The sequence below is a fragment of the Hydra vulgaris genome, chromosome 14 (assembly GCF_038396675.1).
Source record: "Hydra vulgaris chromosome 14, alternate assembly HydraT2T_AEP".
NCBI classification, from domain to species: domain Eukaryota; kingdom Metazoa; phylum Cnidaria; class Hydrozoa; order Anthoathecata; family Hydridae; genus Hydra; species Hydra vulgaris.
The window spans coordinates 29273325-29417503 of record NC_088933.1 but is presented as its reverse complement, the minus strand read 5'-3'; the positions used below and the strand labels follow the sequence as shown (position 1 = coordinate 29417503).

At 28.4% G+C, this 144179-nt stretch overlaps 5 protein-coding genes across 9 annotated transcripts in view; all 5 read left to right on the top strand.

The window, feature by feature from the left end:
* Positions 1-39947, top strand: part of LOC100204520 (constitutive coactivator of PPAR-gamma-like protein 1 homolog) — a 47667-nt gene extending 7720 nt beyond the window's left edge. Inside the window, exons 2-11 of one of the 2 annotated variants that reach the window (XM_065817401.1) lie at positions 3760-3997; positions 10906-11024; positions 20770-20895; positions 24505-24619; positions 31517-31888; positions 32216-32384; positions 35197-35337; positions 38050-38236; positions 38506-38733; positions 38958-39947. In XM_065817401.1, the coding sequence (XP_065673473.1) occupies positions 3760-3997; positions 10906-11024; positions 20770-20895; positions 24505-24619; positions 31517-31888; positions 32216-32384; positions 35197-35337; positions 38050-38236; positions 38506-38733; positions 38958-39440 (2178 nt within the window). In that variant the 3' untranslated portion in view covers positions 39441-39947. Of the gene's footprint in view, positions 1-3759; positions 3998-10905; positions 11029-20769; positions 20896-24504; positions 24620-31516; positions 31889-32215; positions 32385-35196; positions 35338-38049; positions 38237-38505; positions 38734-38957 lie in introns of both variants that reach the window. The other variant, XM_065817402.1, reaches the window with a different exon arrangement.
* Positions 39948-64172: 24225 nt separating this feature from the next.
* On the top strand, positions 64173-99438 carry LOC100208076 (N-acyl-phosphatidylethanolamine-hydrolyzing phospholipase D). Of its 2 annotated transcripts, XM_065817717.1 has the most exons (6): positions 64173-64751; positions 73305-73745; positions 75703-76062; positions 97288-97587; positions 97927-97964; positions 99301-99438. In XM_065817717.1, the coding sequence occupies exons 1-5, from the start codon at positions 64539-64541 to the stop codon at positions 97939-97941; spliced, it is 1329 nt and encodes a 442-aa protein (XP_065673789.1). In that variant the 5' UTR covers positions 64173-64538; the 3' UTR covers positions 97942-97964; positions 99301-99438. The 2 variants fall into 2 exon arrangements, with proteins under 2 accessions (XP_065673789.1, XP_065673790.1); XM_065817718.1 differs by lacking the exons at positions 97927-97964; positions 99301-99438 and adding an exon at positions 82611-82734 and having other exon boundaries at positions 64191-64751; positions 97288-97387.
* Positions 89133-91688, top strand: LOC136090726 (uncharacterized). Of its 2 annotated transcripts, XM_065817595.1 has the most exons (3): positions 89133-89530; positions 89729-89914; positions 90222-91688. In XM_065817595.1, the coding sequence occupies exon 3, from the start codon at positions 90748-90750 to the stop codon at positions 91192-91194; it is 447 nt and encodes a 148-aa protein (XP_065673667.1). In that variant the 5' UTR covers positions 89133-89530; positions 89729-89914; positions 90222-90747; the 3' UTR covers positions 91195-91688. The 2 variants fall into 2 exon arrangements, with proteins under 2 accessions (XP_065673667.1, XP_065673669.1); XM_065817597.1 differs by lacking the exon at positions 89133-89530 and having other exon boundaries at positions 89701-89914.
* Positions 99374-123169, top strand: LOC105846065 (N-acyl-phosphatidylethanolamine-hydrolyzing phospholipase D). 2 transcript variants are annotated; one of them, XM_065817719.1, is made up of 6 exons: positions 99374-99554; positions 111140-111365; positions 111837-112253; positions 117872-118231; positions 122663-122857; positions 122965-123169. In XM_065817719.1, the coding sequence occupies exons 1-6, from the start codon at positions 99514-99516 to the stop codon at positions 123028-123030; spliced, it is 1305 nt and encodes a 434-aa protein (XP_065673791.1). In that variant the 5' UTR covers positions 99374-99513; the 3' UTR covers positions 123031-123169. The 2 variants fall into 2 exon arrangements, with proteins under 2 accessions (XP_065673791.1, XP_065673793.1); XM_065817721.1 differs by lacking the exon at positions 99374-99554 and adding an exon at positions 110657-110762.
* Positions 123170-137088: 13919 nt separating this feature from the next.
* Positions 137089-139348, top strand: LOC136091160 (uncharacterized). The gene is made up of 3 exons (XM_065818143.1): positions 137089-137319; positions 137545-137817; positions 138081-139348. Exons 1-3 carry the CDS (start codon positions 137249-137251, stop codon positions 138082-138084), a joined length of 348 nt encoding a protein of 115 aa, XP_065674215.1. The 5' UTR covers positions 137089-137248; the 3' UTR covers positions 138085-139348.
* Positions 139349-144179: the final 4831 nt, after the last annotated feature.

The following is a 144179-nucleotide window of genomic DNA, read 5'->3' as shown; positions in this document are numbered from 1 at the left end:
TATACTTGCAGATCAAAATCTTTATATATTTTGAAAGATCAATGAATATAGAATGAGGTGTAATAATTTTTTTTGATATCATCAAGGCCACATAAGTTTCTGGAGCATCAAAATCAGGTATAGAAAAAATTTCTTAAATTTATCTAAATTGATAAATGAAGGTTTTTTAAAATAGTTTTTTGCTTCTCTGATCATTTCATTGGATTCGCCACCCCTGAAAATAGCCAGGTTCAGGTTTTTAAGCAAATATTTTTAAAGTTATGTGACTTGAAACCTCTAAATAAATGTTGACAAGAGGGGCCTGGCCAACATCTGTTAAAAGTAAAACAGTCATATTTCAGGATCTTTGAGCTAGAGGCTAAAGTTCTTAAGGAGTTCTTATTTTAGTAAGTACTCTCAACTGTATAAAAATATAGGGCGACATTTTTAGAAATTGTTGGGTCATTTGACATGAAGTTACACTTATGTAAATATAACATTGACATACGCAATTTTTTTTCCCCATACAACAGTAAGTGTATTTATTAAGTTTTTTACGCTGATTTCAAATCTGAAAACCATTTTGCTATATCACAATGCGTTCCAAAAAAATGGCTCTTAAACATTTTTTCAAAATAAGCCTTTATCTGTAGTATATTCTATGCTATAATTTTATTGATCTTTGTTTTCATTCTTTGTTTTCATAATAAATATTATTGACATGGCTACTTGAATATGTTTGAATTCTTCTGATTTGTTTTACATTTGTGGATTTTTTACCAATATTGACCATTGGAAAACAATGACCCCTTTATTAAAAATACCTTATGAACTCTATTTTGACTCCAAAGTTGATGATGCAGAGAAACAGTGGAAACCTAATATCATTTGTTCCATTTGTGCGAATACTTTAGCAGGATGGTTGCGAAAGTCACCAAAACACAAATCAATGCCCTTTGGAGTTCCAATAATATGGCGTGAACCAACAAATCATGCCACTGATTTTTACTTCTGCATGACAGTAATAAAAGGATTTTCATTTAAAACTTGTAAATGAGTATTATATCCCAACATTCCTCTCAGTCCAAGCCAGTGCTTCACAACCCTGTAAACTGTCCAGTTCCAATTCCCCCTGATTTATACTCTTTTCACTCAAATGATTTTTCTCAGAGTGACAATGCCAATCAAGGTAGTCCAGAAAATATAAGCGATTCTGATGATGACTACATTCCTGAAAGCAATATAAAATAAAGTTTTCAGATTTTATATGTGATCTCTCTTTGACAAAAGGACAGGCAGAGCTTCTTGAATCCCGACTGAAACAGTGGAATTTGTTAGCACCTGATGTTAAAATATGTAAGTTTCGCTTAAGGCACAAGGAGCGTATGCAGTAATTTACATCAGATGATAATATCTGCTACTGTAATGATATTGACAATTTTATGGCATGTCTTGGTCATGAGCATGAAGTTTGTGCTGCTACATTATAGCAATGTGTTGCCAATTATTCCAGTTGCATACTCCACACAGTTGTAAGAGACTAATGGCAACATCAGTAATGTTTTAATAAAAAATAAAATATAATGATTACAAATGGAAAGTGTGTGGAGATTTAAAAGTTGTTACAATCCTCATGGGTCTACAACTTGGGTACACAAAATTCTGCTGCTTCCTTTGTGAATAGAATAGCTGAGATAGAGAAGCACACTATAAAAAAAGATTTGGCCTATTAGGGATCGTATGGAACCCGTTCAAAAAATTGTTTTGCATGAACCACTGGTTTTAAAAAAAGACATCATATTACCACCTTTACACATCAAGTTGATGAAAATTTTGTAAAAACTTTGGATAAGATGAGTGATGTCTTCACATATCTTCGCTCCATGTTTCCACAAATAGTGATGCTAAAATAAAGCAAGGAATTTTTGCAGGCCCTCAGATCAGAAAAGAAATAGGTGATCAACATTTTCAAGATCTACTAAGTAGAGTTGTTGCCAACTTTTTGGTAAATAATAGATCTAACAATTATATAGAAGTGGTTAAACAGTGCATAGATGCCTTCAAGAACATGGGATGTAAGACGCCTCTTAAAATTAATCTTCTTGATTCCCATCTCAACTTTTTTCCAGAAAAAGATGGCAAGGTCAGTGATGAGCATGGAGAATGTTTCCATCAGGAAATTGCTATAATGGAATCATGATACCAAGGACAATGGAGTAGTGCCATGCTACCAGACTACTGCTGGTTGCTCCAATGGGATGCCTCAGAAGTAAAATACCATCGGAAGTCAATATGCAAGAAATTTAAACCTCAATAAACTTGGTATTTGTTTTGAATCAAATTGTTTATGAGCAATGACAAAACTTTCTATTTCTTTTTTTTAATGAAAATAACTTAAAAAATTTTTTTAATAAAAAGATATATTTTAAATAGTAAAAGTCTAGAATAGAAAAGGTAGAATTTTTGTAAATATTTTCATTGATAATAATATGAAATATCAGTATATTAATTTATTAAAGTGGTCAATATTTCAATTCAAGTTTTTTAAAACATTTTTAAAGGTTTGATATTTGTTTTGAATCAAATTTTTTATGAGAAATGACAAAAAAACTTTCTATTCTTTTTTTTAATAAAAATAATTAAAAAAAAATTTAATAAAATCATATATTTTAAATAATAAAAGTCTTGGTAGTATTTTTGTAAATATTTTCATTGATAATAATATGAAATATCAGTATATTAATTTATTAAAGTTTATTAAAAACCATTTATTAAAATTTATTTAAAAAATCATTTTCTTAGCAAAAAATAAAAACTTTACATATCAAAATTAGAGCTGTGGTTGTCATTTATAGGGAAGATGAACTGTTGGAGCAACGTGCATGAATAAATTATTTTTTTGATATGTTAAAAAGCATATGAACATTTGCTATCCCTGTAAGTGCTAGATTTGATATGATATAACAATAACATTAATGATATAACAAATAACATTAAATATAACAAATATTAATAAGGCTGTGCGTTACATGCAAACATTTTAATTGCTTGGACAGGCTGCTGTTCTTAACTGTGGTTTTTTACTTCCTCATAATTTCTAAAATAGTGGTTGCCTGCAATCCTGTTGGAAGTGAATATGTTTTAAAAAGTTGACATATCCTGCTATTTTCAGGGGTTTAGTTAATGATATAAAGAAAATCAAAACAAATTCAATTTTATTCCCTGTTTTTAATTTCCCATTCTTTTTTTAAGACTTTAAAAGTTTTTTTTTTTTTAATAATTTTTATTTCAAAAAAAGTTAATGCTTTTTAAAGTTTTATTAACAGGGATGTAAAGTCTCAAAAAGAGCTCAAAAAAAAAAGGATTTGAAAGTCACAAAAAGATTACTTTTTTCTAGTTTTTTTGTATCCAGAAGCTTTAAAAATATAAAAAAGCTTATGGACTACTAATGGGGAAAAAATTAAGACATTCTTATTAAAGTTAGAGGAACAATCAATTTTTGAATTGATTGTTCCTCTAGCTTTAATAAAAATGAACCAGAGTCTTTAAGTATAATGGTGGCAAGGACTCCGAGACCAGGAAAAAAATAGTGATATAAAGCCAGAATTGTTTTTGGGCTCAGCATCCCTGTTTATTAATTATAATAGTGAAAATAAAATAATTAGAATTTTACTTTACTCAAAAATTTGTTTCTTTTTTTATTGATATATTGTCAAACAATCCGCTGTATTTATATTTTTTATTGGTAACGTCAAACAATCAGTTGTTTTCGTCTTTTAGGCTAATGTTATTGGGGAGTCACTTTTACCACCTGGTGAAACAAGGTTAAAAAATATTGTTAAGTTTTTGCATGCAAACAATGAAAATCTCAAAGATATTGATGCCATTGGAAGATTAATTTTTGCAAAATCAAGTATATCTGTAGAAGAAGGTTCAACTAAACTAAAGAAAATTATAGCATTTTATCAGGATTGTTTATCAGCATCACTTTCAAGTTGTATACCTCATGTTACAATTGGTAATTTTTTGTATAGTTTTATTTGAAATTTATTTGAGTTTTATATTTCTTTACTTATTTTTTCTACATCAATTTTGTTAAAAAGCATTATGCTGTACACCTTTTATGTAAAAAAATATTAATTTTGTACATGTTATGCCAACACTGCTATTTTTTGGAAGATTTAAGTTGTCTTTTGATATTGTTAATGTGATGTTTATTTAAAAAGCATCTAATATATAATTACCCGGGTCACTGATTTCCTGACTCTGTAATGTTGTAAACTAATACTTAGGGGTTAGTTATTATAAAATAAACTATTTTTGCCCACTTCAAGTAATTAATTGATAAGTTTAGATGTCATCATCTGGGGAAACATTTTTGTATAAGTTTAGATATAATTAAAAAAATCAAAGTTTTACTTTAATAATAATTATTTAAAGTAATAATAATAATTTATTTAATTACAAATATATAATAAATTATATATTTGTATGATATCGAATGAATTTGTTTAACCTTAATACAAAATAATTTTTTAAAGAGTTTATTGATTTTAACAAAATTTATTGATTTTAAACAGTTGATTAGTTTTAAAACAGTTGATTGATTTCAAACAGTTGATTGATTTCAAACAAATGATTGATTTCAAACAGTTGATTGATTTCAAACAGTTTATTGATATCAAAATAAATAAAATATATGTAATTGGTTGTTAAAAATAGGTGCTCCTAAAATTAATATTTATTAGATATGCAAAATATATATTTTTCTTAGGCTTCCCCGGCTTCAGTTCAATTCTCAAAATAAATAAAATTAATATATGTAAATAGTTAGTTGATTAATCAAGTTACACAAACCTGCAGCCTTGTTAAACTCATCCTCAGCTGAGTATACGCCTCTACACCCAACTCGTATGTCACCCACTTTTGTGTGGTATTTACAGTAAATGATGAGCTGTAGTAACTACAATGACTGAAAACTGTCCAGTAGTTATTTAAATTTGTTAAATGATGTTGCATCAATAACATCCGGCAAGGCATTCCAGTCATTGACTACACAGTTGTTGAAAAGTTTATGTCTGACTTCGCAGTTTCTGAAAATCCCGAGATGAAATCTAGTTAGATGTTGAGCTCTGGGTGCTATGCTGCAAGGTTTTAAGTGCCAATCAATTAGGTTTAAATTATTAAGAAGCTTATATTGTGTAAAAAAATTGTCTCCTTTCTGTCTGCCTTTAAGAGTAGTTAATTTCATCATTTTACATTGAGTTTTGTAGTCTTTTTTTTTTAAAGCCTGAGGAGATTTTGTTGATAACATAAAGTTATCAATGTACGCTGATAACTTTATGTTATCAGCGTACATTTTGCAAATGGCTGATTTGATATGAATTGACAGGTCATTGACAGAGCATTGGCCCTAAAACAGAACTTTGCAGAACACCACTAGTTACATCAATCCAGTCAGATATTGAATCTCCAAGAATAATAAGCTGCTTGCGGTTTGTCAGGAAGACAAACTTAAATCCAATTAAGAAGAATGTCATATGTGCCATACATTTTGAGCTTTTGCAGCAGTCTAACATGCGAAACTTTATCGAATGCCTTTGCCTTTGCAAAGTCAAGGAAAACTAGGTCGAATGTTTTTTTTTTTGATTTGCTATATATCTTTTTATTTTATCTTCTTAATTTTTTTATCTTTTTATTTTATTTGATTTTAAGTTACTGGTTATGTTTTTTAGTTTAAAGATTTTTGTTTATTAATGTTTAGTCTCTTATTGGTGATTTTTTTTCATCCCATAACAAAAGTGTTTGTGATTAACTGTTTATAAAAGAATTGTCAGATCAAAATGCAAACATACGTGAGATTGATAGAGGCACTTATCAGAGCAGTAATATTGTATTTGGTTCCTTATTAGTGTTAAAAAGGTTTGTGACATCTAGAAAGTAGCTATTCTGTCCATGAAATAATCTTTCCTTGCATATTATTTAATGTAAGCGTTGGCAAGCAAACTTCTACTTTTATCTAACTAATACAAATAGCAACTATAACTTTTTATATTTAAAATGATATATTTAAAAAAAATAATATTCATAAATTGTTTAAAATTGTTATAAAAATTAGTTAATCAACTGAATTAGCTGGTGGAAAAAGTCAAAAATTCAGTATGCAGTCTCCCCCTTTCACACATACACACTCACACAAATGAAGAATAAAAAAAATCTTTTACAAACCAAACAAGATTGTTGTTTTTCGATTTTATTTTTTTATTCTGATTTACATTCAACAATGCTGCAAGTAGCCACTATTACTGCAAGTAACCATTATTTCTGCAAGTAACCACAATTAGTTGGGAGCTACTAGAAAACAAAGAATAGAGAGAAAAGAGCAAAGAAATGGTTGACAGAAGACTTGAAAAGTTGTAGGCTGTATGAGTCAACAAAACAAGATGAATAAAAGTTTTTATAGCATGCAGAGACAGATAAAGTAAAATGATTAGACTGCAGAATGATGAGTCAAGCAGGAATGAATTTTGGTTGATGGAACAAGAGATGATAGATTCTTTGATTAGCAATCATAGTATTTGTAGAAAAGAGAAGTATTTTTAGTATTTGTATTATAATATGTTTATGATGGATTATATGTATAATGTAAAATTTATATAATACAGGTCTTGTTATAAAGCATCAGGCAAAGAGCATATTACGTACGCAAAGAGCGATTTTATGTTACGTAAAAAACTAACTTCTTTATTGAAATATCAAACAGAAAATAAAAATAACAACTCGGTGTAGTTAAGGCAATTTTAAAATATTATAGCATCTGTTTGATAATTTGTTGACTACAACATAACATGTTAAATGATCAGGTCTGTTAATTATGAGAAGACGAAAAAAATTTAAATTATAAATTTTGCAGTATCATAAAATATAAATGTTAAAATAAAAATGAAAAAACCCAGACTGAAGACTCTTTTTTAAAAAAAAATCTTAAAATCACAATCACTTGTCCAAATTTAATAAGATTTTAAATTATTGCGTTTTTTAGGTAAACTTAACATTATAGTTAAGCAAAATAGTCTGTTCTGAAATCTAAAAACTCCAAAATGGTGTTTTAGATTCACTATTAAGGGTAGTAAAATGGTTTTGAAAATTGTATATAAAAAAAAAGTTCCTTTAAATATTAAAAAAACCTAAAGCAAAAAAAATTATACCATCTAAAGCTTTTGTTTGGTCATAATACGCTGATAAAATCATGCTGATTTCAAATAAAAGAATTCGAATAATTTGTAAATCGCCTTAACTACACCTAGAAAGTTGCAGAAGAAAAACTTGTCTATTGTTTTAATACTATTGTTTGATTTTTTGTTTTAGTTAAACTATTGTTTGAATTTTTGTAAAAATTATTTTTTTTATCAAAATAATTAAAATATTTAGTCTATTGTTTTAATTAAATGTAAATAAAAGAAAGGTAAAAACAAAATAAAAATAGTATTAATCTTAGCAAAATAATCTTTATTTAAATAAAGCATGCAAATATTTATTTAAACAAGTATTAAATATTTATTTATTAGTTTTATAAGTTACATTTGTTCAGGTATTAGAAATACAGCAACAACTTGGAATAAAACATTTTTTTTAAAAATGCTACTTTCATTTAACTTTGCTTGACTCTTTAAATCTTAGTTCCTATAAGCGTTGATAACTAGCTTAGGCTAGCTTATTTTTATATTTGTATATATTTGTATATAGCTGTATACAAAATGTATTTTTATATTTAACCATGTAATGCTTAGGTTTAACCTGATTGATTTTATATTTTAGCGCAACTATATATTGTTCTATAAGCAAAAAAAAAAAGCTGTTTTGTGTGCGTTTTGATTTTAAGCTGTTTTGTGTGGTTTATTTTTTAAAAAAAAGTCACGAAGCTCGTTGTTTTATTTTGTTTACAAATATTCTGTGACTTTATTATCTATGAGTTTGAATTTTTAGCTTAATACTATGGGGCAGAAGTTATATATAAGCTGAAACGTTTTTGTTTAGCAATTTATTTAAACGACTATAAAGAGATTATGGTAGTTAATTGCTATGAGTAAAAACTTATGTGAAAACTTCGATTTTAATATTTTATACTGTTTATAAAAAGATAAAATAACAGGTTTTTAGTCATTTATTAAATATTTTAATGTTTTAAACAAGGAGTTTTTTTACTTTCGAATAAAAGAGACATTTTTGGAATGTAAATACTTAACACATTTGTTTCAGCTGTATTTATGATGTTGCCCCATCATGTTTTATGTATTTTAATAGTAGTTTGGTTTTGCTTTGGTTAAAAAAAGATTTATAAAAAAATAATAAATTATATAAGAAAAGCTTATATTCTACTTTTTAAAAATATATAACAGTAATAGTTTAAAATAAGCAGAAAACATAAAAAATTGAATTTTAAAAATGTAAATTTTTGTTTTTAAGAAATGAAAATCGTTTGGATCTCTCCTTAACTACGCTAAGCAAGCCTATATTAATCATTTTGTACAAGAAAAAAAAAATAATTTAAAGTTGCTGGTAACAAAATTAACTGTTCCTACAATATTTAGAGTTTTTAATGTCGACTAAATACTTTCAATGCTGTCAAAAAAGGCCTAGAAAACCCCTGATATGTGTTGTATTATATCATATATTATAATATGTACATACAGAGATGAATAAGAGATTAGTAGAAGTAGAGAATGGAATCAGGAGTAAGATAATGTTGAGCACAATAAAGAGAAGCAACCTTAGCAGGTGTTAACTTTTATTTTTTTAAACAATTGATTGTATATATAGTTTCCATGAGAGATCAATAATGAACAATAATCCAAGAAGACATAAAAAAGAGGACTCTGAGAGGGTTCATCTATATAGGAATGTGAACAGTATTGCAATTTAGTTATTTGTGGTAAATAACTGAGTAATGTTGGAGTTAAAATTTACAAGTCATTGCAAGCTCCAATCTATTACAGAAATGAGATCAGATTCAAATCAGCTGCCTGTTCTAAGCGATGAAAAAAAGAAGACTTTTTTGTCAAGACAAGAGTACAGAGTTTAGTCATCAGCGAATAGTAGATTTAAGACTATTAGAAAGATCATTATTGATAACAAAAAAAAAAACAGGACTAGAACCTTGAGGTACATAGTCTTGCAGAAGAGTCCTGGAACACTTTTGTAAAATTATGATAGAAATAAATTAGAACTAACTTTTACATAGATTTCTTGCAATAATAAGTGTTTGTTCTCAAGAGAGTTGTTCTTTTGAAGAAGACGAAAAAAATGATTAGGATTAAATATAGCACATGCATAAGAAGGTGAAAACCATGGAATAGAATGAAGCTTGACTTGGAACCTAAAAAGTGAAAGCTTCCATTTCTGGCTGGATCTAGGAGGCTATGTATGCTTATAAAAAGGGAGAAGTACTTTTGTTTAAGAATTTTTTTCACAAATGTATTTTTTGTTTCTTATTAATTCAATATCATATAAAGTTTTTTTGACATTTGAGAACATAAATTACAAATATCTTATTGGTAACTGATAAAATCTATAAATTGTTTATAATCTTCATTAAAATTACTACATTAAATATGTAAAAATTAAAATAAATAAATTGTGATAAACAAAAGATTACATTAAGTATAAGAATGTTTTAAGAAATAAGTTATAAGGAAATATAAATAGTTATAAGGAAATATCTTTTTCAAATACAGAATTTAGATTAAATTGATAATTTTTATTAAATTATTTTAAATAATTTTTATCGCAGTTTAAAATTTAATTTAATTACAATGCGATACTTAAAAATACTTTCAAAGTATCAATAGTTCTTAAGCTCTTGTAACAAATAAGATCTTTATAATTACAACACATTAAAAGCAAAGGGTTTTTAAAGTATTTGTAAATTGTTTTTTATTTTTTGTCAATGCTTTGTTGTTGTAAAAAAGAGCGCATATTCTTTTAGATAAAATAAGCGCTCAATTTATGTGAAAAAATCTAATGACTTATATCAGGATGTGTTTTATCTGAAAGTAGAAAAGTTAATGTTATCAATAGTTTACAATATTACTTTTTCTAAAACTGTTTCTAGTCTACGCTTAGCTCTATAATAAAAAGTGACTTGAAAATGCAAGAAATCCGCTGAAGCAAAAATTTTTACAATAAATAACTTAAAAGGTCGACAGTCGACCAAAATTGATGAACTGGTTTGTTTCAGTCGCCCTTCTGGCAACCAACCAAAAGTCAGAGTGTACATCCCTAATTATGTTTATATACATATGTATATATATGTATATACACTTGTATATATTATATACAAGTGTATATATTATATACAAGTGTATATATATTCAACCCTCGGAATTTGGCTGGATTGACTTGTGATGATGTCTGCTTTGTCATCATCATTTTTATCATCATCATCATCATCATCATCATCATCATCATCATCATCATCATCATCATCATCATCATCATCATCATCATCATCATCATTATCATCATCATTATCATCATCATCATCATTATCCTTAATCAACATTATCATTATCCTTAATCATCATCATCATTTAAATAATTGTTATTTAAAACAAGGAAAAAATATATATAAAGTTTGTTAAATAATAAAAAAAGTATTAAGATTTCTAATGAATATTAGAAATATCATTCATTAAAAATTTCATTAAACTTCATTAAAACTTCAACTTCATTAAAACTTCAAAACAAAAAAAAACTTCATTAAAACTTCATTAAACTTCAAAAAACTTCATTAAAAACTTGTTTATTTTTATTAACAACATCTGTGCTGTTCATTAGTTTAAGTTTATTTAAACTTTTTTTTTTTAACGATGATGATAAAGATATAGTGTTAATGGTAGAGATGATTTTTGTTTTCTTATTCACTAGGAAATGATTTATTTACTAAAGCTGGATTTCCTCTTCCTATTGAAGGCACTAATTGTTCAAGCAGGTTCAAAAAACTTTGGAAGGTACCTGATAAACAAAAGTTAGAACCAGAGAATCATGTTAGTTAAACTTATATATATATATATATATATATATATATATATATATATATATATATATATATATATATATATATATATATATATATATATATATATATATATATATATATATATATATATATATATATATATATATATATATATATATATATATATATATATATATATATATAGATTATTTGTTGTATAATAAAATATATATTTATAATATTTCATTGAAAATTTTTTATATATCTATAGGTTTATCGTTATCATTTAATTTCATATTTCGTATATATATATTATATATATATATATATATATATATATATATATATATATATATATATATATACAAAAATATTATATATATTACATATTAATTATATATACATTATATATGTTATATATATTACATATATGTTATATATATATATATAAATATATAAATTAGTAAAAAACACTTATCCAACTTTTTTCTTCAACTTGAAGTTTCATTATTGCTGGATCATCAGGAAGAGTACTCTTCCTGATGATCCAGCAATGGTGATCCAACTTCAAGTTGAAGAAAAAAGTTAGATAAGTGTTTTTTACTAATTTATTATTGCTCTGTTCTTTAAGAACATTGAGCACTCTATTTGTAAAATACACTAACATAATTTACATATATAAATATATATATATATATATATATATATATATATATATATATATATATATATATATATATATAATATATATATATATATATATATATATACACACACACACACACACACATATATATATATATATATATATATATATATATATATATATATATATATATATATATATATATATATATAAATGTGTTATGCATAGATTGTATAATACATTTAAAATGTTCTGTTCTTTTAAGAACATAGATTGGTCTATGTTCTTAAAAGAACAGAGCAATAATAAATTAGTAGAAAATCACTCATCAGATTTTTTTCAATTAACACTGTTTCATCCATAGACTCATAATATTAATTTTTTGACGAGTCTTTATAGATGAAACACTGTGTCTAATGAAAAAAAATTTGACAAGTGATTTTTGAGTATTTTATTTAGTGTAATCTTTAAACTTTTCAAACAAAAACAAAAAAAATTACAAAGAAGGAGAGTAACAAAAGAATTTTTTAAATATGGAAATAAAAAATGCGACACAAAGTAATATTTGTAAAATAATAAATAATTTTGGTTAAAAAGTAATCAAATATTTTCCAATGAATTTTTAAACTCTATTAAAATAGAGTTAAACAAATTTGGTCAAATGCAAATTTGTTTTGAAAAATTTTTCTAGAAAACTTTGAGATGCTTGAATTAATATCAGAAAAACAACCGTTCCTGAGGATTGTTTTTCTGATGTTTTTATGATATACTACAAAACATTACAGTGTAAAACTTAAAAAACTATTGCTAAAATGTAATCAATTTTAATTTATCCATGAGTTTTTTTATTTAAATAATAAAAAAGGCTGCATAAAAGCTTACCGTTCCCATTGTCTGCCATATCTGCTTAGGCAGGTTCACTGCTCTTGCACTCATTTATTCCAGCCGAGGCCTACATGTATATAAAAATATATATATGTTTATTAAATATATTTCATAAAATTATATATATTATTATTTTTTTAATTTTTATTCACCCCCAACTAGGTTGCAAGCAACCACTATTAAGTTGAGAGTTATAAAAAACTGGATGAATAAAAGTTTTTATAGCAGGCTGGGACAGATAGAGTAAAAGAATAAGATTTTGTTGAGTGAAGAGTCAAACGAGAATGAGATTTAGTTAATGGAACTAGAGTTGATAGCTCCTTTCAGCAGCATCCATTATAGTATTAGTAGGAAAAAGAAAGAGGTGCAACTTTATGAAGATGGGAGAGAGGCTTAAGCTTGGCAGATACAGTAGGTCCAACTATGCTAACAATGCGTTTTTAGATATTGTCTAGAAGAGAAAGAACATTATTAGAAAAATCAGTTCAAGTATGATTATTCCAAATATGAGTATTCTATACAGGGGCGAACAATAAATTTGTAGAGGTAGAGAATGGAATCAGGAGAAAGAAAATGTTGAGCACAATAAAGAGAATTAACCTTAGCAGATGCTAATTTTGAAATCCTTTATATGAATGGGTTTTATGGAAGGTCAGTAATGAACAATAATCCAAGAAGACATAAAGAAGTGGGCTCAGTGAGAGGATTGCCATTCTTTGATATATGAACGTTGAAAGTATAGAGATAGTTATTTGCAGAAAATAACTGAATCTTGTTGGAGTTAAAATTCACAAGCTACCCTAAGTCCAAATCTGTTACAGAAGTGAGATCAGATATGAGATCAACTGCCTTTAAGTGAACCTGTCTTGAAAGAAATTCTTGTTTTTTACAAGAATTTCTTTCAAGACAGGAGTCTAAAGTTGAGTCATCAGTGAATAGAGCCACTTTAGATAAAAAATGTCAGGAAGATCATAAATGTTGATAAGAAACAAAACAGGACCAATAATAGAACTTTGAGGTACCCCAGAACTTTAAGAAATAAAGAAGAATGTTAGCCCATCTAATGCATGATAAAATCTTTTAGCCACAAGGTAATTCCATGTCAATTGAGCCAGAAAATTTCAAAAATGTCACCATACGTCTCAGATTTTGCTGATTTTTATACAGTTGAGAGTACTTAGTAAAACAAGAAATTCTTGAAAATTTTAGCTTCTAGCTCCAAGAGGATCCTGAAATATGATCATTTTACTTTCAACTGATCTTGGCCAGGCCCCTCTTGTCCTCTCAGAATTGAGAACTTTGTTTAAAGGTTCCAAGTCACATAGCTTTAAAAATATTTGATATTTTGACTTAAAAATTTGTACCTGACTATTTTCAGGGTTGAAGAATCCAATGAAATAATCAAAAATATAAAATAATATTTCTAAGTACCTGTAATTATCAATTTAAATAACTTCAGGCAATTTTTTATATACCTGATTTTGATGCTCAAGAAACCCACGTGGCCTTGATGATATCAAAAAAAAAATTTTTACACATTATTCTAAATTTTATGATTTTTCACAAAACATAAGAATTTTGATCTGCAAGTATATGGATTTCCAAATATGAATAATATAGATTCTGGTTTAAATTGATGATAGCTCCTAGTTCCAATTACAACCATCAGAAAAATAAAGAATCTTTGAAATTTTAGGATGATATTCTTTTAAATAGTTAACTATTTGTGTTTATACTTCATACACAAAACCAGTGTCATGCTCATTATCTTCTGACATGAAGCAAAACGATGCAAAACGATTGGTGCAATGTGCATTGACTTTTGCACCAATGGTAACTTTGGATTTCATCTTGAATAACAAAAGTGAAGTTTTCTGCAAAGTCACCTAAGACAATACAGCAGTCTTTTGCTAAATTTTCCTTTTGTTGCTTTAGATATCTTGCTTGACATTTTGCAATGTAGGAATGAGCTGTTAACTTGTTTATTGCCTCTGATAGCATCAATTTGTATTCTTCCATTGTTGTTGTCTGATAGATCAATGTTGTTCTGTCTGTTTTCTGCCACTGATTGAATGACACCTCCTTGTCATTGTCAATTAGTTGTGCATCCAGAAACTTCTTTAAAGAAACTATACCTGGACAGTTCGGACATCGATGAACCATGCACTCATTACTTGTCACATCACAAACAACTTTTGTCATCAGATCTTTTTTAAGTACATTTTATTTGTATAGCATTGGTCAAGAGTATTGCATTTTGATGGAGGGTACATACACAAACAGAATGAGTGCCTGATGCTCCAACAGTTATACACCATTTTGGTCTTGAACTGCAAAACTTGAAAATCCAATAACTTTTTGAGGATATTTAGTTTTAAAAGAAACATTAAGTTCTTTAAGATTACATAAAATAAGGCGCTTTTGCATGTGTTGTTTTCTACCAATACTTACATTTTCTTTTTTACCAGGCATTTATCTAGTAAATTCGTCATCATGGTATACATTGTTGACTCTATTTAATGTTATTTCTGAAAATATTTTTCCTTTCTTAGTGCCTGGAACTGAAAAAATCCCACTTATTTTCTTTAGTTTGCGCACTTCTTTAATTTGGTATATAGTGACGTTGAAATATCTTGCAGCAAAATTTCTTGACCAAGACTCGGGTGTAAATGTTAACAACTGAATTTTAGTTTTTTGGTCAGAAACAATTAACTTTTCTTTTATTTCTGCTGTTAGTTTGTCTAGATCATCGCATTTACTTTTGTCAATAATTTTCGTATGAGGAATTTTATGTTTCAGTTCTTCTTCCCTAACATTATATACTTTTGAAATATGCTCTTCATACTTTGAGATTGTTTTTATAACTTTACTTTTAGCAACAGATAACTCTTGATGCTTTGGAATGCTATGAAGTTTTATGGGGGATACACCTATTGTTTCCAAACTAACATTTAATTCCTCTCGTAGCTTGTCCAATAAATTACAACATTTTGTGTGCTTCTTTTCAAAGTGTGTACCAAAAATCTTTGCATGATGAAGGAAGATTGTTAAAATTTTATCATCTGTTATTCCAGATCTCCAAATAAATTCTTCTCTGGCATCTTCTCTATAGCAATCAAATTTCTTTAAATCAATCTTTCTACAATAACTTAGTTTATGACAAGTATCATTTAACTTTTTTCCAAAATCACATGAATCCATTCTTACAGTAACAGTAAAAACAATTTGAGATTAATTTAAAAATAAGAAACTAATAGTAATTATTTTAATGAAAGCAACTTAAGCAATCACCATGGTAATACAAAACTAAACAGTGATTGATTTCTTTTATCTTACTTTGACAAAAAAAAAGTTTCCTTTTCACAAAGTTTAATTATACTCAATTTGTTAATGTTAAAAATGTTAATGATGACTTTAATAGGTAACAAATTTCTTCTATACTAGTGTAATGACAAGATGTTTTTTGTTTCTGTTAACAACTTGCTGTTACCATTTTAGAATTAGCAAAATAAATTTTTCTTTTTTAATTCAAATTTTAAATTATACAAAATAAAATTCTGTTAAAATAATTACTTTAGACTGTTTTTAATCTTATACATGCAAATCAAAATTCTTATAAACATTAAGTTTCTTAAAACATTTTTAAAAGATTATTGAACATAGAATGATCAAAACCAAATGAAACAAATAAAATCACAAAAATTTGGGAAGCAATGTTATCAATGTTTCCCAAAAATTTAGGAAACATTGATAACATTGTTAAACATATGAAATATTTAAGGCTGTTAAAATGAAAATCTAAAAAAAAATTTGAAGACCATAGTTTTAAAGTTATCTTAAATAAGTTTTTAAAAAGAAAAATTTTTAAAAAGAAAAGTTTTTAAAAAGAAAAATTTTTTTAAGAAAAAAGTGGGTCATGGTCCCAGGTACCCGAGCCCCATGGACTATCTGGTCGTCTGACAATTTTAACGCATGTTCATCAGGCCTACACAAATGCTGAAAGTTTCAGTGCTGCAGCTTGTCTGGAAGATAGTGAAAAGTCCATCTCAAGATTATGCGCAAAAAAATGGGGCACGTGCCCCCAGCCCCCTCCCTTAGTGTCTTGGGCCCTTTTTTAATTTTAAAATGCTTGTTTATCAACACTATACAAATGCAGAAATTTTCATAGCTCTAGCTAGTCTGAAAGGTAGTGGAAAATGTATTGCAAGATTCCGCTACAAAAAAGTGGGGCCTGTGCCCCGGTATTCATATTTGGAAATCCATATACTTGCAGATCAAAATTCTTATGTTTTGTGAAAAATCATAAAATTTAGAATAACGTGTAAAATTTTTTTTTTTGATATCATCAAGGCCACGTGGGTTTCTTGAGCATCATAATCAGGTATATAAAAAATTGCCTGAAGTTATTTAAATTGATAATTACAGGTACTTAAAAATATTATTTTATATTTTTGATTATTTCATTGGATTCTTCAACCCTGAAAATAGTCAGGTACAAATTTTTAAGTCAAAATATCAAATATTTTTAAAGCTATGTGACTTGGAACCTTTAAACAAAGTTCTCAATTCTGAGAGGACAAGAGGGGCCTGGCCAAGATCAGTTGAAAGTAAAATGATCATATTTCAGGATCCTCTTGGAGCTAGAAGCTAAAATTTTCAAGAATTTCTTGTTTTACTAAGTACTCTCAACTGTATAAAAATCAGCAAAATCTGAGATGTATGGTGACATGGCCTGGCTCAATTTACATGGAATTACCCCACAGCATTTAGCAAGTCAGCTTTCGAGAGGATCAAAAAACCGTTTTGATTGTCTGACAGTATGTTATTTGACTCAAGATAGGATGTAAGAAATTTGTTGATCAAAGACTTAAAGACCTTGCTAATAACAGATAGAAGGATGATCTGATGAATGTTGGGGTTAGAATGTTTACCAGAGTTTTTAAAAATTGAAACTACAAATGCCATTTTCCAGAAGGCAGGAAAATAAGATTCAGTCAAGCACTTATTTAATAGTTTAGTGAGAATTAAAGAGAGTTCTGGAGGACATGTGGAATTAGGAAAGATTTTTTGGAAACTTTTGTGTCAATATTTTTTGCAAAAAAATATTGACACAAAGGTTTTATCATAAAACGTAGAAATGAGTTATTGCTGACCTCAAACATTTTTAGGTTGGCATTGCCGACATTGATAACACTATGACAGGTATGTTGTTTAGACCTATGTCGCAGAAGAGTTCAATTGAGTATGACTTAAGCAACAGATGCTGGAGTGGTTTGAATGTTTAACATGTCTAACACTAGTGGGTTAACCTGTTTAGCTGGAATGGAAGGAAGAGTATGGCCATAAGATTTAAGAGTCAAATAAGAAGAAAAGTTCTTTGCGAATAGTTCAGCCTTATCCTGAGGAGAGGTAATAAAATCAGTCCCATTAATGAGAGATGGAATGTTAGACCTAACTTTGTTAAAGATAATTTTCCAAAAGTCTATAAAGCCTAACTTCTGAGATAAGATTTATGTAAGATAAGATGGGATTTAGTGAACCGAGAATAATGGAGCTTAGGATAAAACAACACCTTTTAACATCAATTTCTTGACATAACAATTAGCCATTTATTCTCAAGAGAGTTATTCTTTTAAAAAAAGATGAAAAAATTGATTAAGATTAGATATAGTACAAGAGGTAGAATGAGGTTTGACTTGTAACTGGTGAGAAGGAATAAAAGCTTTTCATCCTGCCAGAATAAGGATTACATAGGAGGCGAAAAGACATCAGCCCAAGGACCAACAAGCAGAAAATCACAAAAAGAATCCCAGTTAGCTTAAGTCTATTAGTAAGTAATTAAAGTCTATTAGTAAGTAATTGAAGAGTGAAGGTAAATGATTAGGGTTGTCAGAAAAATGAATCACAAATTTAACTATCAGAGAAAGAGATTGAGAAATGCAAAAGTTATAGGCTTTAGTGCCAGCAGGGTTGGTGGCATTAGAGCCAAGCTATTCAGTGTGATGGGCATTAAAATCATTAATAACAACAAATTACCAGAGGTGTAAAGAGAAAGTGCAATGTCAGTTTGATCAGAAATTACATCTAAAAGAGTGTAGTATTAGGAAAAATTGGAGTCTTTGCGAATCAAAGGATAGTACCCATCAATACTGAGGTCTAAAGAATGAATAGCAGAATTTAAATTAGTCTCACTAAGAGCAAGCAAGTCTTGTGAATTTTGCAAGAGGTAAGATTCAACTTATAGAAAGTTACTTTGCAGACTACTAATAGCAGATCCATGGGGCATGGATTACTTGATACTAGTAGCAGGATGATCCTGATGATCCTGAACTTGACTTGGATATATATAAATATATATATCTAAATTAATGTATATTATATACTTAATTGAAATAAAAAGTATAATTAATATAAATTAATTTGTATTTAAAAAGATTATATAAAAATTCTTTTGTTATGTTAAAGTAATAAGGCATTTAACAGTTCCAGGTAGAAGGTTATTTAACGAAGCAATGAACAATTGACAGATGAGGAAGATGGACAATTGATATTAAAGTAGAAAAATGGATTTTAGAAGACAAACATTGAATAGAGTTTTAAAAAGAGCTTCAATTAGAAGTCAAGTAATTAAGCTAGGTTAGTGAGTTAAAGAAGATGTTGCAATGGAGAGTGGACTCTTTTTCCCTGCTATTGATACTTTGGATGCTCTTAAACATTTACTTTAGGAGCTACAGAGTTAAAATAGATGGCAAGAGCAAAGAAATTTGTTTTAATTAAAGGGTTAAAGGTATAAAATAAAGTACATACAAATGTTTAATTTATTTAATGAAAATTCAAGGCAGAGATCACTAATGAATGATATACCGCAAAGCTATTTTAGAGGTGTCACAAGTTTATGTCACACCTCTAAAAGAGGTGTGACATTGCAAATGAATTTTCAATGCATATTCTATTTTACAAAAATACCTTTGGTAGCCCTTTTATTGTTTATTATTTTATTATTTTAATTGTGTATTATAAATTTTCTCTATTTCATTTTACACTTGAAAATTAATTTAACATATTTATGCAATTGATCCAGGAGCTTGGTTATAAAATATGAATTCTTCTTCTTGCTCCTACTTTCTGTATATATCGTTAGTACTTTATGTATAAATACTTGAAAAACTTTTTAAGTTTTTTTACAATATTAGACAGAGATGTCTACTATTGCAAAGAATTTGAAAAGTAGTGAAAAATTCACTCAGTTCTGAAAAAAACAAATATCAATTTTCAACATGACATCCAAGAAACAGTAAATGGAAATGCTTTAAACTATAAATCTTAAATGGTTTGAAAATAGTACAAAAATTGAACAAACTTATTTGTTTTTGATCTAATGTATTTTACCTCATCCCTGATTGTAGTATTAATATCCTCTAAAATTTGATAAACATATTTGTCATTAGTTGTAAAAAATTTAAAATTTTTTTTATTATAAAAATATAAATATAAATTGTATTTTATTTAAAAAAATTAAATTTAAAATTTTATTATTTAAATTTTTTTTTAATATTTCTAATTTTTTTGATAGTCATAAATTGTGTTTTTTATTACTTAAATGCAGATTGGTTTATTATTTTTAACATTTCAAAATTTGAAAATTGTTGCCAGCATCATGATAAACAATTTTTATTGTTTTAAATTTATAAAATTTAAAACTTATGTTCTCATGCTCTTATATGTAAAAGACAAACAAGTTTGTGTGAGAGAGTTCAACCAAGCTCAATATTTTTTAGAAATAAAATATATTAATATAAATAATTATAGAAATATAATATATAATTATAATTTATTCAGATTTTTTCCATTTGTTCAAAAATGTTTTCAAATTATGTTTGTATTTCAAAAAGTAAAAATGCGTTCAGTTATCCTGGAATGAAAGTTTATATGAAATTTTTTCATAAATTGTTTTCGTGGATTGAATTGATCAAGATTATTTGCATAATCATATGAATCAAAAAGAATTAATGCAAATATTATTGACTTATTTAAATATGTTATACTTTTATATAAGTTTTATAATATATTGATTATATTTTTTTATATTATTTATATATATTCTTTATAATTATTGGCATGTTTATATAAATGTTTAACAAATGAATTAAATAATCACAAATTTATTGGTCATTGCTAATTGCTAAATAGCTGTTTTGTTAATAGCTGTTTATGATTCTTATTTAAGTGAGTAACTATCTAGGTAGCAACCAACAACAATGAGAATTCATTAAACGACACAGAGCATGTACTAAAGCAGGGCACTCTTGAAGAAGCAGCGCAAGCTTTGGAATTGTTGGAGTTAAACGAAACTAAGGTTAATATTGAAGTAAGATTATTTCAAATGTTTTCCATTGATCTTTTAAATTTAAAAAAAAAAGTTTTTAACTAATAAATTTTTATATAGAAATACCATAAAGTTAAAAAATGACATTAACCTCTACAAGTTTTTTAAGTGTTTTATTTATTGTTTTTGAATCTTAAGATTGAGTAAAACTTACTCATATATGACAAAATACTCTTTAAATTTTAGTTTAATAAATCATATATTTTATATCAACGATAAAATAATATTTTATTAATACGTTTCTTTAAAAGTATTATAATTTATAGATCAAAGATTGCATTTTTTAAGCAAGGATGTCATATTAGCTTTACTCTCAGGCAAATAAACCGAAGTGGTGTAGATGGGGGCGAGCGGCAAGGATTCTTAGTTATTTCTTAATTTATTTATTTTTTTTGAATATATTGAGAGTTCATTAAGATCTCCTCAGTCTCAGTTTATTAATTTTCTAAGAATGCAGGCATTGTTTTTAAAAATTGATTTAAAAATCAGAAAAAGTTTAAAAACTTTTATTTTAAAGTTTTAGTTTTTTTATTTGATAGACTGCCTGCTCCAACCAAACTCTCAGTCGATGTAGCAGATCTTCTTTGTAGCAACAGGCTGTAAGATAGTTGATGTAGCAACACTCCGTGCATGAAATATAATAAAAACATTCAGTATGTTTTTAAAAACATTTTAGTCCTAGTTTGCGTTTTTGTGGTTTTTTAAAAAAACAATAAATTTAATTAGTTTGTTCAATTAAATTAATGCGTTTTGGCATAATCTGACCTTAATTTTGTCTTGTTATATTCATAGAGTAGTTAAAATCTTTACTATAGGAATATATATATATATATATATATATATATATATATATATATATATATATATATATATATATATATATATATATATATATATATATATATCTACTATAGCTTATAAAGATAACAAATTGTTACTAGTTTTTCCTATCTTTATAGCATATGGCATTTTCAGAAAAAGAAGAAAAACCAACAAAGAACAATGAAAAAAAAAGATTGCTGCCCCATGCCAAACCCTCAGTTGATATATAGCAATACATGAAAACAAGCTATAAGATAGTTGATGTATGCGCTGTAGGTCCAACATCAGGCTATTTCAAAGTGACATCAGAAATCAGACGCGCATTTATAGTTAATAATATATAGTAGGAAATAAACACACATCCAAAGTTATGTGTATGTGTGTGTATATATATATATATATATATATATATATATATTTATATATATATATATATATATATATATTAAGCCACTATCATGTATCAGATAGCTCTTGGCTCAGCATGGGATTTATGTATTCTATATATAGAAATTATTTGCCACAAAAAAAAAAGCAAAAAAAGACTGTAATCTTTTTGGGAAACATAAAAGAAAAACAAGCAAATTTAAGAGTAAATTCTCCTAACGTTTGAGAACAAAACTACACTTTTCAGACGGTAAACAGTTATTAACAAAGCAATTTACAAAAAAACTACAAAGCTCTGTGATGAATAAAAGACTTTTTAACAAATTAATATATAAATTAGTTAGTTTTTATTTGGATTTGTATGAAATATCGATTAAAAAAAAATGAATAAACTTACTAGTTATCTTGATAAAGTTTTATTTTTACTGTACAGCTGTTTTATATTAAATTACATACTGTTTAATTGGATATAACTTTATTAATTAAATTAAATTATGTTATTTATGCAATCAGTGGCGAATCATGAAAAGTGGAGGTCCTAAATGAAGGCCCTAAGTCGCTTTCTGTTTATCTTATAAATTTCATTTTTAAAATGTAATACAAGTATTATCAAACAATGTTTAAAAATTTACATAACATGATCGGCCCTTTTTTTAGCCACTCACTAGCTTGGGTCCCCCACTATTTTGACCCCCTATCTTCGTCTAGTCCAAGTACCTTATAATATACCGTATAAATTAAAATTTTTTGAAAAGTTAAACCATATAAATAGTTATTTACATTTTTAAATTTGTTTCAGATGATTTGATAAAGTTACATTTAAGGAGTGAAGATGTTCAGTTATACCCTTAAACTTCAAAGTTGAAGTTTTGAGTTTGTTGATGTTAATGTTGCTTGATGTTGATGTTACTTTATTACAATTAGAGGGTCTTATTTCATTTTTATTACCTCATGTAAGTTACCACAAACTATTCAAACTGCTAGAGAAATTTCTCTCACTAATCTGTCAAACAACTAACAATCAATGGAAAGAACTGTAAAACTTTCATCCAAATCCTTAAAAAAAGTTTATGGAAGGGTGAAGAGGCATATATGCTAGTTAAAAACTAGATAGAATGGTAACCAAGAGAAATGTGAACATTGCATACTTTTTCAAAGTAATTTTATCATCTTTTATGTTACAAAAATATATTGAAAATGACAAACATTTGTTTAAAATACATATAAAATATAAAATGTTTTTTCTTCCAATATGAGAAAAATAAAAAGTTTTTGTATTGCAGTAATAAATACTAAAAATTAGATTAACCATACACAGGTAAAAATTCTAGCTTCCATTAAACTAACATAAATTAAATCAAAATCAGAACTCTCTGTGAACACTTTCAAATAAAAAAAAATCTTGGAAAAAAAAAAAGGAATTATAATTTTTTTGAGAAAAGAGACAAATAGTTGAAAACTTTGAAATGATTTCCCAAAATTACCTCAAGTCTGGATCAGCTTATTTTTTTGAAACGATGATTATAGATGTCTATAAAATCCCAAAGTGAGCAAATATGTTCAGAAAAATAGTATGTTTAGACAGCGGCTCAATATATATATATATATATATATATATATATATATATATATATATATATATATATATATATATATATATATATATATATATATATATATATATATATATATATATATATATATATATATATATATATGTATGTATATGTATGTATATATATGTATGTAACAATAAATTCATATTTAGATATGTCCTGCGACCACACTGAAATTCCCTGCCGTTGGGGGCTTCCATACATACATCGACTATCTTATATGCCAATATATACATCAACTATCTTATTTCATGGGGCAGCATGCTCTGCTGCTGCATTTTACACTTAGTTTTATATATTTTTTCACTTTTAAATTAATTTATATTGAATGTTTAATTAGATTATGGAAATAAATGAAATAAATATAAGCTTCCATGCATACCTATATTCAAAAGTGTACATAAGAAGTCCATCAGTTAACAAAGAAACAGAAGGTATTAGTCAAAAAGCCAAAATTAAGAAAAGTACAAAAAAAATTATTATATAAATAAATCATTTCATTCATTACTAGTTTTAAATAAATCATTTTTTTTATAAATTTTACATACAAATTATGTAAAAAAATAAAATACTGTTCATTATCCCAAAATAAATAAATGGTAAAAAATTTTTGGTATTTAAAATCTCTTGTTTTTTAAGTTTGTAAAACTATCTAAGTAGACATGTATGCAGAATCTGAAAATTTATATCCCTTTTTAAACACAAGTACTTTATGTTAGGTATTCATGTTTACTTCTAATTTCTTTGTTTACTTTTAATTTCTTAGTTTGAAGAAAGTTCAAACAAACAACCAGTTGTAACAAACAAGTGCAAAGATGCTACAGAAATGTTTCAACCTTCTGAAAATAATGTTAAAAGCACTATTCTTCATTATCCGAGAGGTAAAGAGTACCTTTAAAAAAGTGACAAATATTGTTAATTATTTCTACTAGTATTGTATCTTTTTATTAGGTCTTTTAAAAATGTATTAAGATTTAATTAAAAAAGAATTTATACTAATGTTTTACTATAAAAATTACATATATATATATACACATCAGCGTGGAAAATAAGAAATCAAAGGCGAGCGGTCAAACTGACCGGTTAATTTATAAAATTGACGGTCAATAGTTTTTTTTGGGTGGTCAAAGTTTGAATTTTTTTTTTTCCTTTACATTTTCATTGTTGTTACTATTCTGCATGACAAAACTTTTTAAATAAAAAAATAACTTCATACTTTAAAATGAACGAACTTGTATTCCTTTTTTATTTGTATTTTATTTATTAAAATAATAAAAAATAAACATTTTTATATTATATCAAAATAATTTATACTGAACATTTAGTCAAGTATCGTTTTATATAATACTACTATAATAATTGCCAAAGATACAAAAAACAAAGTTTTATGAAAGTTAAAATTGTTTTATTAAGGATATGTTTCATCTGATTCATTATACAAAGTTTCATCGAAAGACGATTTTAAATTTAAAGACTTGTCTGATGAGGATTCTAAATCAATTAATGTTTTTATAGCTTTTTTTGTTGCTTTTTTTGAATAAATTTTTCGACTTTCTTGTGTAGGCCTTCGTTACGTATCTTCGGCCCATAATTCAATGACAGGATTTACATCAAATTCTTCACTATTTGTTTCATCAGTGCACACCCAAATTAAATTATTTAGCCGTTTTTCAGTTAAGCAATTTCTTGTGTCAATTTTAATTCTATTCATAAGAGAAAAAAGACGCTCAACCTTTCTATTTGAAACAGGCAATATGACCAACAATTCAACAAGAAGTAGAACTGGACTCCAATCTTTTTTCATAGAACTCGAAAAAATTTGATACCATACTTTACAGTACTCAGTTTTATCTGGTGCCAAATATTTGGCAGTGTAATCAACTAAGTTATGCCAAGCATGTAACATATTATTTACACTCCCAGTGAAGCCAGCATAACGTAACGGCATATTATAAAAGTAATACAATTTTTCAATGTTATCATCAGCAAATGAATTATTGGTGTTATTTTGGGGCTTGGTGTGCGGCTCTTATTCGATAATTTGTTGTTGATAATTAAACTAAAAATAAAAAATAAAGGCATTTTTTCATTGGAATTGGCAAAAGGTTATTAGAAAAATAAATAAAATGATATAAAGAAAATATAAATAAAATGTAGGAATAAAAAAAAGTTTTTAGTTAATATTATATTATTATTAGAACAATAATAAAATAAGAACTTCAATCATTTATGAAAAAAGCAGTTAAGGATTTCACCACCAGTAAAATAAAATTAGTCTTGATAAGTAAAACAAAAAAAAAAAATAGTTTACGTGATTTATAATACTCACTAACAAAGCGATTTAAATTAGCGTACAAACGATAAAATTATTTTAGAAGCTTTTTTCAAAGATTTACATTTTATCAAATTTTGGTATATGCATATTCAAAGACATTCTGATAACACGTTACACGTTATATAACTTTTTTTTTCACCGGGAAGAATCCATTTTGAGAAGTCAAAATAGCAATTTCAGTCATTTCAGGCGGTGACCATTGACCACCCGTTATTTTCCATGCTGATATACATGCATGCATACATATATACATACATACTTACATACATACATACATACATACATACATACATACTATAGTGTATATAGATATGCATTTCCTGTGCAAGAATGCAGTTGTTTATAGTTTTTTTCAGAAAAAGAATAAAAACAAAGATTAATAAAAAAAAATCTTATATAGAAAGTATACATTTATATTTATATGTATACATGAGTGACTATTTTGGTAGAACATGCAGAAAAGTGCTGTTACATCCGCTCTGTGTTTTAGATAATCTGGATTCCAGTCAGCCAGGAAAAATCAGCAAATTTATATATATGTATGCTGTAGTATGTGCATATATATATATATATATATACATACATACATACACAGAGAGATATTTAAATAAATATCAGTACTGGAAAAAAAGGCCGATCAATGATCAGTGGTTGTCTACTTTTGGAAAAAATGGTGTCTCCAAATATCAATTCCAGCTGATCAAATTTGATTGGCATTAATTTCAAGGCAATTTTAATAACAAAAAGTCCGGATACTTTTAAAAACAGAAGGTTAAAATTATTAAGTGAGCAACTTAATTTTTTTGATTATTGAAATAAACTGTTTTACAACAATACTAGACTATAACAATATTTAGTTAAAAAAAAGTGCAAAAGTTGTATGAATAAGCAAAAATATTGAATAATAAAAAATATGGAATGTTTTTGATTAGTGGAATAAAGACTATTTTCTAATTGAATTTCTTTTAATAAAGATTTTTTTCTGATTTTATTTGAAAAGTTAGTTAAATGATAAATGATTTTTTACGAATTAAATTTTTTTTAAATGCAATGAATTTTAAGTACCTAGAAATGTTAATATTTTTTTTTAAATCCAAAGAACAAATGAGGCAAGTGGTAAGAAAAAAATTATTAAAACAATATAACAGTTTAAACAATTTAATTTGGCTTAAATTTTAATAAAGATCTTTAAAGTTTTAATTATTAAACATCAAAAGTAGTAATTAAATTTGATCAAATAGTAAGTATAAAAATATATTAATCATAAAATATCGGATGAACATTTTATTTTTCATTTCAGTTGATCAGTGTTGATCAACAACTTTGAAATAATTATTTCCAGTGTTGATATATATATATATATATATATATATATATATATATATATATATATATATATATACACAATGCTCCAATATCCGGCACCTTTTCTTTTTATATATATATAAACATTTTTTTTCCCTTGTATTATTATATAATAAATGTATTAAAACCTCTTTAAATTGAAAATGCAAATGTGGGTTGTAAAGATCAAGTAAAACACATTTTTATAATCAAAAACAAATAAAACATATAAGTATAACACATATGAAAACATTATCGCGCTGCCTTTCAGAATCTATTGTTTCTTAGTAAAAACTAAATTTGCTTGAGAAGAAATTTCCTTTAACTTATGTTCTTATGTTTTGTTCGTTTTTTTGATACCAAATTACTATTGTCCGAATATCAGTTTCACAACCATTTGCGTTTTTAAGAAATTCTATTGTTTCTGTGCAATGTTTTTTCTGATCATCTCATAATGCCTTATAATGATTTTTTAAAATGAAAAACTTAACACTGTTTGCGACAGTAATATAAAAATATTAATTAAATAAAATAACACAAAACTAAGTATGAAAAAAACCACCAGTTTCTTCTCGGTTGACTCTCCGGTTTGAAAAAAATCAAATTAAGTGCAAATGAAACACAAGAAATAAAAATTACAACGTCAGATTTACCTTCTGCAGACAGTTACACCAACTACAGCTGGCCAAGTTGCTGAACATTAAAGCAAAAAACAGAGTTTTGTTCCAAAAACAAGCGGGTCTGTTTCCAACAAAGCTCGGCTGCACAACTTGCCAAAAAGATTTGAAAATAAAATTGCTTCAGATTTGGTTGATTTGTGTGGAGCATATCATATCTTTAAAAAGTCAAAAGGTGTTTTACTTTCTGGGACTAGTTTAAATTCTGACTAGTCTAGTCTAGTAGTTAGTATAATGATGCATCAACATGCTTTCAACAGCCCCCTACATCAGCTTTTCGATTGCATTTAGCGTAAAGTACTTTAATAGTAGACTGCCGCAAGTAAGTAAAAACTTTGTATTGTTTACGTTTCGCAGACGCTGCAATATTACACTTTGTAATAAAAAATTTTATGGATGCTTTAAAAATGTATGGATACATTTTTACAAAATTTTCTTTAAATAGTTCTCTTAATAAGATAATAAGATAAAATTGTGAGTTATAATTGGCTAAAATAAATGTCTTGTTCAAGTTGAAATACTGTTGTTTATAGATTCCTCTTGATTGAAAGCAACAAATTCATCATGTTTAAGTTCACGAAAAACAGCTTTATATATTGGACAACAGCTCAGAGAACAACTAGCAGCTGTTTTGTTTTCTAAATTGCCATTAAAAGAACTCATCACTGTAGTAAAATCTACTTCAAAAAAAAGTTTATTCGGATTGTTTAGATTTAAATAAATACAACTATAACAATGCATTGCGCATTCGACAATTTGTAGGAAAGGTCTATTGCTTCATTTTTGACATATAAAAAAGGTAGAGTTCTGTCACCTTTTTTTCCAGAAAAAAAGCACTGTATATATATATATATGTATATATATACACACAGTATTGAAAAAAACTAAAGCAACTTTTTGTATAATATCCTACTTTTCAAAATTTAAGTAATGATTATTTAAAATATTTTAATGGAATTTTTTTACCCCTCCCTTATTTTATAAAGTTATTAAAAGATATTTTTATTTTTTCAAAATTTACTAATTAAAAAAATAATATGAAGCAAAAATGGGAATGTTTCTTGTGGAAAAAACTAAAGCAGTTACAAAATGATATGAGTTAAGTTTTAATATTTTTTTGATTTATTACCTAAAAATAAACATTATAATAACAAACAAGTTTAAACAAGTTTCTTATGATATGGTTAAAACAAAATATTAAAAAAAAAATGATTCACAGTCAATTTTGCAATTTGTGAAGATAGTTGTGTACTTTAGCCAATTGAAGTTATAAAAAAACTAATATGGCGAGAAATAAATACAATACTTTTACATAAAATTGCATAGTTAGTGATTATAATAAAGGATTAACTCAAAAAGATTTAAGTGAAAAGTATAATATTAATATATCTGTAATATCAAGGTTAATAAAAAAATTTATTACAACTGGTAATGTAGAAGTAAATCATAAGGGAGGCCGTCCATGAAAAACAACAACCTGTGAAGATTAATTATTAGACAAAAAAATATCCTGCAATTTCATCCACTGAAGTTTTAAGGAACTTAGAGTTAAATATGAAAGACAGAACCATCAGAAATAAAGCTCTAGAGGCTAAATTACCAAGTCAGCGGCCAGCTTGTAAACCAGTCATATCTAAAAAAAATCAATTAGCAAGGATAAATTTTGCCAAAACTTATGGGAAATGGACTCTGCAACAATTAAAAACTGTACTTTTTTCTGACGAATCCAAATTTAATTTAATTCAATCTGATGGTATGACACATATTAGACGGCCAAGTGGGACAAGATTATTGCTTAAATACTGCAACTTGACAGTAAAACATGGAAGTGGGTCTGTGATGGCGTGGGGATGTTTTTCATGGGGTTGAGCAGGACCTATTGTGAAAGTAAATAATAAAATGGATCGTCTCCAATATAAAGAAATTTTGGAAACAAAAATGTTACCATATGCTGAGGAGGAAATGCCCATTCGTTGGAGGTTTCAACATGACCGGGATCCTAAGCATACATCAGCATTCGAGACAAAATGGATCGAAGATAATAAAATAGAATTAATAAAGTGGCCCGCTCAATCCCCAGATTTAAATCCAATAGAAAATTTATGGGAAATTGCAAAAAAAAGATTAGGAGGGCGCAGATTTTCCAACCAAAATCAATTATTCAAGGCCATTGAAAAAGAGTGAATGGAGATTCCAAAAGAAACTATTGAGAACTTGATAAAAATCAATGCCAAAACGTTGTGAAGATGTAATTAAAAACAAGGGTTACTCTACAAAATATTAATTTTTTTTTTTTTTATATAATGATTTATTTAATTTTATCTATTATAAAATGTTGCTTTAGTTTTTTTCAGTTAATAACTGCTATCATTTTAAAAAAAAAAATTATTTTTTTTATTTTTTTATTTAATACATTATAAAAATTTAATAATTTTCAGGTAAACTATTTTTGTTATAATAAAAATTAAATTTATTTTCGATATTATAAAAAGATAATGAGTTTCTTAATAAAAGTATGATTTTATAACCTGAGTTGCTTTAGTTTTTTCCAATACTGTATACATATATACATATATATATATATATATATATATATATATATATATATATATATATATATATATATATATATATATATATATATATATATCTGTGTGTGTGAATTTTAACGAATCATCAAAGTCCTGTTGCAACATTTTAGTGATTAATTAAGATTCTAGTGTTGACCAATCTTTTTGTTGATGTGGTTTTTGAATTCAATTAGGCAACAAAAGTATATTGTGGCTTTTAGGAGTAAATTCTATTAGCTGACTTCTTAGCTGTAGGGAAGAAGTCTAAAAAAGATGGTGCTCATTTTGTTGTCAAGAAACCATATGGCTTTTTGAAGAAATCTTAAGAGTGTTTTGAAGTCATTCTAAAAGATGGAGGGTAGAGTTGTGCAAAGTTTCTCAAAGTTACCATTTTTGTAGTCTTGTTAAAATATAATAAAGAGACTCTTAGGAAAAAAATGAAAGATGACATAACTATAAGTTAGAGTTAAATAAGTTTATTTATTATTATTGAGGAAAATCAATGTTTTAAATGGTTCTGTTAAAAATTAGAAAATTAATGTTTAACTATCACTGACGCATGACCCCTTGGATGATTTTGATAAGGTTCAAACAAATAATTAGTGTTCAAACATATTTAAAGCAAGCTTAGTTCTGAAGCTAATTTTGTTTAAAATATTTTTCAACTTTGATTTTCAAGTTTAAAAGATGTTTTTGGTTACTTATAAATGGTATTTATGTTTATATAAATGTTTATATTAGATTTTATTTATATTTCTTAGAAAACTAAACAAATTTGTAGAGGGGATAATGTGTTACAAAGATTTTCACATTTAAGTTGCTAGTGTACACCCAGTTTTATTTTTAAAATAGATATCACTGTTACTCGTTTGCATGAGTCAATAAATATAGATGTGTTGAATGTTGCATTGACACGTCATCAAAACGGGCAGATGTGTCCAGAGATTTTGCAGCTCCTCACAAAAGGCGAAATAATATTAGATATGGGTGTCGATGATGAGCTTTCAACTTCGCGTTTGGCAATACCTTTACTTTATCGACCCTTGCGACAGCTTGTTTATGGTATTTTATTTGGTGTAAAACAGATTGAAGACCATGAAAAGTCTTTGGAAAATAAAGCTGAAAACAGTGATAATGAGGTGCGTCTTAGCAGTTTTACTGTTAAAGAGTGGTCTGTATATGGAGACAAGCCATTAGATAAACCAGATGAAGTTGAAGCAAAAGGTATTTATGATTTATTTTTTAAAATCATTTGTTAAAGTTACAATATATAACTTTACCATTAATCACTTTGCATTATGTTATCAAACTTTTATTGTTTTATTATATTTATTTAATTTATGATATATAAAATTTTTTTTTTTTTTTTTTATCAAAAAAGTTTGATTAAGCCTATTAATAACTCAAAACCCAAAAATATAACTTATAAGTTATTATAATCATAACCAAAAAAGTCTTCTTTAACCCATAAAAGTTATATTAAGATCAGTCAAATTTCTTTCAAAGTTTTTGACTTAATTTCTTAAATATATGTCTTTTGACTTTATTTAGGCATGAATTGGAAAATACCACCACTAAGAAAACTTTGGCTAGGTACAGATGTTGAAGACAACTCTAATCGGTTAAAAGCTTTCTTATCTTGTATGCGAAGTGATACTGTTAATATGTCTAATACAAGCATGGTTCCTCAGAGATTAATAATTTTATGCTGTGTGTTAAGGTTAAAAATTTTTTTGTTTAGAAAGATTAGCTTGCAAAACATACAATAGCATATAATACAAATAATACATACAATAACATATAATAAAATATCAAAATTAACATTTTGGTTTATTGAAATCAAAATGTTGATTACATAAGTGAAACTATTACTGTATTTTGATTTAAATGCTATTTTAAAAATTAACTGAATGCATTAATATTATGCATAAAAATTTACACAGTAATTTATTTCAGAATAAAGTTGTTAATTTTTAATTAATCTTATTTTATAAATTAAATTATGCAGTACTAGTTAATTTCAAAATATCAAAGTACTTACTTTGATATTTTGAAATTAACTTTATTTATTGTCATTTTGCATTCATTTGCTACATGTTGAAAGATTTAAATTTAAAATCTATTTAAAGTATATTTATTACAAAATCCATAAATTATAAACAACATTTTGATATTGATATTAATAATTTTAATAAAGATAATGAAATGAATAAAGAATTTAAGTATAAGTAATCAAATTAGCAAAAGAAAGAAATGTATCCTATTAAATTTTACATATTTTTAAAACTTTTTTTAAAATACTGGTCTATAGGCAAAATATATATATATATATATATATATATATATATATATATATATATATATATATATATATATATACACAGTATTGGACAAAACATTTGCAACCAACATCGAACAATGCTAAAAAGTGTTCCTAATTCTACATGTCTTAAAAACGAAACGAACTATACTATCACAGCAAACAGTTCAGGAGTCTGGAGTCATAGCATGCCATGACATGAGCAATCAGCTGACAGGTGACAGCACACAGACAGAATTTCGTTGACAAGTGCCATTTTGCAGCGGACAAAACAAGTGCAATTTTTTTGGTTTGTTTCATTTTCTTGGATTGGAACTAAGAAAGAAAATTATTGGCGATTACGTAAGTGGAATGTCACAAAAAAGTGTTTGTGATAAATATCGCGTGAAAAAATGGACCGTATCAAGACTATGTTCCAAATATCGTTCTACGGGGAAGTTGGCAGCAGATAACAAAGGTGGAAGACCGCGTTCCACCACTTCTAGAGAGGATTTTATGATCGTCAGATCCGTCAAGAAGGATCCCTGATTATCATCAGTCGAGATACTAAAGCAATTAGAGCTGCCTGTATCGGACTGAACAATCAGACGACGTGCTGTTAAAGCCGGATTGTTTTCTCGACGCCCTGCAAAGAAACCGCTGATTTCACTAAAAAACCAGAAGAAAAGACTCCTGCTTGCTACATCTTATATTGACTGGAATGGGCAGAAATAGCAAACTGTCCTGTTCAGTGATGAATCGAGGTTCAACATCATTGGGAGCGATGGCATTTGCCGTGTACGTCGACCGGCCGGAAAACGCCTCGATTTACGTTACTGCCATAAGACCGAGAAGCATGGTGGAGGCAATGTAATGGTCTGGGGGTGTTTTTCTGCTAAGGGTCTAGGTCCAATACATCGAAACGATGGAATAATGGACCGCTTCATGTATAAAAATATCCTGAAATATGTTATGTTACCTCAGGCTGAATGGAATATGCCAATAAAATGGGTTTTTCAGCAAGACAACGATCTGAAACACACTGCAAAAGTAGTCAAGCAGTGGTTTCAAGACAACCACCAATCGGTGATGGATTAGCCGCCTCAATCTCCGGATCTCAACCCTATCGAGAACCTGTGGGAGATCGTCAACCGCAGAATTATTCGTGATGGTGTTCGTAATAAGGATCAACTGTTTGAACAAATCCAAAAGGCCTGGGCAGCGGTTCCACAAAGTTTGATCACCTGATTGAATCTATGCCTCAAAGATGCAAGGCTGTGATCGACAACAAAGGATTCGCCACAAAATATTGATAGCGAAATACAACTTGGTCAACATTTTGTCCTTGTACAACAAAGGATTCGCCACGATATATTGATAGCGAAATACAACTTGGTCAACATTTTGTCCCCAACATTGAGTTGCACTTGTTTTGTCCAGAAGGAAATCGACTTTTTCTAATACTTTTGATTAATTTATTAATTTTCGTGTACAAATAATGAACTTTGTGATGAATAAAACTTGAAGAACTTTGTCTCTAAACAGTTACATAGTTATTTCTCTAAATTGAAAAAATGCAGCGCTTTTGTATAAAGAAACTAAATTAGCATTATTTGGTTGCACTCGTTTTGTCCGATACTGTATATATATATATATATATATATATATATATATATATATATATATATATATATATATATATATATATATTTCATGTCTGCATTTAGAAGATAATTCAGATTTTTTGTTCTGTAAATTTTCTTGATCTAAATGAGTAATAATTTCAAATTTTTCTTGTAAACAAAATATACATTTTTTGGAAATGTTATTATAGGCAGGCGCAGTTTTTAGATTAGACCAGTTTAATCAAAAATTAATATTTTTTTCTTTCAGTACCCAAATATATTTTATTTAAAAAGGGAACTTTCAATTTATATCCTCTAACATCATTTCGCCAATAGTTAGGTATTGTTGCCTATGTGACATGTCTGATTTTAAATACTTCTGTATAAATTTTAACAAAAACTACTGTTTTAAAACTTTTTAACTTTTTTTTAACTGTTTTAAAGTTAATTGTAATGATTTTAATATTATTTTTAATTTAAAATATCAAGTGTAATATTTTAAGTAAACCAAAAATGTATTGAAAAAATTTAAACATTTATATATTTATTATATTTAAACATTTCTTAAACATTATTATTATTCATTAGTTAAAAACAATTATGTTTAGATATTTGGTTCAACAAGAGAAAGTAGTTCTTACAAAGCATGATATTGATGCATTTTTAGCTCAATCTCTTTCAAGTCATTTAACAATAGATCATAATGTCCAACATCTAGCTACCATTAGGCTAAATGTGATTGATGCCAGGTAGGTTTGTTTAGGAATATTTTGTAACTATTTTTATAGATGTTATTTTTATAGTTCTATTTAATAACATATCAAATGGTCACAGTTGCAGGCTATTACATTTGTCTCTGATAAAAATCTTTATTGTTGTATTATTTGCTTGAGTTTGCTATGCCTTAAAAGATCAAGGGCATGTACCAATTTATTTACGCATTTATACATTCATTTACATTTTCATTTACATATTCATTTATACATTCATTTATACATTCATTTATACATTCATTTATACATTCATTTATAATAATCTCTCTAGAAATCTTTTATCTCATACTTCTTCTTCCGAATCACCTGATCATTGCACTACTTACTACACTAAAGCTGACTGGGATACCTCTCATAATTTTCTTTGTGACAGTCCTTGAGCTGATGTCTTTTGTCTCTCTGCTGATAAATAGGCCTCCTATGTAATCTCCTGGATTCAGAAAGGAATGGAAGCTTTCATTCTTTCTGGTCGGTTCTAAGTCAAGTTTCATTCTACTCCATGGTTTTCAACTTCTTGTGCAGATGCTATATATAATCATAATCATATTTTTCATCTTTTTCAAAAGAACAACTCTCTTGAGAACAAAGGGCTATTTGTTATTGCAAGAAATTGATGTAAAAAGGTCTGATGCTTTATTATTCCCATTTCACTAAATCTTATCTCAGAAGTTAGGCTCTAGAGACCTTTGAAAAATTTTCAACAGCGTGTGTAACTAAGGTAGGTCTAACATTATTTTTTTTTTTTTTTTTTTTTTTTTTTTTTTTTTTTTTTTTTTTTTTTTTTTTTTTGTTATTTCACCTCCCCAAGGCCCAGAAGAGGACTACAGATGAGGAGGCTACTTAATTGTGGTTATAACCCTCTCTCAACTCTATATATCCGAAACACGAACCTTGACGAACAAGGCCGCTGCGCGAAGAAACAAGTTGACATTGACGGAGAAACAAGGTCTAACATACTATCTCATTCATGGGACTGATCTTATTACCTCTCCTAAGGATAAGGCTGAACTATTTGCAAAGAACATTTATTTGGTTAACCCATTGATAGACATTCAAGTCACTCCAGCTTCTGTTGCTAAAGTCATATATCAAGTAAACTCTTCTACGGTTTGTGTTCCAGAAAACATTCCTGTCATAGCCTTACAAAAGTGTTCTCCAGATCTCTATTTAGTTCCAAATAAACTATTTGATAAGTGCTTGACTGAATCTTGTTTTCCTGCTTGCTGGAAAATTGCATCTGTAATTTCAATTTTTAAAAACTGATTTGCTAACTGATGTTACTAAAAGATTTTTCATGCATTAGATAGAGGCGGCAAGGCTAGGGCAATTTCTCTTAGTATATCTAAAGCTTTTGATAAAGTTTATAATGCTGGTCTTCTTCATAAGCTTGCTTCGTTTAATGTATCTGAAAAATTTTTGAAATTGTCAAATCTTCTCATTCCAACAGCTTTATTAAAGTCATCATCAAAGGCTAACCCTCTTCTTTATTTCCAGAAACTTCTGGGGCACCTCAAGGTTCCATCCTTAGTCTTGTTTTGTTTCTTATATACATTAATGATCTTGCTGACAACCTTACATCTAAAGTGGCTCTATTTGCGGGTGACTGAACTTTATTCTCCTGTCTTGAAAAAAGTCTTCTCTTTTTGATTTCTTAGAACAGGCAGTCGATCTTGAATCTGATCTCACTTCTGTAACAAATTAGGGCTCATTGCGGCTTGTAAATTTGAAATCCAAAAAAATGCAGTTATTTTATGCAAACAACTAATACAATAATATCCACATTCTTATATTGATGAATTGCTACCCTCTCACTGAGTCCTCTTCTTTACTTCTCCTTGGATTATCGTTCACAACTAACCTCTTATGGAAACCATATATACAACCAATTGCTAGATTGGCATCTGCTAAGGTTGCTTCTTTTTATTGTTCTTGCCATTGTCTTACTTTCTGATTTTATTTTCTACCTCTAGAAACCTCACATTTGTCTCTTTATGGAGTATGTTGTCATATTTGGGCTTTATGTTGTCATATTTGGGCTGGTTCTTCTAATGATGGTCTTTCTCTTCTAGACAGGGTTCAAAAAGGCATTGTAAACGTAGTTGTACCTGCTCTATCTGCCAAACTTGAGCCTCTCACCCATCGTCATAAAGTTGCATCTCTTTCTCTTTTCTACAAATGGTATCATGGTTGCTGCTCGTAGGAGCTATCATCTCTAGTTCCATATACCAAAACTCATTCTCGCTTGACTCGTCATTCAGCAAAGCCCGATCCTTTTACTGTAACTGTCCATGCATGCTCTGAAATTTTTTATTCGTCTAGTTTTTTTCCCCATACTTTAACCTTTCGGAACTTTCTTCCATCTTCATGTTTTGCTGACTCGTACAGCCTACAACTTTTTAAGTCTTCTGTCAACCGTTTTTTTGCTCTTTAACAATATCTTTGTTTTCTAGTAACTCCCAATTTTGTTTTTTCTAGTAACTTTTAAAATTTGTGGCTGCTTGCCGCCTTGTTGGGAGTGAAACTGATAAGAAAATAATAAAAATAAAAAATACATTGGTTTGCGCTTAAAGGGGTTCAAATAAAAAGTTATTCAAATAAAATTTAATTTTAAAGTTACATTTTGCATTTTGCTTTAATAGATTTAATGCATTAATTGTATAAGCCTTAGTTTATACTTTTTAAATTTAGATGTATTCAGCTTGCTGCAATTTTTATGAAAGGTGTTGAAGATGCAGTCTTAGCTAATGATGCTTGTGGATCACCCTTACCGTGGGAGTTATGCTGCCCTTGGAACTTCTTTGATGGAAAATTATTCCACAGTAAATGGCTGCAAGCCACAACCAATGCAAACGTACTTGAACTCTGCGACGGTAAGGTAAGTAATAAAAACTTTTTGCATTTTGATGTTTTAAAAATAAATATTTCTAATGTTAACCCTATTACTATAAATTTGTAATTAACAGAAACTGAGAAAGTAATCGTCATTTTTCCTTTTTGTGTATATATTTTGGATCTATATATTATGCTTTGTATCAATATTTTTTCTGTAGTTTTTATTGTGAATGCCGTTTCTAAAATTTAAATATTTTGTTTTGTTTTTAAAATAAAATATTAACTGTTGTAAATATTTATTTTATCGAAAAGCCACATTTAGTAGAAAAGCTTGATCGCCTTCGGTGGTGCGTCACTGAGGGTTTACATTCGAAGTATTTAATTGCCGGCTTTAGAAATGATTCACCTTTTTTAAATTTGTATCCCTTGTCTGTTGGACCTTTATATGATGTCAGTCAATCTCAAAGTTACATGCAAAGAATTCGCTCAAGGGGTCCTGGAAGCAAGCGACCTGTACATGGAAGCGGTGCAACATTACATGTAAGATAAATTTTGCTACTAATGTTTTATTAAGTATAAATAGACATGTTTGGCTGGCCCTAATCGGTATTTTATTCGGTATTCGGTATTTTTATTCAATAAAGATTTATGTGATTATAAGGTTTAATACGCTTAACTCAAATCTTATTCTCTTTTTTTAAATAAATTAAAATTGTAATATAGTTTGCTTGGATGTTCAAATTGCTTTAATTTTCTACTATAAGGTTGCTGGATTTCCCGTTGCTCATTGGGACGGTAATAAATCAGGAATTGGTTACTCAAAGCACGGTCCAAAAGTTTTAGTTGGAGGACCAAACTGCGTTGATTTGCCAAGCAGTCACCGACAAAGAGCAAGTCCACGACGCTCTATGCGAGCACACCTAGGTCGTGGTCTTTTGGAAACTCCATTTATTACACCGTGGCATAGTAATTATGGTTTTGAAGATTACAATAATTCAGCGTTTCATTTAATGAAAGGTGTAAATAAATCAACTCCAGATCGTTCGAAAATTAGTAAAGTAAATCAAAAACGTGTTTATAGTTCACGGACACGTCATCAAAATAGAGGGGTAAATAATGAAAACAAAAGTGTCGCTTGGCTTGATAACGAAGATCTAAGCAATGACAAAATTGTATCTCCAATTAAGGTTGCCTCAAAATACGATGTAAGTTTTGGAAGAGGACAGTGGATAAACAGCGCAATATAATGATATATTAGTTTTAATTTTTAGAACTGCTATATTAGATTTTTGAGAACAAATATGTCTCACTGCCTGAGTGTCATTTTCTAATAGTATTTCTTTTGTGTGTGTGTGTGTGTGCATGTGTTTTTTTGATGACGAATATTTTTCAACTCCTACAATCTTTACTATTTAAATTCTTTAATAGATCTGACGGTTGGAGTAACTCTATTTGATTATTTGGTAGCTGGTAATATACCATTCACCTCCGTCAGTCTTTGTAATATTTATTTACAATATATTAGTCGATTTTTTTAAAATACAATCAGTCGATGTTTTCAAATCTTGACTTTAAAGTTACGCTTTCCGACATATTTGCCTGATTGTTCAGTCTTTTTGATAAGATTTTTTTATCGGCTTCTAAAATTGTAAATTATATTGTAAATGAAATTTTATCTGTGGATTCTATTTTTAAAAAATATAGAAGAATGTGTTGTGGATAGTACACTTAGAAATACTAAAGATTCAATATTATTCTATTAGTATATAGGGCCTTTGACGTATAAATTATGAAAAGTACTTATCGTTATTTTTTCTTAAAAATTTGTACACAGTGATTATCGTACGAAAGTATCCTCTTTCAAATGTGATAGCTAAGGATTAGATGTTAAAAGAATGTTTTTGTTTTTTCCCATGCCATCCTAATATTTTTATAAAACCGCCATTACTGTTAACACTCTTTGTTGTTACTTTTTTATAAATGTTGTGTTTTATGTTTGTTTTTATTTATTTAGTCACGTCCCTACGTCTTTCTATTTTAAGTTCTATGAAAAGAATAGAAGGTTTATAAAACAAAATCAGAACGGTTTCTTTATTTAAAGGTACTTATACTCTTTGTATAACAAACCCTTGCTATTTGTATTGTATTCTTAATCTCAGTTGAGTTATACAATTCGGTTGAGCTCTCTTGCTATTTGTTAACTCGCCAATTGACCTCTCCTAAGTTTTTAGTTATTAGCTCCCTTAACTAAGTTATCCCAATAAGAAACCTGCTATAAAATTTGTAGTTGGTTTATATTTTCAGTAATACAAAAAATATTATTTAGTGAAAAGTTTGAAAAGTGCTTTTTTAAACCTTTTTTTTAATTTATGTGAATAGATTTAGTAAATAATTATGTATTTTATCAAAGGCTGAAATTCGAAACGGATCTACCTATTATAACAAAAAATTTTGTACTAATATGACAAGTAGAATAATTGTTCTTTTATATTATCTTAAACCCGGTTAACATTACTTTTTAAAATATTTATTGTAATAAGTAGTTTTAAGTAAAATGCCTTTTTTTTTAATGATTTTTTAAGAATTAAACCAGCTAACATATCTATGCAATAATTTTTTAATGATACCAAAGATAAGAGATTGTTCTAGAATTTTATTGATTTTTGCAATTTCTTTGATTAAATAATTTTTGTAAACTCTGCTTAGCAGCAATCTTTAAAAAAAATTTGAAATCGTGAGAATAAACGTTTTCCGCTGCTTATCGTAAAATAAAGGTTGCGTATTGCAATCAAGAAAGCAGCCACAACCTTATGCTTATCAAAAATGTTATCATTTGTAATTATTTACTTTTTTCATGCAAAATTTGTTTTTAGTTGACGTGGTATTATTGTTCAACTGCTTAAACGAACCTTCGACATTTTCATCTCATTTTCAACTTAAACAAAATTTAACAATTTCATTTGAGAACTGAGGTTCGAGGTCTTCATGGAATATTACCATTAAGTGTGCGGTTTTGGTTCGTAAACTGTTGGATGTCAAACAACGTGAGACAAAAAAATTAATATCACTGAGATTCTATAAATTAAGGCTAACAATAGCTTGTCATTAAAAACAAGATTATTTTTTAAACCAAAACACGGTCTGATCTGATAATTATAAAACAGTTTCTTTTCCGTCTTGGCGCAATCTACTATATGATGCAAACAATAGTTCTGAAGGTGAAAAAGATGTTAATAATGGCGCCAATTATCTTTTTTTTTATTTTTCTACTTGAAATGTTAAAACTCACATGGGGTCTGCCAACTAGAGTTGGGATAAAAGCAGATAAATCTTCAACGGAAACAGTTAAAAGAGTCCGTTCATTTTGTAGCCATTATTTGTTACTTTCTTTGAAACGAACTTTCGAGCTTTAATGATTTTTAGCAAAATATGATTTTTTTCTTATAACTTTACTTATAAACGTAAATGATTTAAGGTGTGTTTAGTTTAAATGCAAAAACGCAAGTCCAAAGAAAAGGAAAAAGATTAGAAAACCGTATTAAAAAAGTGAATATGCACTACCGTGAGCGGACGTGTTTTATTTATAAAGCCAATAATGGGGAAAATTTTTACGACTAGACCACTACTGATGTAATCTTGTGTTAAAGGAACTCAATGTGCTGCAAGCATTTATCTTTTGTATGACAGTTCGTACATTGTAATCTCATCTAATGTATTATTATGCAGAACAACTTCACAACACACACATGATTCTATTGATACTAAAAGAGGAGGTAAACTTTCTGAAAAATTTAAGTTAGAAATTGACAGACTTTTTAATATCCTTACACAAATTTACTTTTCTTTTAATTTACTTTTCTTTCAATCTGTTGTTATCAAAGCAATCACCAAAGTAAAAAGAATAAAGAACATAGTCAATATATTCATAATTCAATATATTTAGTTGTTGAAGTTGTTTGAAAGTTGTTGTTTTTTGGTTGTTGTTTTCTGGTTGTAAAGTTGTTCAATAAATTCAGCTGTTGAAAGTTTTCGTTTTCTGTTTGTTGTTTTCTGGCAAATTTTTTTGTTTTGTTTTTTTAGTAAATTTGAACAGAATTGTTTCTGATTTAAATTTAATAAAAGAAAGAACTTGATCATAATAAAGTAAAAGAAGAAATAATGGAAATTACATTGAAAAATATAGAGAAGTTAATTACAAACAAACTCGAAGAACAAAAAAAGAGTACCGTAAACCGGGGTAACTTTGGCCAGCGGGGTAACTTTGGCCATTTTTAAAACTTTTAACTAAACATCTGTAACTTTTTAACAGTTAAGTAACGTTTTACTATTTTTGTTTTATTTGTAAATGCAATCTTTCTTGCTTAAATTTTGATATGAAGTTTGGTGCAAATGCTCTTTATTATAAGTGAAAAAGAATGAAAACTACATCTTGGTAAAACACAATCAAAAACTGTAAAACAGAATGTTGTCTGGGCAAAGATAAAAATGATAGCAAACAACTCAGTTTTAGTTCTGTTTTAAAGACAAAGGTTCAGATAAAATTAAGTGAAAAGTTTTTGGCTCAAGTAACAACATTCTGGTTTTTTTACAGGGTGGTCAAAGTTACCCCGTAGGTTTATACTCTTTTGGGGTAACTTTGGCCATGTAAATAATATTCATTTTAAAGTAGTTTGATCGTTATTCTAACTATAATATTTTTTTGAAGCATGTTATCCGAATTGTTTATTTTGAAAAACAGTTTAAGCATGAATGTATTTTAGGATTATTAAAAAAGTATATTTTCTTGTTAAACTATTTGTTGTTGTTGTTGCTAAATCATAATTTTGTTAACTTTATAACAAAATTTAGAGACTCTTATTTTTAAATTTAATTGCAATTTAATAAAATTATATTATAGTTTAATAAATTACTACATTGCAGTTTGCTTGTGTTGTTTTTATTCACTTTTGTTTAAAGCATAATGCCTCGTAAATATAACATGCATAGTGTTGGAAAACGTATATACAACACTTCTAATACCATTCTTTTGAAAGAGTGTATGGGTGCAATTAATGAAGGTATGTCTATTCGTCAAGCCTCAAAAAGGTTTAGTATATTAAGAAGCACTATACATAATAAAATGAAGTCAAAGCATAAAAAATGCATTGGTGCACCAACCATATTTACTTATGATGAGGAGCAGTTATTTTCATCTAGAGTCAAGGTCATGTGTGATTGGGGATTTCCATTAAATAAACTTGATGTTAAAATGTTAGTAGCTGGTTATTTAAAATCGCAAAATCGTACTGTAAAAATATTTAAAAACAACATTCCTGGTGATGATTGGGTCTCAAGTTTTATGAAACGTTCACAGTTAACCCATAGAATAGCATCAAATATTAAAAGAAAACGTGCAGCTATAAACAAAGAGCAATTAAAAATTTATTTTGACAATATTAGACTTGAGCTTGAAGGAGTTCCACCTTGTAACATTTGGAATTATGATGAAACAAATTTGCGTGATGACCCTGGAAATAAAAAAGTTGTAATGAAGCGTGGAACTAAGTACCCTGAGAGAATAATGAATAGCAGTAAAGCTTGTTTCTCTGTTATGTTTTGTGAAAATGGTGTTAGAGAAATTCTTCCACCATACACAGTTTTTAAAAGCACACATTTATACAATTTATGGATAAAACATGGTCCAAAAAATTCTCGCTATAATAGAACCCAATCTGGCTGGTTTGATGAAGTTACTTTTGAGGATTGGTTTTTTCGAACATTATTGCCATGCATTAAGAAACAAACTGGAAAAAAAGCATTAATAGGTGACAATCTCTCCTCCCATTCAAGTCATAAAGTTATTCATTCTTGTGAAAAATATAACATTAGGTTCATATGCCTTCTGCCCAATTCAACCCATTTACTTCAACCTCTTGATGTTGCATTCTTTGCACCATTAAAAAAAGCCTGGAGAAGTATACTTCTGGGTTGGAAACTTACTTCTCGTGGTAAAAAATTTGCAACGTTACCAAAAGAAGATTTCTCTAAGTTGCTGAATGATTTAATGACATCCATTAATGAATGTTCGAGAAAAAATTTAATCAGTGGATTTAGAGCTTGTGGTTTGGTGCCATTTAATCCTAATGTTGTGTATATCAAATTACCAAGTGAAAACGCCCTAAGTCCTCGTAAAGCTTTAGACTAGAGCCTTTTAGACATATTAAATGAGAAAAAAATGAAGGTGGTGATAAGAAAGATGTTACACAAAGTAAAAATAAGAATAAAAAAAATATATCCAAAAAAAGACTTAAAATTGAACCAGGAAAATCTATTTCTGTAGAATACAATAGTGAAACAGAAACAGCATCTGAAGGTGAATCAGACTCTATTGAATTTATGATAGATTACTGAAGAGATGCCTAAATTTTTCTTAAAAAAACAGAGTTTATGTTACAAATTGTTTGTTTATGTTTCAAATTGTTTATGTTACAAATTGTCGCAATTTGTGTTACAAGTTGTGTTATACAAGTTTTGTTATAAATTGAAATAAGTTGTGTTACAAAGAGTTTATGTTACAAATTGTTTGTACTCTCTTATTTTTTGCTTTTTCTGACATTTAATAAAAAAATAATTGAAAAATAAATAAATTATTTTAGCTAATATGCTTCTTTAATACTGTTTATATTTATTTTTATTGTCCCTTTTTTAATTTCTTGACATATTTTAGGTATCCCTTTTTGAAATAAAAGCTACTGTAAGTTTAAATTACATTAAATGTGGTTAATAACACTTAATTTACATCCGGTGCTAAAAAAACAATTTACTATGACAAAGTTACCCCATTGCCGGGTAACATTGACCACCTCATTATTTCCATAAAATCTTGGATTTGGTGAATATAATGAATACGCCATTTTACTAATTAACTGATATTAGTAATGCACAACTTTTAGCATCAAAATAGTTTTGGGAAAATATTCCTTTTTTTCAAAAAGTTATCTTCTTTATCAAAATTGGTACAAAGTTACCCCGGTTTACGGTATTTTAAAAGAAACGGAGCGCCTGTTAAAAGATCAAGAAAAAATTTTTACTGGTATAATTAGTGCAAATTTAAAAATACTCACTAATTGATTAGATAAAATTGAAAAAGAAGTAGACACTAACAAATCGAAAGTCTTGAGCATAGAAAAAGACCTACGCGATTTTAAAGAAAGTCTTAACTTTCAAGAAATAAGCATCACGGAAAAATTAAATCAGATCACGAAGCGTTATGAAAAAGAAATTAACAATTTAAATAAAAAGGCATTAGATCTGGAGAACCGGTCTCGAAGGAATAATTTAAGAATAGACGGGATATATGAAAAACCAAATGAAAATTGGGCTGAGTGCGAAAATGTAGTAAAGGAAATGTTCAAAAACCAACTAAAAATTAAAAATGATATAGTTATAGAAAGAGCTCATAGAATAGGCCAACCTAAAGAAGATAAAAAACCAAGAACTATTGTCCTAAAGTTGTTAAATTTTCAAGACAAAACAAAAATACTTAATGCTACAAAAAACTTGCGAGGAACAGGGATTTATGTTAATGAGGATTTCGCTAAAGAAACGATCGAAAACCGAAAAAAGTTGTGGGATCAAGTCAAAAAGCTGCGACTCGAAGGTAAGTATGCAGTTATTAAATATGATAAAATTTTTTCTAGAGAATTTCGGAAGTAAATGTGTTCGTTCTTAAAGAGAATTCCTTTTTAATTTATTTGTTATAACTAATCATGGCTTTAAAAAGTGACTTTTGAAACTCTTGCCTTTAATTTTTTGAAACGAAATTTTTTTCATTACACGAAAACTCCGACCCAGATATTAATTATTTTCATGATACAAAAATCGAATGTTCTTACTATTATCCAAGTGAATTAAAAGAAATTCTATTTAAGAATGTTAACAAAGAAAGCAACGTTCAAATTAGAATTCTACACGTAAATATCAGAAGCATTAATTGTAATTTTGAGTTTTGTAATTTAAAGTTCCAAAATTTACTTGAGGAAACTAAATACTTTTTTAATATTATTTGCTTAACTGAAACTTGGGCTACCTCAAACGACACTAATAAAAATTCTAATTTTTATCTTTCTCATTTTGAAATGATTTCTCTTGAAAGGCAAATAAATAAGCGTGGTGGTGGAGTTCTAATTTACGTTCATGAAAATATTATGCATTGCTGTAGAAATGATCTTTGCGTTTCTGACGGAAATGGAGAAATATTAACAATTGAGATTATTAATGAACGAACAAAAAACATTTTAATTAGCTGTTGTTATCGACCGCCAGATGGCGTGAGCGAGAACTTTAGCATGTTTTTACAGCAAAAAGTTATTGCGAAAGGTAACAACGAAAAGAAAAAAAACTTTCTAATCGGTGATTTTAATACGAATTGTTTTGACTACAATGACGATAACAAAGTTAGAAATTTTTATTATGCAATTTTTGAATCTGGAGCAATTCCTTTGATAAATCGTCCAACTAGAGTAACAAAAAATTCAGCAACCTTGCTGGATAATATTATTTCCACAGACTTGTTCAACAGTGATATAAAATGGGCATCTTAAAAACAGATATTTCAGACCACTTTCCTATTTTTCTAACCATAAACACTAACCAACCACAACAAAAATTAAATAAAGTTATAAAAAAACGTTTTTTTAAACCATCAAATATTGAGTCTTTCAAAAATCAGCTCTCATTATTACATCGGAAACACTTAAATTTTAATGAAAACGCAAACAACCTTTATGAAAAGTTCTTTGAAACATTCATCTCTATTTACGAATCTAATTTCCCATTGTTACAGTTACATTAAAAACAAAACACTTTAATAATCCCTGGATTACCAAAGGATTCAAAAAATCATCGAAAACAAAACAAAAGCTATACATTAAATATCTGAAAACAAAAACACCAGCTAGTGAAAAAATTTACAAAGATTACAAAAATCTTTTCGAAAAAATCCGAAAAAATTAAAAAAAAACTTACTATTCAAAATTAATTAATAAAGTTAAAAATGACTCAAAAAGCACTTGGAAAGTATTAAAAGAAATTACTGGAAAACAAAAAACATGCTCAAGCTCTTTGCCACAAATGCTGAAAGTCGATAACAATAGCTTGTATGAACCACAAATAATAGCTCATGAATTCAATAAATATTTCACTGAAATTGGATCAACTCTGTCAAGAAAAATACCAAATACCCAAACCTCATTTTATAATTTTTTGGTACCTATTGATAAAGATATTTGCTCTGAAGAACTATCTGCCGAACTATCATTTGATGAGTTTGAAAAAGCTTTCAAATCCTTAAAAAAAAATAAAGCACCTGGTGCAGATGAAATAAACGGGAATATTGTTATAGATTGCTACGAACAATTAAAAAATGTTCTTTTTAAAATTTTCAGAGCATCAATTCATCAAGGTATTTTTCCTGAACGTTTAAAACTTGCCAGGGTTACCCCTATCCATGAAGAAGGCGACAGATCCAATATCAGTAACTGTCGTCCTATCTCTGTTCTTTCTATATTTTCTAAAATTTAAAAAAATATTATCTTCAACAGAGTATACAATTATTTTAATTACAACAACTTATTTCATGACAATCAGTATGCTTTCAGAAAAGGAAGTTCAACTGAACATGCCATTATTCAATTTATACATAACATCTGTGAATCTTTTGAAAAATCTCAATATACACTAGGTGTTTTTATTGACCTATCAAAAGCTTTTGATACGGTCGATCACCAAATTTTAATCAAAAAAATTAAACATTATGGTTTAAACAATAAAATTTTAAAATGGTTTAAAAGCTATTTAACAAATCGAAAACAACTTGTGTATAGTAATGATGGTCAGCAAAGTGAACCCCTGAGCATAACCTGTGGTGTTCCACAATGTTCTATTCTCGGACCACTACTATTTTTAATCTATGTAAACGACTTAAACAATGCTTTCAAATTGAAAAATATAATGTTCGCTGATGATACTAATCTTTGCTTATCCCATACTGATGTTTATGAACTCTTTTCAACTACAAACAAAGAACTCAATTTCATTTCTAATTGGTTCAAAGCTAATAAATTAACTTTAAATATTAACAAAACAAAATGGATTATCTTTCACTCCTGCGCAAAAAAACGTTTTTTACCAAGTAATATGCCTCAAATTTATATTGATGAAACGATAATAAAAAGAGATACCGTTATAAAATTCTTAGGTGTTTATCTTGATGAGAATATTACTTGGAGAAAACATATTGATCATATAAGCTCAAAAATTTCTAAAAACATTGGCATTTTATACAAAGCCCGAAATTATCTAAACAAAAAAACCTAACCCAACTCTATTATTAATTTATACAAAATTATATAAATTATGCAATCATCGCCTGGGGAAGTACGGATAAAAGTAAATTACAACATCTTTATCGCCGTCAGAAATATGCAATCCGCGTAGTTAATTATGCGGATCGCTTTTCACATTCAAAATATTTTTTTGATTATTTAGATTTTTATAAACTTTTTTAGATGTTTATAAACTGAACGTATTTAATGTCTTATGTTTTACTTTTATATGGAAAAACGATTTATCTTTATTTGTTTTTAACGACCTTTTTTTTTAAAACCAATAAATAAATACACATTAAGAAATTTTAGTTTTTTAAGTGAACTTTTTTGTAAAACTAAGTTCAATCAATTTTGTATTTCATATCGTGCACCCCATCTTTGGAATAAAATAGTATTACCAAACTTTGATCCTTCTATAACTCTTCCTGTTTTTAAAATTCAGTTAAAAAAATTAATTCTCTCTATGGACAACATTCTAAAATTCTACTAAAAATAAATGTAAAATGTATTTGTTAAATCTTCAGCTTATTATATTAAAATGTGTTGTATCTTTGCATAATGTAAATACGTTAAATCTTATATATATATATATATATATATATATATATATATATATATATATATATATATATATATATATATATATATATATATATATATATATATATATATATATATATATATATATATATATATATATATATATATATATATATATATATATATATATATATATATATGCGACTTATGTTTATGTATTACGGCTTATGAGTTATGCAACACGACTAACATTGTAAACTTAAATAAAATAAAAAATAAAAAAATTAGTGACTATTTGGCCAAAAATGACTTTTGTGTATCATTTCAAACACAACTGAATAACATCCTTGCAAAATTGAAAAAGAAAAAGTTTGGCGTCACTAACATCAGTCTAGGTGAATTGGAAAAATGGCTTATTAAAAACTCTTTAATGCCAAAAGATGAACATACAGCATTTATTGTGTCCTATGCAGTGACATATGATGAAGAACTCCTTTTCAAATTCGTGGCTTCAACCAAACATTTGCTTGCCAAAGATGCAAAGATCATCCATACTGATGCTACTTACAAACTTATTTGTAAGGCTATCCAGTTTTTGTTGTTGGCATAGGAGTTTGTCTGTCTGAAAAAACTGGAGATTTTATATTTTTATTTGAAGGATTGAGAAAGAAGGATTTTTGAGGTTGTTATGAATTCTGAGGCTTTGTTTTCTGATGCTGCTTAATCCATTCAAAATGCTTTTAAGTTAGTTTTTGGCGAAGAACAAAAAATCGTGATGTGTTGGGCATACATGTACAGATATGTTTCACAGAAAATTAAATCCATTGTGAAAATAGAGAACAGAACATCAATTTTGACAGATATTGAAGCATTACAAAGTTATCTAGCCCAGAGTCTTCCTTAATAGCCATCAATCTGTTTTTCAAAAAATTTGGGATGACCAAGAAAATTCGTTTTTACTTTAATTCAAAATAGAATGGATCAACACTAACTCCAATTAGTATGAGGACTATAGGCATTTCACCCCAACCACTAACAACTGTCTTGAGTCATGCAACAGAGTAATCAAAGATGAGCACACCTTTTATGAATGATATCCTATAAGCAAGTTCAAAGTTGTTGCTTTGCAGATGATTGAAAACTGCTCCTTTACAAATATAATCTGAAATTGTTTTCAAAAACAACAACAATCAGTTTGGCTACCAAGACATCAGCATACCAATGGGTAAAATCCAAGAAAGAAATTCTTACATAAAATAAAGAAGCAGAAAATTTTATTACATACCAAGTGGGAAGAAAAATGTAAGTAAAAAAGAAGACATTTTGATGTACAAGAATTATAATCATGCCACTTTCGATGAATTTGTTAAGAACCAATTTGGAATTTGGGTGGTTCAGATGAAGATGACAATTGACAAGATGCAAAATATACTTGTCCTCATTTCTTCAAAAATTTCTTGTGTAAGCATTCAGTAGGAATAGCAATACGTTTGAAACTGTACAATCCACCTCCTGAAACCAAAAATATTCAAATGCACCAAAAAAGAAAGCCAGGTCATCCAAAAAAAGCTCAAAATCCTTAATGATTCAGCGAATAATTTCTGATGGTTATCTGTAGCCCTGATCTAAATCTATTGGATAAAGCATAAAGTTTATGTGAAGTTCAGAAGAAGTCAAATAAAACTAAGTTTGGTGAAAACATTCGTTTAATTCATAATAGATTATAGTTTTTTTTTGAATTAAAATCCAAAATCCATTTAACAGTTGAAGTATTTTTCAAAAGAATTTTTTCTACTGAAAAACAAAAATTTTCTACCTGGAAGTTTGTATACTGGAAAATAACTTTACTGGTAAAAAACTGATTTCTTACCGCAATTATTTTGCTGGAAAAAAGTTGTTATTCTACCGGGAAAAAAGTTATTTTTTACTGGAAATAAGTTACTAGAAAAAAAGTTTACAAGGAAAATATAAGTTTAATACATAAGACTTTATTAATAGCCATTATATAATGCTAAAACATTAAAACATATCAAGTTTTACTTTTTTTTTTCTTTCACTTGAAAATTGCTTTGCGGCAACATCTTTATAGTTTTAATTATATAGCATTTATTTCCGTTTCATCAAGTCTTGTTTCTTAAATAGTTGTAAAATCAGACAACACGTATGCCGAGTAGTTAGCTCGCAACAAAATGTGCCGTGGTTCGAATCCTATTACTGGACCTTTTTTTTCTCTTGTCTTTATTTTTTTTTTTTAAATACGAAATAAATTACTTTTGAAGTTTTATAGATATTGTATTTTATGTATATATATATATATATATATATATATATATATATATATATATATATATATATATATATATATATATATATATATATATATATATATATATATATATATATATATATGAATTTTATACATTATAACAATCAAAAAGGAGTGAATTTTTAAAAAGACTCAAAGTTTTTAAAAACATCAAAACACCGATAGAAATACGTTGCGCATATGTCATGACAGAGATATTCATGCTATTAATATGCTAATTTATGTTATTAATATGCTAATTTATGTTATTAATATGCTAATTTATGTTATTAATATACCATTGGTACTAATAAGCTGCGGATGGTCTGAAAAAAAATTATGGTCTGAAACTTAATAAAGAAAAATTTTAATGATATTATTTTTGTGTTTCTATACGTATAGAAACACAAAAATATCATTAAAATTTACAGTATATACTATATGCGAAAATATAATTATTCCATAAACGAAAATCCATGAGTAAGCCTAAGTTATTATATAGAAATATCTGCAACCACTAAACTTCGAAATATTTTTTGAGCCTTTTTTTATCAAGAGCTACCTGCATTTAGTGTCTTTTTATAATTTAAAAAAGCAATTACATGACTTACAGATTCAAACTATATAAAGACATAAATTTAAAATCAAGAAATGTAATATGAAATGTAAATAAAACTACAGATTGTCAGCCAGATTGTCCTCTTCTTGATATTTTTATTCTGCAAAATTTACAAATTGCTTTGAACGTTTATTTTCATCAATATCAAAATAGTCTATTAGATTCTTACTTGCTTTGCTCATCAGTGCCGTGGCAAGCCAAAACGTCGCCCGGTGCGAGACTGAAATTTGACGCCCCCTTTTCCCTCAAAAAAAAAAAAGGGGCAAACTAATTTTCATTTTTATTAAACTTCAATAATAACAATGTTTCAATTTTTTTCAAATGTCATTTTAAGTTTACTCCCCAGTGGGCACAGTACGTTTTTAAAACGTTCTTTGGACGTTTTTTTTAGGTTTAAACCTTATAAAAACGTTTTAAAAACGTACCGTGCCCACTGGTTCTTCTGGCCTTCAGTGATGCGAAATCATTTATAACATCAATTATTATAACAAAGTGAGTTTGTCACTTTGTTATAATAATAGACATTATTAGGTCTTCAATGAGCCAAGACAGACAAATTAACAAAAAAAAAATCTGTCTTGGCTCATTGAAGACCTTAAATAGTTTTTTATTCAACTAAAACTTCTTTCTCTAGATGCAAACGTCACTGGTAGTGTCAAAAATATTCTCAGACAGATTTCAATGTCTGCAGCTTTGAAAGAATATTTACAAATAAGCTGTAAAAGATCAAGTGGATTGGCACATTTTAGATTATCTATAAAGATTTTGCTTGAAATTTGAAACTTTCTACTTCCGCAATTATTTCATTTTGTATTCAATTTTTTGACGTGTTACTAAAAGGAAAAATTTCCGTTTAAAAATTATGAAACATCTTTATTTTTTCATACCTTTTTATACATTTTATATTTTTTATATTCAAACTACTGATTTATAAAGGTTTTACAAAGAAAAAACTTACATAATTCACATCTACAATACGTTTCACTATTGAAAAATGAGTTCCATTTATGTAGATAGCCAACATATTTATTTTATATGCAACTAAAAATTAATCACAGTAATTTAAGAAAAACTAAAAAAACATAAAAAAATAACCAAAATATTGTTAAAAGTTAATTACATTTTATATAACAATTTGGTATATATTTGATATATACTTAATATATTATATTGTTTTCATAAAATATAATTAAAAAATACCAACTTTTTTGTTTTATTTTATGAAATTAATATAATCGTTTATTAATTTTAATAATTAGAATGGCCTTGCCTTGATGTCAATTCATGGAGAAATTGTAAAAAGCTATTTCTGTATAAATTGAAATTAACGCAAGGTCATTCAATCGCTTTTCTAACATTCTGCTCCTTGAATAAGTTTTTAACCTCCTTATAACGGATATGGACCTTTCACACTAACATGTTGTTATAGGTATTGTCGTAGATCATCCAGGTCATATTTAAAAAATCCGGAAATTTGTTTGGGTAAAATATCCGGAAAAAATCCGGAAAATATTTTTCCTTATATTCCTACTAATTTTGATTTTAGTGGAATCGTTTCTAATTTTTTTTCAAATATTTCTTTATTTTTCTATGAGTGATGAGTGAAAAAGCTTAAAAAATAAATATATTAAAAAAAATTATACCTAAACTTGTATGTATACAAAATGTTTTGGACATCCGGAAAAACTAAAATTTGAAAAAAATATCCGGAATTCCGGAAATACCCGAAAAAGGATTATCCCTGTATTGTACCTAGAACTAGAAATACTTCACGAATGTTGAGAGAACCAGTCATGTTCATAACTTTTAATGTTTCAGAAATACTAGTTGGGGGTTCGACTTAATTTTTCTAAAGAGTCTCTCATAAATCTAAATCTGCTTGAATAACGTGCGTGTAATTGATTCGTAGAATAGTGTTAACAAGCAAATATGTTTAGAATAAATCATGTCTAAAAATAGAAACTGTGTTATATGATATACAGGTGACTCATGCTTTTAATTGTCGTTTTTCTGTTTTAGTATCGTTTGGGTACATTGTTTTATAACACAGTTTTGATATGGCATCTTGTGAAACTGCAAACAATATCTTGAAAAGTACTGAACACTTGAGTAAGAAAGATCGCTTACTGGCTTTGTAAAATGTAGGTTATAGCAAATCTGGTGCATACAAGGTTCTCGGACAAGCAGAGAAGATGGTGGGTGTTACTGATGGTTGTAGAAACAATGGAGCTGCTAGAAAGATCACTGGTGCTGAACTTGGAGGTCTTATACGTGAATTTAACAACACAGCAAAAAAAAGTTTAAGAAGAGCTGCCCCAAAATACAATGTTTGCTACAAAACTGTCTTAAATACTTTGAACAGAAATGGTGTTTGTTGTCACAAGCGAAAACCAGCACCATTTTACCATCCAGCTAAGAAAGGCGAAATAAGAAAAGCCTTTGGACAACTTTATCGACAGCATTTAACAAAGGGAGCAGGCGGACTTCCGATCATCATAATGGATGATGAAACATATATAACACAGAATGATGGGGCAAAGTTTTTAAGTAAAACTTTTTATGCCAAAGATGCCTCGACAACTCCAGAAGAGATTCGCTTCTCAGGTCACACCAAGTTTCCCTTTAAAGTAGGTGTTTGGTATGCATTGCGTGATCATGGTGTTTCTGATTACTTTATCTAGAACCAGGGAAAGACAATTAATGCCCAGATGTACAAATTTGAATGCCTTCAAGGAAGACTAATATCCTACATTGAGAAGCACTGCCCTGATAAGGCTTGCATCTTTTGGCCAGACAAAGTATCATCACATTATTCTTCAAAAGTAGTTAAGTATTTAAACAACAAACAAATTCCATTTGTTTTGAACAATTTTTTCAAAATTTTTTAAAAATAACAAGATTTTAAAAAAATTCTACGAATCAATTACACATACCTTTACAATTATACATACATAAGATGGATGCTGAAGATTATCTAGAGATTCATGAAAGTTAATTTTCCAAGCTTTTTTAGCTTTAAGGCAGCTTAACATAGTGGTTGGAACTGCAAAAAGTCCTTTGTAAACAACCATGTTTTCTATTTGAAATCAATTATCAAGCTCATTAATAAGATAGTCTAGTAGAGGTAAAGTAAAAGAATGCCTAAAAATAATCAGATATTAAAGATGGTGGGTGGTTAACGCAATTGACTCACCACATGTTCTAGGTTTTAGTTTTTTTACATTTAAAGACATAGCTAACTCAAGAGTTAAAGTGATAAGAATAATTACAAAATTTAATTTCTTGAATTTTTTTTTTAAATTTTTAATTTCAAGACTTTGCTGAGATATATCATATTGTTTATCTTGGAGTCTAATTGTAATGCCATCGAAATAATCAATCAAATTTTTAGTTAAAACTAAAGTTACAATGAAAGGAAAGTCAGTCATCAACTTTATATATGAAGAGGCTTTTGCAGAAGTATCACTATTAAATAGTTTTAAAGTATTATTACCCATTTCTTCAACTGCAAGAAGAACTGATAAAAAGTTCTCAAAAAAAGTATCTAGACTTTTCAGTTTTTGAACCCAACGTGTACGACATACATCGATTAGCTTTGCTTGACCAACAGAAAGATGACTATTTAAACATACAATTCGCTTTGAAGACAAATTAAAAAAAAAAAGAAATGTCTTTAAGTTGCTCAAATAAACTTTTTACACATTGAACATAACATGATTTGTTCACAATTAAACTAAGCTTGTGAGATGCCCAATGAACATAGATGACCTTTGGGTATTTTTTCTGAATTCTTGCAGCAACTCAGTATCATTATATTCCTGCCCTCTGAATTTATAGATGTCAAGACCAAGATTATTTAGTGCTAAGAGTATATTTTCAGACAGACACAACCCAATAGTGCCAAGTTTACAGTCAACAAACCTTAAAAAATCTTCTCGAGTGTTATAGTGTCTATATATCTAATATCGAGTGTTGTACTGTATATACATTTAATAACAACAGACATCTACTCAAGATTTGTATACATACAAGTTTAGGTATACTTCATCAGCTAAAATTGAAAAGTACATGTCTTTATTGATTTTAGCTATAAGAAACTCCTTACCACAACACTCTATAAGTTGATTTTGTGTGGTTTTAGATATGTACACGGCATTTTTAGGGGCTGATGTTAAATGATCTTTTAAGATTGTGTCGTCTGCATCAATTCAAAAATTAAGTAGTTCAATAATGTTTCCTACACCTGTACTTTTTGAGGACTCTCCTATATTATTGTGAAACTTACTGTCATCTCGATGACCTATATATTTCGATGACCTCCAAATGCTATATCATTGCATGCAAGAAAAATAATAATTTTGACAATCGAAAAGAATTTGCATCAATTCTTATCTATTATACTTTTTTGAGGACAATCAAGATTAACATTAATAAGATGACTCACACCTTTATTAGACTTGAATCGAGCAATAAACATAATCATACAATGAGCACTTTTTGAGTCTAGGCCATTTAATGCAGATTCAAAATCTCTAAACACTTTTATTGCATTTTTCACGTAGGAAATGGTTTTAAAAAAAAACCTCCACCAAAAATATAGACGGCTGACGATAAGCACCGACGTCTCGCTCTGAATAAAACAACCATGGAAATTGATCCATCTATTTTCTTAAAAAAGATCTTTTTTGGTTATTTCCAGATAAAGGAAACTTATAATCATATGCTGACACAAAGGCATTTATAACAAGATTTATTAACAATGCATCATCTTTTCCTGTTTTAAAAATAGCTGCTATTAAAGAAAATGTTGCTGTATCAAAAAATGTATCAGAAATATTAGACAAACTTGTAGGAGCAATTTGCGATAAAGATTTTTCATTTAGACAATCATAAACAACATTAGCAACTGGGCTAATGTCTTTAGTTTTTAAAAAAAATGAATCAATTGAAAAGCTCAGCTTGCTTTGCACTGATTTAGATAAACACTGATTTAGATGAAATTGTGCAAGAAGATTTACACGATGAAAAAGGTTTCAAAAATAGTTGAATTTTTTTTTTCAGATAACGAAACATATGATTGCATAAATTTAATTTTTTTCAATGGTTATTTTTCTTAAGTTATTTGATGATTTGACTCATCAGAAATGAGCGATTTCTTTTCTCTTAAATTTAAAATAAGTAGAACAAAATGATTAGGAGACCACATATTGGAAATTTTTGTGGAAGAATCTGTGTTACACCATAATATGTTCAAATAAGGTTTTTTAATAATGTTTTGAGGTTTAATGCAAACATTAAATAAATTTCTGTATTCTTTTACAACAATCTGGATATATGGATTTAATAGGTTTTTTTAAAACATTGGATAATGCTATTAAACACAAAAAGATGAAAACGTTTTGTCAAAACAATTAAAACATGCCTCTTTCTTAACGATATTAGAGAAATTAGTACCCTTAAAATCAGAAAAAACATTAGAAGCTTTACATGAAACACAACACAATAAGATGTTGCTTGTTGATGAAAAATCATTTGGATATTTTTCAAAATAATGTTCAAATAATAGATACCTTAAATAATATACAGAATTATTAAATAGCTCAATTGACGTCAAAAGTCGCAAGATCTTTGAAGTGTCTGCACTGCTGTATAGTAGCATTGTCACAGAGCTATATAAATAATTTCCATTGCTCTCTGCTCTATATGTAAATGACCAAAATATTACATTTTTATTTCTTTTAAAACAATTTGTAATCTTTAAAGTTAAGCTTCATTTAAAGAAGATCATGTAAGTTGATTCTACTGTTGAATAAAATAGGTATGTTATTATAACATTGTTCATTTATATATTTATTATAAAATTATACAATGTTTTTTTATATATTTAACCAAGTTTACTTATATACAACTTTTTCTGTGTTTACTGTTATAAATTTTTTTTTTTACATTGAGCTTATTATATTATAATAAATGTTTTAAGAATATTATAACCGTATTACTGTTACGTTGACCTGTCTCGTAAATATATTGCTTTTTGTTGTTGTTATTGTTGTTGTTGTATACAACAACAAAAACAACGACAAAAAGCAATATATTTATTAGATGTTTTACATAAACATGCTATGAGTTACAAAAAATATATGTGCAGTCTATATTCTGGATGGTCCACTCTCTGGTGAAATTAAGGAGAGAAACCATGAGCAAAAACAAAAAAGGAAACTTAGGTACAGTTATAACAAGTAAATCAAAAAAAAATTCTTTTTTCAAATCCATGCTTGATGCAAGCAGAATTCTATTGGGCCTAGAAATTCTTTTTTTGTTATCTTTTGTAGAAGGAAAAATTACTGTTACGTTTTTAAATTTTTTTTTTTTAATTCAGTGTTCTTATGGGGAAATACAAATTAAATTTTTATTAACTTAATTAACTTTTTTTGGTCAAATTTTTCCATTTCCTTGTATTGTCATCGAAAATGATTAAGTGTGCAAAATTTGAGCAAAATTGGTTGAGAAAAAAGCTTTCAAAAATTGATTTCAAATTTTGTGGCACACAAACATATATATATAGAAAGTAACCTTATATAAAGGATGGAAAAAGCATGACATCTTTTTATGGTGAACGTGTATTTTAGCACCCCTTTTTAGAAGTCCGTAAAAACGAGTCATGTTTTACGCATAACATTTATTGAAAATTATACTCTAACCTTGAACCCAAAAATAAAGTTTATTTTATTGAAAGCCATACCCAAACCAAACCCTAAACCAAACCTAAACCAAACCCGTAGCCTAACCCTAAATTTTAGGGTTGGGGTATGGTTTTTAATAATGTTCATTTCGTATAAGCGTTTTTTATGTACTTACTAAAGGGGGTGCTTGAAATACACGTCCGCCCTTTTTATAATAAATATAGTTTGTGAAAATATAGTTAAAAAATTTACGTACTTTAAAGCGACAAAACCTTCGTCTGTTTTAACAGTAGGTATAAAAACATTCTTATCAGGGCATCTTCTGGCTCAAAGCTTATCAATAGATAAAACTAGTGAGTTATTTAAATCATTTAGTTTTATACACAATTTTTTTCGGCAAAATTTTATGTTTTAATGTCAGAATCATCAACATTTGCAACAACATTCTCCCAAAGCATATTCGCAACAATTACCAACTCACAAAAAAATCAAGGCACTTCGGTTATTTGGATATAATTTAAAAAAAACTGGGCACAAAAAGACTCGAAAATAAGTACAGCTACAAGGCAAAATGCAATCTAGCCACGAGCTACGAGTGTCGACGGCATACGATTCTACAATAAAAACATAACTCTTTTAAAAAAACAAATACTTAGTCAGCTTATGCCGTAAAATTAGGTCGCTTGTGGCTTAGCCACAAAGCTATTTTATACGGTGCAATAACAGATAGTTTTTTTTTAATTCGGTTTTTTGAGTATTAAAAAATCGTTTTTAAAGTTTTTAAAAAATTACACGGCGTTTTAAAAATAAACTTATTGTATATGTTAATATGATTTTTACTCTAACATTATTTTAGAATGTTATATTACTTTTTATTTTTATTACTATTTTGATTATTTCAAGGTGTAGCCTTATTCACAACTGCAGTACCTTAGATTAGATAGTCATTATCCAATTAGTGTTAAGCTGCAAAAAAGTTCTCTTCCTCAAATAGCGTTATAATGAAGTTTTATTTTGATAATTCATTTTTAAAAATATTTGGATTTACAAAGATTTATAAATCAATCGAGTTTATTGTTCTTGCTGCTGGCTATTTGATAGTAGATTAACGTCGAGTTTAGTATCTGAAGGATATTACAACTGGAAACACTTGTCTGAAATGTTAAAAATTCATGAGAATCGCATTTCTCATAAGAAATTTTACCTTTCATGGATCAACACTAAACTACAATTAAAAACAGGGAAAAAAAAGACTGCCAAGAGCAACATTTGATTAGAAAAGAAACTCTAAGGTGAAATAGTGTTTTGTCTAGATTGATGCATACTACACTTTATTCAGCTGAAAACAATATGGCGTTCAGGGGTACCTCCGACAAACTAGAAATACGCCTAAAAATGGAAAGATATCAGTGAAAGAACATTTTAAACTGTCAATGAGTCGACTGGTGAAAGACTCACTAAAGTTATTATAGATGTTTCAAATAAATCATTGCAGCGTCTGTTCATTGATGGAAAATTCTAACCAATCACTTGGTATTATATACCATTAAAATGCTCAGTGATACACGTTGGGAAGCAAGAATAAACAGTGTTAAAGCAGTCTGTTATCAAATTGGTGCCATTCATGATGCTTTAATTAGTTTGGCTATTGAAAATCAAAAAATTGATGTTAAAGTCTCTCATGAGGCTACTACTCTAGCTGAACAGTTAAAAGACTTCAGTTTCATAGTACGTTAGTTGTTTGGTATGGCATACTTTTTCAAATTAATGTTGTTAGTAAATCTTTACAATCAACAGACATGGATCTCAGTAAATGCACAGAAATGTTGAAAAATACTGCACTTTCTTAGATGAATATAGAAATACAGAATTCAAAAACAACAATTTTAGCGGCAAAGGAATTGACCAAAGAACTAGAAATCAAACCTGTGTTTAAAGCTACATCAAGAGTTCAATGTATTAAGCGTCAAGCTGGAGAAACTGTCCGCAATGAGCCTATAACTTCCCAAGAAAAAAAATTTGAAGTTGAATTTCTTAACTGTCTTTTGGACTCCACATTAAATTCATTCAATGAAAGATTTGATCAGTTAAGTAAGTATTCAGAATCATGGTCTTTTTTGTACAATATAAAACAGATTCTGGAAAATTCTGACCTTGTTGAACTTTGTGATAATCTCCAATTGAAATTAAATGTGCACTCTAAGTCAAATATAGACGGTATTATGTTGTGCGATGAACTCCTAAGTTTCCTAAGCTTTATTGTATGATAAGAATATGGTTATTCCTGTTTTTTTTTTTAATTTCATTAAAGTTCGCAACTTATAAGAGCTATATCCAAATGTGTGGATAGCATTGTGAATATTATTGTTGATGAAAATTCAAGTAGATAAAAACCTAAGATCAAAATATCCCAATCTAAGTTGACAAACATTGTCAATCCAAAGTGAAATTGCTAATAGAATCGAATTTGGTAAACTAATAAAAGAATTTGCCGATAGAACGGCAAGAAAAGTTACATTTTATTAGTTTTTATTTTTAATAAATAGTTATTTTCTTTTTCTTTTTGGTTATTTGATTATACCCTCTGCATTTTTTTTATGGGGTTGTATTGAGTTAGAGGCGCCGTAGAAATCTTGCCCAAGGCTGGTATTGCTAAAACCGGCACTGCCTCAACCATTAATGTGCGTAAAAAAAATCTACCCACTTCAAATTTGCATTTTGATAAAGAAGATACCGATATTGGTACTGATGAATTAGTATCTGGACCTAGTATTGCCCGCTCAGAAACATCAAGAATTGCCCCAGTGCAACTGCGGTTGCAGAAAAAGATTGAAATTCTGGGTTTAGTCGGTTTGTGCGAGCGACAAAAACGTGAATGCTTTCATACTCAATTGAAAGAAAAGAAAAAGAAAAATCTAAATGTCAGAGACAAGCCTGGCAGGCCAATAACTGAAATAAATCAGATTTTACTACATAAAATTATTGTGAACATTGCTATGCATGGATCAGCATCTCATGAAAATGAAATAGTGATGTATATATTAGCATCAAAACGTTAGACCAACTGGCTAAACAATTGAAAATGGATGGCTTCACAATCAATAGAAGCGGGCTTTACCTTTGTCTCTTACCAAAGCGCAGTTCATCTCTTGAAAGCCAGTGTAATGTATCAGCTGTACCAGTAAAATTAATTAGAGCACAGAATAACTAGCACACTAAACATGTTGACGGTTTGTTTTGTACTGCTACAATAAGGCATTTGGAAGAGTTAGCGTCCATGTTAGGAATGAATGAAATATTTTTTTTGAGCCAATATGATAAAGCTCGCATTCCAATTGAGTTGACCGCTGCTAAAAAAACAAAGTCCATTGCTGATGCACATCGAGTACAGAGTCAGTTTACCTGACCATTATTGGGTGGTTGCTGCAGGAAAAAAATTAATTCCATTGGTGTATGCTGAATGCTCAATTCAGCCTGATTGTTTTGGAAACTGAGAAGCCGTAGGGTATTTCGGACCAACCTATATAGCAATCAGATTAGAAAAACACTTAAAATCAACAGTATTCATCCATGGATTTGATTTTCAAAGATTGCTTACACTCAAGGAGTTTGATATCATTATCAGAAGTGGTATTAATTGATTGGTTAAAATAATTTTAGTTTTGACAGTTGATAGTGGTCCTGATGAGAACCTAAGATACCAAAACTAATAAAAGTTGCAGTACACCAATTTATCCAGCATGATTTTGATGCTTTATTTTTTGATACAAATGCTCCTGGAAGAAGTGCATTTATCAGAGTTGAAAAAAAAATAGCACCACCTCGTAAGGAACTTCTGGATTGATACTACTACATGACCACTTTTGTAGCCATCTAAACGAGAGAGGTGTTACAATCGATGTCAATTTAGAGAAGACAAATTTTAAGTTTGTAGGGACCACTCTTGCTGAAATTCGGTCAGGCTAGATAGTTAATAATTTTCCAACAGTTGCAGAGTACATTGAGCCCACAGACTCTGAGTCACAAAACAACTCCTCTTGTCAAGGGATCAGAAATGGTATGATGTCACATACGAACGAGCCAATATCTTATGCAGATTGTAAAGTGTAATGACAATAAGTGCTATTTGAAAACAAGAAGTTCCTATTCCAGAGCGATAATAGGCAGATTTATTTCTTCTCCGTTGCCATTTGTTTACACAAATAAAGGTCTTAGAATTCCAGGACAAACAACGGACCTAGCACACCATCAATTTCCATCTCTGTTTGTAGCACAAAGTTTAACAGTTGATGACATATTTCTCCACTATTCAAATCCGTATTGGTCAATTCCATAAAATTTGTACTGTCCATCGATGCAATCTGTGATTTTTTGTTGTGATTGTTTATGGTTATAAAATGCAACTTTTTAAATCACTAGCGAATGATTGATATTAATTTAATAATAATAAAAACAATAATTATCTTTATTATCGCTGCCCATTGTAATTTTCCCATTGTATATATTTACACGAAAACAATTTTGAACATTTTATATTTAGTTAATTATCGGAATAATGCGATGTTTATCCGAGAGAGAGAGAGAGAGAGAGAGAGAGAGAGAGAGAGAGAGAGAGAGAGAGAGAGAGAAGGAGGGGGTGTCAGCACTTTGTGGCTTACTATTCTAGGGGAGTCTAAAATTTTGTGATGCGTAACTAAGGGAAGGGAGGGGATCTAAAATATCAATAAATTGCGTGACGTCATTTATGGACGGACACAAAGAGGGTATAAAAAAAGGTATACTTTTAGGGAAGATATTTAAGAAGCTTCTGAACAATGTAAAATATACTAATCACTGTCTTGAAAAATCAAATTATGTAAGTACTACTATTTAAGTACCATAGTTCTCATTTGATATATTTGGGGATATGGAATATAAAAGTATTGATAAACATCTTAATGTAAAAAATTTCTTATAAAAAATTTTTTATTTTGAAGTTATTCATGTTTTTATATTTTACTATTATTTTTTGTAATTTAGCATTTATTTTTATTTATATTTTAAACATAGTCTGTATTTAATAATTGTATATTAAATATAAACTCATACATATAAAAAAAAATTCCCCAATTTTTTTTTTTTATTTATATGTTACATTTATTAAATATAAATTCATATATATATAAAATAATTCTATATTTATTAAATATCAATATAGGCTTTTTTTTAAAATTTATTTTTAAATTAGAAACGAAAAATTAAAAAAATAAATAAAAAGTGTTTGAATATATTAAGACGCAACTGAATTGTTTTATTTTAATTCTATTTGAATTCTATTTGAATTCTATTTGAATTTTTAATTTTATTTTGAAAAATTAAAAATTTAAAAATTTAAATTTAGATTTATAATAGGATGATTCTGAAAATCTCAAAAACAGTTATATAAAAAATTAAAGATTTATTAGTATGAAAATCGTTATTTGATTGCTTCAACTTGGTGAGGCAGCACACTAAATCTTTTTAAACAATTTTGTATTTTAAGTTTCAAATAATTTAATTCGCCAAAGATTAATAAGAGTTTAATGTTTTGTTGTCATTTTAAGCTATTTCAACTTTCAAAACTCAATATACGAAACGCAGTACTCAAATTTTTTCATCAATAGTAACGCAACTTTTTACAATAAAGTTATTCATACATAATTTTTGTTAAGCCACTAAATACACTTCATGTTAACCCATTGATTAAAAAAAATTTAATTTGAAATAGTATTTTGAAAACATGCAATATTTATTTTTAAATATATGTTAACAAACCCTCAAATAAATTAACAAATAAATGAAATTAAAAACACATGGCAGAACATAAATCAAAATCAACTACAATAAAAAAAACGGTTGAAGTTATCAAATTGTTTAGTAAAAGAACAAAAGATGAGTACCCACGCGCAGAAATAAAAGATGGAAAATACTTACTACCGTGGAAAACTGAAGAGGTATTACATAATAACTGGACTAACTTCAAATCATTCTTTTCACTTTACAGAATTGAAATACCAACTGAAGAGGTATGTCACTAAGATTGTTGATTTTTAAACTAAGATTGTTGATTTTTAAATTTTAGTTTTGTTACTTTTTTTAAAAATAAAACAGTATAATAGTTTTAGCTTAAAATGAGCTACGTAAGGTACGTAAAGTGACCCATGCAACTTTACTGCTACGTATTTTCTTGATTTTAATTTCTTATGTACTTTGATACCATGCTACCAAAAATGATTTTCCCAAACTCTGAGCAAATTTTTTAACAATATTTGTAAATTAAATTTATACTAAACTACTACAATAGTAATATAATAAAATATTTATTTGTAATTTTTAAAGCAAAATAAATTAAAAAAAAAATCCAGAAAAAATTCTCAAATATCAAATACCTATCAATTCCATCCATTTAGCGTACTATAAAATTACTAAAATGTAGGGCCGTCTCTAGGAAGGGGAGGAGAGGGGTGGAGTAGGGGGGAAGAGGAACCAGGGCAATTTTTCCCGGTTGCCCACCATCCCCTCCCTCCTTTTTTTTTTTAAATTCCTTAAAATTTATTTTTTTACTTTTTTTAGTCCTTTTAAAAAATTTTGGTTAAAATTTTTTTTTTTATATATTTTGAAACAATTTTATTTTGTTTACAAAATAATGTTTTTTTCATGTTGTTTATTTTAAATTATTTTATAATGATTTCGTTTATTAACGCTGAGCTCATGTTTGTTTTGCGCGGGCAATAACATAAATAAACCGACAAGACAGTAAGTTATTAAAAATGTTGTAATAAAAAGAGTCGCAAACTGTAATCAGTAGTGACCTTAATGATGAATTAGAAAAATTACATTATGGATAATTTGTATTTTCAAAAACAAAAGTAAAGTTTTACTCTGATTATTTGAATTTGAATATTATTTTATTGAAGATGTCAAAAAAAACTGTCAGGTGTTCAGAGAAGAAAATTAGCTAAGGGCTCTTAAACAGTCTATGAAGCTGTTTTAGTAAAGTTCCAAAGATAACACATTTCTTTCTTCCTCCAAGTTCTTCACATCCTTGTAAATTAAATATTTTATGTCATGAAAACTCCTTAAAAATATCTAGTGAGACCTCCACTCTGTCTTTATCTAACCAAGAGAAAGATAATGTGAGCAAACTTCTGTTGTATAATTCAACTTCTTCCGCTAGTTTTGCCACATGTTTATCAACTTTATCTTCGGACATTTGTTGTCAAAAATCTCAGAAAGTATCAAAGAAAGACAAAGAGCCTGAATGTGCATCACAATTACAACAGTTGTTTTGGTAGAAGTCCAGATTCTTATCTAATAAATCAACAGCTTGATTGGCATGCCTGGCTGTAAGAGAGAGAGAGATTGCATTATCAAAATGGACCAAGTTTTTTTCCTGAAGAGCGATAAGAAATATCCTGAAACCAAAAATCGCCATTTCTCAAATGAATTTTGATCCATGGTAGCAAGAAATGGTAAACAAGCAAAATGGAGATTTATATACCTTAGAGAAACTGACTCAGCTAATTGTCTTCCTTGTCGTTTGTTTGATTCGACTCATCATATTCAAAATCATATTTAGGGAGAAAAGAAGGTTTCAACAACTGGAAAAAGTTTACAAAAGAGCTTATATCCATGAGACATCTCCATTGCATTTCAGTTGTTCTGAGAAATGGATCAAGGCAACAAACTGGATAAAAAAATAAAAAGTTGTAGATCATGATCTTACTCAATAAATTAAAAATGAAGCAAAAAGGTGGTGAAGTATTCTAAATAGAATTGTGTCAGTGAATTCTAAATAGAATTGTGCCAGCGCAACATAATATTGTATTTCGTGGAAGCTCATCAAAGCTGTACATCAAAAATAATGGAAACTTCCTTGGTATTATCCAATTATTTGGTCAATTTTATTCCATTTTGATGAAGCACTTACGGTAAACTAAAGATAAAGAAAGACATTCACATATGTCAAGTGTGAACATTTAAAACGAAGTCATTAACTTCTTTGCTTCACAAATAAAAGAAGCTAATGTGAACCGGGTAAAGTTTGCAAAGTATTTTTTAATTATTATGGATTGCACTCCAGACCTTAGTCACAAAGACCATACTTCTCTGACCACCTACCATGATGATGAAGAAGATGAAGTAATAGCCATTGTCAAAGAATGCTTTATTGGATATGCAGTGTCTGAAGAATTGACTGATAAAACTCTTGCTAACCTTTTAATTAAAAAAAAATCTAAAAGTCTAAAGTTTTGTAGGCTAGACCTAAAAAACTTTAGAGGTCAAGGCTATGACAACGGATTTAATATGGCAAAATTCAAAAAGGTGTTCAAGCTTGAATTTAAGCTGAATACCCACTATCCTTACTTATACCCTGTGCTTACCACAGCTTGAACTTAGTTATATCAGACGGAGCTAAATTATCGGTAAAGCCTATATTGCTGTTTAAAAATATTCAAAGAGTTTATACAATTTTTTCTGCATCAATTAAGCTATAGTGCATTATTAGTGACCATGTTAAAACACTATTCCTAAAGTAAGTTTGTGAAACCAGGTTAAAAGCTAGGATAAATTCCGTATCAGCAATTCAATGCCAATACAGTAGCGTAGTTAAAGCTCTGGAAACCCATTTTAAAAGCTTTTTTTATCATATTTATTTAAAAACTTTTAATAAAAATGATGCCAATAAAACTGGTTTTGATCAGAAAAAAAACGCTACCAATATACCAATTTGCGTCCCATCTTCCAACCAGTTGTAAACCATTCCCGGCAGCCGCATGGTAATTCCAATATAAAACCATATTTAATTTTAGGCGACATCTTTACGCCATGTGGGACCCATCTGGCAACCAGATCTGTTCCCAGCCCAAACCTAATCCCAGTAATCCCAGCTCAATCCCAGCTGGGACCCAGTTGGAGTGGCTAATTGGGTTGTCAGTAACTTAAGTCTTCATTTATTACTTCATTGTTTAAACTATTTGAATTCCTTAACTTATTCCAATCCTTAAATCGAATGTATATATATTTATCTTTATGGTAGATTGGTAGGTGGTGTAAGTATTAAAGTATTGGTGGTAGCATTAAAAGCTTATATACGCAACTACTATTATTAGGGAAAGGGCACCGCTTAGTTAGTATAGTGCCGCATAGTACTTGTGCTTGCATATGAAGCACGAGCACTATGTACATGTAGAAATAGTAAGTACATAAAGTTATTATATAAAAATGTCCACATAATAAAATAATACCTATGTGTTTACTAGTTAATTACTTTAGTAAATATCTAATAAAATGATAATCTTTGTTTTTACTTACTCTTAAATTTCTCTTCTTTTTCTATAAACGAATCCACGTTTCTCTTTGAAAATCTAAAATTAATCTTACTAATATTATTCTCATCCTGTAAAAATCATATGTAACATGACCAAAAAAGTCTGTTGTTGCCCTTTTAAGGGGACAAAGTATATACCCTTGGGTACCTAAAGCATAAAAAATTTAAATCTTCTACTGACATCCGTGCCAGAAATTTCATTTTGAATTTGATGATTAAAATTACTGCTTTTTTAAATATTTGACGAATGTATATGTGCCTCTCTCAAGTATACCTATGAGCAATATTTCACTTTTAGCTTGACAAAAATATACGTTTGCTGAAATTCAATTATCTAATTGGATTTTAATAATTCCAAAAAATAAATTACAAAAGAAACACAAGGTAAATAAACAATTTCACTGGGAGATAAAACGATGTACAATATTTTCCAAAACGTTTCTACATAATACTTTTTTCTTTCAAATATTCTTCTTTTGGTATTTTAATGATTTCTTAATGGCTTTGTGGTTGTTGAGCGCGACTTGACTTTTCTTCCTTCTTTACAAGTGCTTGCAATTGTAGTCGAGAAAACACTTCAGCAAATTATGACCACACTCAGGGTAGCTTGGTTGACTCTTGTACCTTCCCAGTGCACCTTAAAATTGGCATGTAAAGCATCTAAAGCATCTGTTGCCTGTTCAATGAAAACTCCAAGACTTTGTCCATGAATGCTAATAAAATGTGGCACATGTAAAAAGACTCTGCGCACTTTGGGCGTTACTGAAATTTGCAGTTTTATAAATGACTCTTTGATCTGATCAATTATTTCTCAGTAGCTGGGATTAAGGAAGTTTCCAAAGCAAGCAGATCCTACCTAGCGTGCTCCTGGCCAAACTTGAAAAAGACTCTTAAATAAATGGTTCACAACTTTAAGAAGCAAGTGCAATTCCATAGGAGGAATTAAAAATCTGGCAAATCAAGAAGTGGGGGATGTACTGAGTTTTTGAAGTTCTTTGCTGTCTTTGAGTTTGCTCCCTTCTTAACAAATACTTGATAGTTTCTTTAAAAAAATCAAAAAAAAAAATCAAAAAGTCATTACCCTAATATACATATATATATATACATATATATATACATATATATACACTAAACATATAAATATATAGTAAATAAGTTTATGTAAAATATAGAATTAATGTTAATACTTGCGTTTAGTTGAACTTAAATTTTAGAGTGTTTATTGTTAAATAAAGTCCCAAAAAAATTATTCGGAAATTTTTCTTGTTAAAATTTATAATCCTTAATCACAGCTTGTAGTAAAAGAGAAGAGATTCAGAGATTGCTTCTCAAGCTCCAATGTTACCAAGTTTGCCTGATACAGCTTTACACCAGCAGCAAGGATGCTTGCTGCTGTGTGCTTAAATGCCACATATAATATTAGCAAGTTTAAGATCAGTGCTGATAATGAATTTGAGTTTATTTGCTTGAATGAGATTAAACAGGTTTTTGATATTGAAGTAAGTTTCTGCAACATCTTCAACAATTGCAACCAAGAGTAAACGCTTAACTCCAGTGTCTCTGGCAACAGTCCTTGACGCAAGTCACAATGTTTTCTGCTCGAAGCTTTCTATTTTTTTTGTCGAATCAATGAGGCACATACTCATTTTCAAAAAACCTCCTCCTCTATCCAGGCCAAGTTACACAGTGTGGTTGGCAGAAATTTTCCTCTCTGAAACAATCTTTGAACAAAGGTCCTTTACATCAATGCAACGCACAAATTTTCGTGCGGCAGCTTCATTATTGGTTTTTTCAAAGGATGTTATTGAGAAAATGGTAAAAACACTATCAAGGTTTTTGCCTATGATAGCAAACTTTTCAAAAAATTCCAGTTTTTACCTTGAAGTACAGGCAGACGTTTTCCTCCTTGGTCTTGAGTCGAATTTTTCCACCAGAAGAGGACGGTGTGTTTTTGATTAATGAAGAAGCAATTTTTTGGGCTCCTAGAGCATCAAACTGAAAAATTATTTTTAAATTTGCATGTCTGGTTCCAGATGTAAACTGTGTGGGTATCTACGATGAAGAACTGTGAGGCATTTGACAAACTTTCACGGCAGATGCAGCTAGTGTGAATGGACCTGTGGAAGTGCTGTCGGCTGGCAGCTTGCAATGGATAAGGCTAAATCAGTTGGACTCGTTTAATGCTGTAAATGAGGCAGTCACATGCAAGACTTGTCCTTGACAATGGTTTGATTGCGATAGACTTGAAATCGTATAGAGCTGTAAGAAGAGTGTCTTTGTCATGATTGCTCAAAAGAAATATGCACTTCATGCAAATTTCAAGAGGTCCTCTTGCATTGGTAAAGTCTTTGTGTTGGCTAATGGTTTGCAATACTCTTGTTTTTTGAAAATTTGTCAGTTTTTGGTCACTTTTTTCATGCAAAGGAAGCACACAGGTTCACGAAATTCATCACGTGTCTTAGCTTTTGTTGACATTTTCAATTTCTTAGATACAAAATCTCAACAGTTTGTACCATAAACATATCACATTATAGTTTAATCACTATTTGAAAAACACAAAACAAGATACATCTAAGTGCAAGATGTAGATCTTGCACTTAGATGTAATTGACCATTATTTCAACAACTAAATGAAATAATACAATAAAGTCGAAAAAAAATAAAAAAGTTAGTTATACCATTAAAGTAAGTAGATTATGCTTCTATTTACTGCCTTTTGTCGTTTATAAATCTTAAAGGCCTATATTGAATATAGTGCAAAGATGGTAAAACTGGCGCAGTATATACAAGAGCAAGTTCTAGACGGATGGAAAATATAATTTTTTTGAATGATTAGAATGTCTATTTAACTCATTTAATTATTATGCTATATTATATTACATTCTTGAATTATATCATCAGATGCAGTACTTTCATCATCATTTTTATCAAGACCGACAACACCAATGTCAAGTAATTTGATTGAATATTATAAAAAAAAACAACGTTTCTATTAAAAACTGTTTATAATTTGCAACAAAAATATTTTTGCTACAAATTAGTGTCTCTAAAAAGCATATCAACAAATCAAGTAGAAACAGTGCAAGAGTTGAAAGAGATGCTTTGAATAAAACTGAAATAATAGAAAAGTTCAAGAAACCGATAAAAAACAAAATAAAAAAAGTCTACGAAACATCACATCGGCGATACTTAGAGATGCAATCAAGTAAGTTACAAAAAAAAGTTAAATCTAGAAAATTCATGGCAGTTTGCCACGAATCAATCGGTAAATGTAAAAATAATTTGTGCTGATTGTGGTTTTTTTATTTTTTTTATCAGTTATGCACTCCAAAACAATATCAACAAGATATGTACTCCAAAACAATACCAACATTAAAAACAAGTCTACACTAAAACTTGCCTGTTCCAATATCGAATCATTAATAGCTCAATTTTTTCTTTTTTTTAGCTTTCTTATGTATATTGGTTTTATTGTTTTACAAGCGAGAACTTTCAATATTTATTAATTTTTTATATATTTTTCTATGTTTATTATATTTAGGGTAGATTAGGGTAACATGAACACCTCGGTAACATGAGCATACTTAAAGATTTCTTAGTTGTAAGCAGTGAAATTAAGTTGCTTTGTATTTTTTTAATCAACTTTATGTGGTGATAGCAGGAATCGATGTAATTAGCGTAAATTTGTATGCAGTAGTTAAGTAATTAGCGGTTCTTATCTAATTAAAAAGCTATTAAATTTTTTGCGTAGTTAAAATATTATCATCACGCATGAATAAATCTGTAGCGCGAAGTTTTGATGCTAATATAATGAAGTTTCATTTTTTATAAAGAAAATATGTTACCTAAAAATCCGTTTTATTTTCGTTTGAAAAACAACCCATTGAAACATTTAATTTTGACATTATTTAAAGAAACCATTTTTGTGTAATATGGGCATGCTCAAATAACCCAGTTTTTTTCATTGAAATTACCTAGTTTAAAGCCCTAATATTGAAGTTGTTTTAACTGGTTTTTGAATAAAAAAAAACATATAATAAATTTTTTTTATTATTTTAACAACACTTAACATCTTTATATTATTTAAACTCAAAATACTTGTAATAAAATAAAATAATTTTATTGTTTAAAGGTATGAGTTGACGAAATTAAAAAAATAACTAACTAATTTTATTTTTTTGTTGTTGGGTAAAACGTAGTAGTATTGTTTCAATAAAAAGTGACCTAAAATTTGATCTTTTAACATTAACTTTTGTTAATAACGAATCATTATACTCCAAAAATTAGTTCCAATTGTCAGGTTGGTATTTTTTTACTTAATGTTATTTTTTTGAACTAATTTAAAGTACTCATATTACCAAATAATCTGGGTAATATAAGCACTTTTGCTACTTTTTTTTTTGGGATCGCTTCTCATGATCCACTTAAATATTTAGGCACCCGAAAAAATTTCGGGTGCCTAAATATTTAAGTGGATCATGAGAAGCGATCCCAAAAAAATGTTTATTCACAAAAATTTTGGATCCAGCATAATTATTTTTCAAAATATTCCAATTTTGTCCCTAACCTAACGTATTACCCCTAACCTAACGGAGTAACCAACCCGATTATTCTTTTATTATAATTATGAATAACTGTTAAATCTAAAAAAAAAATTCTTGAAAAATAATTTTAAGAAATAAATACTGAATAAAACTCATTTTTTAAAATGTAATATTGTAGAAATAAAATTCTCTATCCAATTGAAAACTAATAAAAAATGTTTCCCATAAAATGTTTCCCATCTTACTCTATGTTGTACGACGGTTTTAAAATAACAATCTGTTTTTAACATTAATATAGACAATATATTGACAGAAAAGTTAAAAAATCTTTCTTTATTTTAAATTTTATACTGATCAATATTTATTTAGTATTCACTAAATTCGTTTCTCATTCATAAAAAAAATTTCCAAAATTTAAAAAAATTTTATTTAACTTTTTAGTTTAAAGAAGTAATTAAAACATCAAAATTTTTTTAAAAATATTTTGTCATTATGTCCAGTTTGGTTCAATTTTTTCAAAAATATTTTGTCACCTCTATGTCCTGCTTGGCTCAGTTTTTATCCAACTATTTATTATTATTTGATTTTTATGCTAATAAAAACTTTATTCAGCTTAAGTTTCCTATAATTAAGCCTATCTTTAACTAGTTTCCAATTTTATTATAATTGCATTTTTTTTTATTGGTAATCTTTTTTATTTTTAGAAATTAAACGAAGAGCCATTAATGCAACTAATGGAGGCTGATCCTAACCGTATAGAGAATCCACCTGAAAATGGCATTCGTGTAACATGGCTAGGTCATGCAAGCGCCTTATTTCAATTAGATAGTGTAAGTTTTTTGGTAAATCCTAATTTTAATCCAAGAGCTGGAAAAAACTACTATTTTGGTGAAAATAAACGGTACCGAAAGCCTGTTTACACTGTAGAGCAGTTGCCACGTATTGACTGTGTATTCATTACAAACACTCATTTTGATTACTTAGATTTATATTCAGTTCGACAGCTCAATGACCGTTTTGGTGAGATGCTTTTGTGGTATGTGCCTATGGGAGTTGGTAGTTGGTTGTTAAAGACTGGTTTTGTCAATGTGGTTGAGATGGACTGGTGGAAAGAAGATGAGATTGAATTTTATGATCACACTATAGTAAGTATAAGTTGAAGTATAGTATAAACAAATTTTAAAAAACTCCATCTCATTATGGATTTTTTGAAATTGTTTAATTAATTTTTATTTAAATTTGTAAATATGATTTTATTTAATTATTAGATAGATTATATATACTATATATATTAATTTTATGTATATTTTTTTATCTTTATTTTATTATTTATTTAGTTTTAACGTTTTATCTTTTTAAGCTCAGCTACTTTATTGTATTACAAACACAGAATATTTTACAGAATATTTTACAGAATATTTTTATATTCTAAATTACAGACAAAACTGTCTGACTGCCTTAAAGTATTTCACAAGGTTATTTAATATTTTAGGTTACATTAAAAAACTTTTATAACTGTATATAGCTTTTGATGATGTCAGCCTGCTTTATGTTAATGAAAATGTATAATCCGTTTACAAAATGATTTAGCTTGAATTATTGAATTTAAATAGTTTAGATATTTGTTAATGAGGATTTAATTAGCCAATCGTGGTATTAAAACATTGCGTTTAAACGTGGCGTCTGAAACGTGGCGTTTAAAACGCCACGCCACGTTTAAGTGTAGAAAGTTTAATTGATGGAAATTTTAAATTTCCACACATGTACCAATCCGATGCCAAGTTTATCTATTTTTTCTAAAATATGTCTACAATTTATTGTTAAATAATAATTTAAATTTATTTAAATTTAAAATATTATTTAACAATGATATTTTAAATTTAATTAATAAATTTAAAATATTATTGTTAGCCCAACGAGCAGCCACATACATGTTATTACACTCCTAGCTTACAGCCACACGTAACGGTTAAGAATTTCGAGAGAGTAGTTATTTGTTTTAACTCCAATTTAAAATGTTCGGGTAAAATAAATAATAACCCTTTAAAGGCATTATCTTCTTTTGTAATTTTCTAAAATTGTTTTCATACAACATCTAAAAATAGAAACTACTTTAAATTTTAAAAATTATTTATAAAAACTTTAATCTATTAACAAAGTTTCTTTTAATATTTTACAATGGAATTAGAAACAAATAAACAAGCAGGTTGCAATTTGCCAAAGAATACAAAAGTGTGACTAACTCAAATGCAAATCCAATGCACCCAGCAAATATTTAATCTAAAAAAGACGTTTTTAATACGTGTTTTAAACGTAATATACGTTATTTATTTGCCTAAAAGACGAATTTTTAAGACCGAATTTTTGCTGGACAGTTACTCTAACAAATGTTTTTTCTTTTACTTCGTTACTTGTAAGGTAAGTATTTTAAATATAGTTTTATAGGAGACTATATTTTTCTTACAATATAAGATCTCACAAAGTAAAAATAAAAATGTAACTTATTAATTTAAATGTAATTGGGTCTTTTAATATAAACTCCTAAGAACAATGTTTGCTGTATATACTAGGATTCCTTACTAGGATTCCTTACTAGGATTCCTTACTAGGATTCCTTACTAGGATTCCTTACTAGGATTCCTTACTAGGATTCCTTACTAGGATTCCTTACTAGGATTCCTTACTAGGATTCCTTACTAGGATTCCTTACTAGGATTCCTTACTAGGATTCCTTCTAATTGAAATTGAGAAAACATTGCTCTTAAGAACAATGCTGAAATTTAAGTTAGAAGTCTCAATTATATTTCAACTTTAAACAAGAATTTGTATTATAAATAAATATGTTAATTTTAACGTCAGGAGCTTCAAAATTAAAAAAAAAAGATTAATTACAAAAAGTAAAGGACACAAGTTTTAAGGGCATTATAAAATTTGAAGTCAAATTAAAAATTTTCGTGTCTTGTTATCCTGATTACCAGCACTGCTTCTTTGTTATTTTAATTCAAAATTCAAAATAAAAGCTAGAGCCAAGTTGCTCCAAATAATCCCCAATAGATATATGATAACATAAATAAAAATTTTGTTATTAATTGTTTTAAACAGATCAAAAATGAACAAGAAATCAAATCTACTTCCTTTAACATTGCATGCACGCCATCCCAAAGTTATCACAACCGTAATTTTGATAATGAGAATGCAATGTTGTGGTGCAGTTGGGTAATTCGTAGTCCTCGTTATAAAATCTTTATATCAGGATCGACTGGTTATGCTAAAGTTTTTCAATCTATTGGAAGAAAATATGGGCCGTTTCATATAGCCGCGCTACCTATAGGTGGTTACGATATAAAAACCAGAAATGTTTATGGGTATGTTACTCCTGAACAAGCTGTGCAAGTTCATAAAGATATTTTATCTATGTGCTCTTTGGCATTATCTTGGGGAACATTTGCCTTTAGTAATGAGGTAACATTTGACTATATTTAAAGTTGCGTTGTTATAAATTAATTCAAAATAAAATTAGTAAAACTAATTTTTTATCATAGTATAATTTGAAAAGCATAATTAATATTTCTTTAAGCATAATTCATATTTAATTACTCATAATCATTATTTATTTGAGTCATTTTTTGTAAGAATCAGGCAGTCAATGGAAGTGACCTCCTCCAAATTGCTTGAATTTTTTATATATTGATCAGAATATAGAGAAAACCTGTTGGGGAAAAAAAAAATTTTCAAAAATGTTTCGTTCACTCGGAATCTGGGCTTAAATTTTTGAGATTTTTTTTAAAAATTTTTAGAAATTTAGTTTTTGCCACCTTTGAACCCATTTTTTTGGCAAGGCAAAAAGTTGCACATAGCTTTTGTAGTTAATATCAGACGTAACCCAAAAGCTCTCTCCAAAAAATATTAAAAAGTTGCGTGACACTGTGCGGTTGGCTAATTATCATTGTTCAAAAGTACAAAATCAATCACTTTTGTCAATTTTTAATCGGAGTTAATTCTAGCGGCGAAGTGTTGCACACAATTTTTCTTTTAGGATTTGAAATTATCAAAGGTATTGAGTCTAAAAATGCAAAGAAAGTTATGTGATACCTAAGGCCTATTAATATATTAAGGCTTGAAATTGGAAAAAAATGTTTTAGTATACTTACAAAATGAACCATTACGGCAGAGGCGCTTAGTTTTGTAAAAATGTAAACATATCCAACTGTCAATACAAAAAGGTCCTAACATAATAATAAAAAAAATTCGTGTGATCTTTAGATATTAAGTTAAAAATAAAGGTACAAATTGTTAAAAATGATTAAGTACGAAGAGATATTTTTTTGGACACACAGATGAGGTTTTCGCTCACAATAAAATTTCTATCATCCAAAATTAGCATTTAGCATTACACAAAACATTGCACGTAATGTTAAGAAAAAATTTAAGCGTTTCTGACTATAATATAGAAATCATAACAATTGAAATAAATAATAATAAAAAACAATACATGATCAGAAGTGAATTATTTAAATTTACGTCATAACCAAATAACTTGTGGTGATCGAATGGAAGAAGAATCGCTGATATCACGATTGTGGAGAAACAAGTTAGTGGGCGGTTGTTTACTTTACCATAAAAATGTCTTAACTTTATTTTAACGATCTTTAAAATTTGCATAAATAGAGTAGATATTTTATCATTGCTATTGAGAAATAGGTACTGCATAAATAGAACTTGTTTTTAGTTGAGTATGAAACAAAACAAATATTTTTATGAAAACTGTTGTTGCTTTTCAAAAGGAAATTGTGGATCATTCAAAAAACATAAAATTATAAACAAAATGTTCTACATTCATCAGCTGGGAGATGTTGATGTTAAGAAACACCTCATCAACTTAAAGGTAATTATGTATTTTAAATTTACGCAGACTGTAATATAATTTTTATAATTACATACTTTATAAATTCTCTGCAATAAGATTTTGAGACAAAGTTCTTTAAACAAAAAAAAATAGCTCTTTTAATTAATTCCTCACTCTTTTAATAAATAATCACTTAATTAATCACACTCTTGCAATATTGTATTTTAATAATAACAACAATGTATTTCAAACTTGTAAACATTTTTCGTGAAGAGTCAGATTATAAACAATGCTTTAAATGACACACTTAATAATTGTTTAAAAAATTGTTTTTAGGTCATGCGATTAAACGATAATAATATTTGGGAAGAAAATGGACTTATTGCAAATAGACTTAAAAGAAATCTTGAAAAGGATGAACAAATATGTGCTTTTCACCGGTACACGTTTGGTATTGCATGGAGTCCTCCAAAAACATGCTTTCATCCTCACCATCTAAATATAAAAGGAAAAAAATCTCCCGCTTTAAGGGCGTCACCAATACATGTCGTCATATCAATGTCAAAGCGATACAATGAAGTATTTTCAGTTGGTGCAATGCTGTGTTTTACCCATTTAAAGCAAGAAACTGCTTTATCTAGAGTCAACGAAAACACCAATTTATGTACAGAAACACAAACACAACAAGAACAAACATATATGACACCTGCTACTCCAGATGAAGAATTTGATCCCGGTGAAATTAATGTTTCACAGGAGATTTTGGACGAATCTCTAAGAAGCCGTGAGAGTGTAACTGAGGTTCTTAATGCAAGTCCAATAAAATTTAGATTAAAAAGGAAGTTCGAATATCTGGAAGATACTACTAAAGATAAGTTAAAACGCAAGTATGTTCGCCTAGAAAACTTATTAAAGAAAAAATTTGCGGAAGCTGTTGCTCCTGGACAAGAGGAAATACTTATAGATTTTCTTAACAGTAAAAATGTTGATGAAATAAATAGCCCTCTCCCAATTGAAATTATTCGTGCTCAGAAAGTATATAAGCAAAGTGATTCCATGGGAAAGTTAGTTATCCTCTCATTATTAGACGATACCAAGTATACCAAAAAGTTTATAATGAACACATTTGAGTGTACCAAACATCGTATAGAAACAGCAAGAAAATGGCATGCATCTCATAAAGGGTTGGCATTTCCAGAGAAGAAAGTATTCGTCCGATCTAGTCTTGATCAAACAAAGTGTGAACATTTCTTAGACTTTATATTTACAAGCGGTATTTTGCATGATGTTGCTTATGGAATAACCAAATTAAAATACGACAGCGGTGAAGAACAAAAGATAGTGCATGCAATACTGACGACAAAATATAGCCACGCTATCATGTTCTATCGAAAAAGTTGTAGTGAAAAGAATTATATACCATTATCTGATTCAAGTTTGTGGAAAGTATTGCATGCAATAAAACCTTCAAGTCGAAAAAGCTTAGCTGGATTAGATGATGTTACTGCTTCAGGCATGAATGGTTTTCAAACATTACAAAAATTGGCACAAAGATTTAGTTCTAAATCTCTCGAAGCTGCCCTTGAAAAAGGAAAAAGGTATTTGAAAACAAGTTATCAAACCAATTGTAGTGTCAATGACTCAAACATTTCTTCTCATAGCTCAAAACATGCCTTATCAGATCCATCTGAAAAAAATCTTCAATCCAACACAGAGATATCAGAAGTGGTATGTGCCGATTGCTATGATTTGTGCAAAGCTATCGAGATGATCAAAGAACTAACAATTCAAAATTCTGACGATGCTGATTCTATTTATGATTTGGAAATTGCTGTAAAGGATGTATTCAACTACATAAAACACCTGATGAGAGATTCTCAACAGAAAAAGGCAAAAATTGAAGCTTTTAAGCAATTAAACGATGAAACTGTTTTCTGGCTTAAAGATTTTTGTCAAAAAATTCTTCCGGTTCGATACAGAGAGGGCCAAAGAGAGTATTTTGGCAAGAAAGGAATGAGTTTACATGTGGATATATTCTTCATAAAAATAGCAGGAAAGTTATTCAAACGTGTTTACTTTACTTCAATGTATAGGTGTGATCAGGGAATAGGTGATGTTGTTTCGTTAGCCACTGCAGTTTTAGACCAATTCAGAATTGATCAACCGCATATCAAGAAAATGTTTACCAAATGTGATAATGCCGGCTGCTATCAGGGAAATCTTTCAGCTGAAGCTATCTACAATGTATGCAAAGAGAGAGATATAAAGTTGCTGAGATATGATTATAATGAACCCTGTTGTGGAAAAGATCAATGTGACAGGGAGAGTGCAGTTGTAAAGACAATTTTAAGGAGTTACGTTGACTCTGGTAATAATCTTTTGACTGCTGAAGATATACACAAGGCTATGCATTATAGTTTTGGCGCTAAAGATGCAAAAGTAGCAGTTGCTCAAATTAGCAATGATAAAACTGTAGTTACTGGACCAAAGATTAAGAACATTAGCAACTATCACTCATTTGAGTTTGGTGAGAAAAGTATGAAGATGTGGTGTTATTTCAATATCGGTGAGGGAATTGAACAAGAGTATGGAAATCTTAAAATTCAACCCTCGATTAAGTTGTTGTTGCCATATAGCAAAACAGATAATTCAATTAAGCCTAACAAGTCACTTAAGGAAAAACAGAAAAGAAGTGACAGGCAATTATATTCATTAAGATTTTGCACTGAAATGAATTGTACTTTATCATTTGAAAGCGATGCTGAGTTAGAAGAACACATGCTATCCGGTCTTCATACAGTTCCGAAATCATTAACATCATTGGATAAAGTTCGCAACTCGTTTGTTCATAAGATGAAAATTACTTCACAACTAAATATGCCAATTTCTTCATCCTCTAACAGTGCTTCCGTAAAAGACAAACCACATTGCATGAACATTTTTCTATTGCAAGGTTGGGCATTACCAGTTCGAAGTTCTTTTAGATTTTCAAATCAGCAGAAAGAACTGTTGTATAAATACTTTATTCGTGGAGAAGAATCAGGTAATAAAATGAGCCCTGAGCAGGTTCACATGCAGCTGAGGAGAGAACTTCCGCCTGATCAATATGTAACTAGCCAACATATAAGATCTTTATTTTCAAGGTAGGCATTGTTGCTATAAAACTTTTGCAAATTAGATTATGTTTCTGACTGTTAAATAGTTCTTTTACAAATATGAAATTAAAATTTAGGTGAAAGTTATAATTTTGTGTGTTTGTTTACATATGTTTAAAAATATGTACAATTGATATTGTTATAGATTTAGTAACCTGAAAAGAAAAGGTAAGCTGGTAGAACCGACAGCAGAAAATAATGAAAATAGTCAGGTTAACGATAACAAAGAAGTTTATGGCGAAAATGATGACTTTAATCTGGCAGGAGACAATGAAGATGATAATAAATATGAGGAAGACATCGCCAATCTTGCAAAAGAAATTTGTCTTGTATGGAAAGTGAATGATTGGGTTGCTGTTGCATATGAAAAACAATGGAATATTGGATATATTGTGGAGGTAATATTATTCAAAGTATATATTAGTTTCAAGTTTTTATTTTGTTTTACAAAACAGTGCTCTAAAATAAAAGGAATATAAATAAAATGTAAAAATAATTTCAGAATGACATTATGTAAGACTTTACAAGTTTTATTGAATGTAAGCAAAATTAAACAAATCATAAACTCTTTATTATATTATTTTAAATGTTGCGCTAATACTTTTAGGTATCTATAACTGGGATCAGAGTTAATTGTATGATTAACGGGCAAGAGAAGAATACTTTTCGCTGGCCAGTTACTACCGAGGAGACAAATAACCAAACTGATAAAATTATCTGTTTAGTAAATGCTCCTTTTCTAATCAGTGGTTGTGGCGATTATTCATTATCCGAAGAAGACTATAATACAGTCATATCATTATTCTTAGAGAAACTTACTGCAGCAGAGTAGAAATTATGTGTGATGTGGTGGATAATGTGTGTAAATGACTCTATTAATAAATGAAAAACTAATTTTTAAATGGAAAAACATTTAAATGCTTGATTTATGTTTTATTTAATTAGCAATATAGTTATCTTGATGTTAGATTTTTGTTCAGTTTTTAATTCATGTTATATCATGCGTGTGACAAAATCACACGAATTTTTTTTATTATTATGTTAGGACCTTTTTGTATTGACAGTTGGATATGTTTACATTTTTACAAAACTAAGCGCCTCTGCCGTAATGGTTCACTTTGTAAGTATACTAAAACATTTTTTTCCAATTTCAAGCCTTAATATATTAATAGGCCTTAGGTATCACATAACTTTCTTTGCATTTTTAGACTCAATACCTTTGATAATTTCAAATCCTAAAAGAAAAATTGTGTGCAACACTTCGTCGCTAGAATTAACTCCGATTAAAAGTTGACAAAACTGATTGATTTTGTACTTTTGAACTATGATAATTAGCCAACCGCACAGTGTCACGCAACTTTTTAATATTTTTTGGAGAGAGCTTTTGGGTTACGTCTGATATTAACTACAAAAGCTATGTGCAACTTTTTGCCTTGCCAAAAAAATGGGTTCAAAGGTGGCAAAAACTAAATTTCTAAAAATTTTTAAAAAAAATCTCAAAAATTTAAGCCCAGATTCCGAGTGAACGAAACATTTTTGAAAATTTTTTTTTTCCCCAACAGGTTTTCTCTATATTCTGATCAATATATAAAAAATTCAAGCAATTTGGAGGAGGTCACTTCCACAGTTTCAGGAATTTGCCTGATTCTTAGAAAAAACGGCTCTTAAGCATTATTATCATTTCGAAAAGGTTGCATTTTGATGTTGTTAATGGCAACAGATTTTGCATTAAAAAATACGTTTTGCAATCTATTTAACAGATAGATTTTTTAAATATTTAACTTATAAGGGTCTGTTCACATATTTATTTTTAAATAAAATTTTTTTTTGTTAAATGAATTTAATAGGTACTTTGATTGAGAATTTTGTTTTGAAGTTTTCGCAAAAGCGAATAAATGTGAACTGTGGAAAATGGATTTTAAAAATTAAAGATACATCTTTGACAACAATAATTAAAATTCTTCGAAGACATAACTTTCATTATACTCTTTGACTTTCTCGTCCTCTAGGAAGCCATAGAAGGGATATCAAGAATGCAAGGCTTTAAAACTGAAGTAAAATTGACCTTCTTTTTTGGAAGAAAATGCCCTAGCAACCAAGTTAAAAGTATAGTCTTGTTTAAGTAAAAAAGAGGTTAGTACGTTGTTCAGTAAAAAAGATAGTGTTCATATCCTAAGATAGATTAGTTAATTAGCTCTGAAACTTTGAATAAACGTTTTTTAATAAACTTAATATATATATCTGATACAAAAACAAAACGAGGCACCCATTTGCAAAACGCGCCAAATCAGATTAAACTGATTTTGAGAAAACAACAAAAAACTACCTTTAGTTACGCATCAGCAAAAATTGATATTTGTCCATTTTTAGAACGGAAAATTTTAAAATTGATTTAGTATTTAAGCAGATGATAGGTTTCAGTACATAGAATGTGGAAATAGAACTAACTCAAAATTGTTATTTTTGTGACTTGCGGATATTAAATAAGATTTAATCATATACTTGAGCAGTCTGTTCTGCGTTTTGCAGAGGAGTTCCTCAAAAATGTGATTAAATTAAAGGAATCCTCAAGTTCCAAGATAATTGGCGTTTGTTTCATAAGTCAACATTAGAAAATAACTTTAGAGTTTGTTAAACTTGCAAAAACAAATTATTTATTGAGATAATAACAAACCTGTACAGTTTTTCAATTACAAAAGTATCTGGTTTTAAGAACAAATTAGTTTTTTATCGCAGAGATTTTAAAACGTACTTATCGCAGAGTTTTTTAAGCACACTTATCGCAGATTTTTTAAAACAATTTAGTTTATTCAATCGGATTGATTTTCCCTTTCATAGTTTGTCTGCGGTGGTTATAAAAAAACGAATGGTCTAATATAAAACCCGTTCTCCATTTAAGCCGATTCTCTAACCAAACTTTCTTTGGATATTTCTACGCGGTAAAGTTTTTAGAGCACCCTAACTTTTTAACACCCAAAGACAAGCAGTGTTCTATAAAAAACTTGGGAAAAATTTAAAAGCTCAACAATGTTGAATTTCTTCATTTTTTTATACTTCCGCTAAATTAAAAAAATGAAGAAACACGCTTGTTTTTCTAAAATTGAGAATGGGCTCAAACTTTTTAGTTTAAATTGCAACTGCAGACTTTGAACAAAATAAAACTTGTAATTGAGGGAAGGGTACCCCTTAACTACAGTTTTTTTATTACGTCAAAATATAGAGGTAGAACACGCTGAGGCTCGGGTTCCATCCAGTTATTTATCAGGCGTTTCAAAATTATTTAAGATAAGATAATATAATATTCATGAACAAAAATAATAACATAGAAATGAAAAAATATTTCCATAAATACTTATGGTCATTTTCAAATTTTCAATATCAATTATGCAAGCTCACTGATGTGGTAAGTGAGTTAAGTTGTAAAAGTGAACTATTTTCTTATTTAAAGTCTGCTTCATAATCGCTTCTGAAACTCAAGTCAAGTTTAGTTGATAAACAAATATTTAATAATGACAATGTTTCTCCAGAATTTGACCAGATACTTATAAAAAAACTAGAGGACGAAGTATTTTTTTTTAAGAAACGAGGTTAACGTTAAATCGTATGTTATTAAATCACTAACAAAAGGTGCTCTGTACCGTGACGAAACAGATTTCGCTTTTAATGTTACAAAAAATTTTTTTTGCATTAACTGCTCTAACAGCAGAGGCGGATCTAAACCCCGTCAAGTGCTGCAACTGACGGAGTAAAAAAAATATATAAATATTGAAAACATGACATCTACGCCCCTCCTAATGGACTGTCGATTTTTTTTTATTTTTGCTAGAAAATTTACTTTAAAAAAAGTGTACAGTGAAAACTATGCTTTTTAGAGAATGAAAAAATTATTTTCCAAAACTACTTAAATGTAAATCATAAATCAAAAAATTCTTTTATGTAGAGCTTTTTTTTTTGACGGGTAAACTAAAAAACTGCATCCGCCACTGTTTAACAGGAAACAAAAACTAGATAATTTATTTTGCTACATAATGGAAAAAGTAACAATACAAATAAGGTAAACAATGGTATTAATTTATGTTCTGATAACGCTTATATCAGTTCACAAACAGAAAGTTCAAAAGATACACAAATAAATAGTAAAAAATTTATAAGCTCAAAAATATCTTTAAATCGTTTAAAAAACTTAACGGTTATCGAAAAGGTTTTTGCACACAAAATGCTTTTGACTAATTGAAAAATGGAAAATCTCCCTTGATAATAAAGGTTTTGCTGCTGGTATTCTTATGGACTTATCTGATGATTTTGGTTCATTAAATCATGACTTACTAATAGCTAAACCTTATGCTTATGGTTTCGACTTAAATGCTTTGAAACGTATTAAAAACTATTTAGATGATCGATACCAAAGAACAAAAATAAACGCATCATATGGCTCTTGGTCAAAAGTATTACAAGGTATCCCACAAAGTTCGGAGTTAGGACCCCTACGTTTTTACATATATATATATATATATATATATATATATATATATATATATATATATATATATATATATATATATATATATATATATATATATATATATATATATATATATAATTAGTAAAAAACACTTATCTAACTTTTATCTTCGACTTGGAGTTTCACCATTGCTGGATCATCAGGAAGAGTTATCTATATATATATATATATAACTATATAAGAGTTATATATATATACATATATATATATATATATATATATATATATATATATATATATATATATATATATATATATATATATATAAATATAAATTGCGAAGTTTATAATTTTGCAGATGACACTACTCCTTATGTAATAGATAAAGACGTGCATGTTATATTCAATAAACTTAAGAATAATATTAAGCTGCTTGTAAAGTAGTTCAAATGCACCTGTTTAAAAAATAATTCAAAAAAATATCCTTTAATAGTTACAGGACATAAACAAGAAACAACTTGGGCACATATTGATCGTAATCAAATTTGGGAAGAAAATGATGTCAAACTACTAGGAATAACTATAAGCAACAAATTAAATTTTAATAAACATCTTACTCAAGTCTGCGCCAAAGCGAATCAAAAACTTAGCATTCTTAGAAGATTAGCTAAGTATCTCGACCGTCAGAAAAAAAAAAAAAATATTAAACGCCTTCTTTAAATCACAATTCATGTACTGTCCTCTTGTGTGGATGTGTTGTAGTAAAGCAACAAAAGCAAATTTTAATAAGTTGCATGCAAGGGCTCTTTGATTGAAATATAATGCTTACGAATCGACATTTGAAAAGCTTTTAGAAAAAGCTAACTCTGTTTCAGTTCATAAAAGAAATTTGTAATTTTTAGCTATAGAAATGTTCAAAATTAAAAATGATCCTAACGAAAGCTCACTAAGTGACATAATATTCGTTAATAAGAAAATGCTTAAAACACGAAGTAATGCTTACTTTAGGGGTTTACCAAGTGAAAGAGACTCGTACGAAGCATTTGTATCAAATTGATTTTCTAATTAATTAGGAAATCCATTTAATAATACGATACCAGTTTATATATATAATATAGTATATTAAAACACGTATATAGTACGTGTTATATACGTATTTGTGCCGGCTGGGCTGTTAGTAAACTTTACAAATTTTTCTTAGAAACGATCCTAACGCCTCATTGGAACTGACTTATTCACCACCAAAAGAAAGAAATAATGCATAATTGCTCGTCTTTATCGAAAATATTTTCAAATTTTATTTATTTAGTAATTTTGTTTTAGCAAATTTTAATGAAACATCAGCCATAATATAAATTTGTTTTATAAATGACTAAATTTACCAAGCTCTGTAACACGATCTTTTGCATTTGTTGGATTGTGGATATTTTTAGAGCATTTCCCCTGCTAAAACTCTCTTTACTCTTGTTGAAAATTAAAAACCTGATTTATTTATATTAAAATTCATGCTCTTCTCTTTTGTTGTGTCAAGAATATCATTTTCTGTCAAGTACGCTCTTATGTCTGTAAACCATTGCTGCACTACTTTCTTTGTAACATTTATTCTTGATGCTCTCAAAGATTCGTTGGTGCGCGTGACTATATTTGGGTGTCTCTTCATGAAGAGTGAATATCTGATGAGACAAAATAAAAGTAGCAATTACAGTTTATAGATACATGTACATATATATAAACAACGATATATTCAAGACCAATGTTCAAAAATAGAAGTTGAAACAAATTACAAGAAAATAAATGGCAATTAAAATGATAGTTTTTGACTCAATAGTATTAATAACTAACCACTTTTCCCCAGGCACTAAAGTCTTTACTCACCCAAATATAAAAGGCTGATTTCTGTTTAACTTGAGGAGATTCCTGTCATCAGGTATATACGAAGAAGCAAGAGATAAAATGGTATCTTTTGTGACAGACATTTTCGGTACTTAATATATAATTTACTAGCACCTGTTCCTCTGCACCAGTCAAGAATGTGTTCGGACCCACCTTTTTGACGATTAGGGCTTTTCCACTAATTTCGTCATGCAGAGTTTTTCGAGGAATATTGTAAAACTTGACACGTTTTGAAAGGGACTTTCTTTTACTGAAAAATATATACCAATGTATTGTTAATAGTTTGTATGAATGCATGATGTATTAAATAAATTGCTATAATACATATTTATTTAATTGTAATCAAAAAAAACTGGTTATAAATTTATTTAAGTAATAAGAAGTTAAAAATGTAAAATTTACCTCTTAACATTTTCAATTGCATTGCCAATATCTTCCTCAATTTATCGGGATCTTGACGTCATTCTTAAGCAGCTACTTATTTCAGGGAAACAACTTTATTTTACTTTGACTTTTTTTTTTTTTTAGATTCAGAAGAATATAAACACATTTAATAACAATACAAACGTTTAGTAGATATACATTTGAGAGCTCCTCGGTTCGGAATTAATCTCCAAGGGAATTACAGTGTTGCAATCGTTAACGATTGTGTAAATAGAATTTTGCAAAACATTAATGATTGTCCAAAGGGAATTGTTGTTTAGCAATCATAACAATCACGATAAAGTAATGATGGTAATTCTTTTTAATAATTTTTTTTTGTCGAATACTGGAAAGCGTAACAAATTTCTTCCAGTTTTCGACACTTCTACCCCGACTGTCCATTCAGTCTTTTGATTTTAAAGGTTTGTACATTCATATAATCTATTTCCGTGTCAGCATTAAAAAAAAAAACTCCATTGCATTACACTTGTCATGCGTTTCTTGTGGTTATCTGAAAAAAGTAACAAAAATTATTCTGAGAATTAAAAGGGTTTTTACGAAACTTATTTTGCTCAAAATCTTCACATGTATTTATTTTTATGTTTACGATAGCCAATCTTCTTTCATTTATAAAGAAAAGAAAGGTCATAATTTCGAAAATTATTTCAGCAGTTTACTTGAGTTGGTGTTTGCTCAGGATACTTTTTAGTGACAAAACGTTGACGAATGGAGGGGCGTTTGAGCATTGGGTGGTTTACCCTGATTTTAAATTTTATAAAGAATGTCATATTAGCGGAAGCTTTTGTATAATTTGTTTGTAGAACTTAATTTTGTCAGTGCAATTTTAATCCTATTAGAAACTTTTTGAAATTTTAATCCTATGATAAAGTTGTTTAAATTGTTACAGTAAAGATGAAAAAAAATTTTAATTGATTTTTTTTTTATTTACTATTGCTTTTTTTTAAAAAGCGGGCTGTTCCGATTAAGAAATCAAAGTGTTGCAATTTAGGAGACCAAATGGTGTCTAGACAAAACCGAATTTGTTTCCAATATCAGTGTACTCAATTACACCAAATAATTGTTAAAAGCTGAATAGGGTTGGGGGCCATCCATAAAGTACGTAGGCAGATATAGGGGTAGGGGGGTTACCAAAAAGCTTGTACGAATGCGTACAAGGGGTGGGGGGTGTTAAAGACAGTGAGTACGTACGCGGTTTGACTATCTCTCCTATAAAAAATCAGTATTATATTTTCTTTTTCTAAATTCGGTCACAACTCTTTTTTATATCTCTTTATAAATAATAAGAGAAAAAAGAAATCAAGAGATAATTGTTCCAAATAATGTTTTTTATTTTTTGCAATGTAATTTGATTGGAAACGAGATGAGAAGCAAAAAGAGGTTAAATAAAAGCATTTTATTTTTAATTACGCAACGTGGTTCATTTCTCTTAAATAAATTTAATATTTTTATTTTTGAATATAATAAAAAATAAGCTAATATTATGATAAAATTGCTTTTAAGATTGGGGTTTTTAGTTCATTAAATAAATTTAAAGCCCCCTTTTAAAAGAATTTTAAGAATTTAAAAAAGGGTTTTAAGGCAAAAATACTTTTCTCTTAAAACTCTCATCAAACGATGACTATAATTGTAAAAATAGTTATTTCAATGCAGATAGAAACCAATACTTTTTATTGTGCAAGCAAGAGCAATTAATTTGAGTTAACAGCAAAACGATAACAATAAAAACATTTTTATTCTATTCGAAAACTGAAAACGCCAAATTAGAAAGAAAAAAAAATATATTTATTATTACCAAGATGCCGCACAGATTTGTAGAGAATGAGAAAAAATATCTTCAATTCATTGAGTTGTATAAAAAAGCGTATTCAATGCTTGAAAAACAAAAGCAATATCAGCACGCACAGGAGTTGTGGAATGTAGTAAAAAATGATCAATTCTTGTATGAAAAAAAATTAAACGAGTAAAAAAGTGAAAGCAACAAAATCGAAAGGGTCAATTATGTCATTCTGGGGGAAATGCCTTTTCACCACCTAGCAAAAAAAAAAGATATTCATCCAATGCCGTCTTCATCAAATGAAACGCCAAGTTCTCTAAATGCAACTACAATAGAGCCTGCAAGCTTTGAACTTGGTAAGCTAATTTCTGTAATACTTTAAAACATTTTCTATACATTGAGTTCAACCAAATTATAATTCAAACTATATCGTGCAACTATAGAGCAGTCACATAAACTTATTTATCATTATCCACTAGACCTATATCCAAAATAAATTGATTAGTATCAACTGCCAAGAATTTATAATCATTTTTCAGTATTTTTTAATTTAGATTTAACATCCAACAACAAGAAAAAAGAAAATTCGGCACAAATTAGGAGTCGAACGAAAATCTCAGATCTTGAATCGCAACGTTCATCCTTGATAATCGTACACGACTCGGTTTGTCTACCGCATCAAAGGAACAAATAAACACTGTGAAAGAAAGCATAAGAAAAGAAAATATAAAATTGGACAGGTAAGATAATTTAATTGTATATAATTTCTTTATTAAACATTTCGTTTTATAATGTCTAACTATCAGGTTTCTAGTAAATAACAAGAGATATTTTAAACAGCGCTTAATTGTGCGTATAGAAAAGCGTCTTGGCCAAAAAAACATTTTTCAGACAGAAATTTTCATAATCTTTTTGTCAATAATAATTTCTAGTTTGAAATGAGAATTTACGTACTTTTTCTTTTGCAACATCAGCCAAAGTTCGCAAAACCTTAAGTATAGAAGTTTTTATAATGAAATCAAAGATTTTCAGAAATTTTGTTTTCAGATTGATTCGGAATCGGCTCGTCAAAGAAAACGAAGACAAAAACTTAAAGAGAGTATCGAAACTGTGTGTCAGAACAACCCTGAAGCGTCAAGTGCCTTGAAACAGTTTATTCGAAACCATCCTGGACGACTGCGTCTTGAAGATAGAGAATGTTTGCAAAGTCATTTATTGACGACATGTTTGAAGTTTGCAAATTATTTGGACCAAAAGCTGTGCTTTTCATTTCCAACGATGATAAAGCCAGGGTTCCATTGGGTCTTGCAGCAGCAAGCCTTCTGGCACCTTTACTGATGCATATGGAATACAAGGTCAAACTCATGGACACAACTTTGTCGTTGGCCCACAGCACAAATTGATCCCATCAGTGTATGGCATATGCGAAGTTAACAAAACTGGAAATGTATCTTACAGTGGGGACACTTTCATACGCATAAGAAGTGGGAAACACGATACCTCAAATGCTTTTACACATGCTTTTGATATTAGAGAGCTTTTTAAAACCAAGTTGGTTGAACGTAGACCAATTATGTTAATGGAGACTGGTGGAGCTCAGGATGAGGCACCGCGCTACCCTAAAACCTTAGCAACTGCTGTTGATCTCTTCCGCTTGCTTAATTTAGATGCCCTTCTTCATGGTGTAAATGCAGCTGGGCTTTCAGTCTTTAACCCCGTCGAAAGAAGAATGGTACCTCTTTCTCATGATTTGGCTGGAATAATTCTTCCTCATGATTATTTTGGCAACCACCTTGATTCTTCAGGAAAAACAATCGACCAAAAAATGGAGGTAGAGAACTTTCAAAAAGCGGCTACCGTTTTAGCCCAAGTTTGGGAGAAAACAGTCATTGATGGGTATTCTGTTCATTGCCAGGCTGTACAAGTTGGAAAAGCATATGAACCACCTACTCCTAATCCTGTTTGGGTAGAAAAACATTGTCAGCAATCGCGATATAGCCTTCGAATCGTAAAATGCTAAGACAAGTCATGCTGCACACCATTTCAAACAAACTGGATGAAAAACCTCCCCCAATGTTTCATTCCATTTCCAGCCATTTACGAATACTGCGAGAATGGTTATAATGCAATAGAGCCGTCAACATATTTTAAAAACGTATCAAACCAATCAACATTTGTACCACTGACACATCGCCTTTTGCTACATGCTATACCTACAGAATGATTAAAATACAAAATAATACCATTTGATTTGTATTACCCATCGATAAAAGAAAAGCTACCAAACGGAGTTTGCGTTAACTGCAATAAATACTGGCCAAGTGAGGCTGCAATGAAACGGCATCAAAAAGCACATAAAAAACAAAAAAAAAAACGATTGAATTGGAGAGTGTAAGTGAAAGTGAATATATTAATAAAAGTGAAGATGTCAGTGAGGAGGTTGTCGATAAAAGTGTGGAAGATGAGTTCATGGCTGTATTTGATGATATGTTTGACTCATTTAAGTCAACATTTGTGGAAATATAAAATATAATATACTCGCAAGAATCCTTTTTTATAATATTATTCTTTACTTTTATTATTAACTTTCCGGTTTCTAATTAAGTACAGAAAAATGTCGAAATAGCTAGACATTTTTTGGTTTTTAATGTTTTATAGCAGCCGTGGCGCAGTGGTTAGAGTATTGGGCTCGTAACCCAAGGGTTGGAGGTTCAATCCACGCTCAAAGCAAATAAACGTTATCGGTGAAGTGGGAAACTGAGAGCTAACTTAATAAATGATATTCTTCTTGTGGCAGTGCTCTGTGATAAGACAATTAGGACTTCTTAGAGCACCTAAATAACCAAAAAAAAAGTTATGCATTCAGGAAGGAGGGCTTTATTTTGGAATAAATAATGCTTACGTATGCAAGGGGGGGGGGAGCGTCGAAAGCGTACAAGGGGGTACGCGTACAAGCGTAAATATAACAGTTTCGATAAATTTACAATTAAGTTAATGACTGGAGAACGAAGAAGGTATTAATTTGCCTTATCGCCGAGCACCGTGTAACAATTTATAATTTTTACAAAGTTGTTTCAAGAATATATAGTATAAAAGAAAAATTGAATGAATGTTTACAAAAAATATATATATAATAAAGTAAGATATCGTTTAATACATAATATCATAAATAGATTGGGTAAAAAAAAAAGTGAATATATAATAACTATATATATATCTATGTATGTATATATATATATATATATATATATATATATATATATATATATATATATATATATATATATATATATATATATATATATATATATATACACATACAAAATAAAAAGCGAGAAAATGTAATTTTTGATAATGGTTATTGTCAAAAATTTTTAACCTTTTTTAATGATTAAAAGGAATAATTACCTTGTTTTTCAGTTTTTAAATTATATATCTGATCTATTTTTAAAAGAAAGACTTATAATAGTATAAATCAAAATCTGTGTTTAATAAAATCTGTGTTGAATAAAAACTGTTTTGAATCAGTTTTGAATTGATGTAGAGACTTTTTTTTTCCGGAAACAATGTTTGGGAATCTTTTCCACAAAAGTGGTCGGCGATTCTGAATTGAATAAGAATTTTGATTAGAATAAGATTTTTAGAATTAGAATAAAATTTGTTTGCGGAAAATCTTGTAGGCACTTTTGTTACTTTTTAAGCTTAGTAATGCAGTCCACAACTCACGTAATCTAGCTTTGACTCATTCATTTTTTTATTAGAATTTTTTAGATAAGAATCAAATGTTGAAGAAGTTAAAGTAATACTTTGTGCTAAATTAGAGCTAACATTAATGAAGAAACTGTTATATTCTTCAGCTATTAGTGCTTTATCATAAATTGATTCACCATCAATTAAAAGTTTTTTTGGCAGGGCGTTATTTTTATATTTGTTTTGTCCAATTCTTTCTTTAATAGCATTCCAAGTTTGTTGAGTATTTCCATTTGCATTTTCTAGCAATTTCAAATAATATAATTTTTTAAAGTATTTTTTGATTTTTTCAAATATATTTTATAGTTTTTATATTTTGCTTCGTTTGAATATGTTTTTTTTTTAAGAAATTTTTCAATAAAGTTTTTGTTTTTTTCTTGATGATTTTAGTAAGCCTTTTGTAATCCAAGGCGGTAGAAGTGATTTTGAATTTATATAAAACTTTTTTAAAGGAAACGCTTTATTGTATTGTTTACAAAATTGCGCAAGGAAAAGTTCATAAGCATTGATAGCATCTCGTGATTGGAGAACAAGCTCCCAATTAACGAAGTTAATTAGAATGTTGCGAAATTCTTGTAACAAGTTTTCATTGATCTGTCGCTTGAAAATAATGCGCTTTGTAGAAATATTATTATCAGGGGTTAAGCTTTTTGTTATTAGAAATGTGGGAAAATGGTCAAATCAGTCTTTATTATACCTATACTAAAGCAGCTTTGAGAGAAATTATTAGTAATTATGTTGTCTAATAGGGTAGAGGAACTTTTTGTGATTCTTGTTGGCTTAGTTATTATTGGAATGAGGTTATTTTGTAAAAGAGTATTTACAAAATATTTAACACTGTTATTTGACGCATGATTCAAAATATTAATATTCAGGTCACCGACTAAGTAAACATGCTTTTGTTTTTTATTAACTTTTGTTAAAAAAGTACGTAAAGAAACTTTAAAATTTTTTAAATTACCAGCTGGTTCTCTATAAATAACATTAACAATTATGTTTTTAGAATTTTGCTTAATTATTTCAATGCACAATGACTCGCCATCTTTTTCATTCACACTGAGGTCATTAAGTGGTATAAAATTAATTGAGTTATGAATAAAAATGCATACACCTCCACCGGTACGAAAGTTTAATGGTTGATGAATTGACGCGTAATTTTTCAATTCAAATTGATAATTATGCTCGTCATATTTACCTCAGGTCTCAGTAAGACAGATGATTTTAAAATCGTGATATAATTTTTGTTTGGGCTTCGAATTTTAATGTTTAAGATTGAAAATGTGTTTTTATTTTGTTGCAGATAGCAATTAGATCCAGAAATTGAATAGTATTTGCTTTCTAACAATTTTAGGTTAAAATAATTAGTGACATCATTATCACAAAGTTTAACTTATAAATCATCAACCATTTTAAAATATAAAATTAAGATTAGGAAAAAGTTCGTTAAAAAATAAAAAATAAATACTTATATAGATTTAGTGGAAACAGCATCTCGTTTCTTCGCAGTCCAATCACGAATGACTAGTTTGTCGTATGATATGACCGCAAATTTGCCGGATTCCCTTTCTTTTTTCATTCGTACTCTTAAACCCTTCCTTATTTCTGTAGTCTCAGCACTAAAATCTTCATTTATAAAGTTGTTTTTTCCTTTGAGTTTACATGATTTTTTAAGTATTTCGGTTTTGTCTTTTGGTCTGTGTTTCTTGACACCTCTCGGTCCAGATCGATGCGCTCTTTCAATTTTTATATTTTTAATGTCAACGCATTCCTCAAATAATTTATGCACCTTACATTCAGATTCTACCCATGATTCATTTTCGCTTTCTTTTATCCCGTCAATTCTCAAGCATTATTACGAGATTATTACGAGATTATTTTACAAGCAGCCGGAGCGCAGTTGTTAGCGCGCTTATCTCAGAAGATAGAGATCCGTGGTTCAACACCACCTCTGGGCAAGTTTTATAAAATTGGGAAGTAAGGAGGCGTGAATTTCCTTTCATTTGAAAGGAAGTGCTCTTCCACGGTGTGCTCTTTCAAAGAACAGGTCATAGAAGTACTTAAAGGAAAGTAAATAAAAAAAATTAATAGTAAAATAGAATAACTAATAGTAAAAGAATAGTACTTAGAAGTAAAACCCCCGAAATTGATTTTAGCATGATTTTATACCTCAATCAAATTTTATATGAACAGTTAGTTTCAACAAACTTCCAATACACCGTTTGTTTAAATGTGTTAATAAATTTGAATAAAAAATATGAACCTTCAGTATCAAGAATTTCTAATAGTTTATTATCTGGAGAACAAATGTCAAAAATATAACTTTAACCTTTTCCGTGAATATAAATGAATGTTTCATAACTCTGTTTGTAAAAAAATGTATAGAAGTAGACATTTCATAATAGGGGCACCCAGAGATAATATTGCAGTTCTATAAAGCGATATTTTTTTATTTTAAGATATTTTTTCTCAAGTAGTTGCAAACTTTTAAAACTTTTAAAACATTTTAAACAATCCTTTTATAATGATTTTGGATGGGTATTATCATGAAAAACACTATAAGTTATTGAATAAGCTGCCAACCATTGCATTCAATTAGTCTCTAAACACTATCCACAAACATTCATATAGTTAGTATACCTCTAAACACCATCTACAAAATACAATCATTCAAAAAATTGTTTATAAAATCTTTTAAATCTGACTTTTATGAAGCATCAGCAAAATTAATGCAAACCCTGGAGTCCTGGATTCCAGGATCCTGGAGTTAAAAATACAGATTACAACTATAAAGTGCTTATAATTTGTATCAAGCGTATCTTTAAAAGCTACGAGCAGCTTTTGAAAATTCAAGCACGCTATGAAATAGCTCAAAACGGATTTTAATACATCTGCATTTTTCTATTAGAATAAAATATATTTTATTACCTTGATTATCTACGATAACAGATATTCTGATGCAAATTAGTATTAAATGAGCCATCAGCAATCAATAAACTATTGTCAAATAACAGCATCCCATCTAGCATCACTCAACAAAAACTTTTAAATTCTATATTTACTAACTTTACCACCATTATTGCTTCTACAACACCTTATATTACAGCAACTATTTTGAAAATACCATTATAATAAAATATCGCTACGTATAAAGATTAAGTACACGAAAATTGTACCCAATCTTTATACGTAGAAAAAAGAAATAGATTTAATTATAAACATTTTTTATTCGTAATTTAGTAAAGTTTAACACGTTTGTTTTTAAATCCAATAAAAAAATAAAAAAGACTCATGGTTGGAATCAAGTGTTGTTTAGCAAGTTTTTTAAATTACTTTTATTAGTAAAAAGTTCAAGTTTATATTTCTAAATGATGGTATATTTAAATTTATTCATAACCATTCTTTTTATATCAGAGAAAAGACTAGTGAAGATTTTTTTTAATTTTTGAGACCTTTTAAAAATCAACTTACTCCAAAATAATCGTACTCCTGTATTTTAGATTGGTAAAGGGAACATTAACTATGAATATACAAAAAAAAATTGCATATTTCTGTAGAACTAGTCAGTCAAAAATTGTGTTGACGTCATTTCTGTCTCTAATTATTAAAGCTGGAATGTCTAGATGGCAAAACTCAAATTAAATAATGCATAATACTTTAGTGTCTAATAATTAAAATTTATACGATTATACGAAATTGTCTATTAGACACAATAGCAATATATGACCGAGGCTACCCTCCGATTCTTAAAGATGCCCGTTTGTTAATTTAAAAAAAAGAAATTTTTTGTGTTCCAAAAAGGTACAATTGTTTATAGTACTTTTTTGTTTTGAATTCAACAAATAGTGTATATATTTTCACTCAAGTATTTTGACACTTTATTTTCTAAAAGCATTATATCTGTTTTTTGTGTCTGGGGCTACCCAACTTTCCCCAGTATTCATAAAAAACATTCAATAAATTTAAATAAACTTTAATTTTGACGACAATAAAAACCGTGTTATTTAATTAAGAAATGAATAAAAACAGTGTTAAAGTACGTTTTTATAAATTTGAAAACCTATTTTTTATTTTATATTTATTTTATTTATACTTTATTAAAAAATGATTCTGAACCAGCATAATGTATTCTATCATAATCAACCATAAAAATCGGAGGAGAATTAAAGTGGAGCGCTCAGCTTCCCTTTGCACTTAAAACGTAAATGCTTTAAATTTATAATTACTTTAAATTTATAATATTACTTTAAATTTATAACATGATCTTAGTAAAATTTTTATATTATTTTATTGGCTGTGATTTCATCGTAAAAAAATAAATAAACTAATTAACAATTAATTTCGGAGGGTTTACTTTTTGTTTTAGCATTATTTAGAACCCCCTCTCCGACTAAACGAGGAGTTAAAAAAATCCGACTTGTCAAAACTGCAGTTTTTCCTTCTTAAACATGGTGAATCCAGACTCATTGATATAACGGAATCAAAAATAGGCTACGAACCTCTTGCATATCCAAGTGATCCCTGGCAACTTGAAATTAGTTATGTTGATTTTAACGAAGAACTGAATTTAATACCAAAAATAGAAATATTGCACCCATTTATAGAAGAACCAGTTCCAATTACATATTACACGATAACATTCCCTGTTGAGCGAGGTTTATACAAGGTAATTTATTTTTATTTTAACATGTTATTAGTGGTATTTTGAAAAACTGAGTCAGGAAATTACAACAATTTGTTAAAACTTGGTTTCTCCAAAAAAACATTTAACAAAACTAACCCATTTACCTTTATATTTACGTTTACGTTTATCTCCATAACATGAAACAACAACAAAACAACAAAACTAAAAATTGAAATGCATGCTTAAGATGTTGAATAATATTTTTTTCAAAAAAGTTGTTATAGATAAATTTTGTATATAAAACTTTTTTGTTATTGAAAAGTTTAGATTTGATTTACTTTTTAAATTTATATCTATTTATGACATATATTTAATATTTAGGAAAAAAATATTTGAAGCAACTTATCATTGCATTGCAGGTATCTTAATTTTTTATTATTAATAATACAAATAATATTGTATATGATTTATATACTATTAACCACAGCCCTCAGAATTAGGGTCGGCATTCGGCAATACCAATCTAACTGCCAGCCTCAAAGTGTTTGAGATCGGCAAAAATTGCCAACCTCGTTTCTATGTTTTATGGTAACCCCCCAGGAAAAAAATTCTATAGAATTTCTATAAACTTTTGAAACATATAAATTTCTATAGAGTGTCTATTAATTTTCATAGAAATTTTTATAAAACTTTTTTTTCTTTAGAAAAAAAAGTATAAAAAAAAATTCTTTAGAAATTTCTATAAAAATTACAAGAGATTCTATAGGAATTCTAAAGAATTCTATAGAATATAGAGTTTTGTGTCAAAGCTAACCATGCCTTTTGTGTCAAAGCTAACCACGCCGGTTTTCATCTAAAATGACTGCTAGAAAATCAGCGTTTAACTTCTTTTTGATAATAATTTTCTTGATTAGAAGGTTGTGTAGTTTTAGAAAATCATTATCATCTGACTAGGCTTGTAAAACAAGTTTAGTTTTTTTTACATTCAATGAAAATCTATTACTTGCAAACCACTCATTCTTTTGAGACAAAAGTTAACAAATAAACTTTTCTTATATATACTAAAAATATTTTTTAAAACTTTGCTAAAAGAAAAGAGTTGTTGAAATAAGACATTTGATTGTTTAATCAGTTTGGTTACTGCATAATTGCTGTAACTATTTAAAACCAAGTGGATTGTTGTACAGAGGGTTCTTTTAGCATTAAATTATTATAAAATCTGTATAACATGATATTTTCAAGGAGTTTTGACAAATTAGATATAATAGAAATAGGTCTGTAATTTAAACATTAGTTACGTGAACATACATAAATATTGTAGTTTTTATATCTAAATAGTTATAAAGTATGTTGTACATAATACGTTTCATTTATTGCGAGAAGCAATTTAAGATGGATTTAAGTCTGTAATATAAACTGTCACAAGGTTTATACTTCCAGCCTACATCAGGTCAAAGATTGATTTGCTATCAATAGTATGCATTATCAACAGGTGTGGACTGGGTTAGTAATTGGATCTTATTATCAAGATTGTTATTATCCCTGTGCATTTTTTACACCAAAATTCAAAGCCTTCAATTTTCCTCCCTTTAAGTCACGGGTTACTTTGAAAGTTACTATACACAATAGTAAAAAAGTTGTCAAAAATGATGAACTACAGATATAATTTAATAACACTTATACTAGTATTAAGTCATAAAATCAGTTTATTGGGACTAACTATAATGGTGGCTGTAGTATAAACAATTTCTTTAGGATGGATATCATTTCAGCTACATGATCTATGAAGTTGTTATTCAGCTGATTTGAAACATCGGTTTTAATTAACATAAAGCGTCTGAGTGTGTAGAAGACGACAGCTTTGCAAGCAACTCATAACGTGTTTCAGTTTAAAAAAGTGTCTTTTAGAAGCTATTTGGGTTAAAAATCTGGTAAATAAGAGTTATTATGTACTAAACAGATGTTTTGATGTTTGACCAAAAGAACTTTAATGACATCCCGCGTTTTTTGTATGTCAACATTTGTTTATTCCTACAATTTTTCATAATAAAAGTTTATTTTTATTGTTTTTTTCTTTCAAAAAATTTGTTAAACTTTATGTATTTTATTTCATTCTTATTATTTATAATTTTTATAATTTAAATTTTTTTAAATTAATCATAAAATCTTTGTTTCTACTTATAAATATATAAATTATTAGGTATTTACACGAGAAAAAGATTTTTGAATCACTTTATTTAGTTTGTTTACAAAAAGAAAGTTGTTTTCATCGGAATTCCTAAAGGGGTTTTATAGTTATATAAATTCGTGCAACGTTGGTAGATAAATATCTACATTTGTTTAATGATAATAATACGAAGTTGTTATTAAACAAATTAAAAGGTTATGTAAGAAAAGGGAGAAATTTTTCAAAATTTTACTGAAACTATAACGAAGAGATAAAATAAGAAATCAAATTCATTTGCTTACTTTTGATGAAAGTTTAGTTTCGAGTCTGGTGCATCAAAACACAAAACAAAGAGGACGAGGCATCAAAATGCAAAAGCTAAGAAGGAAACGTTTCTTGCAACACAAAGAAATGCTTTATTAAATTTTGTTACTCGTGAGTCGCCACCACATTCGGCAACATCAACTTTAGACTTCAGATGCTTAGAATGAAGAAAATGCACAATTATTTTTCCAGAAAGAAATCATGAGCACAGAGGATACAGGTTCAAACAATGCAAACGAGAGCCATATCAACTTTAACTGGAAAGATACAGGTTTATGGCAATCTTCAATTAGCAGTAAAGAATCTGTTTACTTGGTCGAAAAAAGGGTGGCCTATAGCTCAACCTAATATTGAAATTTCGTAAATCGTAGATTATGACGTTTTTGATTTTTAACCAACAATTTTTGATTTTTATATTTACACCTAATTAAAACATATACTACTAATTTTCCAATCTACTAAATCGTTGACCTACTGTATTTTTGACCTACTGAATTTTCAACCTACTGAATATTCAACCTACATAGTTATAGAATTTTCAATTCTATAACTATGCATTTCGGGTATGCATTTTGTATGTTTTGTTGTTGATTTGAATACGAGCCTAATTGATCAGCCTTGGCGCAGTGGTTTAAGCACTGTCTTCAGAACCGGGAGGAAAAAAGTTCAATGAATGTTTAGAAAACTTATTGATTGTTAATTTAAAAAAAAAATTGTTGTTGAAAAAAAACAACAACGTTAAAAACACAGACCAGATAATCGATTGAAAATTAATTTATCGGTTCAATTAATAAATTGATTAATTAATAAATCGGTTGAAACTGAAAATCAATAAAATAGATCGAAAAATAAATCGGTTGAAAACCAAAATGTCATAAATCGGTTGAAAATAAAAAAGACAATATTCAGTTGAAAACAATTTAGGCCTCAGTAGGTTATCTAAAAATGAGTTCCACTCTTTAGTAAATGCTCTTTTTGTAGAACAACTTAGTAGGTCAAGGTTTTTGTAAGTCTAACTATCTGACACGGAAAAAAGACCCTTTTTAATTTAGGAACAAAGTTTCCGCAAGATGAGAGGTTTAAAAAGAGGCCTGCGGGATTTTTTTAGGGAGTTACGAATTGGTGAATGTTCAGATCAACTGAGCAGTTTTGTGCAGAACGAAATTTATTTTTTGTGGTTGATTTGTTATGAAAGTACGATTCATTTGTAGAAGATCATTTTAGCGTATATAAAACGGAAATTTCATACTGCTCTTCTAAATGTTGCTATAGCAACTTTCATTCAGCTTTGACAATTAAGATTAATGATGCTTGTTTTGCTTCGGCAAAAGAATTCAAAATGAGGTAATGAATCTGATTGGCGATGCTGCCTTAAAAAATTATAAATAATGTTAAAAATTTGAAAATTTATTCCATTATTTTGAAATGTACATCTGATACTCTTACCAAGCGGAAATGATTATGATTTTGAAAATATGCAATATTGGGAATAGACCAGAAATAAGCGAATATTTTGTGAGATTCCGACCTATAAATGGCAACACTGGTTCAGGTCTCACAAAATTATGCTTACAAATGCTTAAAGATCAGAATTTAAATTTGCACACAATTTTTAATTTTAGGTTCCCCAAGAAGTCTTTACAGTTTTATCACAAAGCACCGCGGAAGAGCATTTGAATGGAAATTCACGCCTCCTTATTTACCGATCTTATAAAACTTGCCCAGAGATAGCGATGAACCACCAATCTCTAGCTTCTGAGGCAAGCGCACTGACCACTGCGCTACAACTGCTCAACACAGCAATCTTTAAAACTCATATACAAAATCTGACAGTTGAAAGCTGGTTGTTATCAAATAGCAGCAGAGTACGATGCTCTGGTGGAAGTGGCTAAAAATGCCGACGATCCATAAGTAAGAACCAAAAAAACTGAACCTGCAAAACAAGTTTAAAAAATTACTGATTTTGGTTAATTTAGCTATCTGGTACGAATTATTTTTTAAAACAAATATCGTCAACAAAATGATGCAATTAAAAAACATGGAATTTGACACTGGAATGAATAAAAAGTGCAACCAAGTTTATGAAAAAAAATTTACAAGTGGATTTGTATCTGTTCAAATTTAAGCCAGAGAATTAGATCAATAATCAAAAATGAAACCAGATGAAATCAAATTTCCAATTGCCATAAGCTTGAGAAAAAAGAAATGTATTCAATTATAAAAGATACTGCTCTTCCAAATGTTGCGACAGCCTTTCGTACAGCTTTGACAATTTTGATCACTGTTGCATTGGTTGAAAGAAGTTTTTTCCAAGTTATAACTAATCAAAATCTAATTGAGTACGGCTATGATGGAAAAACGCATAAACAGTCAGGCGATGATATCTATCAAAGAAGATATCGCTGATAGATACCATTGGCAAATAAATGAATAATTTTTTAGTTACCAAGTTCACTTTGTCTAGTGCTTCCAGTTACATAACAGCGGCTCTGCACACAAGAAAGATAATAAGTTTAAAATTGAAACGTTACAAGTAATAACAAAAAACATTGAATTATTTAAACTACAGTTACACTAACTTTAAACTTTTTTTAATTTTAATTTTAGATTTTAATTTAATTCATAATAATGTAGTCTAACTATGAAATCTTGCTTGTGTGTAGATACTACTTTATTACATTTAAAGAGGTCATTTATACTTATGCTTAATCTATTTATGTTTGTTACTGCTTGATGTAGAAAAAGATCATCTTCAAAATCTTTAGATTTTGATAAATAGAAATTAAAAAAATCAAACCATATTTTAACACTAAACATTTTATATTAGTATTTCATGACATTATGTTTCAGTCAGCATTACTGAGCCTTGATAAGTCAAACAAATTATAGTTAAAGATTAAAGTATGAACAAATAGAAATCAGTGGGTTAAATACTGAACCCTGAGGGATCCTACTTTCAACTAATCTTCAATCCAAAATAAACTCGCTTATACATACTTCAATATTGATTACATAAAAATCGCACCACGCTAAAGTATTGTTTCATATTCCTAAAAATTCTATCTTCAAATATAGTCTCCGTTTGCGAACGGAATTGCTTTTCGAAAATCAAATAATATTACATCAATGTTGTGGCCATCTGCAGGGATCTTGTAATAAAGTCCATAGATTCAAGCAAAGTAGCGATATAATTTTTATTGCTTACAAACCCATTTTGCTGTTTTACAATTCAGCTTCTTGAAGTTAAAAAGTTCATAATTACATCTCTAATAATTTGTTTCATAAGTTTACTAGCTACTATAGACAATATTGGACGATAATTAGATGAGTTAAGTTTACATGCGGTAGTGGTGTAGTGGTAGAGCTCTCGCTTCATAAGCGAGAGGTTCCTAGTTCGATTCCCGCCACGTCCCAGGTAGTACCGCGCTCAACTTGTTTCTCCGCGCAGCGGCCTTGATCGTCAAGGTTCGTGTTTTGGAGTTAGAGAGTTGAGAGAGGGTTATAACCATAAGTAGCCTCCTCATCTGTAGTGGCCTTCTCGGCCTTGGGGAAGTGAATTATAAAAAAAAAAAAGAAAAAAAAAAAATTTCCAGGGGCTACTAAAATAAGTTTTAGTAGTCCCTGATTCTTTCATGAAGAGGAAAATTACATTTACATTTGTAGAATTGCATTGCTAAATATAAGATACCATTTCAAATTTAAACTACTTGTTAAAATAAAGAGGGATCGCAAAGGAGTTAGAGCATAAATTTTAAACTTTAAAATGAACATTGTTGACGCCAACTGTTTTGTGTGCCTTCAAATTTTTCGTATTTTTAAGCACAATATCCTAATTTTATACAATCGTCTAAAAGTTTGTCGGTGATACCTGGTACTTCCATCTGAAGATATTCGGAATCTATTTGCTAAAAACAACTCTGCAGAGATTTGATTGAATGTTTATATACTTTAAACTTGTTTTTTGACCCTGACTTTGACTTTGTTGTTTTAACTTGACTCACAAACGATATGTTTTACACATTTTTTTTAAATGTCTTGCTAAATAGTTTGTAAACTTGGAACTTAACTTTAAGTTTTAAAATTTTGAGTTCCAATATATAAATCATAATTATTTCTTTCTTTTAGTATTTAATTTTTTTGCATGTTTTTAAGATTTTTATTCTTCCATAGATGGTTTTTTATAGTGGGTCTTAATTTTAAGTTTTATTTTAACTATAAAAAAAAGAGCTAAAGGTTAGCAAACTGCAAGTTGCATATTACATAGTTACTATTAATTAGCTAGCATTACTTTATTTTTGTTTATTGTAACACTATCAATTTATTAGCTACATATTGAGGTCTTCAAACAATTGTTGATTTTAAAATAAATAGTTAAGCAAAGTAAATCAAGAATATTATGACAATATTTACTATTTAGCACTTTTTTGTATCCACAACTTTATTATGATAAATGCATTTTGTTAGAAACATTTATAAACTTCATAAATATCAGCTAGTGAAGAAGAAGGAAAATATATGAAAGCTGCAGGTTTAAAGTCAACCTGATAAAAAATTTTCACTTAACCACAAAGAACCCTTAAAACATCATGGCATTGAAAACAGACAACTTCTTACACCAACATATATAGTTTTTCTCAAACACCTCGTGGGCCTGGTTTTTTTTAACAACTGAATTCATAGATTTACACATTCTCTTCTAAGGCATCCATGACATCAGAATACAACTTTGCAAAAGATTTTTTTCTGAGTTAACATAAACCTTGCTTCATTTTGTACTTTTAGTTAAATGTCGCATTTTTAAAGTCAGTTTTATAGCAATTAGTACCAGGATTTTTTTCTAATAAACGGTAATTAGTTCCTGATATTAACTCATTAGCAATTACAGTTTTAAATATTTGAATATAAAGGCACCAAATAAAATTTTTATTTGATATCTTTATTCGTTAGACAGCTTATACTTGAACAGTCAAAAATTATATTGACTCCTAAATATTATCTGATTTGCTTCAAATTTTAATAAAAGTTTTCTGATGTTATAAGAATGTATGCTTTGTAGATCTATATGTTCTGTTCTTTATGGTGAACAGAATTTCAAAACTTTAATTTTTTTTGGGCCACCCTATAGTCCTATAGTGTAACGATCAAATATATAAGTACTATAAAATATATAATAGTAATCTATTATATTTATATCAAATGTATAAATACTTAAGAAGTGGATCAAAAGAGTTTTTTTTAAATCAAAAATTTAAAAGTGTGTTATTATTAGATGTTTTTCAAATTTTCTCTTAAATGAGTTGTAATTCCATTCTTGTATCCCATAAAAGTCTTTTTGAAATGAAACACAAGATTTACCAAAGTTAAAATGAGAAAACGTCGAATAAATATTTTATTTTGCAGATTGTACTTGCATTTTTCTTTCAGCAAGTATAAGCTATAAAAGGAAGTTAGCAGTTTTTCATAAAACAAAAGACATTATAAATATTAGGCTGATATATATTTAAGGTGTTCATTTTAAGTAAGTGATGCTTACCACGAGTAAAACAATCTTTTAAGTTTATATAACATGCAGTATGCTTTTGTAAACATTGAACAGTTTCTAGTATACTTTTTTTGACACTATCCCATAAAGTCTTTCATTAGAAGATTTGTTGATAATTATAATTTTTCCGATACTTGCAATATTGTTTTTAGCATTGTTAACCCAATTTTATCCATTCAAGATTTTTATTAATTTAAATGCACCAATATTTTGAAACACTTTTTTGTTTTACTTCTACTTTTAAAGACTGTTGTAAGTTAACAAAAAAGAAATTTAAAAGTGTATCATCGATAAACATAATGGTCGTTAAATTTAAGGCATTATAAAAGTCTTTAATATAAATTAATATATGTAAAGATCGTAGTAACACAAAGGCCGTAGTAAATCTTTGTGGTCACTCAACAAGTTATATCCATCAAGCTTAATGATACCTTAAAAGTTTCAGTATTATCTATTTTTTACACTTAAAACTGGTTTTTATTCCTCATGTGCAATATACAAGCCAAAATTTAGCAAACATACATTTACCGTGTACAATTTACTCATTCTGAATAAGTTTTCAGTATTTGGTTGCACCACCCTTAGCTTTTAAAAGCGCTGCAATTCTTTGTTATTATTAAAATTTTACATCCTTATTGCTACAACTTGGGCTGAGTTAACACAGTCTCTGAAAAAAATTTTCTAAAGATTCACCTGATGTTTGATGTCTTATAAGTAGTTGATGCCTTGAAAATACTTTATTAAGGGTTTTTATGTATCAATTTTTCAAGGTTTCAATAATACTTTCATAAGAATAACCCATTTTAATGTAATCATAAGACAAAATTAATGGTGGAGCAAAGTTCGTATGGAGCATCCTCTTTACAATCCTCAATAAAGTTCTCAATTGTTTACTTCCAATGCTTCCATTCTTTTGAAGCAGTTGATCAACAGAACGCTATCTGTTCTGTTGTTGTCGGAGAGCTCTTGGGGGACACATCCTGCAATTTTCCACACTTTTCCTAGCTTTTTGAGGCAAAAAACGACCATGGATAGATTCACATTGAAGTCTTCAGCTAGTATTCATGTTGCCAGGTAGTAAGTGACTGGGGCCCTGGACCCGGCCCCGGCTAAAAATGAGACTCTTAGCAAATCTTTTAGCCTCGACAAAATTCTAAGATTGAGCAGGGCTAATGGGGCTAGAAAGTAAATTTAATACTTGTTGTATTATAATTTTATACTTACATTTACTATTTATTTTAAGGGTTATTTTAATGACTATTGCAGCTAAAGAATTGTCATCGGAGTTTTAATTTGTATATATATAAGATTTTATTTAATAAACATGATAGAATCAATAACTATCAGATAGTTGTTTTTTAAACACGCTAAGACTTTCTTACTATGCTTAGACTCTAAAGAACCATCAATCAGAGATGTAAATAAGATGATAGCATACAATTTGGTAAACGTATGGTCGAAGGCGGGGTTGCCACCGATATTGTATAACAGCATTCTGAAAAGCTTAGATAAATTGGTAACTGATACAAAACGATTGAGGTGTGTGAAACGATTGATATTTGTGAAAAGAGAAATTCATCTACATTTCAGTGCCAACTTTGTTCGTTCAACAAATTATTTGACATTTGTCCTTGGTAATAGTTCTTTCCTGGGAGAGCGATAAAGAAAGGAGTTTTTGCAATGACAATGAAGAAGCTACTAATTAAAAAGGGAGATTACATAGTGGACATGATCCCAAATATCGCAATGTATTTCAGTACAAAGAATGTATTTCTGTCAAATAATGGAACGAACAGTAGTTAGCAACCGAGATGCATGCAAAATCATTAACGCTTGCTTAAAAAATATATCATTTGATTCACTACAATACATATTAGATCCAGTAAAATTTAGAAGGGAAAGAAAACTGTAGCGACAAAAAAATTTCGAAGAACATGCAGAATTGGCCACAGAAATCATTGGAATTGGTTTTGATGGCCGTATTGACAAAACCCTAAGGTTGGTGAAACAAGACGATGGTAAAGTTAACAGGGCCACTTCCATCGAAGAAGATTGTTACGTTATCTGTTCATATTCCAACAGCGTCTACTTTGATCACATTTGTCCTAAAAGTGGTAAAGCAGTTGATGGTGTGAAAGAAATTATTTCAGTTTTAAACGACAGAAATTCTTTTGTTGGTTGTTTGTGATGGAATCAATGTAAACACGGCGTGGAAAAATGGTATCATTCTTTTACTTTGGTAAACCTCTTCAGTGGTGTATTTGTTTGCTTCATTTAAATGAGCTACCTCTCAGAGCAATTTTCACTGTACTTGATGGCAGTAAATCTGGTTCTACTGGTTCTACTGTATTCAAAAGCATTCTTGGTGATCAACTATCTTTTGCTACTTGTTTTCGTCCATAAGTTGACTTTGCCAGTGTAAACGGAGTACTCATTGAAACGTCTGATGATGTTATTCTGAATCTCCGTAAAGATCAGAAATACTTACTTAAAGCCTGCAGTGCTGTTATCCGAGGATTCCAAATTTGTATGTAGCAACAAAGAAGTATTGCACAAATACCTCTCCCGGATATCTCAATCATGCCAGGTGGGTCACAATTGCCAATCGTCTCCTTCGGTTATACAGGTCGATAAAACCAACGATAAGTCTGATAAAAATTGTTGATTACATAGTCAAAGTTTACTGTTTTTGTTTTTTTTTAACCTAGAAAAATCGGAAACGCGTTGAAGGAGCACGTAATTTTTTCATGATTATGAAATGTATTCGTAGTCTTAATCATCCTGATTCAATAGCAATTGCCCAAAAAGTATTGCAAAGAAACTTTTATTTCGCTCATCTTGAAAACGTTTTGTTATCAGTCATCAAAGACGAAGACAAGAAAATAGCGGTCGATGCAGCAAAGAAAGTTATTGTATGTAGAAGAGAAGATAATACTGGTAGGGTACGTGTTTTCTCTCTACAAAAGATTTCTCTCAGTTTCCATGCTTCTTCATATTTAGAAATGATCGACTGGTCAAATATTGGTATCTCTCCTCTTCCGGTTTTATCTGAAGTGAGCAATGAAAACCTCTTAATTAATGTTACAAATGGCACTCTACAAGTTCCTGATAATCCATGCCATTCTTAAAATGTTGAACGTCTAGTAAAAGAAGTATCTACAGTATCCAAGATTGACAAAACCTATGAAAAACGTTATGGAATGCTTATTTCCTCTTCAAACTCGAAACGTAAATATCCAAAATTCGACAGTAAAAAGGACTTTATATAAGGATTTTGCATTTTCACATTCTTTTTTAGTATACAAATGCAGCGTTTTTTTCTTTACATGGTGTTTTTACTTATATTTAGGTAATATGTATAACCGTGGGTCTCATACTCATATAATATAAGCAAAATTTGCCCTCCCCCCACCATTAAACTAAATTCAAAAAGGCAAATATTTTTCAGGTAGTCATATTAACAATGAAAAAATCAGAAAAATTAAAAATATGACCCACCCTAATATCTACCAATCGAACCAAGCATTTTTCATACAGTTTTCAATGGAAGATTAGAAAATTATTCAAGTTTCTAAAAAGCTAAGAATTAAAGTTGCCTAAAAAATCCGGGGTTAACAGAAACCAAATCCTTTTATCCACCGCTACGCAGGATACTGGTATTTTAAAGACATATTTTATTACCCACTATGCGGAGTATCGGTAACGAAAGGGTTAATGTATCTCTCTCTCTCTCTCTCTCTCTCTCTCTCTCTCTATATATATATATATATATATATATATATATATATATATATATATATATATATATATATATATATATATATATATATATATATAATACATTTATTTAACCTTAAAATTAAAAATTACGAAATTAGTTATAATTCAGAAAATAAGTTTCAATGTCACTCAAACAGCAAAAAATTAAAAAACAAACGTTAAATAATGTTTTAAGGTTAGTTAAGAAAAGATTCATCGGGAAACATAACTGTATTTATAAAAGGTCATTAATATAATTATATATTAATATAACTAATATAATTTATATAAACTAAGAAAACCAAGGTATAGAAGTTTGTATTTGCTATTGCCTCTTCAGAACTGTACCACGTTTCCTTTACCCATACCATGTAAAAAATATTGATGTAACCTCTAAAAAGTTGCAAAAAATTCTAACTGCATGCGTATTTACTAAATTTTAACTACACACTTAAGTATGCATATTATTGAAATCACCAAATTCAACCAAAACCTTTTAACGTTTTTAAAACTTTTTCTGTAAGTGTTAGCAAAGCGTGATCCACGTTTTGCTAAAAATTAGAATATATTATTGCGCAAGCCACATACGGCTTGAAACAAAATCATCCCATAATATAGTCTCTACTTGTTAATGTTAAATATTGAGTGTATCAATCTTGACGGTCAGTATAATTATTCACACACGCCAATTACCAAACTTGTTAGTAGTTTTAATGTCTGTAACATTAAAAAAAATGACTGACTGGGGAAAACTTTCAGGAGCTCAAAACAGATAAAGAAAGGGGAATAGATAATGAGAACTATCTGAACGGCTTGTTGAAAATGATTTATCAAATAAAAACTCAAAAATTTGAAACAGACATCAACTTTAAGTTCAGAAAAAGTTAAGAGTACAAAGAAAACGTTTAATACTTAAAATTTGAAATAAAAATGTGGATCAAAGCAGATTATTCAGACTCCTCCAGGAACAAATTACCAATATATAAAAACAATTTCAGAGGTCTTATAATTTAAAAATTATTAATCTCTATAAAGTAAAATAGCTAGTTCGAATTTTTCAGTAATTTTATTTTATTATAAAATTTTTTTTGGCAATAATTGTTACCAGCAAAATGTATTGAAACCAGGTACAAGGCAGTAAATGAACTTATTTTAAAAAGAATACTGAATGATTCGTTAAAATTAATGCGTTTTACTTATTAAATAAATGTGATTGTGATTTTTATTTTAAATGCATTATTTAGTATTCATCATTCTGTTTTCTAAATGGACAAGATTTGTTTGTCAACTACCAGACTTTTTTTAAATAGGTTTAGAAATTTGTATAAATTAATGAAAGCGTTTTAAATAATATGACGAAATGAAAGAATGCATAAAGAAACATTATACATTGCTCACCTTATAGCTCAGCTTCGTTTAACATATGTATATACTTTTTTTTTTCAATATATGTCTTTTTTAATTCAAAAAGTTAGTTTTAACATTGTTGAGAATAAGTTTGTTCAATAAATAGTAAATAAGTATTTTTTTTTTTATGACAATCATAAAGAGACAGTCATATTCACAATGGGTCATCATATAAACCTACTTAATAATTATATTTGTAATAGTGCAGCAGATCTGAAATGTAGAAGATTTTTTAAATCTGAATTATTACATGTACCTACTTGATCATGTCTGCAATATTTCGGCTCTATGCAATTAAAGTCTCGCCTAACCAAATCTTTAGGCGAAAGTCACGTGTAAGCTTTTTCAGCGGCGAGACAATAATTTTAAATAAAACTGAATTTCTTATACTTTAGAAAACTGAGCATGTCTATCAATGAAGAGTATATAAGCAAACCTATTGCTGTCCAAAAAAAAACAATCAAAGTTATAAGTAAGCGAGATAAAGATGAGTATCCACGCGCTGAAATAAAAGACGGAAAATATGTGTTACCCTGGAAAACAGATGAAGTGGCACCCGACGTTTGGAATCATTTAAAGTCAATATTTTCACTTGATAGCAGTGAAGTACCAAAAGAAGAAGTATGTAATAATTATATATTTTTTTAAATTATTTTTTCAATTTTCTTATTTTAATGTGATTTTTTAAGAGTTTCGTTGTATATGATTTTGTTTGCCTGCACAAATGTTCTATCATTCTTTTGGACTACATATTTAAGATATCTTTCTTTAGGCTTGCATAATTAGCATTTTTTGCATAATTAGCATTTTTTGCATAAATAGCATTGTAAAAAGTGTTATTGATAAAATAGTTTATTAAAAAGTTTAAAATACTTCTTTTCAAATACTTCGAAGTTATAATAAAATATAGTTGTATTGAACATTATTATAATTGAAAATATTATTGTAACAGTTACCTATACAATAATAACTGTGGGTATATATAAGTTATGGGTTCACATAATTTATATTTTTAGCCTAATTGATAATAACGTTTTTTTCAACATACTAATATCTTCGGTATTGATACAACTATTTTTGTTGTTTTGGTAGAAATTGAATGACGTGCCCTTAATGCAACTTACAAAACCTGATCCCCAGCTCATTGCAAACCCACCAGAAAATGGTATTCGTGTAACATGGTTAGGTCATGCAACTGCCTTATTTCAGTTGGATAGTGTAAACATATTGATAAACCCTAATTTTAAAGCAAAAAGCACGAAACGGTATCGACCCCCTGTTTACACTGTGGAACAATTACCTCATATCGATTGCGTATTTATTACAAATACTCATGTTGGTTACTTGGACTTATCTTCAATAAAACAGCTCATCGATCGTTTTGGCGAGATGCTTTTGTGGTACGTGCCTATGGGAATGTGTGATTGGATGACAAAAGCTGGTTGTGTCAATGTCATAGAGATGGACTGGTGGAATGAAGATGAAATTCATTTTATTGATCAGAATATTGTAAGTAATCAAATTTTTATACAATTTTATATGAAACATCTAGCATCTTTTTGTTTTATTTTGATGGTTAAGATGCTTAACCAGGGTCATCCAGAAGACAAAATACTCTGGCTAGAACTAGATTTATTTCTATAAAATGTCTATAAAAAAAATTTTTTTTTTCAAAATAAATCTGCAGTTTGAAATTTGAAACTTTTATAAGAAATTTGAAAAAATAAAAAATGAATTATATATATATATTTTTGTTATATTTTGATAATTGTTTTTATTAGTAACTTATTAAGTTATTTAGTTTAAATAACGTTCCTACAAATCATTTTAATAAAAACAAAATAAAAACAAACATAACTACATAATCTATGAATTATGATAATAACGCACAAAGTTTTATTCTATTCAAGGTTTAAAATAACCTTGATTATATTAACTACACTTCAAAGGATTTTAACAAGAAAATAAACGATATTTTTGTTATCAAATAATAGATTATAAAAATACGTTTTAAAAACAAGACTGGCTTAAAAAAGTTATTTGGGGGTAAATACATTTTTTCTCTAATTGAGTATGAACTATTGCAATAAATAGTAAAATAAGCATCTAATAACAATAATTATAAAATTAAGGATTACATAAAAATAAGTGCTTCACTAGCCTCAACATTTTATAAGAAAACGTGAAAAAAACGAAAACTTCAAAACGCATTTTCTTAATAGTGACAATTGATAAACACTGCATAATTGGTGTGGTCTATACATAAGTAAAAACATTTCATTAGTCATAGTATTTTTAAATTGATCTTGCTGGTTCAGATTCTATTGACTTTAAAACTTATGACAGGTACAAACACATTGTAGCGTCCCCCCTACCCTAAAAAAGCAACTTTCTGACTGTTTTTTCATATTTTGGTCAATTGTTCCTATTCATAGGCTTGCCACCTTATAAAAATGTATAAAATTTTAAAAAATTAACTTGTTCTCTAAAAACTTTGTGTAGAACTTACGCCAGATTTTACTAAAATAGGATTCAAACATTTTTGACAACATTCTTAGCTTAGTTCTATGCATTAAAATTAAAACTTGCTCTAAATTGAGTTTTTAAATATTTAAAATACAAGTACATGCGAAAGACGTTTTGCTTGAACTCTAAATGCAATTTGACATGCATGTTTTTGTTAACTTTAAGTTTTTTAGTTTTGTAAGATTGGCACTTATAAGCATTATAGCAAGTGCAGCATCCAAAGGTGCTGCACTTACTATGAGCAACTATGAATAAAAGCAAGGTATAAATCTTTTGTCAAATAATTTTCAGAAAGCATTAAATTTTGTCATGGTATTGGGGAAATATAAATTTTTGGAACAACAACAGCACTAATATTTAAAGTTTATTGTAAATACGTTTATCCACAAATATATTAACTTAATTTCGCATAATAACGTCAGTATTGACAAAATATTTTCTGCATATCATTATTCGTTTAAATAATTGACAAAACGATCAAAAATATTTTAGGTTAGTTTATTTATAGACAACCAGCTGATTTAAAAAATTAAAATTTATTTTCCGCATTGAGTTTAAAAAAGTTTCAAACCCGAAAATATGTTTGCATTAGAGGTGACGTTAATATAAGTTATACAAAATAAACAGCATTAGAGTTTCCAGTATAGCACAGAAAATATGATATATTTTTAGACATGCATTAACAATAAAACAAAAGTATTTAACTTTAAAGTAAGTTTTAAAAATGCAATAACAAACGTTCAAAACAAACCTAATTTACGTCATAATCCTAAAATTATTTTGTTGCTTCTAATTTTTAAACAATGCTTTTGTGGAAAATAGGTACAATATAAAAAATTATTTACAGGGGTATCAATACTCTTCGGAATATTGTTATAGTTTTCAAAAATGTTTCGCAACATTTTGAAAAGTCAAACTTACTTTTAATGCAGACAAGTCACATTTATTTTTAATGTAGACATTTTTAATGAGTTGTATTAGTATTTTACTTTTTTTCGTAGATTAAAATCTTTATTTTGTAAAACTTTAACAGAATTCCAAAAAATATTGATACCTCTGTAAATAATTTTTTTATATTGTACCAATTCACGGCGTTAATTTGTGTTCAAAAATCTCCCGATTGCCAGTTTGCGGGTGTTATCACACTTACAGTCATAGTAAGTGGAAACAATGTATAAATAACAGTATAATTTTAATGGACCCAATCGATATCAAAAGTTTTTGCGAAAAGTTGTGGTTTCTATCGGTACAGACAGTTTGCGCTAAGCTTGAATTTTATTTATAAGAAAACGAGTATGTTTATGTGCCTCATCCTATCATTTTTTAAATCTTGAGATTATACTTTCACATTGATAGCATAATATCAAATAGATATTTGCAGAAAAAATATTACAAAAATTGGACACTCCACTTATAATTGTACTTCTGAATAAAAATTAATTATTAAAAAGCTAAAAATCTATATGTAAAATATTTTTTTAAACTTAAAATTTCGTGAAACACCAAAATTAAACAATCTCCAAAAACAATTTAAAGAAATTAAGAAATATAAGTAATCTATTTAGTAAATAAAATAAAGGGAAAATTAATACCTAAAATACCTAAAAAACAAAAATAAAAAGTTACTACTGTCCTATCAATTTATCATACATGTTCTATTTTCATTCAATTTATAAATTCTATTTCATAAATCTACACACACTGTAATTCAAAATATGAAAATAACTGTAAGTTATTTTCATATTTTGAATATCTTATCTTTTTTATAAAGATTATATGAAAATATTTAGAAATGATATCCATGAATAAAATCCATGTCTAAAAAATATATTAATTAATTTGAACAAATATAATTTCTGAAATTGAGACATAATTAAAATGCAAAAGGATTTTCAGAAATAAAATGAAACCAAAAAATTTGTTGCTTGTACATTTTTTTTTATGTTTGCCAGCACAAATTTTTTAATAAAAAGCTTTTAAACTAAGCAGCCTTGCAAGTCATTATATCTGTGATACCTATTTTGAAATTCACAATACTTGAAGTAATCTTTTTGTGACATACAAAACCGGAGTCCTTTTGGATTTTTGCATCCCTACTTGGATCATGACTTTACTTAGATAACCTTATTGTGTTAAGGTTCATCATGGTTTTTAATAATCTGATATCTTGTATCAGATTACTATAACCTCATACAAAGTATATCTGATACCATGTATCAGATGTTTATTAACTTTCAAAAACAAACTACAAATTGTTCTTGTTTTTGAACATGCAACATATAAATGGATATCAATAAATATAAATGAGAGAAACACAGTTTTTTAAGATATACACCAACATTTGTATGAAAAATTATTAATATAAAACATTTAAACCTGTAAAATTTGAAAATTTGTGGAGACTTCAGCTCATTAGTTTTATAATGTGACATATTCAAATACTCGTTTGAATTCACTAATTGTAATTTCTAAAATACTTTTTTCTAGCTGTTTATACATTTTATTCACAGTTGTACCAGTCTTTACATTCCTGGAGGTCAATAATAAAACTTTCAATAATAAAACTGTTGTAATCAATAATAAACTTGTTTATCAACTTAATAATAACTTAATAATAAGTTAATAATATGTAACCAAGTAAAAAATTTATCCTTCATAAAAATATTTAACGAAGTTACAATACATGTATACAAAAAAAAAATGCAGAATAAAATTCAGACAATTTTAAAATTTAATGAACATAACTTTAAAATTCATGAATACGAAATAAAAAAGAAAACAAAACAAAAATATAAAAGTAAAAATAATAATTAATATAAACAATTATAAAGATCTAATAATAAAAAAGATAAAACTAGGAACTTCAAAAACTTTCAAGCATTTTTTTTTTTCTCACAAAGCCTGCTTACTGCTGCCAAATAAAATAACAAGTAATATTTAGTGTGTTTAAATATCCTAATAACACAATTACGTAGAATAAGCATAAACTTACTTCATAAAATGATTTGAATGCATTTCTCAGTTAAACACGGACAACGCTGATGTGTAGCGAGTCAAACGTTGCAAGTTAAGATATTTATAAACATTTTTTGATACTGTTTTATATATATATTTATACCTACTAATAAATATTATTTTTATGAAATACATTTTATCAACTATAAAAAAAAAGTTTTTAATGTCAAGTGACAAATAAATAAAAAATTGAATAACATTTACATTTTAAAATTCAAGATAGTTTGTTTTTTAATCAAATAATAAAAAAATATTTTTTAAAAATGGCTGCCAGTTTTCTGAAAATTAGTCAAAAACTCACATAGAAACATCAGAGATAAACTCATACTTATCTTTTACATCATTTATAAAAAAATTCCGCAAGTGGTCCTTAGTGTGTTAGTTCATTCATTGTTTTAGGCTTTTTGAAAATCAAATTTTTACAAGAAAAAATAAGATATCTCAAGATATATTTATTAACTTTCAAAATCTCTAGTTAAAAAGAAAGATATTAATGCAAGTATCAATTTTAAATGTAAAATTGTGTGTATAGAAGAGGTAACATAGTGGTTTGTCGAGCATCTTTTTGTAGACTTATTTATTATGATTAAAATAATACAAAAAATGTATAAAAATATATATATTCTTCCATGAACAAAAAATAATTCAACATATTAACACATTAAAACATTCAATTTTTGACTAATTAAATTATGATCCTTGGTTACTTAACTGTATATTTTAGTGTAGACTGAACCAAACGTAAAAAAATTCCAGTCTACACGACATTTAATTTTAATAATAGCGCTAGCAATTCGTGCTAAAAGATTTAAAGCCGTGTCGCTAGAAATTTCTAGTGACTACATTTAAAATGTGATCCGTAAAAACAGCGCAACAAAGTTTTAAACTAAAATCAAAAAATTAAAAAGTCATAAATACAAAAATATAATATATAGATCATGCTAGTTAAATTTAAGAGTCCAATATACATAAAATACATGCAAATAAAAAATACATAAAATATTTGCATATAAAAAAGCACCCAAGAATTTTCTCTAACTAAATTATTTGCATGTCATAAGTTTTCAAATAACACGCAAATGTTAATGTAAACTTTTTTTTTTATATATATATTTCGTCATCTTCTTTATAAATTATTTACAATTTTTTTTTAGTTAAGATGTGACGGTAGCAGGCAAAAGACAAATGTATTATCATCCAGCCCCGTTGCATCATTTACATATTAAACAAATAAAAAGAAACCATCATATAAAAAATATTACAATCTCAGTAAAATAATAATAAATACTTTTAAATAAAAAGTGTAACATTTTTTTTTTTGAATACAATACAACGTAAGATAAAAAAATAAATAAAATTTAAAGATAAGTAATGATGTTAAGGGTGATGTCGCTTTTTAACAAAAGGAAAAGTTAAAAATAAAAGAGAATAAAATAAAAAGCAAAAATAAAATAGTATTTGAGATACGTCATAATCATACGTCACAATCAAGTAACTGTTTTTTTAAGATACTTTCAAAAGTTTGATTTGAAGTTGTAATTTTACTATTATTTGGGAGGATTTTGTAATTCAATTTCTTTTTAAAGAAAGACAACGAAGAAGAAACAAAAACTACTGTGTTTAACATCGCATGTACGCCATCACAAAGTTATCACAACCGTAGTTTTGATGACGACAATGCAGTGTTGTGGTGCAGTTGGGTTATTCGTAGTCCTCGTTATAAAATCTTTATATCAGGATCGACTGGTTATGCTAACGTATTTCAATGTATTGGAAAGAAATACGGACCATTCCACATGGCTGCACTACCTATCGGTGGTTATGATCCAAAATCTAGAAATGGTTATAGCAACCTTACACCTGAACAGGCTGTACAAGTCCATAAAGATATTCTTGCAGTGTGCTCCTTGGGATTATCCTGGGGAACATTTACATTTAGCAATGAGGTAAATTATGACTAATATTATTATTCTATGATAGCTATAGACAGTAAAATATTTTAAGTGCACAACAGGTTATTAAATGAATCTTAGATAACTTAAAATGAGATATGATGTATAATGTTCAAATTATTTTATATATTTAAGGTGTATTGAAAAACATTTAAAACCACAGCTTGTTAAAGTATCATTGCAAAATTTTGGTTGCTAATATTTTTGCAAAAATTCTATTATTCCTTTGACCTGATAGTGAGTAATAGTTCGTAAAAATAGCAACTGCATTGGATTTGCAGTTGGACCAACCGTATATCGTGTTTACGTGACTACATCAAATTTGGAGTCCACGGGTAGATCCAGAATATTTTGGCCTTCAAGATAAATTTGAAGTTTCATAACATAATTTCTCAGCATTCAAAAACTGTGACTATATACAATTTGTAACCACCTCAAATTGAGGGGGTTTAAACTTTATATGGTTATAACCTTTGAACGCTGAAATGTTACACTATGAAATTTAAAATTTTTTTAATGAATATAAATCTAGTTGAGAATAGTGCAAAAAATGTTTTATCAACTTGTTGCTCTCACGTTTAGGTATTGGACGTAGCATCCTTATTAGGGATTGCTAGCATATGGTATATTAACAATTTAGTAAACTGTTTACCGTATAGCATGCAGTAAAGTATACTGGAAAGTATACCGTAATCAAAAACGTTTTAACGATTTACGTAAAACAAATGTGTTTGTTTTTTATTAATTATTTTTGTGTGTTTTAATATACTATTAACCATTGATTATTCTCACTAAATAAAAAAAGTTGAAGTTTTTGTTCTCACTCACTAAATAAAAAAAGTTGAACTCTTTGTTCAAAATCAGCAACCGCTTGATAATGGATTAATCCATTTTCAAGCGGTTGCTGATTTTGACCCTACACAGTGTTATAAAATGGGTTCTAACCTTGACTTTCTGACCCGAGAAAACCCTTTTGTGGAATGATAGCCCACACTATGGGAATCACTTGGATATAAGTATTAAAATCAGATTACAACGTCCTGGCAAGTTATTGACAGGGCCGTACCGAACGACGAAGACGTGGGGGGGGGGGAGTGAAAATGAAAAAAACAAATTTTACCGACAAGATTTTTTTTTTTTTTTTTTTTTTTTAGAAGCCAAATTTCAGTTTTAACCGACATATACCATAATTTTCGAGTTTTCCGTCAAAAACCGACAGAATATAGTACAAAATATAGGTTATTCCAATAAATATGAACTCGGGAAACAAAAAGACATATTCTGAGAGTTTATCGTGTATCTAAAATGGAAATTATGCTTTAAAATAAATATTTTATATGAGAAGCTCATCAAATAATCATATTGTGAAAGTTGGAATTGACGGTGGGAGAGGATTCCTGAAAGTAAGCCTTGGAATTATTGAATTAAATTCAGCAAAACTCAATTGCACAAACAAGTTTTTCAAGGACACTGGAGTTAAGCGGCAACTTATTATTGCTGTCTCTGAGGACCTGCAAGAAAACTACTCAAATGTGTCTCAAATTTTCGAATTGAACAATATGAGAGACCAAAATTTTGTTTTGTCCTGTGACCTAAAACTGGCAAATATAATTTGTGGTCTCCAAGCACACTCAAGTGCACACCCCTGCACCTGGTGTGAGTCAAGTGCAAAGGACCTTTTAAATCAAGGAAAATTAAGAACTTTCCAATCTCTTGATCAGAATGTCTCACTTTTCAATGCAGCAGGATCAAACATCAAAAGAGCTCGTGATTACATGAATGTTGTTCATTCTCCTGTATTTGATCTTGCTGGTGGCACATTAGTTTTGGACTTCATACCGCCAATGGAGTTGCATCTCCTTATTGGTGTTTTCAATCATCTCTTTGCTGCCCTACTAAAAGTTTTCCCTCAAGGAACTCTTTGGACTGATTCACTGCACATTAAACAACAGCCTTTTCATGGAGGGCATTTTGCAGGAAATGAGTGCAGGAAGCTGCTAAAAAATATTGATTTTCTTCAATCTATTGTCGAGAAACACTCATGCTATGCTGCAATACCATTAGTTGATGTATTTCGAAAATTCAATGCAGTAGTGTCTGCCTGTTTTGGATGCGTTCTTGATCCAAGTTATGTACAAAAAATTGAAGCTTTCAGAGTGGCTTATGTGGCACTACAAAATTATTCTGTGACACCCAAGGTTCATGCTGTATTTTTTCATGTGAAAGATTTCATTGACAAACACGGCCAAGCTCTCGGACTTTACTCAGAACAAGCAACAGAGGCAATGCATCACAACTTTCAAGTGCATTGGCAAAGGTACAAACGACCTAACCATCATCCTGAATACAGTAAAAAGTTGCAATGCTGCCTTGTGGACTTTAATAGTAAACATTGCTTGTGAAAAGAGCCATTTTAGAATGATTTTTTCTTGTATTAGAATATTTATTTTAAAGCATAATTTTCATTTTAGATACACGATAAACTCTCAGAATATGTCTTTTTGTTTCCCTAGTTCATATTTATTGGAATAACCTATATTTTGTACTATATTCTGTCGGTTTTTGACGGAAAACTCGAAAATTATGGTATATGTCGGTTAAAACTGAAATTTGGCTTCTAAAAAAAAAAAAAAAAAAAAAAAAATCTTGTCGGTAAAATTTGTTTTTTTCATTTTCACTCCCCCCCCCCCCCCACGTCTTTGTCGTTCGGTACGGCCCTGTCAATAACTTGCCAGGACGTTGTAATCTGATTTTAATACTTATATCCAAGTGATTCCCATAGTGTGGGCTATCATTCCACAAAAGGGTTTTCTCGGGTCAGAAAGTCAAGGTTAGAACCCATTTTATAACACTGTGCCTAACAATTGTTATCTTGCTACATTAAAAAAATCAATTAAAAAAAAACACTTTAACTATGAGTTTACAGTCATACAATAAATATGGTATAGCAGTTTAACTTATTATGATAACATAGTTATTAATAAATAAACTATTAAATTATCAAGTCAGTCCAAAAAAAGTAAATAGATAAACTAAAATGTATACTAACTTTTAGTATACCAAGTAAAAGGTTAAGTATACCGTAAAGTTAATATACCGTATACTGTTACCGGCGATCCCTAATGCTTATTTGCTATAAGTACATATATATATAAATGTTTGAAGTTTGCTCCATGTCTGGAAGTTAGCTATTTCAAAGGCCAAAGTATACTGGATTTGCTCCTTGTAGAGTCAATCAAATATTTTTACAAAGAATTTGTTAAAAACAAATTGTTTGTAAAAAAAGATACAAGTAATTTTGTAGCACATGTTAAAACAAAGCTTAAATTTCAGAAACATTAAGAAGGAAAATCCAAATATTTTAATGCTTTATTTCAAGTTTTTATGAAATTGTTTTAATAGCATTTTTAAGACATGTTTTAGTCTATTAACTTATAAAAGCGTTATCACGTTGGGGATCGTAACGACGGGGGAAACCCACTTTACCCCAAAATATAAAATTTATATATTAAAAACTTTTTAGTCCCCCAGTAAATACCGGCCCCGTAATTGCTGTACATCATAATCACATGGCTTTAATATTCCAAATCGTCACTTTTATTAGGGTTTATTCAGTTAAACTGAAAAATTGGAGGGATAAGCCATTTAGACAATAATGAGCTAACTCAAGAAAAGCTTCTCCAGAAATATCTTTATAATCACCAATGGCAGCCTAAAACTCAGATGTCTCTTAAGAAACAGAAGTAGTTTGTTATAATTCATTCTTAAACAATCAATGAGATCAATCTTTTGGAACTAAACTTTAGTTTTCTAAGCGTTTTTCCCTATCAGAACTTTTAATTTTTGATTTTGAACTCTTTGAGAAGAAAAGAAATCAAGTCCATTGAGTAAAGCTTTATTTTCTGGCAGTCTTGTTTCAAGCTCTTTCAGTGCTCTGTTAAGAAATTTGAGGCATTATAATTAAACATTCTTAATTTCTCAAAAGATAACTTACAAAGTTAAATAGCTGCATAGCAATGTATAAAGAACTCAGTCCCACCAGAGCTTTCTTAGAGCTTTGAATATTCTTCTTTCCATTACAAACGATACCATCGGCTGTTGCCAATTTAATACTTTCAGTGAAAACTTTTTTTTTTTCAACATTTAAAAAAAAAGTTATGTTTTAAAATATTTTTTTTGAATAGTTATCTTTTAACATTTATATATAAAATATTTTTACTTGAATATATATATATATATATATATATATATATATATATATATATATATATATATATATATATATATATATATATATATATATATATATATATATGTATATTCAAGGCTCATATTATAAGTTTTTCTTTGGTATTGTATTACATTTTGTTTTTGAAAAATAGTTTCAGGCGAATTTATGTAACCTTTTTAGTTATTTAATTGCAGCATTACTTAGAACCCCCTCAGCGGTTAAATGAAGAACTAAAAAAGTCTAACATGTCTGTTATGCAGTTCTTCCTTCTCAAACATGGTGAATCTAGAATTGTTGAGATAAAGGAAACTGATGGTGAAAATAATGATATAGTAGTTGGTAGTGCTAATGATTTGTCTTCTAAAAGAGTGATCACTGAAGATAACATAGTAAATTAAATTTTTTTTGTATAAGTTTGTCTTTATATAAACATTTATCAGCTCGTCAGTTTTTTATATATATTTTTACATTTAACACTTGAATATTTAATACTTAGGTAGAGAAAGTTGAAACTGAGTTGCTACAGGAGTTAGTTAACGACCGAATTAACGATATTCAATAAGAAACTTACTATATCGATAACAGTTGCGCAAATCACCCTGAACCGTAACGACATATGAAAAAGAAAAATTAATTTAGAAATAGATTAATTGCACAAATATTAATTGCTTTTAATTTTTTATAATTGAAGTAAAAACTTGTCTAAATTTTTTTTTCTTTCCAATTACACCATGCATATTCAATAGGTTAAATCATTTAAATTGTCGTTTGAGTTGTTTTATTTTTTTTATTATTTTGAAAACGTTTTTATCTTTTTAACGTGTTCTTAAGTTTTTATTTCTTTATTTTGTTTATTTGTTTGTTTAGTAAAGTTCAGTTAACTTTTGGGCATTCATACCTCAGACGTAAATTAACATTTTTCAAAATTTTTTTCTGAAATATGAGATTATTAAATTCTTAACTTATACTCGGTATTTTATTGAAAATGATATCTATCCGCACAGTGAGCCAGTTATGGACAAAATTTAAGATTTTAAAGTCATCCAACTTTCTAAAAATCATATACAATGTGTTAGAACACACACACACACACACACACACACACAAACACACACAAACACACACACACACACACTCACACACACACACACACACACACACACACACACACACACACACACACACACACACACACACACACACACACACACACACACACACACACACACACACATATATATATATATATATATATATATATATATATATATATATATATATATATATGTATATATAACTAAAGTTTTGGAGTTATTTTATTATATTTGTTGCTAAATAATTCTTAATCATCTTTCCGGAACGGCTTTATAATAATTTAGTGAAAAATTGACTATTTTTTTATAAACTTGTTTACGTAGTTACACAGTTTTATTTAATTATATTTGCATAACAACAGTATTGATTGCTATTTTATTACAATTTAACATTTAAAAGGTAATACTTAGCCAAAGTTATGGATGCTAATGTCATTTTAAGGTGTAATAAATAAATATTAGAATTAACTTTTCTGAAGACATTAATTTAATATATAAATTTTTTTTTAATTTTTTATGAAATTAATGACATCAGTTTTCCCAAAGTAGAAGTAAATTACAAACATAAAAAAATTAAATCGCCATGGATTACAAAGGGTATACTAAAATATTCTAAAATTAAACAAAAACTTTATATTGAATATTCAAAATCAAAAATAACTGAGAGTAAGACCATCTATAAGAATTACGTATGATTATTTGAACGCCTACGGAAAAATTCAAAAAATATATTCTTCACTAATTTACTCAAAAAATACAAATTATACTTAAAACGCACTTGGCAACTAATAAACGAAATTACTGGTAACACTAAAAAAATGTTGCAATTTTAGCCCTCAGTTATTAAAGTAGATGATAATCTTTTGTTTTAAAAAACAATTGCTTCCGAATTTAATAAATATTTTATATCTGTAGGACCAAACCTAGCCGAAAAAATTCTAAACCCAAAAAATTAATAAAGGAAACATATGACCCTCTAAACTCGTATCTAAATTTTTTTGATTTGTCTTTTGAAGAGTTTGAAAGTGCTTTTAAATTGTTAAAGTCAAATAAAACAGTTGGTTCAGATGATGTCAATGAGAATGTTTTTATAAACTGTTTTGACGTTTTGAAAGACATACTTTTCCAAATTTTTAAATGCTCTATTAATCAGGGAGTTTTTCGTGATGATTTAAAAATAGCATAAATTATTCCTATATTTAAAGAAGGAGAAAAGACTAATGTGAAATACTATCTTCCAATTTCTATCCTCTCTGTTTTTACTAAAATTTTAGAATTAAAGAATTTTGTACAACAGAATATACAATCACCTTTTATCAAACAAATTATTATATAATATGGATTTAAAAAAAAAATTCAACAGAGCATGCTATTATTAAGCTTACAAGAAATATATCAGACTCATTTAATAATTCTAAATTAACATTGGAAATATTTATTGATTTAGCGAAAGTGTTTGATACCATTGATTATAAAATTCTTGCTAAAAAATTAAAATATTATGGTATAACAGGCAATATTTTAAAATTGTTAAAAAGTTATTTAACTAATCGTAAACAATTTGTTTACGCCAATGAAACATTTTCATCAAATTTGTTAGGTATTACAAGTGGAGCTCCTCAAGGATCCATATTAGGACCTCTTCTTTTCCTTATTTTTATTAATGATCTATACAAAGCCTCGGATTTAATAACAAATATATTTGCTGGTTACACTAATTTATTCATGTCACACAAAAGCATTCCTTCTCTATTTCATTGCGTGAACATCGAGTTAATCAAAATATCTGACTGGTTTAAGACTAACAAATTATCTATTAACATTGATAAAACTAAATGGATTCTTTTCCATTCTCTTATTAAAAAATATAAACTGCCAATTAACAAGCCTAAACTTGTTATTGACAATATACAAATTAAACAAGTAACAGTAACCCACTTTCTAGGTGTTTGTATAGATGAGAATCTTACATGTGTAGGAATATTGTACATAGCAAGAAATGTTTTAAATAAACATATTTTAGTAGAGTTATATCACTCATTTATTCATTGTCACATAAACTATGCAAACATTGCTTGGGGTAGTACAAAGAAAAATAAACATAAACCTCTTTATTGTCAGCAGCATGTAGCACGTCTCATGTTTTATTGTCAGCAGCAGCATGTAGCACGTCTCATATATTTTAGAGACCTATAGTTATACTCATGCCAAGTCTCTATTTGAAATGAAAGCCTCTATTTGAAATGAAAGTTTTTAATGTATATAAGCTTAACATTTTTAATATTCTTTTTTTATGCTTAAATGTAAAAACAATCCATCCCCTATTTCTTTACATGATTTGTATTCATTGAAAGATAAAAATAAACACATTTTACGCAATAATAATTTTATTAAGCAGCCCATTTTTCAAACAAATCTTTTTAAATTTTGCATTGATTATCGCGGACCATTCTTATGGAATAAAATAGTTTTAAAAAATTTTACTGAGGATTTTATTCATCAAAGCAACTACTTTTCTTTTAAACGAAAGCCTAAAGAACTCCTTTTTTTATCCTTTTTATCGAAGATGCAACATATACTTTCGATATTTTTTTTTAGTGATCTTCCTTTTTACTCTCTATATAACCATTAATTTATAAAAATTATATATGTATCATTAACAACTGTAATATGTAATAATGTATCTTGTATTTGTAACGGAATATTTTACGTTTCTTGCTTCGTTAACTTATTTTTTATCTTGTAAATGTCTTATAAATTTAAACACGATCATTTTTCAGCGGTACTTAACGACAAGACCGTATGGTCTTCTACGAGTTCCCGCGTTTTTTATAACTTAATAACGATCATTATATATATATATATATATATATATATATATATATATATATATATATATATATATATATATATATATATATATTATTATATATTTGTATTTTAAATATTGTAACGAAATGCTTATTTAAGGTAGCAGATCCCCTTGACATAAAGTTGTCTAAATTGTTGTAATGGAGCATCAATTGCAATTAAATTCTATTTTATGTTAATTAAATATTTTTATTATTTTGAAATTTTGAAAAAAAAAGTAACCAGGGAGTAGTTAGACATTTAAGCAGCCATTTTGAAAAATTTTCAAACAAGATTATAAAAGTTTGGTAAATGCTACTGACTCCAAATTTTCAAGGTATGTTAGGAGAACTATTAACTAGGGTTTTAACGACTTTGGTGTAAAACGGGTAAATATTTCAAAAGATGATAAAATAAAAGATTTTTTTTTTTTAAATTAGTAAAATTAAGTACATAAAAAAATAAAAAATTGTACTTAATATAAAAATTAGACCTTTGTTGAGGTACAAACCCCAGACAACACATCAAGGAACATTTCCTGAAAATTTCAAATCAAAATCTTCATTAGAAGTTGAGAAAACGTGTTTAATGTGTTGCAAAGTATAAAAAAAATGAAACACAAGAAAAATGCTTTTACAGATTTCGTAATAAAGAATAAAATTGTTATCATTCTAAAAACCACCAGCAGAGTATGATATTCCTTCTTCATTTTCTTTGTCTATGAATCCTTTTTTTATTGCTCTCAGCACCTTTCTTCTACTGATACTGCTGTGGAAGTCTTTTTGGTCATATAACCTATTCGAGTTGAATTTGTTAAAATTATCCCTATGTGCATAAATCGACCGGTTTTTATTTGCAGTTTTTTAAAAACTTCATATAGCACAGTTGCTCCATCATTAAACTCTAAAACAGCAGATGATACAGCTATTTCAAGAGTACTTCGGCTAACATAAACATCTTTAAGACATTTTTTCCAAATGAAGTTGTTAATCGCTTCCTTATTATTTTACGCCTGTCCATGCAAACACTTGGATAATAATTGATCTCTGCTTAAATCTTGAAAGATAGGTTTTAAAATTTCTGTTATTGCTAATGGAAGACTTAATTTAGCTTTGTAATTCGATTTACCTGATAATTTATTTGACTGCCACATGCACCAGCTGTTTATACATCGAGGACAAAATGTATGCTATTCTGCTTCATCAATAATATTTAAGTTATAGAAAAGTGTTTCCCAAATACTCTTTTTCATTTCATAAATGCTATTGAGATTTTGTCTTATTGCAGTACCATAATAGTTCTGCAAAGTATTTATGGCTTTATCTGTTAATCGTCTTTTACCCATTATTTTCCCCCCATCAGACAGTATATTTAGTTTCATTAATTGACGCAAGTTTCGCAATCGTGTTCCCATACGCTTTTGAACATGCCCAATACACTCTTTTTTATTAATACTAACATTAGGTCCATATGGTTCAGACTTAATAACATCATTATACGAGGATGTTTCTCCATCTCCAATATAAGATGTATACCTTAGTTTGTACTTCTCCACAGATCGTCCAAACATTTCAATGGCACCTACAGATTCCATTGATCCTGAAGATTTTACATGGTTAATAAGACAATTATGATTATTTTACCAGTTATTATAACCAGGTTCATTCTTTCTTTTGTTCCAATATTCGCAACCTTTGCATTGTTTTGATAAAACAAAATGGTCTATACATTTTTGATTATTTGTTGATATCAAAGTTACAACACCGTTAATGGATGTATAACCTCTTTTTTGCCATGTACCATCTACAGAAACATGGCAATCAACAATACTTGCATTATGACTGTTATCATCCAACAAAACAATACTATGTCTCTTTTGCAGCATTCAACATGCAACTATTAGCTGCTTCTACATAAGCACTGTGGAGTGACTTTTTAATTTTACCATTTTTTTTTGTCATTGGTCTTGGCATATTCATGCAACGATTAAATGATTCTATAGAAGTATAACCTTTTCCTATATCTCGAAAAGCAACAACAATTTGTGCATTGACTTCTGCATTCCTTTTATTTACTACTGAAGTTTGGAATGTGTCTATAACTTCGTCACAGTTTTTGCAAAAAATTTCAAATTGCAAGAAAAATCCCTTTTTTTTCTTAAAGTTACCTTGCAGAATAATCATATTTCCACATTCAGAACAACAAATATACTTACTAAATAATCTTTTTAAGATAGAAAAGTTCATAATAAAGTTATGATTGTTTTCATAATCATCATTCTTATCCTCGACATTTTGAGTAGTATTCATTTTCGAAAATAACTTCTTTGCACTTGAACAACATGGAATTGATAAAGGTAAAGCATTTTTCTGTTTTTTGTTGCATGTGTAGTGATTGCCTTTGAACTTATATTTACTTTTTCTAATCGTACTACGAGTCATTTTTTTAAATATAAAATACAAACTTTAAATAAGCTTATAAAACGAGCATGCAAATATAGTCAAAAGAAACGTTTTTTTTACTAGAGTTCATGCTGTGGAATCTCTCTTAAGGTTGTTTTGAGCCCTGGTAATAAAATTAAGCAAACAAGATGTTTTTAAGACTTAAATTTCATCCAAACTACTGATTAAAAAGTTAAAAACCTAACAACAAACCCGTTGCTATGGCGGTAACTAAGGAAGTCTGAAAACTGAGGTGCACTAAAACATAATTACTTAAAAAACTAAATTAAATTACAGGTAAAAGTTTTCATATTACCAATCTTTGTTAAATTCTGCATCGAAATCAAATTTAAAAAATTTTGTAAATTTTTTTGATTTTTGTGGGGGTCTGTTACCTTAAAATGTAATAAAAAGAACATGACAATAAAAAAAAAGAAAAAATATTAAAGTTTAGTTATTATATAAATATATTAAGGTTTGATTATATAACATATATGTGCCAAGTTAGATGTATTTTTTTTTTGGGGGGGGGGGGGAGGGGAAGCAAGCGCGGGGTAGGGCAGCAAATAAATGGTCTTAAACTGTTCTTTAACATGTAAGGAAGCCAAAACACTTAGTTTTATGGACGTAGATAGACGTATTCAAGCTACACAATGAGTACAAGTTGGTTGCTATAGTAACAAATTTTACATGGCAACAGTTCGTTTTTACATTAACGTTATTTTAACAATTTTTTATTCGTACTATGTACACTATATTAAATACGTGTATTAAAATGAGATTCATACTTCCTATGGAAATCATAATTTTAATTGATTGTTATGGATACCTAGTTTCTAAATCATTTTTGTATAGCAAAAGTATTGATTGCTATTTCATTACATTTTAACATTTAAAGGGTTCTGGATACACAGTTCTGGATACTAATGTCATTTTAAGCTGTAATAAATAAATAATAGAATTGGCATAACATAAAAGTTTTATTTCATTATTAAAGTGTGTCAAATTTAAAAAAAAAGCCGAGCTATTTTTTATTTTATTGTTAATATTTTCAGACATGGTGATCACAAAATTTGATATTCCCATATTTTTACGTGAAAATAGTATAGGCATTTTTAACTCTAAAGCTCATGAACAACTTCTAAGCTATTTAAGTTACAAACTAAAAGTGGAAATGTCTTGTATCACCAGTGATAAATTAAATGGATTCACCAAGGATACAAAAAAAGATAATAAAATAATACAATAATAACACTGAACTTGAAAGTTCATCGATTGGTTAAATAAGAATTGTATTGGTGTAAACAAAGAAGCGCTACCATCACTACCACTGCCCCCAGTTACTTTCAGTATTATGGGAAGGCCAAAAGTATAATTTGAAAATGCCGACACAAAAACCAAGCATAGAAGAAATCTGGAACTAGCAGAGTCAAGAACATCAGAAGAGCTAATCTTATCTGCTATTCATCTTTTAAAGCAAGAAGGCAGACCAAAAGATGCACAACTTCTAGGTTAAATGCTCTAAGCTGAGTCAGATGAGTCTTGCTCTCTGGCAACACTACATTCTCCTATTTTTTTTAACTTTATTTTATTATTCACCTCCCCAAGGCCGAGAAGGCCACTACGGTCGAGGAGGCTACTTTGGTTACAACCCTCTCTCAACTCTATAACTCCGCGGAGAAACAAGTTGAGCGCGGTACTACCAGGGACGTGGTGGGATTGAACTCGGAACTTTTCGCTTATGAAGTGAGCGCTCTACCACTACACTACTACCGCATATACAAGCAGACTACAACTGATGGTGAATTACACCTTGAAAATGAACAAAGTCTATTTCTCACATGCCTTATTCAACTTGAACTACCTTTGTTGATACAATCTTCAACATTGAACTGCCGTTTACTGCGTTTTAAGTTTATTAAAGAAACAACAGTAGAAGAAGAGTCTTTTGTTAGAAATGCAAATCTTGAACTAATTTAATGGAATAACATCAGTATAATGCATATCATTGAAATAACCATGGTAGATGGTATGGTGGCAACAACCTTATCAGTCAAAACCAACGCATCACAGTCCTGCCTAGTATGTGGAAGCACACCAAAAGAGATAAGCCATATTGAATAAATGGTACCAAAAAATGAAAATATAAAATACTCTGGTCTACAGTATGGTTCGTTATTATAACTTGCTTGGATTAGAACAATGGAATGCTGTCTTCACCGTGCTTACAAAGTTGGATAACCATAACTGGCAGGCGCGTAGCACAAAAGAAAGTTTATCTGTGATAACAAACAAAAAAAGAATTCAAGATGCTTTTAAAAATTGTCTTGGATTAATTATTGATGTACCCATGATGGAACATCCAATGATGGAAGTACAGCTCGTCGTTTTTTTCAATCTGAAAGTATTGTGGCTGAAATTTTAAATTTAGATTTACTACACTTGAAAAAGTTGCATGTCATCTTGGCCACATTGCCATCAGCTCTACCAATTAATGCAGATACATTCCAAAAGCACTGCTTTGAGGTAAGTTTATTTGTTAATATTGTTAATATACAGAGCTGTGGCTAACTTAGCTTTTGTAATTATATGACTGATTGCCTCTTATAAGTGGCTCATTTGTTTGTACAGAGCTAACGATGGTATGTCATGCCTCAAAGTTTGCACAAGATATTATTACACGGATACGAGGCTGTGAGGAGAACGGTCTTGCCTATTTCCATGCTCTCTAAAGAGGCGCAGGAAGCACGAAACAAGGATTTTAAACGTTTCCGTGAAAACTACACACGCAAATGCAGTCGTTCGAAAACTAACTACCATAAATTGTGCCGACTTTTGTGCTCATCAGACCCAATAATCAGCAGCGTGAGGAGATCGAAATCTCAAAATTCAAAATCTCAACTCCCAGAAGGAGTTAGTGATTTGCTTCAGACTCCAACAGTCTACTCACCCAAAATATGATTTCTTATTTTATGCATGTATGTATATTTTATAAATTGTGAATGTGTTTCAAATTGTCAATGTTTTATTGCAATATTTTTTCTTTTTATTTTAAACCTAACTATTACAATTTTCGTAAACTTAACACCCTTAATACATTTGTAGATCATAACCATGAAAACATGTGCTTACCGCTTTTGTACACAATAAAATTTAAGTTACAATAGTTAAAAACTCTGTGTACTTAAAATAAAAAAAATTTACTTGCTACATCTGATCTGTGTTCTATGCCATCGATGTACAAAATATACAAATATATATCTTGTATATAAATATATAAAAATATATAGAATATATAAAATATATAAACAACTTTTCTAAAAACAATATAAAAACTTATTTAAAATTTTTTTTAACTCTATAGGCCGGGTGAATAAAAAAGAGAAATTGCTTTTTTTATTCACATTGCCTTATATTTTATCTTAATTTATATTCTTAATCTTATGAAACTTTAGTTAAACGCTTAGTTAAATCTTATTGTGACGAGCACTTTAAAAAACTTTACCCTTTAGAGATATTTATAGTAGGCTTTATTGTCATAGTTTCATATTTATGATAAATATGACAATAGTTATCATAATTATGATAATTTTTCTCATAGTTATTACAATATGCTTTTTTTTGCCGTATGTTATTCTTTACGACGGGTTAAAAATTGTGCTTAAATAAAAAAGATTGTCGAAGCAATTGAGTAGAGTATTTATGGAAGATTTCATTAAAGTAAGACTGAAATAAGTTAGGAAAAAGTTCATGTTATGTTTAAACTTAAAAAACTCAGTGTTTACAGACTTTTAAGATTACGTTCCCTTGAAAGAGATTCGCAATTAACAGTTCTGTGTGCACCAAATATAATTCTGCAGTCATATTTTACTATAACATTTTTTTTTTTACCATAATTGTTACTCCATACAAAACTATAGTAAGATAAAAATGTAAATAAGTTTTTTTTTTTCAATAAAAAATTTTTTTCAATGAATAAAGTTTTTTTTTCAAAGATACAATATTAAGAAATGGTTTAATTTCAATATATTTAATATGAAATTTCCACGTTAAATTTTCTTCTAAAATAATTTCTAAAAAATCATTAATCCATTTATCAAATGTTTTATTCATTAAGATATTAGATTATATAAGAAAAATATTATCAACATTAAAAGGTTTGTAAAATAAAATTAATTTAGTTTTTTAAATTTAATTCAAGTTAATTACTTATAAACCACTCATTTATTTTGAATAATTCTATATTAAAAAAAACTTGTGTGCCTTCGCTAGAATAAAAAAGATTGGAGTAGACTGCAAACAATATAAATTTTAAACCATTTGATGCTAAGTATAGGTTATTTATATATCATAAAAATAATAGTGATCCTAAGATTAATCCTTGGGACACATCGTAAGTCATTTGTGTTTAATTTTTTTTTGTATAAACTTTGTATTGTGTCCTGTTTAGCAGGTAATCTCAAATCTATAGTAAGGTTTTTTTACTCCAAAGAACTTTTGTTTATGATAATGAATTTAAATTATTCTTCATAAAATATTCAATTATTATATGATATATGAGTTTTTACGATATATGATATATGAGTTTTTACTATAAATGATATATGAGTTTTTACTATATATGATATTTGAGTTTTTTTTCAAAACCAAGTTTAAAGTAGAATTTTATTACTCTTGTTTCACTAATAATTTGTAAAGCATTTTAGCAGAAAGGTTCTAGCGTTGAGACAAAGACTGTTTCTCTTGACATATCAAAAGCTTTCAATAAAGTATGGCATACTTAAGTAATGCATACATAAGTTTTCTTTATATGGTGTATCCGGAAAAGTTTTTGAAATTATAGAGCCATTTCTTTCTAACTACATCATTAAAGATGTCCTTGATGGAGATCATTTTCCTTTATTTCCAGTAGGTTCTCGGATATCACGAGGTTTCATCCGTTAAGCAATATCCTCAATAATATTATGAAACCACCACTTAATAATCAGGTCAAGACAAAAAGCCACCATTTTTTGATTGCTTAGAATAGACTAAGGATTTTGAATCTAATTTCTTTTGTATGACAATATGGGGCTTGCAGTCGCTTGTGAGTTTTAAACCAAAAAAAAGTTGTTTGTAGCTAATAGTTATAGTAAAAAGTGTTGATATTCTGATGAATGATAACACTCCAAAGTTTTCTACTTTACTTCTGATGAATGATAACACTCCAAAGTTTTTTACTTTACTTCTGATGAATGACAACACTCCAAAGTTTTCTACTTTACTTCTGATGAATGATAACACTCCAAAGTTTTCTACTTTACTTCTGATGAATGATAACACTCCAAAGTTTTCTACTTTACTTCTGATGAATGATAACACTCCAAAGTTTTCTACTTTACTTCTGATGAATGATAACACTCCAAAGTTTTCTACTTTACTTCTGATGAATGATAACACTCTAAAGTTTTCTACTTCTCTTTGGATTGTCATTTACTTCTGACCACTCTTGGAAAATATATAAAAATTTATTACAAAGATAGTAGCAGCTAAAGTTTTCTTTTTGCTGTGCTCGCCTACTCCTGATTCTAATCTCTGGTCTCTTTTTCTTTCTTTGTTTACTAATTTTATATCTGCGCTGGTTCTTCTAATGAGACAGAATTGTTGAGCTTGCCTTAGCTGTTATGTTTGAGCCTCTATCCGATTGTTTTAAAGTTGCATTTCTTTCTCTTTTCTACAAATTCTAAAATGGTTGCTCATCAAGCTATCATTATTTGTTCCACCAACGATAACCCAATGTGACTCTTCATTTAACAAAGTTGCATCCTTTTACTAAAATTCTTTACTGACTTAAATTCTATAATCACTTTATAAAAAAACTTTATAAAAAATATTGCTAAAAATAATAAACTATACAATAAAGAGTAATCATTGGTTTGTCGCTTTAAGATTGTAAATTTCTAGAGACAATTATTACTTTGAGCAGCCGTGGTGTAGTAGTTTGAGCGCATGCTTTAGAAGCGAGAGATTCAGAATTCGTAGCGCGCTATGGTTTTATTTTGCGCCATCGGTAAAGAAAGTGGCATGAAATTCCTAGTTATATGCTTTTCCGAGGTGGTCTGTAATAAGACCGTTAGGTGTTCATGGGGCAACTAAAAAAAAAAAATTCCAAAAGATAAAAAGTAAGCATCTGCGTATCGTTATCGAAATATCGAAACTAACCGATATTTTTTACGATAATGGGTTTCAATATGAACTGCTATGATCCGATATATTTCGATATGATTCCGATAAAATATCGTTTGGATTTCAATATGCACGATATCAGTATCGCTTTTAGCGATAAATATCGCATAATTTATTGCTAAAAAATGTATAACGATATTTTTTGAGTTTCGATATGACTCGATACGTTCCGATAAAATATCGTTAGGTTTTGATATTTTACAATATTATTATTAGTATTAGATATAACTAAATGTTAAGTTGTTTTATATTAGATATTTTACAATATTTTGTATCAAAAATAACTAAATGTTACGTTAAGTTATTTTGCAATATATTTTCTCAATTTATTGATTAAAATATTGATAAAAATTAATAATCACCTAATTTTGAATGCCATTTCTTAGATTAATTTGTTAAAGACGGCTCAGGCGGTTAGGGGAACAATCCAACTGTTTAGTTTTTTCAATAAAAAGATACCGTGGTGTGACCTAACAAAGTCTTTGCTTTAAGAAAGTCCTAATATAAGAAATCACAAATTTTGTATATATAAAAGAAACATTTGCGGGAAATAATTTTGTTGTTAAATGATGCTAAATTTGCTTTGCTATAAATGCGTTTACAAAAGCTATTTTTTTTTTTATCTATTGTTAATTTAGTATCTGTATTTATGGAGAAAAAATCGGAAAATGATCTATAATATCGCATTTAATGATTCCTTTTTTAAGAGAAACGCTCTGTTTTTAAATAAGTCATTGTAAAACTCTTTAATGTTGTATTTAACGTGATACTGTAAACCATCAAAATTAAAATCACCAATTAAATAGTTTAATTTCTTTTCGTGATTACTTTTTTTTTAAATAACTTTTTTTTGGTTTTGGTTACGGTTTACATTACGGTTCTACTGAACCGAAATTAACTAGCTAATTGTAACAAAAACGTTTTTAAAAACTCTCTGGGAAAAAGTTTTTGAATACTCTTTAAAAATTACTTAGATATACATTATAAGGCTCTTAAAATAATTTTTTTTTATATGGAAAGATGTTAAAATTTTAGTTTGAATTAGTATTAAAATTGTAATTGAACAACATTTTGAAGAATGCCAAGGCCAATGACCGAAATTTGGAATCACTTTGATGAAGAGGTCTGTACTACACCTGATGAAGAGCGACTTGTTACTGCAAAATGCAAGTATTGTTTTGCAATTTGCAAGTTGAAGGACAGAAACACATATGGCATGAGATCACATTTAAAAAGGAAGCATCCTGTTCAGTTTGCAGCCCTGGAGAATAAGCGCCATGTTCCTTTTGATGAGTTAGAATAGGTGCAATAAAGTTTAGAAACGTTTTTACTTTTTTAATTTAAGTATTAACTTCTATTTTCATATGTGTAAGTTATTATTACTATAACAATACCAAGATTTAACAAGATTTAACGATAAATATCAATAACTTTCAATAAATCCTGATGAATGTTTCAATATTAGGTATTTTAACAGGTTTTATATTAATTTTTAGACCAATAATGAAGACGAGGCTTATGAGCAGGTCTGAGATGATAAGACCCCATTAGTGTTGGGCAGTAAAGTTAAATAAGGAAGACTTTCCGTACCATCAGCAGAAAAGGTCCAAAATCTAAAGCATTGGGTCAAATACAAGCCACAAGACCGTGAACAGCTTAGAGGAGACATTGAAATTGTCAAGTTTTTGGCCCGTTTAAATTTGCCATACTCTTTGGATGAACGTGAAGATTTTAACGATTTTGTTACTACTGGAACCCAAAAATAAATGTGAAGGCTACAACAACATACTCCCGGTTCAAGTATGCAAAATTTTAATTGTTTTAAATAAATTTTATTTTGGGTTGGGGAGTCAATTCAATGGGAGTTCCAAGAGAACTAAATTTTTTAAAGAGCTACTTTTTTAAGACCAATCCACATCAATTTTTTTGGTTTTCTTAGTAGGTAACCAAATTGATATGTAACGAGAAATACCAATAATAACTAATTTTTTATTTTAATTTTAGGTTGCCGTTGTTGTACAAAAATGTGAAAATCTTTGTGGATGACATTTTAAAGGAGGAATTTCAAACCGCTGGATTTGCAATCTCAACTGACCTCTGGCAAAGCAGAAACAATGATGCATACCAAACCAGTTCATTGCACTATGTGAGTGAAGACTTCCGGTTAAAGATGTTTGTGATTGGAGTTTTTCCGTTTTCCGGACAACATACAGCTAAAGCCATTGCTCTTCGTCTGGATAAGTATGTTTTAGTACTTTATTTTTATTAGGTTAAAATTTCTGTAACTTAAGTTAACCGTTTGAATTATTTAGATAACTTTTTGGTACAAAAAAGCAAAACCCACCATTTAGTTTAAAATTATGGTACAAATTAATACTTTTATTTATATCTAAAATAACAACAAAAGTATTAGTTTGTATTTTAAAATATCAAAAAGCAAACAACTAATTTTACTTTGCTTTTCAGGAATGTCTCAGATTTGGCCGGAAATAATGGAGTTTCGTCCGTTGTGTGTGTCCATGATTCAGCCGCAAATATGACGGCGGCAATTAGCAAGTGCAATTTTGTAGATGCATCTTTTTTGTGTGCTGATTATCTTTTGAATTTGGCAATTGAAGCAACAGTCAAAGAAACAAAAGGTTTTGAAAGTTTGGATCTTCACGAAGTAATCCAAAGAGCAACTGAATTAAGTTCAAGATGCCACAAGTCATCTTTGTCTGAGCAAAGAATTAAAAAGAGGTAACTAGTTTTTAGTTTAACATCATTTTTAGCTTTTATAGCAATTTAGTTTATAGTTTAATACAATACAAGCGCAATTTAAACTTCTCAGTACACTTTGTGTGACAAAATTTTTCTAATGGTAGCTATCATTAATAACTGATAAAAACTTAACACTTAAAAAGTAAAAACATATAACAAAGTTAATAACAGTTTTTATTAATAGTAAATAGTACTAATTACCTTTTACGTTATGTTTCTTATAATTCTGTTTTAATTTTTAGCTAAAGCTGTTGCTTGATGACAGTGATATTGTTGGCAAGGATATGTTGAAATTTGTGAAAACCATCACTCCCGTGAAAACACGTTGGAAATTAACTTTTATGATGTTGAAAAGCATTGTAAAAATGCGTCGTATCCTCAGCTCTATTAGAGACAATCCTGGAAAAGATGACACCAAACTATCTCTATTCATTCCTTCAGAAGATGAGTTCAATCGTTATGATGACATTTTGCCTATTCTGAGGAGAGTTGCTGAGATTTCAGAATGTTTCTCTGCTGACTAAGAAGTAAGCATTCACCTCGTTATCTCAAACATTTGTGCCTCAGGCACAAATGCCTGGATTTCATCAAGGCTGGCGGGGCATCACCAACAGCACAAATGTTTCACCAAAAATTGGTGGAAAACTTGGATGTTCGTTTTCCGGACACTGGTTGTCAAAACCTTTTTTACTATGTTGCCAACTTGCTTAACCCCTTGTACAAAGAAAGAGCTCTGAAAAAACTGGGTGGATTTGATGAAGCCTATGAGGCAGTGATTACTCAATCCAATGCTTATCAGGAATGGATTGCTGCAACAAGATTATTTAATGAACAATTACATGCTGAAATCCAAGGTCATGTTTCAGAAGATGATCCTTTCTATAATGTTGGAATGGAAGAAGCTCCTGCACTTATGACTTCCTATTCCGATCCAGCTCCACCTGCAAAGTCGGACATTGTCACTGAATGGAAAATATTTCAAAAACTCCCAGGGGTTGTTGGTGTGAACGTGCTGGAATTTTGGAGAGCAAATATGTACAAATTTCCTCTCCTTGCTCAAGCTGCTAAATAATGGCTATGTGTACCTCCTTCCTCAGCATCTTCAGAAAGAGCCTTTAGTGCCAGTGGTGGAATCGTCTTTTATAAAAGAACAAAATTGCTGCCTGAACAAGTTGAAAAATTGTTGTACATTTAGCAAAACTACCCTAAGATCCAGATCAAAGGATGGTTTCTAACCAGTCAGGATTAAAAAGAAGAATTGTTTGAAGAGGCTTCTACCAATGACTCTGAGAATTCAGCTGCTTCAAGTCAGGGACCTTCTACTTTAACTCTTACATCAGCAGTTGAAATGGATGACTAACTTAAATTGGTTCATTGCCTAAGTGGCTTCATTGGTCTATTTCACTGCTTAAAGTTTATAAAATTTGCCAGTGATGTAGTGATTTCAATAAACCTTGTCTTTGAGATTAAATTTTAATATTTTTCTTATATTAAGTCACAACCACAAACCTTAACATGTTAAACATGTCAAGCCAACAATTTATCAAGTATAACAATATTATTTTTTGTTTTTAGTTGTTTTTTGCCTCAGCTGAAGTCTTAAGTAAATTAAAAAATCAAAATTACAAAAAAAGTTTTGTTTATTTCTTTTTTTACATTAAATACTTGTCAGTAAGTTTATTAAAGTTTTTTAGGTTTTTAAAATAATTATTTTTTTAGTCGGAAAAAGTAATATCGTAATGAACCGATAAGTATCGTTTGAGTTACGATATGTGTTACGATATTTATGATAATTGAACGATAAATATCGTAATGAATCGATAAACATCGATTCATTACGATATTTTGCACGATGTTTATCAATTCATCGTAATGAATTGATAAACATCGTGCAAATTTTTTGGTTACAATTTTATCGTATTATAAAAAAACATACGATACGCACATTTCGATATCTGATCATATCGTATCGTAATAAAAAAAGTTTCGAGACGCAGACCCTTTGTCCAGCGAAAACCGCTGCGCCAAAGAGCAAAATGATCTCCAGCTTAAACTTTTTAAATAAGTTTTGCGTTACGTAATTAATGGACGAACCCTTAAGGGTGTTCTAAATGATATAAAATAAAAACAAGTGGCAAACTTGCTTCGACAACCTTTTTTCCAATTAAAAAATATATATTTGAGGAGCATTTTAATATCAATTAAAAATTTCAACCGTTTATGGCGTTTGTAGGAGACGATAACTTTTCAGTAAAACTTGGTTTTCTAAAGATATATTATAAATTTAAAAGAACGGTTTGTATTATAATTATCTGATAAATTCTTTAATAAAATAAGATATAAAAAAAGATTCAGATAATAATCTCTTAAGTGCGAAATGCTTTATAAGATCAAGTTTACAAAAGCAGCCTATTTATTAAACTACTGTATCTTTTGTCTCACTTTCTAGAATCTGGCAAAAAAAAGAAAAAAATTTAAAATAGATGTTGTTTTTTGAAATGAATTTACCAAAAAATAAAGATTAATTTAAGAATGTATTATATATATATATATATATAAAAAATTGGTCAAGACATTAAACCTGAACGTTAAATGTTTTAAAACCATGGTACCTATGCGTGATTGATGTGCTTTTTGAAAAATACGATTTCGGTGCACATGATATGATTACAATCTTGTTGATAGTGATATGAAAGTGGTAGATTCTGGTCAAAGTGGCTGTAAAAATGAAGAGCAGAGGCGGATCAAGATCATCTTGTAAGTAAAGAGGAGTGTAGCGATTTCAAGTTTTTATGATTCGGTGGATCTAGACCACCTAGTAAAGTTGGAAGCGTTTTTTATGTTTAATGATTTGTGACGATGCAAACCCGCAAATCATAAAACATTTTATGTTTTTTAAAAACTTTTTATGTCTATTTTTTAAGTTTTTAGTTAATTTTTTTTTAATAATATTATTTATAATAATATATTAGCCTTGTACTGTCTTAATCTATGTAACTATGAAATTACATCATATTATGGAATCTTAATAATAACTTAAGATTTGAACCACAGACCTCCAATTCTGAAGCCGGAACTATAACCACAACACCATTGTTGCTACACAATCCCTTCCCCTTTTTTTTTTAAATATGAATATCAAGAACTTATTAAAAAAAAGAAAAGAAAATTGGTCAAAATCTATTGTAGATAACCAGTAAGCAATGATAAACTTTAACCAAATGTTATTGAAAAGTTTAGAAAAAAAGCTTTGGTTTGTGATTCGAGGACACAGTGCAGCAGTAATATTTAAATGCTTGAATGTTTTCGCAAATGCAAACAGAGATAAAAATAGATTTCATTAGCCAACACTGATGATAATAAAGAAGCCAACACTGATGATGATAAAGAAACCAACACTGATGGTATAACTGATATTGTGAGAAATAACAAAACTGAACTGAATTTAGTTCAACAACTCAATCTTTTTATGGAGCAATTCGACTAAACTAAAATACAAAGAATTGAAGCTTGACTATTAGAAAATTAGATCAGGCCTAATTAAAGGGAAATTGCAAGAAAATATTTTTTTAAGCCCCTAAAGTTATGCCGAAGATTTAGATCTATTTTAATGCATTAAAAAAGAAACTGTTTTTTTAAATATCACAAAATTGAAATCAGTTTTATTTATAAGTGATTAATAACAAATTTATTATAAATAATATTATCTTTTATTTGATCTTACTTAAATATCAGTTTTGTATTTCAAAAACGCCGGGGTTTAATACCCCTTAACATCAAAATAATAGAAAAATAATTAACCCCTAACCTTAAAGTGATAGAGCAAATAATCAAGAGTTTTATTAGATGTATTTGCAAAGTTATTAAACTTTTTTAGTTAAAAAAACTTTTTTTTTGATGAACTGTGAGTTAAGTATATAATAATTTTAAAATTACTGTGATAAACAATAAAGTTTGAAAATATGAATTTTTGAAAGATAATCTCATTTACCAGGTCATAACAATTGAAACACTCAACTCTCATTTAAGCTTTGTTTTGAAAAGCTTCAAAAAGACATCAATATTTGAAGAAAGATCAATGAGGTTTCAGCAGTTTTGAAAAGTTAAATCTTTTCGTATATTACATTACTTTTTATTGAAATGAGTTTACCAATTAACAATGATGAATGATGAATATATAATTTATTATATATATATATATATATATATATATATATATATATATATATATAAACACACACACACACACTTATATATATATATGTATATATATATTTAAATGTATATATATATATATATATATTATATATATATATATATATATTATATATATATATATATATATATATATATATATATATATATATATATATATATATATATATATATATATATATATATATATATATATATACTCTTAAGTCATTTTTTGTTTGTTTTGTTTAATTGTTAAATTGTTAAAAAGAGTTAAAAATAAAAATTTAATGGTAAAATTAATCTTTTAAATAGCGTGTATTAGGCAAAAAACAATATAAAATAAATAGAATATTAAATAGTAATATTAATTAATAATTTAGCTTAAGGAATGTACGAGTTCCAATGCAAGAAACCGGTTGCATTGATTGAAACAAAAAAGTGTCTTTAAAAAAACGAGTTTGTTTGTAACAACAAAAGTATAGTAGAGTTGTCTGTTTGTATCAATCAAATCATAAACGTTTCAATTTTTAACCCATCTTCGGTTAAAAAATATTTTTTCCTTAGGTGTTCTAGCTTAAACAACTTTGTAGTTTAAACATTTTCTTTGTTTCTTCTTTCTTCGATATTTTTATCCAAACATTTTACAACTTTCTTAAGAGAATTTTGTGTCAATATTTTTTAAAATTGACATTAATTAGAAAATTAAATTTTGCAATTACATGCTGCAAAACACGTTCTTGAAAATTGTTTCGTAAAATATTAACTCTTTACCATTTTAAACTGTTAACGTGTGTATGTATACTTATGCATGCGTGCTTGTATGTGTTGTTTACTTATTACTCTTTTAAAAATGTTTATCTTGCTATCACTATATAAACATGCTATTATATGATTAATGTTTTTCGAAAACACGAAATTTCTGGAATAAATGGATGGTTAACCGCCAAAAGTCTTTAACAAAAGCCACTAAACCAAAAAAATTAAAAGTAATTGCAGTTCAGTGCACTTAAAAATTTTAATTATAGTATTTTGGTGTTTGTAAAGAAACACTACATTAATCATTTTTTAATATAAACTAATTTTTTTCAACTTTGTTGTATAGGCTGGTTTGGTGCTTAACCATCCAAGTGTTGAGTACTATAACTTTTTCTTCCTCAAAATTGTGGAGTTGTGGTTTGATAACATTTTTCTATATAAGTTAATATGGAGCAATTCCCCCTCTTCATTAATAAAATAGTAAACAAATACGGATACCAGTTATTCACTCAGAAGATAAAGTTTAAAAATAATATGAGAGTAGTTTTTTTTCTAGGTAGAATTTATCCCAAGTTACCTAAAATCTATCCCAAGTTACCTCAAATCTATCCCAAGTTACCCTACTTCAAGAGTACAATTTAACTTTTAAAAATTAGCATTTCAATATGTTGATTTATTTACACTCTATAATTTAATAGAGTAGTTCAAGAAAAAATTGAAATTGATTTTTGAACAAGTCAACTCAATCATATAATAGCTTAAACTTAAGTTTTCGTTACTATGACAAACGACATGAAAGTTTTAAAAACCAAGGTCAATGAAGAAGGAAATCATTACTGACATTAATTTTTCAACAGTGGTGAAATACAAAGATATCAACAAATAAAACATATTATATTGATTAAGGTAGAAACAAAACAATTATATTAATTACTAATTAAATAATAATAAGTTATAATTTACCCGCAAACAAATGTTTTATGTGGTAAAACTTTTCCCGAATACTATATCGTGTAGTATACTTCATATATGTATATGGGACAACACTTTATGTAATATTATATGGCAAATACTATATGGAGTAAAACTTTTTCTCTACATAGTATTAAAATTATTGCTGCCATGAGGCGTATTATGGGTCTTTATAGGAGATAGGGAATATATTATAACCGGACTTTTTATCTTGCAAATTTTTCATTTTCTAATTTTTTACTTTCTCAATTTGAGTACGTGCAAATATAATTTTAAATATAAATGTTTTATCCAAAAATATTGGGAAAAGTCATGTCGTTTCAATCTGTTTTAAATCTCTATAACTTAAACCCTGAGAATAAATTAAGTCTATATGATAATAATAATAACAATTTTCTTTAACTTTTAAGTTTATA

Excerpts from the sequence above, each read along its gene's own strand:
- LOC100208076 (XM_065817717.1), top strand. The coding sequence starts at position 64,539 with ATGGCAGAACATAAATCAAAATCAACTACAATAAAAAAAACGGTTGAA. Across the intron at positions 64,752-73,304 it reads TTGAAATACCAACTGAAGAG|AAATTAAACGAAGAGCCATT; the intron begins GTATGTCACTAA and ends TTTTATTTTTAG. Across the intron at positions 76,063-97,287 it reads CATTTGCCTTTAGTAATGAG|CATTATTTAGAACCCCCTCT; the intron begins GTAACATTTGAC and ends TTTTTGTTTTAG.
- LOC136090726 (XM_065817595.1), top strand. The coding sequence starts at position 90,748 with ATGTTAATGGAGACTGGTGGAGCTCAGGATGAGGCACCGCGCTACCCT.
- LOC105846065 (XM_065817719.1), top strand. The coding sequence starts at position 99,514 with ATGTTTGACCAAAAGAACTTTAATGACATCCCGCGTTTTTT. Across the intron at positions 112,254-117,871 it reads ATTTTATTGATCAGAATATT|AAAGACAACGAAGAAGAAAC; the intron begins GTAAGTAATCAA and ends TTCTTTTTAAAG. Across the intron at positions 122,858-122,964 it reads TGATCACTGAAGATAACATA|GTAGAGAAAGTTGAAACTGA; the intron begins GTAAATTAAATT and ends TTTAATACTTAG.
- LOC136091160 (XM_065818143.1), top strand. The coding sequence starts at position 137,249 with ATGTTTGTGATTGGAGTTTTTCCGTTTTCCGGACAACATACAGCTAAA. Across the intron at positions 137,320-137,544 it reads ATTGCTCTTCGTCTGGATAA|GAATGTCTCAGATTTGGCCG; the intron begins GTATGTTTTAGT and ends TTTGCTTTTCAG.